Source organism: Serinus canaria, chromosome 26 (assembly GCF_022539315.1).
Source record: "Serinus canaria isolate serCan28SL12 chromosome 26, serCan2020, whole genome shotgun sequence".
Taxonomy (NCBI): Eukaryota; Metazoa; Chordata; class Aves; order Passeriformes; family Fringillidae; genus Serinus; species Serinus canaria.
In genome coordinates this window covers 6,021,235-6,126,461 of record NC_066339.1, presented here as the reverse complement: position 1 = coordinate 6,126,461, position 105,227 = coordinate 6,021,235, and the positions used below count along the sequence as shown (strand labels likewise).

The window sequence follows — 105,227 nt, the reverse complement described above, 5'->3', positions numbered from 1 at the left end:
CTGCCTCCTAATTACCACAATTCCCACATGGCTGGAAGCAGATCCTGCCGAAGGAACTGGCTGAGGAGCAGTTGGATGAGGAGCAATGTGCAAATCCTGCCCGGGCTGCCAGACACCAAAACTGCTCAGGACAGGGGCCTGGGCTGCCCTGGGAAGGGACAGGGGACAGGGCACAGCCAGTCCCAGCCTGGCTCGGTGTCACTGCTGCCCTCCTGGCACTGTCACCCTCCCTGGTTCCCTGACAGCAGCTGAGCAGCAAAGGCTGCAGCTGCAGCTCTGGGGCTCTGAGTGCTGCTGCAGAGCCACGGCTCCCTCCTCTCTCCTTCGGGGAAGAAGGGGCAGGATGCCCAGGGGCCTGGGACCTTCACTCTGGGCTGGAAGATCTCCAGAGCCAGAGGGGAAGGACTGAGCTCCACGTGAGTCAGAGATGGCCTCGAAGCCAGGGTCCCCAGCAGGGCAGGGCAAGGCTGCAGAGCCCAGCTGGGGTGGGCTGCCCATGGAACCCAGCCCCTGGGGCTGAGGGACACAAACTGCACCCCTGGGCACCCTGCATGGCTGCCAGGGACCCCAAACACAGCCCTGACACAAACTGCACCCCTGGGCACCATGCCCTGCTGCCAGGGACCCCAAACACCTCCCTGACCCTTCGGGCTCCCTGTCTGGACCCTGCTGCACGAGGGGCTGGACAAGCAGTCACCTTTCCCTTCCAGGGATTTTGGAGCCAACAAAGTCCCCTTGAAAACTCTTGAGGATGCTGAGAGAATTTGGGATTTAATTGTTCACATGTCTCTATAAAATGTTCCTAATATTGGTCTTGCAAGAAAACTGAAGCAGAACCTTATTATGAAAGATCATTTCTTAAGGACACTTTCACAATTCAATGTTCTGGTTTTCCTTATAAAAAAGCCAAGAAAATTCTGATCCAAATCCAACTTTTGGCAGTTTTTCCCGTCTCAAAGAAAATTCAGATTTGTCCTAGTGAAGACCATTTCCACCCCTGGAGCAGACACTGCATTTTCTGCACAGGACACACCCGAGGAAGGGGCTTGAGCTGCTGATTTTGCCAGAGCTGGCACAAAGGCATGACACCACGTATTGAATTCTAAGGCTACAAAGACCCAGTCCCTCTCACAATCACATTAATGACCTTTCTCTAATCCGTGCAGGTGTTTTCACCAGCCTGCAGCCAAGGCAAGGGAGCTGCTGGCACAACCCACAGCACACAATCAGACACAAAGCTCTGGTGCTATGGCAAGCTGGAATTTGAGGCAGGCTGTGCTCCTGCAGCTGGCACTGCAGAACTTCTGCAGCACAGCCACGCAGGGAATGGGGTACTTAGATGCAGAATTTATGCAGAATAGCACCCAATGTAGAGAAGAAACACAATAAATAAAATAAAACACTCTGCAGAGGCATAAACGCAGAAGAGAATGTAAGGGAAAAAAATTAAGTGAACTACACTTAATATTGATATTTAACTGTGATAGTTCACTCCACAATTTCTCTGGTGTTTTGACACCAGCAGGTTCTACTTCTCAGTAGTAGAATTAAAAAAAGTTGTTGAAAAAGTTGATAAACGCTCTAAGTGGGGCGGTAGATCCTAAGGAGTTTTTCCTAGAAAAGAGAGAGAAGGAAAAAGGCAGAATGAGAGAGCAAAAAGAAAAGAGGGAAAGAAGAGAGAGTTAAAGAGAGAAGAGAGAGAAAGAAACAGAGAAAATATATTGATAAAAAAACCAAGACAGAAGAAGGAATATTTTCACTCCAGACTATCTGCAGCAAGCTTGCTTTTGACTTTCATATTCTATTTAAAAATACAAAATTGGGAGCATTGAAAAAAAGAGTTCCCAAATTAGCTTTTTAATAGAGATGGGAAGTTAAAAGGGGCCGAGTCATGGGGGAAAAGCGATTCAGAATCACAGCCAGGGCAGCACCAGCAGAGAGTGAGGCCAGAGCACGCCCCAGAGAGAGGAGTCAGGAAGTTTTATGAAGTGGTGACACTGTAAATCACAGAAAAATCTCTTATACCAGCAAAAGCCAAATGACATTTCTGGTTCTGCTTTCTTCTCAGCATCAGCAGAAGGAAAGAGCAAGCGGAGATATAGGAGGGTTTAAAAGTGGAAAGCAGCTCTGAAGACATCTAATGAAGATGGATTCAGGATGCTTTGATATGTTCAAATTCTTACAGCCACTGAAAGTTTCTCACACAAGTTTTAGGATTCACTTTGCACAGAACTATTCCCGTGTCCAGCATACAACTCTGAACATCCCAACCCTAAAGATCAGGACACGCTGAGCGTGCCTGAGCTCCTGAGCTACTCTGCTACACCAGTGCAGATTACAAATGTTACTGGGGGAGGCTGGCTTTGGGGAGGGCTACCCAGGACCTGACATTCAGAAATTGGCGTCATTTTTTAATAATTCCATTGAATTATCAGAAGTGAGACCCTGAATTGGATGGATCTGGTTGAGGTTCAGTTGTATCTTAGGAGAAATGTCAGCAGTGAAATTGTGGTTAAGCAGTGGAACAGGCTGCCCAGGGAAGTGGTGCAGTCACCATCCCTGGAAGTGTTCCAAACAGGAGCAGATGTGGCACTTTGTGATATGGTTTGGTGGGCACGGTAGGATTCAGTCACAGGCTGGACTCAAGATCTTGGAGGTCTTTTCCAAGCTGAAGAATTCCATGGTCAGGGTCCTGCTTTCAGAGCTTCTAGAACCAGATCATTGATTTGTTGAAATGTTGAGGATTTGGAGGTCTTTCCCTATTTTTATTTGGTTTTTTTTCCTTAAGAAAGTCTTGGGTTTAGAGCTCTGGGTAGGAAGGCTCCTGGAAAATGGCCCCAGGTCATTGCTGGCTGTACCAAGTCCCTTATTTTAAGGCACATGAGGCCCCCCAACACACATACCTTGCTCATAGCGACTCATCTGGGGGCTCAGCTCCTGCCCCTGGCAATGCAACCCCGGCAGCCCCCGGGCCCCTCCTGACACACCCCGGGCCCCTCCTGACACACCCCGGACCCCTCCTGACACACCCCGGGCCCCTCCTGACACACCCCGGACCCCTCCTGACACACCCCTGCACACCCACGGCTCGGGGAGGCTGCGGGGGTCCCACTGCGGGGGTGCTGCGGCCACCGGCCACCCCCACCGTGCGCTGCCCTCTGCCCCGGGCTCCCGCACGCTCTCCCCGTGCCCAGCTCCGCTCCCTCCCGGCTCCCCGCGGCCGGTGCCGCTCGCTCCGGGTGACACCTGCCGGCGGCTGTGCGGGCGGGCGGCGGGCGGGGACGCGGCCGAGCGCGGGGAGCCCCCGCCGCCCCCCGCCCCGCGCCGCCGCCCCTCCGCGCGGGGCTGTCCCCGGCCCCGCCGATCGCCGCTCTGCGCCGGGCGGTGCCGACTATCGCTGCCATCGCTGCCATCGCTGCCACCGCTCCCCGCCGCTCTCCGCCGCTCCCCGCCGCTCTCCGCCGCCGCCCCGCGCCCGCGCACTCCGCGCAGCCCCGCGCTCCGCTCCCGGCAGCCGCATGGCCGCGGAGGCACCGGGCGGGCGGCCGCGGCCGGGAGCGCCCTGCGGAGGTGAGGGGGTCCGCCGGGAGGGCGGGGGGCGGGAGGGGAGCGGCCCCGGGGTGCGGGGGACACCGGCCGGGGGTGCGGGGGACACCGGCCCGGGGGTTCACCTGCGGGCGGGGCGGGGGCAGCGGGGGCAGCGGGTGCCCCCGGCCGCTCCCACCCCGTGCCCCGCTCCCCTCCCGCCTCTAGCTGCTGCCGCTGCCGGCCCGTGGCCGCACAGCCCGTGCCAGCCCCGCACGGCCCCGCACGGCTCCGCACGGCCCGTGCTGCCGGCGCTCAGCGCGGTGCCGAGCCGCCGGGGAGGCGATGGCGAGCCCCGCTCGCTCCCGTTGGTATCGCTGTGACTTTATGGAAGTCATCAACTCCGGCTGCGGCGCGGCTGTCACCGCCCGGAGCTGCCCGGCAGAGCAGGGCAAGGCTGGCTCGCTCCGATTCGGGCTTGTGCTTATTCACTTAAAGGAGATTCGACAGCAAACGGATCAATGAGCGAGGCTGCCGGGTCTCGGAGCGTGCCGAGCCCAACTTCTGAGCGGGGATGAGAGGGATGCTGAGGCGGTGTGCAGACAGGACTGGTAAGAGCTGCCAAGGAGCAGGGCGAGCCACAACAGCAGGACGAGGGGGAAAGAGAAAGGCGGTGGGAAGGAAGGAGAAGAAGATAGGGAAAGATCGGTTTAAATCCAATTGATTTCTTTTTCTTCCTGAACGTAGCCTCCCGCCCTGGCCAAGGTGCTGGGTGTGGGTTCGTGATGCTGGAGGAATAGCTCGTTTTCCTGCCCAGAAGGAATCCCTCCTGCCCTGTCCCCGCCTGACCGGGAGCCAGGAGGGACACACAGGGAGCTCCGGGATGGAGCCGTGAAGTTCATCCCCTGCTTCCCCCCCTGCATCTCCCCCTAGGCACATTAGCATGCAGGGTAGGCTCTGGCGTGTATTTAACGGCTCCATTTGCTCTGGCAGCTCACAGCGCCCTTCCCAGCCCGCCCGGCTCTGCCTCCCGGAGCCGCCGCTCCAGCCCCGGGATCCGGGAGCGGGGCCGTGCCCAGCTGGGCTGGGCAGCGAGGGCACAGCGAGCGGTTGGAAGGGGAGGGGGCAGCGCCAAGCGAGCTCAGGAGAGAGGCAGCGAGAGCCTCCGTCTCGGCAGTAATGAGGGAGAAGCTGTTTAGTCATCTCTCTATATATACTTTCACAATGATGATCACATTTACTGATGGCTTCTGACTGCATTCAGAGAGGGAGTCAAGAGGCAGGCAGCACAGCTCACCTTTCATCCTGAGGAGTGCCTGCTCCCCTTTCCTCCCCGCTCCCCAGATTTAGCCCTACTTTTGGGCACCGAGTGTCTTTCCCTTCCAGGTAAGGCAGCCCTGCAAGATGGGGCTCTCGGGGCTCGCCGGGAGGAGGGAGGGGAGAAGTTTGCATGCATTTATCCCAAGCCTGTTGCTTTTGCTCCTGAATCTCCCCAACAGACTGAGGGAGTGAGTGTTTTGCAGAAAGTTTTATTTTCTGGTGCTGCTGCGAAGGGGAAGGAATGTGTGGCTGACAGAAGACACCGAGGCTTTGGCTGAGATATTTTGCTCTGATGCAAAGGTCTCTTTGCTGCCTGAGCCTGACCCAACAAGGACAGGAGAGGGAAGAAGGAATGATCTCCAGGCTCTCCACTCCCATTAGCAGGGTCTCATCGAGACACTTGCAGTGTGTTTATCCGATTTCAGATCAGCCCTGTCTGCCTCTAGAAAGGGAAACACTGAGATTTTTGGTTTGTCTCTGCTCTCTTGAGATGATGAAGAGACATTGATCAGTGTGGAGCGACAGTGGTAAGAATCCATCCTTTATTTCTGGACCCTTTGGCTGAACAGTCATCACTGTTCTCTGCCTGGTTTTCCTCCTGAGCTGTCGGGACCCAGGCTGGGTCAGGATTTGGCTGCCAGGGCTTTTTGGGGCTTTTTGGGGTTTTCTGGGGTGCCCCCAGAGCAGCTGCAGCGGAGCCAGTGCTGCTCAGGAGGGACCCAGCGGGGTCAGGAGTGCTGGGAGGGCACAGGGAGCTCCTGCTCAGCCTTTTCTCCCAAACTGGCTTGGCTGCTTCGTTGTCCCCACAGTTATCTAAAGAAAACAGATTCTTTTCTCTGCAGATACTTTTTTAAATCAGGAGGCAAATGATTCTATGTTGTGTACCAGGTCTTCTAAATGTCATCAGCAGGGTCCTGGTCTGCTGTGAACCAGTTCCTTTTAAATTACATGCAGAAATTATGGTAATTAAAATTAGAAATATGGATATAGCTAAATATATGCTTGTTAGAATTAGAGTGTGTCTGTTTTCTATGAGAGCTCCAGACACTGTCAACAGAACATTAGATTTTGAGTCCAGCCAATTGCTTTCCAGCCTAAACAGACTGGTAGGCAGTTACCAAAATCCAAGCAGGCAGAAAAGGGGGATTCTTTCTACATTCTGGAATTCTACATTCTAGATAAACTGGTTGCTTCATCTTTTTTTGACTCGGTTTAAGTTGTGCAGGTCAGAATTATAAATCCAGTCCATTCTCTCTCTCCCAATTTTCTTCCACTTCCTGGAGGGAGTGGTAGAGTTCCAAGGACTCATGGACAAGAAAAAGCAAAACCTCTGCAAGAGGGATTTCACTTCTCACTTGTGGTCCTTCGGATGATTTTCAGCTGAAAAGACTCCTCTTGTCTGTGTTTTGAGGCTCAAATGGGGCAGATTCACTGTAACTCTGAGAGTGAAGCTGGCTGTGCTCCGTCCTTCTAACCAGCAGCGTCTCTTGGACCCAGAGAAACGGGAACTAAACTTCACAGAAGAATTCCCCTTTCTTTCTCTTTTGCTTTAATCTCCTGTCCCTTTCACAGCTGAGGTATTTATAGCTTCCCCACATATACTGCCAGCATGGAAGGACCCATTTTATCTTTCAAAAATTGATTTAAAAATGTGTAAGTCACTTATGAGTTACCAGTGCTTTATTGGAACAATTATATGTGAAGTATTTATAGTGCCTCAGCAGCTAATGTAGGTAACCTGGAATCCACAGCCAAAGTTATAAAAGTACAGAAGAGATTTCTAACGTGGGTCCCCTGAGAAATCAGGGGAGATGAGGATCCAACGTGCTGGAACTGGTCAGGTCACCAGTCAGTCCTGGAGAAGGACGCTGGTGATGGTGCTAAGTGAAATTAAAACCCAGGGAAGAGAGTTTGCCAGCAGGGAAAGCAGGGACAAGATGCCTTGTCTCATTTTCTCGATTTTTTTGCAGGTATATATTTGGTGATTAATGGATGAAACAATCCTTATTTTGCTGCCTCCTGTTCTTTAGCGTTCCATGAACGTTACAAGATCCAGCACTGGTGGTGGAAGGGTGCAGTGTGAGCCCCTGGAGATGCCCTTTCAGCTGGAGCTTTCCAAAGCCAGGCAGAGCTCTGGGCTGAGCTCTGCCTCTTCAGGCAGGAAATTCCCGGGGGGACAGAAAGAGTGGTGGTGCTTTGTGACACCCAGCAGTTCTTTGGAGGGAAATCCTCTGAGATGTTTGCTCCAGGGCCGTGCAGATAAGCAAAGTGTCTCCTTGGGAGGAGCAGCACTGTGGGTTATTTATTATATGTTCTGTAATTACCAAAGCTCTTCAGCAGCAGCAAGATGCTCGCACGAGGGATCTCAATTGTCCTTTAGACAGTAAAATTGCATAGGAAGATGCTCCACATTAAGGTGATGAATGTTAATTTGTCCTGAAGAGGGAGAGCATTTCAGTGAGCACTTCAGGCTTTTTCACCACAGACTCATTCCATCATTTTTTATTCAGTATTTTGATGGCCCATTGGAATCAATCATGCTGCAGCCTTCCTGGCTGGAATGGCAGCTTTCATGGAAGTTAAAAACTTTAGAGTAAAACTGCCTACAAAGATACAATTAGGCTTTGAGGGCCTGAGTCAGTGGAATCAATGGAATTTCCATTGATAAATTGGCTTTTGATAGGGCTCCTAATGCATCTTATATGATAATGGCACCTTTCTTCAGATAATTTCATAGTAGAATTAGAAAAGCACTGGGGAAATGGAAGTAAAAGCAAGTTAAAACAAAAGTTAAAGACTGTAAGAACTCTGACCCAAGACCAGAAAGATAAAACAAAATCATGGCTAGATCAGAACACAGAAACTACTCAAACTTCAAGAGATTGTTGGCCTCTGGTAGCTGAGGCTCTGGACAATTTGGGATATTCCTCATCTAGAACTCCAAGAATGCAGTGAATGTATTTGCTTTCAGCTTAGGAGTCCTTCAGTTCTGCAGCTGAAGGATTCTGCCCCTGTTAGCCAGGAAATAAATAAAGCATTTTCCTGCTGGGAAGAAATTCTCCAGCTTTGGGGCCTTCCTTCATTCCGATGTTCTCGGTATCTGGCAGCTGAATCCATCAGCCTTCACACCTGGGACTGGAGCTTACTGGTGCTCAGGTATTCTGAACAATGTTTCCCCCAAAAATCAGAATTTTCCTCTGGTCCACTGGAGGGCTGCAATACAAACCCCACCTCTGAAAGAAAGAGAGCAGCAGGAGACTATTGCTGGGGCCAGGCCATGCATTAAAGATGGACAAGAACTGCTGAAAACAGATAAAAATTTCCATTTCTTTCAACTAGAGATGTTCTTAGGGCAAGATTCAGAACATCCTGAACTTGTCTAGGACTGGAAATGCAGTTAAGCCCAGTTGTGGGCTCTAGTGGTGTATGATTCCACTGCAGGCTGATTCCAGTGGAGTTCCCAGCTCTTTCTTGACAGCTGTAGTTAAACTGATGAGCACAGGAGGCTTACACCTGGGGAATTATGGATTAGTCTTGTTTGTGAGGAAGCAAATATAAATTACTGTGTTTATGCTACTTTTAAAATGCTTTTAATGAGGAATCATTTGCTATTCAAAGTTTCAATCTACAATAATGCCATAACCCCGCTGAGCTGACTATCATGTGCCTTGTTCAGCATCACTCTCCCGCAGAGGGTGGAAACTCTCGTGTCCGTGCTGGTCCTGGGCTCTTCCACCCAGCGGGGCCGGGCGTGACCGTGTGCTGTGTTCTCTTCTCTCCTGTGTTCTAGATGGAACTGGTGTGACTCCCTGCAGCTCCCAGCAGCCTCCCCAGCCCCATCTGCACTAACACGGCCCGGGCTCACCATGGCAGCAGGAGTGGCAGCGTGGTTGCCCTTCGCCAGGGCGGCTGCCATAGGATGGATGCCAGTGGCCAACTGCCCCATGCCGCTGGCTCCCACAGAGAAGAACAAGAGGCAGGATGAGCTGATCATCCTCAACGTGAGCGGCAGGCGCTTCCAGACCTGGAGGACTACACTGGAGAGGTACCCGGACACTCTCCTGGGCAGCACGGAGAAGGAGTTCTTCTTCAACGAAGACACCAAGGAGTACTTCTTTGACCGGGACCCCGAGGTCTTCAGGTGCATCCTCAACTTTTACAGAACTGGCAAGCTGCACTACCCCAGGTACGAGTGCATCTCCGCCTACGACGAAGAGCTGGCCTTCTACGGGATCCTCCCCGAGATCATCGGGGACTGCTGCTACGAAGAGTACAAGGACAGGAAGCGGGAGAACGCGGAGCGGCTGATGGACGACAACGACTCGGAGAACAACCAGGAGGGCTCCATGCCCTCGCTGAGCTTCCGGCAGACCATGTGGCGCGCCTTCGAGAACCCCCACACCAGCACCTTAGCCTTAGTCTTTTACTACGTCACCGGGTTCTTCATCGCCGTCTCGGTGATCACCAACGTGGTGGAGACCGTGCCCTGCGGCTCCGTGCCGGGGAGCAAGGAGCTGCCCTGCGGGGAGCGCTACGCCGTGGCCTTCTTCTGCCTGGACACGGCGTGCGTGATGATCTTCACCGTCGAGTACCTGCTGCGGCTGTTCGCGGCGCCCAGCCGCTACCGCTTCATCCGCAGCGTCATGAGCATCATCGACGTGGTGGCCATCATGCCCTACTACATCGGCCTGGTGATGACCAACAACGAGGACGTCAGCGGGGCCTTCGTCACGCTGAGGGTTTTCAGGGTTTTCAGGATTTTCAAGTTCTCCCGCCATTCCCAAGGCCTGAGAATCTTGGGCTACACTTTGAAGAGCTGTGCCTCCGAGCTTGGCTTTCTCCTCTTTTCCCTCACTATGGCAATCATCATCTTTGCAACTGTGATGTTTTATGCGGAGAAAGGGTCCTCGGCGAGCAAATTCACCAGTATTCCTGCTTCCTTTTGGTACACTATTGTAACCATGACAACGCTGGGGTGAGTATTACTTTTCCTTTTCCTGAGCAGCAGGCAAGCGGGTACGGGGAGCTTGACTTCAGCTCCTCCTCAGCGTTTTCCTGGGTGCATGTTCGAGAAGGGGCTGGAAGTGTTCAGGGCTTGGTTATTCTTTGCCTTACAACTTCTGCAATTTGTGTGCGGTTGTATGAACCAGAAAAAGCTCTCACACCCACCTGACAAATGCTCGGCACCACGGTGAGGGAGTGCAGGAGGAGCAGAGTGCTGGGTAGCAGGTTCTGATTCATTCCTGCAGGAGAAAAGCTGACCCCAGTGCAAGGGGCCGGAGAGGAGCTCTGCTCTCTCTGACATTGGCTCCAGCCATGCGTCTCACACAAAGCTGCTGATGGGTCTCTTGTGTCTCCTTGCAATGTCAGCCCTTGTCTCGCCCCTTGACTTGCCAGGAATTACAGATTTGCTGAATTCAAGTGGATGTTGTGGGTCACTGTACTGGAATACTCAGTGATGGGCAGGATGTGATCTGGTTTTTACTCGGCTGAGCAGGAAAGGGCTTCTTGTCTGTGCTTAGCTGTGAGTTTGAGAACCCAGCGTGCTGTGGCAGCTGCAGTGGAATTTCCAACATTCCCACGGACAGGTACAAAGATAATGAAATCAAAGCAAGGGGAATGCAGCCTGGAGGGCTCTTCCCCCCTTGGATTTCATGTCACAGATGTTGCGACTGAGATTACAGATTTGCACTTCTGCTGCTGTGAACTAAAACCCCTGGGAGCAGAATGGCCAAACCCTCACCTTGACAAGGTTGTGTAGAGGAAAGTGGGCATTGCAGGCTGCTGCTTGGGGCACACACAGAGCCAGGATCGAGGGCAATCTCCTCATCCCACACATCACAGCAGTACAGGAAATCTGGAGTTACTTTGCAGAGAGTTTTCCCACCGGAGAGTTCACACGGTTTAATACCCAGATGGAGACAATTCTCCTCCTTGTACCGCAGTGACCACATTTTCTCTAAACTGCTTTTGATTTTAAACACTTCTCCGTGCCTATTATACATGAACAGGCTCACAGTAGCACTTTTCAATTATTAAAATCATAATTCAGCTGTCAGAAAGGCGCCGAATCTGGGCATATGACAACTGGAAGTCTGAATTTCTTCATTAAGTGCAAGTGTAGAACCTGTTTGTCATAGTCACCTAAAGATCTCTTATTCTTCCTTTTTAATAACGAAGCAAAGTTTGCAGGTTTATGGCAAAAGCTGTTCCTTCCCCCGGGGAAGGCAAAACTTAGAAATCAAAGCTGGGCTTTGCATCCCAGCCTTGCCCCAGCTCAGCTTTCCACGTTTTGACTGGTCCATACTGGTCAGCTCCCCCCTCCTGTCCCCACCACGGGATCTGACCAGGGACACCTGCCTAGGGGGGCTCCTTCAGGTGTGTCTGCACAAGGGGAGAAAATCCAGCTCTGTTTCCAGGCTCCCCTCAATAATCATCACACCATCCTGGCACAGACACAGCCTGCACCCTCTCACTCTCACACACAGCCTGCACCCTCTCACACTTGGGCACGTGTGACCCCTGTCACATCCTTGTGACAGGAGCTGGGGTCAGGGGCTGGCCTGGGTGGGCTGGGAACAGCCCCAGGATGTGCAGAATGTTCTGGAGAGCAGCTGGGGCTCTGCTCCCCCCAGGGCTGGGTTTGGGTCCCTTCCCTCCTTTCTGAGCACAGGGACAAACGCAGTGCTCCCAGGGACCTCAGTGTTCTCAATCTGCTGCAATCACAGAAATCACAGAGGAACGGGTGCTGGAAATGAGCTGACATGGATTTAAGAAATGAGACATTTAAACGTGGCTTTGTAAGGGTTAACTGGGAAGGGACCTAGAAAGAGCTGCAAAGTCTGAAAACTGAGCCTTCTGGTACTACTGATTTGGGACTTCCAGGTTGTTTGCACCTTCTGACTCCCCCTGTGTGGGGTGGGGAGTCATCAACCCTCCTGGGGCAGTTCACCCTCCAGGGCTAACCCTCCTGGCCTCCTTCATCTCCCCAAAAATCCTTCCAGCTCTGACAAACTGGCACTTTCAGACAATATTTCATATACATCTCTCTTCAGAAGTCCTTTCATCTGTTTGGAAGGATCTTGTTGCTAATGAGAGTCCTGGCAATTCCTCCTGCAGAGAATGCAGCCAAGGTCCCCAACGTGCTCCCAGCCCATCAGCCTTGCCCTCCTCAGTGCTGGCCACTTCACTGCTTGGGTTTCAGCAGCACTCAGAGCTTTTATCCAGAGCTTAAATATTCCCTGCCTTTTGCCCTTAATAATTCAGCCAGCATTTAAAACAAGAAACTAAGAAGCACGACAGTTTTTAACTCAAAATCATATATATATATATATACACATATATATATAGTTTGTTTTCACCACCAATACATTTAAACCCAGCTGAGTGCAGCTTTCCCTGAGGCTGGAATCCCACCATTGCTGTGCCATTGCTGTGCCTTAGAGGAGGGATCTAGAAGGTGCAGGATAACTTTTTCCCTGTTCCTAGGATTAGCTCCATTTGTGTAAAACCAAAGTTTGCTTACAACAAACACAGCAGGAGACCATTAACCCTCCCCTGTCCTGTGCACCAGCTGCCCTCCCAGATTCCCAAGTATCTTTGAGATTCAATCACATTTCCCTACAGACCCATAAATAAAATGCAATCAAAGTGCATTTCTCCCTGAAGGTGAAGCCCAGCACCAATAAATGAGCCCTGGTTTTGGTGGGGTTGCCATGCAAATCAGCCTAGAGAAATTCAGGATGACCTGCAGGCTCCTTAGGCAGTTAACAGCCCAGGGAGACAGGTACAGCAGCTTTTCAGGAGTGGGAAACAAAGCAAAGGAATTGAATTATCCTGACCCTGCATCTCCAATCCCTCTGCTGTGCTCATCAGCCCTGCTTTAACAGAGGCTGTTTTTAATTCAACACCATTTAAATTTTGCTCAGGAGGCTTTATAATGAAAGCATTATTCTTGGGTGCATCTTAAATCAATCTGAATTACTGAAACAACGACTCAAAATTAATTCAAAATCAGCTCTCCAATTCATGCAGAAACATTTGTCTCAAGAGGCCAACAGCTCCCCATCTCCTCTCTGGTCCCTGGGCCCTGCCTGTGTCCTGCAGGGGTCGGGACCCTGCCCCAGCTCAGGTGCTGCCATGAGCAGCAGTGCCAGCCCACCCCAGCCCCTCACCTCTGTCCTGGCTTTTGGCCAGTTCAGTGTGCAGGGGGTTCACATCCCTGCAGAAATGGGTGAATCAGTCTGAACTTGGTTCCCTTGGTGCAGTGCATTGGTTCTCATGGAATCACACAACGGGTGGGGTGGGAAGGGACCTTAACCCAGCTCATTCCAACCCCTGCCATGGGCAGGGGCACTTCCCAGCAGCCCAGGCTGCTCCCAGCCCCACCCAATATTCAGTTTTATTCACTTTTAGGGAGCAGTACAGGTGGGGAAGCCTCAGCTTCTCCATCATGCTCAGCACAAACACGAAACCTCTGCCCCCACTAAACCCCAGGCCAGTTTGGCCCAGAGAAAGTTTTTCTAAGCATTTTACAGCTGTTTTCATTTAATCTGACAGCAGCAGTACGTCTCAGACTCCTAGGCAGTGTCCATCACCTGCAGCAGAGGCATCAAATTGTAGCTGTGAAAACCTGAGTGCCACAGAAATCTTCCTGCAGCTCCTGCTGGGCAGGGCAGCCAGCCTGGGAGGGAGCAGAGTCCTGGGATGGGGGTCTGGAAGGGACCCCAGAGCCATGGCAGGGACACCTCCCACTGTCCCAGGTGCTCCTCAATGTCCAGCCTGACCTTGGGCACTGCCAGGGATCCAGGGCAGCCACAGCAGCTCTGGGCACCTGTGCCAGGGCCTGCCACCCTCCAGAGAACAATTCATCATTCCCAGTGTCCCATCCAGCCCTGGCACCTGGGGGCTGAGCCAGGACAGGGATGGAGTGTGAGCAGGGCCGTGGCACCTGGGGATGGAGTGTGAGCAGGGCCCTGGCACATGGGGGCTGAGGTGGCAGAGCCGTGCCAGCCGGGCTGAGCCCCGAGCCCACCAGAGCAGCGCTGATCTCTGCACAGCCAGAGCACTGGGGCTGCTAGTAACCTTCATTCACCCTCCTCACACACACCAAGAGCACTCTGCAAAGGCAGGAAAATAATAAATCATCTCTGGAGCACTGCCATTCCCGGCTCCTCGGGAAAGATTGCTGTTTGGGCCAGGAGAGCCTGTGCGTGTCAGGACTTTGGGAGCTGCCATTAAACTGGATCAGGAACAGCTTCCCAACAGAAACACCACTTTGCATATTTAACATAACCAGTGGGAGGATGGATGGGATGTGGGGAGTTTCCTTTGTGAGGAAGGAGCTGGAATTTCATCGCTCTCACCATCTCCCACACAGTCAATTCCTTATGTCCACGGGCCAAAGAGCTGCTTGAATTTAATACACTGAAAGTCCAAGCAAGCCAGGAGCTGATGGAGCTACACAAAGAGGCCATTTCCTTGAGCTTTCATTCTCTTCACTGCAGCCTCATCTCAAACAAAACCTGTATCAGTTTTCTTCTCCTAATGGATTTACAGATATTGTGTGCGAAATGTCTTTGCATCAGAAACTACAGATGGAACCTCTTCCCTTCACTATCTTGATATAAATCTCAGGCAAGCATCTCATTTCTGAGCTATTTGTATTCACCAGAACCCCAGAAGTATTAAAATACCTTTATTCATTCTTAGAGCAAGTGGAATTCAGTGGATTTTTTTTTATCTCTCAAAAAAAATTATCCATCCTCACGCTTTTTGTGGCTTTGGATATTTGTAACAGTTGCACGTATGTGCAAAAGCACCATTTTTAATGTGCAAGACAAAATAACTTGCCTTTAGGGTAACTCATTGTGTGAGAAGTGAATTATTTTGAATAAGGCTAAGAAATGGTGCTGACTAAAATTGTAACGTGACTGCTAAATTTACCAGTGGAAGCCTTGGCAGGGATGCATCTATAGCAACTGATTTACAGATTTTTTTTCTGATCTCCTCTTTCTTTTTTCCCCCCCTTTTCTTTCTAACCTGCCTCACAGTAAGTGCCTGAGAAGAACAGATTAAAGATACCATTGCATTTTCTTTGGAGATGAAGGGAAGTGATTGGCGTGCTGACTGGATCTGGGCTATTTTTAGTCTCATAAAACGATAATTTCATAACGGAGCTGACCCAGTAAAAGTAATCAGTTTACAGACATCAGCTGACAATAAGGCACAGAGTGGCCACTGCCAGCCAGAGAGCAGGGAGAGGGGAAGAGAAGGAAAGGCCCTGAGACAAATTAGCCCAAAGTAATTAGGTTCCTTGGCTGATTCCAGCCCATGGGTGTGTGCAGGGAGAGGAGCACGGGAGCTGCTGAGTCTTGGCAGCCCCTCTGGCAGGAGCTGGGTGCTGCCAACACCCATCTTCATCCTCACAGGGCACCTGGGCACCACATCCTCACCAGCCCTGCTCCCCTGGCACGGGATTGGCACAGGGGCTGTGCCAGGGATAAACCCACACCTGGTCTGAATGCCAGGAAAATAACAGGAGCTGGTTTAGCTGCCATTTCTTAAGGGATCTGTGCTTTCAAGGATGGAGTGACTGGACAAGGGGGAATGGCTTCACAATGCAGGAGAGCAGGTTTAGATTGGACACTGGGAAGAAATTCTTCCCTGGGAGGGTGGGGAGGTCCTGGCAGCTGTGGCTGCCCCTGGATCCCTGGAAGTGTCCAAGGCCAGGATGGACATGGCTTGGAGCAGCCTGGGCCAGTGGAAGGTGTCCCTGCCATGGCAGAGGATTGCATCAAGATGGTCTTTAAAGCCTTTTTTCCACCCCAAAGCAATCTGTGACTCTGGGATAGCTGTGGCCAAACCCAGCCTGCTTCCAGGCCGTGTCCCAGGCACTGTGATGGAAGCACCTTCAGCCAAGCTCTGATTTCCTGGACACACAGTGCCTGCAGAAGCTGCTTGTGTCTATTTAGCTGTTTGCCACTGCTCCATCAGAACACACTCAAGGGCTGTAATTCACCTCCTAAAGTTACAACTAAGTGTGGAAGAGTTATTTTAAAATCAATATCTAACAGAATGCCATTGTTCCAACATTTAAACCTGTTGGGAAATTACCAGGAGGCATGTGGCAAGTCAAATCACTGCCTGCCAGAGGAGGAAACAATTCATTACTGCTGCTAAAGGTGCAAGTTTGCACTGCCTTTGCATGCAAAGGTGCAAGTGCCTGTGGCTCCCTTTGCCATCCAACAGTCACAAACTGCTGCTGTTTTTCTCATCCTGCCTGTAGATACAGGGTTCCACATCAGATGGGAAAACAGCAGATGATAAAATCTTGAGTCATTTTCAGCCTTTAATATGCAAATGTGCAGCCTTGATAACAAGACTGCACCCCAGCACCAGGCAGCCCGTTTTCCCCATTGTTTACCAGGGAAAAACACTTCTCACTATTATTTAATTTTGCTTATTTTCTCATGTATCTCATGATACATGTATCATGTATCATGTATATTCTCATAGAATCCCAGAAGGGTTTGGGTCGGAAAAATCTCATCAGTTCCCACACCCTGCCACGGGCAGGGACACCTTCCATTGTCTCAGGTTTCTCAGAGCCTTGGACACCTCCAGGAGTGGGGCCACAATCCCCAATTCCATCTCTGCATGCTCCACATCCACTGCTGGGGTGTGACTGGAGACAACCTGTGCACATCTCCCTCTGTGTTTGTATGATCTGGAGCACAGGGGAGCCATCCTCCTCAAATATTAATTACAGTCACTGTGCTGAGAACAAAAATAGCACTTTATTTTTCAATGGGAAAGGACTGAGCAAGCCAGCTCTTCTCACAACCTGGGCAGAAATAAGCTGGCTTCAAAGGGAAAGCTGGAGTGAGGGAAAGCTGCTCTGAGCTGCTTTCTCCTGAGTCCTGAGACTCTGGGGCCTTGGCTGGGATCAGGAATGCTCTGTGGAGCAAAGCCAGCCCCGTGTCCCTGCTGCAGTTTGGCTCCCAGAGCAGAGCACGAGGAGTGACCCCTGGGGATGGCAGGGGCACTGCAGGGCCCCCAGCGTGCTCCCAGTGCTGCTGGGCACTTGGGCACTGGGCCAAACTGGCCTCCGGTGCCTCCTGCCAGGGGGTGCAGGGGGTGCCTGGCCTCTGCTCCTGCTGGCCTGGCAGTGCAGGGAGAAACTGATCCTTCCCTGCCATTGAGCTCAAAACTCATTCTCAATCACAATCCTGCTTTAGTGGGGCTTTTCTGATGTTTACAACGCTTCTTGGGCTTTGTCATCAATATTAATGTGAGAAAAGCTCTGCTTGCTTCTCTGTGCCTCTTGTGAGGGAAGATGGAACAGGCTCTGACAGCTCCCTTACTCCACTGCAGCAGAGCCTTTTCTAGTAATCACTGTCTGCAATGAGTAGAAACAGCACCTAAATTTACCACGTTGAGCACGAATCAATGGAGCATTATTGCCAACACACATTCCTCACTGTCACACATCTCACTTGTGCTGCTGCTTCGGGAAGATTTAAAACCCTGTCTCCCACCCAGCCTTGCACCTGAGGTACCCTTCCTCCCAGCCCCACTCTCTTAGCCCTGCATAATGAACCAAAATATGAAATTCCCAGCTTCTGCCGTGCCTGGGTGTGCTCAGCCCTTCCCCAGGAGCTCAGGATTGTGTGCAGATGGGCAATCACGGGCAGGAGGCAATCACAACTCCTCCTTGGTGCCTCTTTGGTTCTCCTGCCCACCTGCATCTGCCCAACCGTCTGTTCATCAGTCCTGGAGCATCCAGCACGGTGCAGGATGAGTCCCACTGAGTCAGACACTGCCTCAGTTCATGAAATGAGCTGGCAACACATTCCAGCCTTGGCACACTCCATACAGAAGATTTCAGCCCTCTTCGATGTTTCTCTGCTAGAGAGGAATGGCAGGACAGATTAAATAATAGAAACAGCCATTCGGCAAGGCAGCTGTTGAATGAAAACATGGGAAATGGATGAAATTGGGTAAAAGTCATCCTCTAGCCAAGGGTCAGGGCGAGCAGTAAGCTGGGCTGAAGGGATCCAAGACTTTGGGCTGCAGAGGGCTGAGCAGGATGAATTCCACCACTAATGAGCTTAGTGAATAAGCTCATTACCTAATGAGCTCTATTGAACAAGCTGGAATTCCTGCCTGGGGAAAGCCCTGCCTAGCTCCAGCATAGGTGAACAGCTCCATCAGTTTGCACACACAGGCTCCTGAGCAAACCCAGGCTCACAGCAGAGCCCTTCCCCAAGGAGGGGGTGTCAGGAAGGATCAGCAGAGAGCAGAGGCTCTTTTCCAGTTCTGTCCTTTCTGCACAATTTGGGATCTGGACGAGGATGCACCAACACGACTCGTCACCTCTCACACGTCCTGGTAACTTTCCTTCAGCATTTACATCAGGTCCCTCCCGCTAAGGCTCTGCAGAGCTGGGCTGGGAATCCTCCAGAGGACCAAAACTGTATCAAAAACTGCTCCTGAAATGGTTCATCTCTGTGAGTCTCCACTAAAACCCCGGCCTTGCCTTGGTGCCTGGGGAGATCTGCCAGAGCAGATGCCAGTTCTGAGGGTTTGGAAAAGACCCAGAGGAGATCTCACCTGCCCACTGCCCCGTGGACAGGTTACTACCCAGAAAGGCAGGAGTGCCCACAAGGAATGGCCCCTCAGCCCCACCAAGTGAAAGCCTGGTGCAGCTTTCACTTCTCCAGACTTGGAAGTGAAAAGGGAAAATGAGATTTCACAAAAGGAGAAGAGATCTACAGATGAAATCTTCATTTGACTTGACAGAGCAACATTTACATTTATTTGTAGCATTTCCTCTCAGATTTTCAGCACATACTGAAATACTGTCTAAAGCACTCATTTCCTATAGTTGTGCCACTCCAAAACCCTGGCACTGTCCATCATTTGTCTGCTTCCATCTGAGCAGGGCTAAAAAACACTGGAGGAAGAAAAGGGAAGGAAAATCCATGAACTTTCCAGTAACCTAGAATGGCTAGTTTGGTGGGAGAGAAAGATTTTGAGTAGAAAATCGGTGTTGAGGCTTTAAAAATATCAATCTTTAAAGCTCTGCATGTCCTGAAGTGCAGCCCAGGGTAAACAAACACAGGCAGCTCGTTGGACTTGTCAGGATAGATTCACACGAGTGCAGCAGGAAAGTCTGGCACCAAATGTACTGTGAACTGAAAATGAATTTCAGCAGCTTTTGTGATTCCTTTTTTGTCAGAAACAAAGGCTGTGGCTGGAGCTGCTCGTGTGCCATGGCCAGGGGCTCCTGCAGCACAGACCCTGCACTCGGGAGAGGCTGGGGCTGTGTGTCCTTCTGGGGCTTCTGGGAACTTTACAACCAGATCAGCACCAGTGCTTAGGACTCAGACAGAAAGTTGCTCCTGAAGTGCTGGCACCCTCCAAGTGTGATCTGAGAGGGTCAGGAAGCCCTCAAGAGGAATTCAGCCCCTCTTGGAGGCACCTGTGCCTGGCTGGGCTCTGTGAATCAGGTCTGGATCCTGCCCTGGGCAGGCACTGGGAACACCCCAAACCCCTCAAGGGCAGCAGGAAATGAAGCCTGGTTTCCAGAGGTTTGGCTGATGAAGAGATTGCACTCAGCTGTCAGTGAGAGGCCTTTTCCTGCTCCTCCCCACGTGCCCCCCTGCTCACAGCTCACTCAGCGGTGTGGCAGGAGGGCTCTGAACCGAAGGGAAATTGGCTTTTTGCCCACTGTGAGTGATAGGCTTTGTCAGGAATGATCTTTTTAAAGCTGAGTCTTGCCCAGGGCTGTCTTTCAGACAGACAAAACTGTTCTTGAGGCATCACTGTGGGGCTGGAGCTCCCAGCAAGGCCCTGGTCCCACGCAGAGGTGGCTGGGGATGCCCTGGGCTTGTGGCCACAGGCACGGACCCCCAGGGCCAGCCCTGCACATTGCCACGCTGCCATCAGCACTGCAGGGACACGGGACAGGGGGAGAGAACAGAGGTTAAGGACAGATCACTCCTTTCCTTCCCCAAACCCTGTCACTGCACGGGGAGATCTCTCTGCTGACTCCCCACCCGTGCTGTGCTCAGCTCAGGAGCAGCAGGGGCAGCACAGCCCAAAGCACTGTCCCACTCTGCTGCTCGTGCCAGTGCAGCCTCAGGGGGATAATTCCTAAGGCTAAAAACCTCATTTTTAGGGAGTTAGGGAAGGAAAGAGCTGCTCCAGAAGGAGAAGAGCTTCCAAGGGCTGGTCATTTCTGCTGCCTCTTTTCATGATAGGCACCCTCCCAGAATGGCATTCTGTCCCTCCAAGGCACACAGGGGTTTTGTGGTGCTGGTTTGGGGCTGGTTTGGAGGGGCAGTGACGCCAGCAGCTGCCAAGGCTGTGCCCTGGGACAGCTCCAGCTGCCAGAGGTGACTCCTGAGACTGATGTTCTCCCAGCTCACTATTGACTCATGGGCTGGGTAAATGAGATTGGCTTTGGCACCTCATTCCCTTCTCAATCCATCTCCCCTTGTGCTTTTCTCCCCTCCAGCACATGGAAAGGTCAATCAGTTTAATTACAGATGTGGGACACAGCAGCACCCTTTGCAACCCCAAGTGAGCTCCTGCAGCTGGAGCTCCTGCACACTCCCACTCACTTTTGCACCAGCTATAAGAGCAACAGGTTCCTTTGCAGTCAAGAAACCTCTCCACGTATCACTGGACTGATAACAAAAGGAATAAATAACTGCAGAGAAGTGAATTTTAATGACATTTAAAGTCTGTCAGAGCACGCTACAACCATTTATTCAAGTTCACTGCCTTCCTAGATAAACACTGACATCTCTATTTTGCAGGTGTAAAATCCCAGTCAGAGAAAGGCTGAACTCCTGCACAGCCCACACAGTAAAGAGCTCCCTGCACATCTCCCAGTGGAGCAGGGGGCCCGTGCACTCCCTGAGAGTGCAGCTGCACCAGAGCCACAGCCTGAGGCAGCTCTGATCAAAGCATCCCCTGCTTCCAGAGAGACCTTGATGTCCTCAGAGGGTGACCAGAGCAGGTCACCTCCTGCAGACAGGCCAGGGGTGGCACTGAGATCCTCTGATGTGTGTTCAGAGGCTCGGCCTGGCACCTCTCCAGCTGTAATTCCCTTGCTCATCTCTGGAACATCTGTAGGTTCTGCTGCCCAGGTGGGTCACGGCAGTTTTGCTCTCCCATACTCACAGCCCTTTGAAGAGCAGAGGCACAAATCCATTCAGGAGCCCTTTATTGGGGTCAGCAGAGACTGGTGTGCTGTTTCTACCCCTTTAGAGAAGCCCACAAAATTCTACAGGGGCCAAAACAAACAGGAATCCACAACCAGCAGCTGCCTCAGCCTTCCAGAAGGATTCTGTGGCATTCCAGGAACTTGCAGTGCACTATAAACTTCACTTTGAAATAAAGGACACCAGGATTTTTAATTGCCTCCTAACCTTTCATTAATTGTGCTTTATGCAGTGAGCAACATCCCAAGAGCAGGGCTGCAGCCTCAGTGCAGAATGCAAATGGGCCACAATGAGGGGAGGGCACTGAGTGTGCCCAGCCCCAGCCACACGGAGCTCCTGCTCTCACCCACCCCAGCAGGGACTTCCTAATGCTCAGGGGCCTCTGTTTCACTGGAATTCCTTTCAGAGCAAGCAGCCTGTGAGAAGCACTCCTGACACACCACCAATGTTGGCATTTGCTGCTCGGAGAGGCACAGAACAGCTCCACAGAGGGACGGCTTTCGGCAGCTCCCAAAAGTCACTTTGGAAATTTATTTCCATAATGAGTCTAGTGAACAATTGTGTCAGAAAGACTTATTTGCATACCTGCCATTTATGTTTTCATGTAGTTTCTGAACTTCCCATAAACAACAGGCTCTGTGGTGATAAAAGCAATAATCCCAAGGGCAGGAATTTGTGGATGGCCTCAGCTCAGTGCTGCAGCTCCCCAGGGCTGATCCTTCCCTTGTGGCCATCTCATCCTGCCCTTCCCGTGCCCTGGAGCAGCTGCTGGAGCCCCTCAGGATCAGGATATCTCAGCACTGGGATCCCCTGGGGATTGGGATCCCCTTGGGACCAGGACCCCCAGCCCAGCCCGGGGTCCGGGGGCAGCCAGCCCGTGCCAGCCCCCCAGGCCCTGCCCTGCAGAGGGGACTCAGCCCCTGTGCCCAGCAGCAGGCTCAGGTGGCCTCAGCAGGGCTGAGGGTCCCAGAGCCCCCAGGTGCAGCTCCCCCGAGGGGCTCCAGGAGCAGCAGCAGCACCTGAGCCCTCTCGCTGCTCTCCCCGCAGGGCCTGGCTGCAAACATCTCCCAGCAGAAGCCTGGTGGTGTCTCTGGGGGCTCACAGTGCCATTTGCTCTAATTCTGGTTGGCATTTCATTTCACACGCTATTAAATGACCCCCGTCAGAAGGATGGAACAGAAATTTGCTTTAGAAGAGAGAAAAAATAATGTGTGCTTTAGGAGAAAACAAGCTCCTGATTTATTTCCCAGGTGAAGGTACCACATGTGGTGCAGAGCAGCCAGGCAGCCTGACCCAGGGCTGTGCTGGCCATAATTCTGGATCTGGGGACTGTGGCAGCAGTCTCTAATGTCACAGCACACGTTTCTGTGATTATTGGCATTTTCACGCCATCAAGCTGCTCCTACCCAAACAAATGTCTGCCTTTGTTTGTGGGCAGAGCTGAAAAGCTCTCTGTGACAGCCAGGGTGGTACCTGCAGTTCCACAGTGCTGGATGACAGAAGGACAAGTGTGAGGAGTTCCTCTGGACGGTTTTGTGTGAGCCATTCAGCAGTGACACATTCTGGCAGTCACCTCTGGGGGCCGGGGGTGGGCAGCTCCCCTGACACCTCCTGAACCTTTCTGTGAGGGCTGGGAAATGACCTCAGGAGGGGGACCAGGGCACTGAAGGTGAATGTTTCCGTGGGTGAGGAGGAGAGTTGGTCCTGGCACTCAGGGGACCCCTGGGGACAGTGGCTCTGCACGCTGAGAGCAGCCCTGAGCTTTGTGAGCAGAGCTGGGCACACAGGGAGGAGAAGGCTCCTGTAAAACACCTTCCCCTGCCTTTCCATGGGCTTTGGCTCCCACGTGCTGCATTCATCCTCTGTGGTGATTAAAGCTCAGCAAAGTTATTAACACTGAGATTTCCCTCGCTATATCACATTCAAAAATAGACTTTTTACTTGTTTTAGGAAATAACCCCCTTTCCCAAACAGGCTTTCCTAGGGGAAATGCAATACCGAAACCTTGTGAAGGAGTCCATTTGTTTATGGCCAACCAACAATTTAACGAGTGCAGGAAAAATCCAATTTCTGGGGATAAACAGGGGCCGTTATTGGCAGCAATCCCACAAGGCCACAATGGGATGCCCTGGAGCAGCTGCAGGGGACTCCCTCAGCAGCAGCCTGGGGGCTGCAGGGGGATGGAGGGTGGGGCTGTCCCCACCACACCTGAGCTGAGCAGGGCTGGCACAGCAGGGCAGGGCTGGCACTGGGGGGCTCTGAGGTCCCTCCCAGCCCATTCCCTGAGCTCTGGCTGTCTGGCTGTGCCAGGCAGGGGCACAGCAGGGCAGGAAGGTGCCACAAAACCCAGCCCAGCCAGAGGACAGAGCCATTCCCAGAGAAGTCACTCTGCAAAACCCAGCCAAGCTGAGGGATGACCTCCAGACAAATGAAGCTGTCAGGACTAATTAAAATGCTCTTTTTCTCTCTCTTCTCTCTGCTGGTCAATAAGATAAACACGGGCCAGAGGAGCACAAAGAACAGGCTCTGTGCACTCTGCTCTCCCAGAGATGCTTTACAGCCTTAGACAGCAGCCACAAAAGCTGAGCTGATGGGTTTCACTCCCGGGTGAATGTGTGTCCTTCTGCTGCCACTTTGGCAGGGAAGAAAAGAAATATGCTTCTGCCTAAACATTCCAGGATGGCCACAGGAGTTAGAGCAGGTCCTCATGAACAGATCTGTGACCCTGGCAGGAAGAGATGCCCTACAGCCTCTCTGGGGAGGTGGGAGAGCTCTTTGCAGTGAAACCTGGGATGCTGGAAGCTGTGGTGGCTCTGCCATGAGAGCAAGGCACCAGCTCTCTCCCTGCTGGGTCCACCTGGGTGGGTTTAACCCTGCTGCCCCCTCCCCAGCCCCGGGACTGCCCTGCTCAGCTCTGGCTCCAGCTCTGCCCTGGTGCCTGCCCAGGGGCCAGGCAGGGGAGGCTGCTCAGAGCAGAGTCGTGTCCTCCCCAGGAATCAAAGTGCTCTTGTTGGAGCCACTCTCTGCCACAGAGGGTGAGAGATGCTGCATTAGCAGGGAAGTGTGAGAGGCTGTGAAATATGGCTGTGCTTTTGCAGCTCCTGCCCAGCTGAAGCTCCCTCTTAGCTCAGGGTAACCTCCCAGTCTGCTCCTACGTTTGCTTTGCAAAGAAAAGGAGAACATTAAAAAAATAATGGAAAAGGCCCTTTTCCCCCTTTACTTAAATATCACCTGAAGGTTTAAATGTAGTAATTAAAAGTCCCTCTATGCTTCTGCATGAATTTTTAAATATAGTCATTAAAAATAAAATAAACCCTTAGCATGATCTGCCTTACATAACTTCCTCCACAATTTAAAAATAACTTGTACAACTTTCTAGTACTCCGTGTGCATCACAGCAATTAGAGAGAGGCAGGTAACAGCCAGTTCCAGCCCCCACCAGGAGGGCAGGATCCCACAGGGGGGATGATTTGGGATCAGATTTTGGCATCTCACTGATGATTTGGGGAGAGACCCCAGCCCCAGAGGCACACGGAGCTGGGGGCTCCTGGTTCCATGCTGGTCCCAGGCTGGGGAGGAGGCAGCTCAGCTGCACATCTGGAGTGTGGAACATCTGGAGTGGGGGATCCCCTCCTCCTGCAGGCACAGAGCTCCTGAGCCTGAGCACAGCCTGGCTCTGCCCCCTGCACAGCCAGGGAACCCCAGATCTTGTGTCACAGCAGACAGTGAGGGCAGGGAAAAGCTGATTAAAGGCTGATTAAAAGCCCCAAGAGTGTAAATACAAACCAGACTCTCTCTGGAATCACACAGCACATAAAACACTCTGTAAAACCTCCCTGCCTCGGCCCATCCTGCTCTGAATCTGCTCTGAACCACAGTCTGAAAGCTCTCTTGGTCCAGACAAAGTTCCTGAGAAATCCTCAGGAGCAGCAGCAGCTGGACGCCACTCAGAACTGCAGAGGGGAGAGGAGTGACCGTGGGAGAATGATAAATGTGCTGGAAAATAAGGAGAGTGAGGATATAGATCAACACAGGTCCATAAATCATGGCTCACATGATGAATTTGTTATGCCAGCTCTGCCTGTTGAACTGTTAAAGCAATGCTAAAATATGATTGAGGCACATGTGAGAAACTCTGGGCAAGACTGCCAGGCCTTCAGCCCTGTAAGTTATTACAGCTGTACTCACCTAAGTTTACATTAAATTAGGATCCAGCCAGTTTTAGCTACAGAGAGAATTATTACTGAGCATCCATCAGGCACAGCAGCACCAGGGACTGGGCACGCAGCTCTTCCCCATCTCCCAGCTGCATTCCATCCCTAATTTATCCACTGCCACAAGCTTTCTTCCCCCAAACACACCCACCCCTGCCTTGGGCTGCAGGAGGAGCCCAGATGAATTCCTGGGCTGCTGGATGGGACCAGCAGGGACAGGGAGCAGCCCCAGAGGGCACAGGGCAGGGTGGGACCCTGGGACCCCCAGGGCTGGCACAGCCTCCCTGGGCAGCCCCAGCCCTGTCCCCCCCGAGGGGACTCAGAGATGCTCTGGGTGCTCCCCCAGCCCTGTCCCCACCCCGAGGGGACCCAGGGATGCTCTGGGTGCTCCCCCAGCCCTGTCCCTCCCGAGGGGACCCAGGGATGCTCTGGGTGCTCCCCCAGCCCTGTCCCTCCCGAGGGGACCCAGGGATGCTCTGGGTGCTCCCCCAGCCCTGTCCCTCCCGAGGGGACCCAGGGATGCTCTGGGTGCTCCCCCAGCCCTGTCCCTCCCGAGGGGACCCAGGGATGCTCTGGGTGCTCCCCCAGCCCTGTCCCTCCCGAGGGGACTCAGAGATGCTCTGGGTGCTCCCCCAGCCCTGTCCCTCCCGAGGGGACCCAGGGATGCTCTGGGTGCTCCCCCAGCCCTGTCCTCCCGAGGGGACTCAGAGATGCTCTGGGTGCTCCCCCAGCCCTGTCCCTCCCGAGGGGACCCAGGGATGCTCTGGGTGCTCCCCCAGCCCTGTCCTCCCGAGGGGACCCAGGGATGCTCTGGGTGCTCCCCCAGCCCTGTTCCCTCCCGAGGGGACCCAGGGATGCTCTGGGTGCTCCCCCAGCCCTGTCCCTCCGAGGGGACTCAGAGATGCTCTGGGTGCTCCCCCAGCCCTGTCCCTCCCGAGGGGACCCAGGGATGCTCTGGGTGCTCCCCCAGCCCTGTCCCTCCCGAGGGGACTCAGAGATGCTCTGGGTGCTCCCCCAGCCCTGTCCCTCCCGAGGGGACCCAGGGATGCTCTGGGTGCTCCCCCAGCCCTGTCCCTCCCGAGGGGACCCAAGGATGCTCTGGGTGCTCCCCCAGCCCTGTCCCCACCCCGAGGGGACCCAGGGATGCTCTGGGTGCTCCCCCAACCCAGGCTGTCCCCAGGCCAGTTTGCTGTGTCACTGCAGGGCTATTTATAGTATTTATAGAGCCAGGCCTATCCAGGGAGCTGGGGATGTTGACTACTATTCACCATGAATAAAACATGGATATTTTCCTGGCTGCAGGAGCCAAGAGCTGCTTTGGATTTAATGTTTCACTCTGTGATCAGACTCAGCTGCTGAGGCAGCCCCTGGTGCTCCAGACACAAAGTGGGATTTGAGACTTGGACTGAGAGAAAACCTCACAGGAAACAAACACGTTTGTCAGGCAGCATCAGGCCTGGCAGACACTGCATTCTTGCAGATTTAAATCACAGATTTGGGAGGAATTCCTGGCTGGGAGGGTGGGCAGGCCCTGGCACAGAGCAGCTGGGGCTGCCCCTGGATCCCTGCCCAAGGCCAGGCTGGACACTGGGCTGGAGCAGCCTGGGACAGTGAAGGTGTCCCTGCCATGGGAGGGGATGAGCTGAGCTTTAGGTGCCACCAGCCCCAGTCCAGTCTGGGATTCTGTGGAGTTAAGGGCATTAAAGCAATAATCCTTCAGGGCCTCCTGGAGCAGCTCCATGGCAGGCAGAGAGAGCAGGCAGGACATTCAGCAGCCTGGGAGTGACCTCTCTCTGTGCTGACCTGCACAAACACACATCCTGCCCCCTGCAAAGCTCCACCCTGACCCAGTCCCTCTCTCCCGTTAAAAATGAATGCCAAGATTCCTACAGTGACATCTGAGCTGTGAGGTGGCAGAGGGAAGGTCAGAGTGGTGGCTGTGCTCCTCCATCCAGCTCTGAAGTAGGTCAGGTAATATAGGACTTGGCATTGCTCTCACAGTAATCAGAACTGGAATTAAATTTAGATTTCAATAATGAAGGTGCTGGAAAAAGTCAAAACTCCAGGCCCGTTTCTGTGGCCCCCCTTCCCTCCTGCAGGAGCCCCCTGCGGCCCTGGAGTCCCCTCTGAGGAGCAGGAGCACACAGATAGTGCCAGCTCACCCAGGAGACTTTTAACTTTGGGCAGAGTTTTTGTCAGCTCCCCTGGACACATCGTCCCGTGCTTATGTAGAACACTTTCATGGCAACTTTCACTGTCAGATTTCAGAATATTTATAGCAAACATAACCTTAGAGTGCCTCTGCAGATGAACAAACACCAGCAGCCTCTGCTGCTGCAGCTTGGGAAGGGACAGGACTGCCCAGCTCTGCTCCAGAGTGACTCAACAACCCAGAGAAAGCTCAGGATCTCCTGGTGCTTAAACTTTCATTACTTGGAATATTTCCCTCTCAGGTTCAGAAAGGCTTGGATTTCATGTATATTTGTCATGGCTCATGAAACTGCTTGGTTTCAGTTGGATTCGCAAGAAAAAAATTAAAAACAGTGCAAGAAGTTAATTTCCTAGAGTTTCACCCATCCTGCATCAGAGAAGCTGAGAGCAGAAAGCTGACCTAATGAGATTAGCCAGGTTACTATTGCAGAGCTAACTGCTCTTGGGAAGAACAGAAAGAAAAGCCCATTACTGACTGATAAATGAAATAAAACTCATTTTTCCAATGTATTCTGTAAATCAAAACACTCAAAGAACCTCTAAGGCTATATTAAAGCCAAGAAAAACGTAACATGAAATCAATGTTAAAGGCCATCTCAACATCCTTTTATCTAACCAAAATTGTAAACACACTGCTCCGTTCCCAAAGCACAAAATCCATTTACACTTTGCATACTTGAAAAGAAGTCTAATGCATTTTGAAAACCACAGACTTAACTGCATGTTTCTCCCATTTAATACAACGCAGCTTAATAAGATTTGCAGGAGGCACAAAAGGCAAATTGAGCCCTGGAGTTGAAGACCTGATCTCAGGTTCCCAGCAGAGAGGCAAACCTGTGACGGGGAAAATGCAACAGCAAAGGGATCAAAGCAGGATCAAGGATGACCAGAAAAGGGAGGGAAAATCAGGAAACAGATTCAGCACCCGAATTCTTGCAATGCTCCTGTGAACACTTGGCAGATGATTTGTGGCAGTGACAGAGTCAGATCAAACCCAGCTCCCAGAGGGATTTGGTTTCTGGTGGATAGCTGCATTCCAGAGGCAGGCAGAGAGGCTGGGGAGAGGCTTTGGCTGCCCAGGTCTGTGCTGCTCTCCCCAGCCCTTCCAGCCATCCTCAGGCAGATTTCCACTTCTCCCTTCTGCTCTGGGCACTGACACCAGGTCAGACTTCTACCCAGTACTGCAGGCTGAAATTTCTGAGTATGATAAGGGAAAAATCACCCAGGCATGAGCTTAGAAGGACAGGTCTGAAACATCCAAGACCTGCAGCTGTTTGAAGTCATCCCTGGAACTGGCCAGGCACCATCCACGGGCATGTCCCTCACAGTTATCCTCTGCCTTTTGATCTCCTCACTGGCATCTGCGTGTCCTGCAAGGCTGCAGGAGCACTGAGCAGGGAGTTTCTCATCTTAAAATCTTAAATTCCCCCTTGATTCCCCTAAATTCTGTCTGCTCCTGTCCCTGTTCCTGAGCAGCCCCTGCTGCTGAAGCACAAGGCCAGGTAACATTGTTCCCCGTGCTCAGAATTAGAGAGGCAGACATAGAGCTGGCTTTAAAGTGGTGTGTACACAGCAGAAAGCTGAGAGCTTATCCACAAGTGGTCTGAGGCATGGCACAAACTCAAATGACTCAACACAACAGATGCTCTTTATACCTGTCTGACTCTCTGCACAAGGAGTGCTCTGATCCAAAGCTTTTATGGCAAAGCTGGAGCCAAAGCTCGCTGGGAAAACAGAGTCCTGAGGACTCAGGAACCCCAGCCTGGGTCAGGCTGTCAGCTGGAGGAGCTGAGCACTGCTTTGGGGTCAGGAATGTAAGGTGTGCGGGCTCAAAATTAAAAATATCCCTCCTGTGCAGTCACTGTGATGGCTGATGCCAATTTTCCCCCCAAAAACACCTCCTGGCCCGAGGCTGGGAGCAGAGAACCCGCTGGGGAATCCCTGCACGTGGCTCTGGCCCCTCTGGACATCCCACGGGGCCAAGACCATCCACAAGGAACGAGCCCTGCTCTGGCTGCAGGAGGAAAGGGAATAGCATTTGTCCTTTTCCCTCTTACTGCAATGTGCCCACTCCCTGGTTCTGACACAAAGTTCTGCACGGTGCCAATGAACCCCCAAACCCCGGGGTCCCTGCTGGGGCTCCTCCTGCCCTCTGCCTTTCAGCCTCCCCAGCATTTCCCCCTCTTCCCCGTCTCCATCCCGTCCCCAGCAGGTGTTCCCATGGCAACGCCGTGCAAAGCCATCCTTCCCTCCGACACCGGAGAGATGGGGAATGGCTGGAGAGAACCGGCTCTGGAAAACCTGGAAATTCAGCTAAAAATAGCAACGGCAATAATGGAAGGTGAAGGTGGAAAAGTGCCCGGGGGCTCCAAAGCCCTGCGGGCTCCCGCTGCAGCCAAGTGCAATTCGCAGCTTCTCCCTCCTCGGTGAGAGGAGGCAGGAGCTTTGTTCCCTGCTCAGAGGTGGAGCAGCCCTGGCAGCTCTGTCCCTTCATCCCCTCCTTTGAGCAGTAATTCTCCTCACTCCATTTTATCACATCGGAATGATTCTAAGGGGCCCAGAGAGCAAGGACGGAGCAGCAGAGCCCCAGATTCCCCCCAAGGAATGGCTGCACTTGAAAGCTTATAACTCTTCCAGTAAATCAGGGTAATTTGTGCTCTGATGTCCTGCACGGCTTTACAAGTGACAAATCAATCATTATCCAAACACCCTTTGATAATCAGTGTGGTTCCATTAATTATGATAAATGCTTTCAGCAGCTACAGTATGTGGATGCAATGTGTAATTGCTTGGGAATTGTATTACCCTACTTTTCTGCTCACGTCCTCAAGTACAAAGTCTCTGAGAAAGTGCCACACTCCAGCAGCTGAAGGCAGAGTTTACACAATCCGCCCTTCCAAGTGTTTAATTGGAGCAAATGCACAGTCCATTAGTATTACTGTTATTAAATATTAAGTAATATTCCTTGAAAAAGACCCATTACAGCTTTACAAATTACAAATGTGCAGGAGGAGTGTCTGAGTCTCCCGGCCCTGGGGATTAATTGCAGCAGTTGTTGCACAGCAACACAGCACAGGCCACCAGGACCTCACCCAATGAGTAACACTGCATGCAATTGGAATTGCAGGGAAATGGAGCCTGGCAGGAGGCAATTACCCAGTTCCAAAGCTGGCTGGGCTGCAGCGCTGCCGTGTGCTTGGGAAGGGCATCTGGAGGGAGTGGGGAAGGGATGAGGAACTGTAATTCCCATGGCTCTTAAAGACATGACAGGAGAGAGGCTGAGAGGCTTCAATCCCAGTGACAAACTGAACAAACAGATCCATGGGAGCATCCCCACGGACAAATTCAGTGACAAATTGAACAAACAGACCCATGGGAGCATCCCCACAGGACAGTCCTGGGATTCAGGGCCACAGCACCTCTCTGGGAGCAAGAGCTCTGCTGCCTTTTCTGAAAGAACCAACACTGCTCCCAAAACCAGGAGCTGGTGTCAAAGTAAGGCAACACGAATTTAGGAAAGGTTATAATTCTTCTGAATTCACAGAGAAATGGCTCTGCTGACAGGTTTTCACTTGCCTGGGGTCTCTTTTTTGGGGCCATTCCCATTTGTCACTGGGAGTGACAGGATGCTGAACTGGGCAGACTTTCAGAGCCGTGCCTGTGTTTACATTCCCCCCAGCCTCATGATCACAAGGACTCCAATCTTGGATTTACAAGCTTTAAGGGAGTTTTCCTGGGGATTTTGGTAAAGCAGAACAGCATCATTAATTGTCAGGGAAACCAAAAGCACATGTTTGAGAGCTTGTACAGCATCTGTGCTATTCCTGCAGGAGCTGCTGCAGGGGAAGGAGCTGAAGGTCAGCCTTAAGCTGGAAAGGTCTTGTTTGTTGGAAGAGTAAAAACAGTGGGCATGGAATAAATATTTGGACAGGCTAAAGCAGCAGGGAGGAAGGGAGGAAGGAAGGGAGGTGTGCAGGAGCAGGGCTGGGGAGGGCAGCAGGGCAGCTCCAGCTGCTCCTCACCTGGCACAGGCAGGAGCAGAGAGGATGGAGCAGCCTCACAGGAGCCGGGGGAAATCAAGGCAAAGAAAGGTGCAGGAGGGGGAGGAATGGGGACACAGACTGCCCCACCAGGCAGGGCCAGGAGGAGCCCCCACAAGGCAACTCCTGCAGTGCCCGGTGCAGATGGGAGCAGCAGAACAGCCCGGGCATCCTGCTGCCTGGCAGCGAGCACAACCATCAGCACCGAAAGAGCAATCTTTAAAGCATAAAGATAAGCAACAGCTCTGCTGAAATGACTGCTTAGAGAGGATTTTCCCCCAGAATCTGACTTTTAAAGGCAGCAGTTTTCATTAAAATAATGAGGGCTGTTCAAACTCTGAGTCTAAACATCCCATTCCCAACCTTTGTACTTCAAGAGTTCCATTTTGCAGGAAAGGATCCGTGTTTGATGCAGATGAAAGGTCTTGCAGGGGGACACAGAAACACTCATGTTTGTGTTTGCAGAACAAAACAAACCACTTCAGAATGAAGGAGCCTGAGCCCGAGGAGGCTCCTGAGGCTCCTTTCTGCTGCCTTTCACCACTTCACCCTCAAGCTCTGGCCAGGGCCTTTTCTTGCCTGCTTTACACAAGTTCTCCTGAGGAATTTGTGCTCTCGGGTCCCCAGTGACCCAGCAGTCCCTTTCCTGCCCCAGGGATGTACCTCAGCACAGCTCTAAGAGCTTTCTTAGCAAAGAGGGGTTTAACCCTGTGTTTTCATCAATTTTCCCTAAACCTCTTGGTATTAAAAGATCTGAAAATAAACCCCCTTTTCTATTTGGTGTGGTTTTGGAGTCTAATTTAGAAATGGTTTGAGAAGAGCTTTTTTCCTTTTTAGCCTTTATATCAGTCATTTTATCTGATATATGATAAGCTCAGATGAGTTTAAACTGATTCATCCTATTTTGTAATGTTTAAATGTACTTTGCTGAAGCTCCATCATAATGTCACACACTTTTAAAATGAATAATTCATCCTGCCCACCTTTTCTGAAATGCCAAAAGGATACTGTGCCTTTCCATAGAGAAGCAAATACCTCCACTAAAGAGTACACAAGGAAACAAAATCATTTAATAGCAAATAGCAAGGCCAGCTGCAGCCCTGCAAATCTCAATCCTGAGGCTCCTGTGGGGTAACACCTGAGCCCAGCAGGGAGGGGGCAGCCCTGGGGGCTCTGGGCAGCCCTGGGGGATGAAGGAGGGTCTGAGGAGCAGCCCAGGCCAGCTGTGCCCAGCCCTGGGCAGGGATGGCACTGATCTGATCCCAGGCTGGCTCTATTCCAGGAAGAGCTGTGCCTATATTCTATATTTACCTGTGCTTATGTCCCTCACTAACAGCCAGGTAGGGATTTGTCAGTTTGGAGCCCAGCAGGGAGCAGGAAAGGCTCTGTAGTGATTGGCACTTTGTGGGGAGCAGTGTTTGCCAGCCAGAATAAAACCCAGGTGGAGTGAAAAGAAACCTGGGGAACAGCAAAGGCAGGGAGCAAGGCCTGTCCCAGATGGGGAACAGCAAAGGCAGAGAGCAGGGCCTGTCCTAAATGGGGAACAGCAAAGGCAGAGAGCAGGGCCTGTCCTAAATGGGGAACAGCAAACGCAGAGAGCAGATCCTGTCCTAAATGGAGAACAGCAAAGGCAGAGAGCAGGGCCTGTCCTAAATGGAGAACAGCAAAGGCAGAGAGCAGGGCCTGTCCTAAATGGAGAACAGCAAAGGCAGAGAGCAGGGCCTGTCCCAGATGGGGAACAGCAAAGGCAGAGAGCAGGGCCTGTCCTAAATGGAGAACAGCAAAGGCAGGGAGCAGGGCCTGTCCCAGATGGAGAACAGCAAAGGCAGAGAGCAGGGCCTGTCCTAAATGGAGAACAGCAAAGGCAGGGAGCAGGGCCTGTCCTAAATGGAGAACAGCAAAGGCAGAGAGCAGGGCCTGTCCCAGATGGAGAACAGCAAAGGCAGAGAGCAGGGCCTGTCCCAGATGGAGAACAGCAAAGGCAGAGAGCAGGGCCTGTCCTAAATGGAGAACAGCAAAGGCAGAGAGCAGGGCCTGTCCCAGATGGGGAACAGCAAAGGCAGAGAGCAGGGCCTGTCCTAAATGGGGAACCGCAAAGGCAGAGAGCAGGGCCTGTCCCAGATGGGGAACAGCAAAGGCAGAGAGCAGGGCCTGTCCTAAATGGGGAACAGCAAAGGCAGAGAGCAGGGCCTGTCCTAAATGGGGAACAGCAAAGGCAGAGAGCAGGGCCTGTCCCAGATGGAGAACAGCAAAGGCAGGGAGCAGGGCCTGTCCCAGATGGAGAACAGCAAAGGCAGAGAGCAGGGCCTGTCCCAGATGGAGAACAGCAAAGGCAGAGAGCAGGGCCTGTCCCAGATGGGGAACAGCAAAGGCAGAGAGCAGGGCCTGTCCTAAATGGGGAACCGCAAAGGCAGAGAGCAGGGCCTGTCCCAGATGGGGAACAGCAAAGGCAGAGAGCAGGGCCTGTCCTAAATGGAGAACAGCAAAGGCAGAGAGCAGGGCCTGTCCTAAATGGGGAACAGCAAAGGCAGAGAGCAGGGCCTGTCCTAAATGGGGAACAGCAAAGGCAGAGAGCAGGGCCTGTCCCAGATGGAGAACAGCAAAGGCAGAGAGCAGGGCCTGTCCCAGATGGAGAACAGCAAAGGCAGAGAGCAGGGCCTGTCCCAGATGGAGAACAGCAAAGGCAGGGAGCAGGGCCTGTCCTAAATGGAGAACAGCAAAGGCAGAGAGCAGGGCCTGTCCTAAATGGAGAACAGCAAAGGCAGAGAGCAGGGCCTGTCCTAAATGGAGAACAGCAAAGGCAGAGAGCAGGGCCTGTCCCAGCTGCAGATCAGAGATTTCTGCTGCCAGGGCCCTCCAGCCAGGGCCGGGGGCTCACCTGGACAGGAGCAGCTCCAGGGAGAGCCCAGAGCCCCTACAGGGCCTGGAGGGGCTCCAGGAGAGCTGGACAGGGACTGGGACAAGGGAGGGAGGGACAGGACATGGAGGGACAGGACTGGTCCCTGCTTTGGCCACAGCCACTCACCTGCCCAGCATGAACCCAGGAGGGTTTCCTGAAAATGTCCAATAAATCATTTTGCCCCGGGGTAGCACTGAGGCAGGAGGAGGGAGCAGGGCCTCTGCTGGGGAGGCTGCAGCAGAGCCAGCTCCAAAACACCTGATGGGTCTGGGAGGAACCAAAACCAAAGCAAACTAAAGCCCCCAGAAAACTTGGTAGTCATTTTCCACCTAGAGGCCCCTGCTGCTCATCAAACATTGAAGAGCAGTCTGTGAATATCTGTGAAAATGACCTCACTGCCATTCTTCAAACCTTCCCTTGGAGCATGGCAGTGCTGGTGCTTGCAGAGGAGCACCAGAGGAGTCTGGAGCCCAGTGTCTGCCCCTTCCCCAGGCTGGATCCAGTAACAGCTCGCTGGTTTGGTGTGGCAGAGCTGCAGAGGGGGGCTGGCAGAGCTCAGCCCTGCTGCACAGCTCCCGTGGGAGCTCAGCCCTGCTGCACAGCTCCTGGGGCAGCTCAGCCCTGCTGCACAGCTCCCGTGGGAGCTCAGCCCTGCTGCACAGCTCCTGGGGCAGCTCAGCCCTGCTGCACAGCTCCCGTGGGAGCTCAGCCCTGCTGCACAGCTCCTGGGGCAGCTCAGCCCTGCTGCACAGCTCCCGTGGGAGCTCAGCCCTGCTGCACAGCTCCTGGGGCAGCACAGCCCTGCTGCACAGCTCCTGGGGCAGCTCAGCCCTGCTGCACAGCTCCCGTGGGAGCTCAGCCCTGCTGCACAGCTCCTGTGGGAGCTCAGCCCTGCTGCACAGCTCCCGTGGGAGCACAGCCCTGCTGCACAGCTCCTGGGGCAGCTCAGCCCTGCTGCACAGCTCCTGTGGGAGCACAGCCCTGCTGCACAGCTCCTGGGGCAGCTCAGCCCTGCTGCACAGCTCCTGGGGCAGCTCAGCCCTGCTGCACAGCTCCCGTGGGAGCACAGCCCTGCTGCACAGCTCCCGTGGGAGCTCAGCCCTGCTGCACAGCTCCCGTGGGAGCTCAGCCCTGCTGCACAGCTCCCGTGGGAGCTCAGCCCTGCTGCACAGCTCCCGGGGCAGCTCAGCCCTGCTGCACAGCTCCCGTGGGAGCACAGCCCTGCTGCACAGCTCCTGGGGCAGCTCAGCCCTGCTGCACAGCTCCTGGGGCTCCACAGCCCTGCTGCACAGCTCCCGTGGGAGCACAGCCCTGCTGCACAGCTCCTGGGGCAGCTCAGCCCTGCTGCACAGCTCCTGGGGCTCCACAGCCCTGCTGCACAGCTCCTGGGGCTCCCTACTGAGGAGGGAAGCTCTGGGGACCTGACTTCTGTCCAGGAGTCACAGCTAAAAGGGACCATCTGGTGCAGATTTCAGCATTTGGCTTCTGGTTGAGCCTGGGAAGAGGAGACTGCAGAGAAGCTTTGGATGCCAGCGAAAGCTCAAGGTCCAGCCACAGAAAATCCAGTCCTGGGGAATAAGACTTATTGAATGTAACTGAATTACCCTTCCCTGGCTTCACATTCATTGGAGGAAATTGTGTGTGATGTTTATCTCTATCTCTGTCCATCTGACTGCACAGTGTTCCTGTAGCCCAAACCTGATCAATGGGAGATGTCCCTTCCCTAGGAACCCATCCCTCAGAGCCCAGCACTGGGGTTTGCAGCTGGGGCTGGGGGAAATTGATTCTTTTGGGATGTCTGGCCAAAGCCTGGGCACCCACTGGGAGCAGCAAGGCAGAATAATCACCTGTAGATAAACAGAAGGTGCCCATGGGGGTCAGGAATTCATTAACAGCTTTTAGGGCCAGAAGGGAAATTGTGCTCACCCTGGGGCTGGCAGAAGAGCCAAACACCCAGGGGCTGCAGGTCTGGCACACGCAGCAGGAGCTCATGATCCCTCTGCTGATTCTGGAAATCAGGCATGTTTTCTATGGAGCTCAGCCCCCTTCTACCATCATTAGTTCTTGGGTGACTCAGGTGACTCCTTTTGTCCATACAAGGTTTCCAGGGATCTCTTCCATGGTTTCCAAGAGATATTCTCTGCTTTGAAGGCCCAGGGTGCAGGAGGAGAGCATTTAGGAGTGGCAGGGCCCTGCTGAGAGATGGAGAATGGGCCCCAGGCTCTGAGTGCTGAGTGTCTGAGCTCTGCAGCACAGCACAGCAGCCCTGCCTGGGCAGGGCTTACAGGAAAGCTCCAGAGCTTCCCTGGGCGATGGCTGGACATGAGGGCCTGCAGGGATCCAGCCCAGCACCTCCCTGTGGCACTTCAGTCACTTTTGTTACATTTTGTCATCATTCTGTCACTTTATGAGGAATATCAGGCTTTATCTCTTACTGGCTGGCTGCAAAACGAAGCCAAATAAAACTCCTTAACGAGGTCTCAGTGCAGAAACCTTCCCACAGTGCCACGTTTGGACCCCTTTGACCTCACATGCCCATAAAAATGTCCCTGCCCCCAGCTCAGGGCTGTGCTCTGGTACCACTGAGTTTTACACTGCATTCTTATTCCCTGGAACACGACTTAGAGCTGAGCCAAGACAAGGGCAAAAGGTCTGAAAAAATCCAGTTAGAGCCTCTTTGTAATGATGATTCCATTTAAAAACTAGAAAGTCTATTCATGAGAGAATAAAAGAGCCCCTCCATGGGAACACACAAATTTAGAAAGGGGACACAGTTTCCCTGACTCACGGGAGGATTTACCATCCCTGTGGTCTCTTGTCACACCAGTTTAAGGCTCATCTGTTGCTAATGGCTCCAAATTCGATTTTGGGGTACAGATGGGCAGGAAATGAGCCCCAGTGCCAAGGCAGGCTGTGAGTGGGAGCCCAGGCTCTCTGCTCGAGCCTCGCTGAGGGCTGAGTCACCCAGCTGCTGCTGGGGTGAGTTAATAACAGAGAGAGGGCAAACATCCTGCTTTGTTTTAATTCCTGCCATTGACTAAGATGCAGCCCAGTTAACCAAGCCCTGTCCCTGTAGGACAGTGTAAAACACAGATTCACAGGGTGTCCTGAGCTGGGAGGGACCCCAGGCACCCCCAGAGCAGCCCTGGCCCTGCACAGACACCTCAAAATCCCACCTGGGCATCCCTGGGCTGCTCCAGGAGCTCTGGCACCTCCTGGGGCCGTGCCCCTTCCCTGGGAGCCTGGGCAGTGCCCAGCACCTCTGGGGGAAGAATTTTGCAGAACTATCCAAGCTGGCCCTGCCCTGGCCCAGCCCCAGGGTTCCCTGTCCCTGTCCCAGAGACCAGAGCTGCCCCTCTGCTTCCTCAGGGCCATTAAATCCTGCTCTTGTTACTACACAGACATTTTTACATTTTTGCAGTGCCACTTTTACAGTGCCAGCTCAGGAGCTGCCCTGCTGTCAGTGGTGTGGCAGAAACGGCCCAGCTGAGGAGGGCAGAGCCTGATTCACCCCGACTCTGCCTCCCTCCCTCCCTCCCTGAGCCCTCAGTGGTGCCCAGGCCGGGTGTGTTCAGAGCTCATTCCTGCTGAATCATTCCAAGGCTTTTTCCTGCCTCTGAGTTATCTCCACCCAGCTGCTGCTGCCACAGACACCAGCACACAGCACTTCCCACCCAACGTGGAGCTGCAGGCCTGCTCTGGGCCCTGCTCTGGGCCTTGGGCCTTGGGCCCTGCTCTGGGCCTTGCTCCGGGCCCTGCTGCCAGCCCTGCTGAGGGGGACAGCTCTGAGCACCCCTGAGTGACCTGTGGGACACACACTGGGATGGAAGGGACCCCAAAGGCCCTGGGGTGCCCCCCTGGCATGGCAGATACAGCTCCCACTGTGCCCCCAGCCCTTCCAGCCTGGCCTGGGCACTGCAGGGATGGGCAATACTGCCCAAACTCTGTCCAGATTCCACAATCCCTGCCAGCATTGACAAACACCTCAAACAGCCCCCTCAGCAGCCTGGGGCAGGTGGGAGCACCTGCAGAGGTGCTGCAGTCAAGGAGAACATCTCAGGGTGTCGGGTGCTTTATCTCAGGGTGTCAAATGCTTTATCTCAGGGTGTCAAATGCTTTATCTCAGGGTGTCAGGTGCTTCACCTGCTGCCCCCCACTGCCAAGGGGGTGCTGGGACCTGCCAGCTCTGCCCCACCAGTGACATGAGGGAAAATGGGGAAAGAAGGAAGGAAAAAAGGCCCCACAGCAAACAAAGCAAGAGAGGAGAGGAGGTTTTTGTGCTCCTAACTAATGAATAATCATCCCCAATTCCCTGCTCTGCCCTAATCCCCTGCTGAGTCACTGGTCCCTGCTGGAACCCGGGCTGGGTGACTCCTCTCTCCCAGCCTGCCAGGGAATTCTGCCAGATGGCAACAAGATTTGATTAGTTGACTGTTTCCTATTTGTTTTAATTAGTAGTTTATTAGCCATATGTTGAATTGCACATTTCAGCCACTCTGCAGTGCTGCTGGAAGTCAGACTGGATCTGGATGGGTTTTGCTGTCTCTGAGGCACGTGGGGTTTGCTGTGGGTGTGAAGCCACCTGGGCAGGCCAGGGCTCTGTCCCCTGCTCTCCCCACCTGGTGCCATCTGATCCCATCTCTCCTCTTGTTCATCCCAGGGGATTACCCACCTCTGCCAGTGCCAGCAGCTCCCAGAGCCACTTGTCACCCCAGCCTGCCCCTGGCACCCCCAGGCTCTGGAGGCCCTGCTGGCGCTGTCATGTTTTCTGAAAAATCTCTTTGCTCAGGATTTCTCTCCTGGGAAGCTGAGAAGCCTCAGAGAAAAGGGAAAACAATATTATCTCATTTGCTTCTCCTGTGTTTTTCTGCTTTGGGATGTGGTTAGAGATTGTTTATCCAACATGTGAATTGTTTTTACTCTTTGGCCAATTGGGGCCAAGCTGTGTTGGACTCTGGAGAGAGTCCCGAGTTTTCTTTAGTATCTTCTGGCCTTCTCTAAGTGTCCTTACTCTATTCTTTAGTGTAGTTCCATATAGCATTCTTTAATATAACACAGATCATAAAATAATAAATTAACCTTCTAAAAACATAGAGTCAAATTCATCACTCCTTTCCTCCCGAGGACAGGAGTCCCTGAAGGCACAGCACCCTGCTGAGCACAGGGACCCCCAGGGACCCCCGGGAGGAGCCCCCTCCCCGAGGACGGTGTGGTGCTGCTGGGAGTGAGAGGCAGATCAGCAGAGCCTGAGAGCTCGGAGCTAATCACCCTTTGTGATTAGCACACCTCTTTGTTCCTGCACCGCTTTGTTCTGCACTCCCATCAATCAGCCCAATAAAAGTTAATGGGAAATAGATAAAGAAGGTCATAAACAGCAACAGCAGAGATTCATTTCAAACCTCACTACAATATCCACAAGGACCTGAGAGCAATTTTCCCCCAGCACAGGCTTTGATTGCAGATTCTGGCACCAAGGGCTGCTGCTGCATGTTCCACAGCACACAGCTCCTTCTAGGAACAGCCAGCAGCCCTTGAACAAACCCCAAACACATCCTGCTTCTTGGGGGGAGCCACTGGAGAGGTGCTTGCAGAAGGTGACTGAAAACGCCAGCAGAAAACACTGGGCAGCTCAGGAAACACCCCAGAGGCACCAGATTGCACAGAAACATCCTTACATGAGGATTTCTCGATTCCCACGAGTTAGAAATGCAGGTTCCTGGGTGTCAGGCTGACCTTGTGCCCTTTCTTTCCCATCAGCTCAGGGTCTAAGGGGCAGTAACTCCCCTCTCCAGTGTGTGTTCAATCAGCACCTCGCTCCCATCCCCTCCATGCACCTGCTCCATCTGCAGGCTCACATGCAGTTTTAGATTCTAATGAGTGGCGCATGTTAAAAATAACAATTCAGCAGCACATTTCCACCAGCTCCAGGCACAGATCTGCAGGTGCAGATGGACACAGCCCCGACCCTGTCCCAGCCCATCCTGAGCTGGGAGCAGGGGAGGCTCCAGCAGCCTTGGGGCCGTGGAGCTGCCTCCCTCTCCCAGGCAGCCCCAGAGCCAGGGATGGAGCACAGCAAGGCTGGGAAAGCCCTCCAGGCTCCCAGGCCATGGGATGGAGGACAGCAAGGCTGGGAAAGCCCTCCAGGCTCCCAGGCCATGGGATGGAGCACAGCAAGGCTGGGAAAGCCCTCCAGGCTCCTCCAGCCCTGCCCTGGTGAGTGCCACTGTGCCCCGGGCAGCAGCTCCAGGTGAAATTGAGGTTTTGGGGGGTTCACAGGGACAGAGCACAGCTCAGCACAGAGGCACAGGGAGAACACTCCCTCCAGGAAGGGATGAGGAGCTCCGTGTTTACCCAGGCTGGTGCAGAGGGATGATAATGTCACTGCTCGTTAGTAAACACTGACAAATGTGACACAACGAGGAGCTGATCCTCGGAGCTGCTGGAGCCAAGCACTCAGATCTGGTAACAAGTACAGATAGAAACATGCTCCCCGGCCTCTGTGTAGTATATCAAATATTTAAAGTTACTTACTGAACACACAGGCTCTGAACTCGCAGCTGATGACTGGAGCAGGCTCTGGGCAAGGATGTGGGAATGCAGCCATGCCAGCAGCTCCAGCTGGGGAGAGCCACCCTGCAGCTGGAAAGTGAGACAAATGAGACTGGCTTAGGGCATCAGATAAGAAAAGATGTTCCCTTTATTAAAAAATAGCAGTACATTCTTTACATTTAGCATAAAACCTGCTGTAATTACCTAGCAGTTGGAAAGCAATTTGCAACAGGCTTTATTGTTCAGCATCGGAAGCAAATTCTCAGGGAAACATCCACCAGGGAATAAAGGAAAATGAGATGTGCCACAGTAACTACAACATTCAAACGCTTGCACAATGGAAATTTCAGGGAGCCTTAAACGAGCTCCAGTGCAATTCCACTTCTGTGCTTCTGTTTTTGTTTGTTACTTAAAGGGCTCTGGGTTTGACTGCAGCTTTTTCTGCCCTGTGTACACACACCCACCAGGACTGCCATAATCCTCACAGAACAGAGGGGTTGTACTACAAAAGAAATATAATTGTCAAAAGAAAAGCCAAGTCTTTGAAGCCACAGGAGAAGAAACACTCTGGCAGTACTACCCCAGGACTTCACTGCTGATCAAGCACGAACCTCTTTGGGTTAAATCTCCACATTAAAGGGAAAAGGCAACGACTGATGGCCTGCAAATCCACCACAGCATCCCACAGCAACTGCTCAGCCAGGGGGAAAAGTGGAGCTCACACAAGGTTTTGGGGATGAAGGAAGGTACATTTCACTCCTGCTCAGCCTGGAATAAATCCAGCCTCACTTCCCCACAAGCGAGAGAGTCAGGAGAGCTGTGATGGAAATAAATCACTCCAAGTTTGTACCAGTCTTTAAAAAAAGACAGAAAAAGTTCAAGTTCTGCATCATCCTGGGGCAGGAGCTCACAGGAGCTCTGGCCCAGCTGCTCACACCTGGTTCACACCTGGCCATGCAGGGGGGACACGAGGGGACCTCCCACACCACACAGGGAGAGCCAGGAATTTATCAGATTCCTGATTATTCCTTCTTTCTTTCCTTTCTCCCTGATTAAAGAACATTCCTCCTGGTTTCATTTCAGACCATCAAATAAGACAGGAATGTGTCTTTGCAAGGAAATATTCTGCTCTGCTCTGGTGCAGCCCAAGCTGAAGAGCAGAAGCAAACCCATCCCTTTGGTTTGAGGAGTGAGCCAGAGTGCTCAACCAGCACAATTAACCAGTTCCTGGGAAGAGTTTTACCAGTTCCCTGGGCAGTTTAACCAGTTCCCTGGGCAGTTTAATCAGTTCCTGGACAGTTTAACCAGTTCCCTGGGCAGTTTAACCAGTTCCTGGGCAGTTTAATCAGTTCCTGGGCAGAGTTTAACCAGTTCCCTGGGCAGTTTAATCAGTTCCTGGACAGTTTAACCAGTTCCCTGGGCAGTTTAATCAGTTCCTGGACAGTTTAACCAGTTCCCTGGACAGTTTAATCAGTTCCTGGGCAGTTTAACCAGTTCCCTGGGCAGTTTTACCAATTCCTCCCATGCAGAGTTTCAGAGCTCTGCCTTGCTGGCTGCCCTGCCTCTCCCTGAACCCCAGGCAGGTTTTCATTCCCTCCAAGGCCCAGGATTAGATGTGCACATCTTTATTTTGCTGGTGTGGTTGCTGGGTGCAGCTGAGAGCAGGGCTGGCCCAGCTGGGGACAGGACCCTGCAGATTGCTGTAGCTGCCTTCTGATGGAGGTGGTCCCACACCCAGAAGTGAATGGCCGTGTCCCCTCTCATCAGGAAAATCAAACCCTGCTCCAGGAGGGAAATCAAACCAAAATCATTCCCTCATTCAAGAGAGAAAAAGAAAAATGAAAGTGACATTCAAAGCAGTGGCACGATCAGCGAGGGAAGGGGGGCAGAGCAGATGTGGTGACAAGAGGGATGAGGCTCTGTGCTCTATGGGTTGGTACAAAAGCCAGGAATAATAAAGAGCAAGGAGGATCAGACAGACATTTACAGAAATTCTAGACTTTATTCAATGAATTATTTAAAGTCTATTTCTGATCTGGCACAGGAGGTCACTCTGGAAGGGAGCACGGGAGCCCCATCACTTCTGCCACCCAGAGCTCTGATGAGCAGAGCCAGGACACACAGGGCCATGCTCCCACACAGAATTCCAGGGGGAATCTGGGAACACTGGGATCCCAATGCAGTTCTACAGCCCCAAGACCATCCTCCCTTCCTGCTGTGCTTCAGTGAGCCCTGGCAGAGGAATGGAAGAACTGAGAGCTTCCCAAACCTGCCAGAGCCAATTCCCAGCACCTGAGGGAGGGCAGAGCACCTGCACAACATGGAAAGTGCATTTCAGGAGTGAGGTTAACACCTGCAGCCCAGTTCTCCTGGTCCTCTGGGTGAGGAGACATTGGTCCCCACCCTTCCTGAAGTCATGGAGGTGTCAATTCACTCTCTGTCCATCCCCTCTTTGCATCCCTGTCCCACAAACCCCCTTGATCACAGAGCTTGTTGTCAGAGAGGGATCTGAAATCCTGCACTGGTTTGCCTTGCTCAGCACAGTGCCCAGGCTGGGGCTGCCCTGGAGTGCCCCGAGTGCCAGGGGAGATGAGGGGCAGTGTGAGATGAGGGCACACAGCCTGAGCCAAGCCCAGGAACAGAGCTCTCCCACTCCTGCTCAATGGCAGCAATTCAGGGCTCTGGGAAGAAGGGAAAAAGCTCCAAGCATGGGATTACTACATTTTGTACATTACACCCTGATAGCAGCTAAAAATAGCCTCTGACGGTTGCTAAGTGCGTTCCAAATGGCTTTCCTTGGAGTAAAAATGGGATTTATTTGAAAAAGCAGAAGGTGGGCTGTGTAACATCACATCTTGGGAAGGAGCTGAGCATTGGAAGGAACTGTGGGAAGGGAAGGAGCTGAGCATTGGAAGGAACTGTGGGAAGGGAAGGAGCTTTGCCATCCCTTTTCTCTGGGCAGGGAAGGCAGGAGGGGCTGGCAGTGTCCAGGGCTCCTGGGCACTCTGTGAAGAACACCTGGGAACTCCTGGCATCCCTCACCCCCTCCCTTACACGGAGCCTCAGAGCTCCTCCTGGAGTTTCACCCCGGGCAGGGTAGGGAGCACAGGGCCCCCAGGAGCCAGTTCCCCTTCCTGCTCCTGCTGGAGGCCCTGGCACAGGAAAACTCAGCTCTAGCAAGGCTGGGGCTGGAGCTCAGGGGAGCCTGAACCAGGCTGGGAGCATCTTTCAGCAGCCACTCAGAGCAGCCCCAGCCCAGGATTCCCTCCTGGTGTCCCTTGGCACCAGCCAGGCTGGGCACTGCAGCTGGCACAGCCTGGGCAGGGGAAGCCTCCTTGCCTTTCCCAGGGTCTGAAACACTGCACGGCCATTCTCATTAGAGCACCGTGGCTATCATTTCCTAATTAAGAAAATGAACTGTTTTTATAAAGATGAACAGTAGTAATTGAAAGACATCTGATGTCAGAACAATTTTTGAGACACACTCCAGGTATTAAGAGAGCCATTTCCTGCAGCAGGACTGAGCACTTGCTAACAAACCTCCTTGGAGGGAAATCATTGGAATTACAGCCCTGCAAACAGCACCAAGACGCTGCTGCAAGGTTTGGGTGCTGCTGAAGCTCCTGCAGAAACAGGCACATGCAGACAGGGAGAGATGAGCTGGAGAAGGACAAGAACCAGAAGCTTGAGCATCCCAAGCACACTTTGGAGCATCAGATTTCCTTGAAATCTCACAGCTCCTAAAAATGAGAATTATTGTCCAAGGGGGATTCAAATGTGGAGAAAAGTAAAATAATGGTTCAAAGAAAACAGGTGTTAAATTAAGAGGTACTTATGCATTGATGTGAGAGCACATATGCTGAAGGAAAAAGATTAGAAACCTCATTTATTTTCCCAAATAACTTTTCCATTGCAAACTCACTGTGTCCTTATCAAGACAATTTCAAAAAAAAAAAAAAAAAAAAAAAAAAGAAGCCCATTATCATGGCTTAGAAAGAAAGACTATTTTTAGAAACTTGGTCAGGTTTTTTGCAGGTGTGGCCAGAGAAGGAACCAGAGAAGGTACCAGGTACCTTGTGCCAGGTGTGACACCCACAGCTGGACTGGCAGAGAGCAGGGGGGCTTTAGGGACTTGCCCTGTGCCAGTCAGAGCTGAACTTTCCCTTCTCAGCTCCTGCACCCTCACTGGCACCTCAGTGCAATCCCCCTCCCACCGGATCCAAAACACCATGGGGAAAGAGAGAGGAAAATCTGTTGCCACAAAATGAATTTGCCTCCAAGCCTCCCATTATCAGATCAGATTTATAAAAGAAAAGCAGGCAATTAAAGCCAACTGAATGTTTCACAAACAAAATCAGCCAGGTTCAGAATTGGCTTTAAAATGACAAAACCCAGGAAATTACAAACTTGTGAGTGACAATTCATCCCAAGCACCTCTGCACAGAGGCCTCCCAGCATTATTAATGACCCACTTTGTCAGCAACTTCCTCCTCTTTAACACACTTTCCCCTCGTGCTGTAGAATTTGGGGCATTTTCAGTGGAGCAGCAGATAAATCTCACCAGGAGGAAGGTCAGAAGCAGGGGGAGGGCAGCGATGTCTCTGTGACAGGTCCTGCTGCCCTGGGCTCCAAAGGCTCCAGGAAAACCTCCCTGCAGCAGAGCCCAGGTAGCCCGAGAAACCCACTGATATTTATTTTTTTCTTGAGAGAGAAAAGCACCGTTACTTTTCATTCCTGACAGAATTCTCCATTTGCTATGCAAGTCAGCAAATGATAAAATAGCAGAATATTCACCAGTGTCAAACAGAGGATTTCAGCAATAAGCTCCAGTGCAATGTGAAATATTGTAACAATTATTCCTTGTGATCAGGATGTTAATCTTCCTTTTTCAAACCAAATCTGAGGTTATCCAGTATGATCTTGCCAGATCTTCTCAAAAATGTCCCATTTTGTGAGTCCTTGTGTTCACTGAGATCCAAAATCTGTGACATCATTGAGCTCAGAGCCTCCCATTTCCACTCTGTGCAGCTTTCTGACTAAACAAAATCAGAATCTGTGGGTGTCTAAAGATGCCTAAGCAATATACATATCTACATAAATATATATATGTGTGTATGTGTTTGTGTCTGTGAGAATATGTACAAGCTTACATCCAGAATCATGCAACAGTTTGGGTTGGAAGGGACCTTAAAGCTCATCTCATTCCACCCCCTGCCACAGAAACACCTTCTGAATAGACAGTAAATGCAAATTTCCTGTAAAAATGCCATGGATCCCATCCCCAGCTCTGGTTCCTCAAACTGCAGGTACTTGGGGACAGTGACAGGACTCCTGCTTAAGCCCAAAGCAGTAAGAAAAATACAAATGTTTCAAACATGCCCAGAAATAAATACAGATGAAGAGTATTTTTACTGCTAATACCTCCTGCATCTGGATTTAAGAGTCTGGGTAATGTGATGAATTATTAACATGCTAATGTAAATGTAATCAAATCTCCTGACTCGAGTGTACAGAGATCACCACAGGGAAATAAATAATGAAATGTTTCATCTTCTCTGCTCTCAAGTACCTGCTCTGCTGCTGGGGTGTGGATCGGGGGGGACAGGAAACTCTTTGGAGTGGGTGTGGAGAAACAGAGAGAAACCAGCGTGCTCAGCCTTGGCTGCCCAGCCTGCAAACTCTGCCCAGTCCTCCAGAGAGCACAGAATGGACAGGGCTGTTCCCAGAGCCTGGAGCCACCCTGCTGCCCCCATCCCATCCCATCCCCATCCCATCCCATCCCATCCCATCCCATCCCATCCCATCCCATCCCATCCCATCCCATCCCATCCCATCCCATCCCATCCCATCCCATCCCATCCCATCCCATCCCATCCCATCCCATCCCATCCCATCCCATCACTATTTCTCTCTGGAGCCTTTGATGACTCTTTTCAGTGCAGTTCAGAAGTTTTGGCACAGAAGAAGCACTACAGAGCCCAGCAGAACTCGTTACTCCTTTTATCCCTGTAATTCCATGATCAGCCCTGCTGGGAATGCCCAGGGCCAGCCTGCAGGGAGGGGATGCTGGCCCAGCAGCTCCTGGGGCACGGAGCACTTCCCAAGGCCCCTCAGGAACTCCTGGCAGAGCACTCTGGGCACACTGAGAGCTCCAGAGTCACCCCACGCACAGAAATCCTGCTCAGGGCAGGGAGGACAGAAAATCTGTTTGTGGCAGAGCTGAGGAGATGTTTGCCCTGAACTTTGAGCACTGCCAGACACTGGAGACTCTTGTGGCACAGACAATGGATGGAGGAAGGGGGGAGCTGGAGAGAGCCCAAAAGATTTCCCATCTCAGTAAATCCCTGCAGGAAGTGGTGACTGCTGTGTCAGTCTGTCCTGTCAGCACTTTGTGCTGTTGCCTGGCAGGGCTGGGAGGAGCTGGGGCTTTCTGTGAGTGCCATCCCTGCCCAGGCAGGGACTGGAGCTGCAGGAGTCCCTTCCAACACCAACCATTCTGTGATGCTGTGCTGGGGGAGGTGAAATCTCTGCAATCCACCCCTCTGGCTGGGAAACTGCTTTTCTGCAGCACCCCTGGTCACAGGTTCTGCTGCCCCTGTGTGTGCCCCTCAAGGCAAATCAAAGAGCAGTGGTCACACAGATGAGGAGATGGTGAAATCACACACAGAGATGGAAATGCAGAGTTTCCAACACCCCCAGTAATCCCTCAGTCCTGCCTGGCTGCAGGCTCAGTGAGAGGTGGCAGGACTCACATTCTGCTCAGGCTGCCTCCCTCCTTGGAAGGACAGAGATTTGGTACACCTCACAAGGGAGGTGCAGCAGAGCTTTAAATAACCACTTACAGACTCCTTCCAAAGAAAATAACCAGTCAGTTAATGCCAAGAAATCCCAGGCTAAGATTGATAAAATAGGACTGCCTTCTGCACTTGTGGGAAAGGAATTAAGGAGCAGTGGAAGTTTTTGGCAGCCAGGAGGAGAGGGAATTCTCACTCCTGCTCCTGCTGAAACTGCTCCCAAAGGAGGAGCCATGGTGGGTCCTGGGATAAGACAGGAGACAGGGTTTGCTCAGGGTCACATCCATGTGCAGTTGGAAGAATTCAGCACAGGGGCTTTAGAGCCAAAGGCTCCCCCTGAATTCCTGAGGGAGGTGAAATTTCCTGCTGGGTCACAGCAAGGCTGGAGGACGTCAGGGTTCAAATCAGGTACCCACAGCTGCTAAGACATTTCACCTCTCTTTGGCCAGTTAATTTAAAACAGGATTAATATTTCCAGCATGATTAGAATTTTATGAAGCTTAATTAATTAAAGGTCATAAAACACAATGAGACCAGCATATGACAGAGCTCAGATAAATTCAGACTCTTAGTGTGGAAGTCCTGCTGTGTTTGAGATGTATAAGCAGCTCTGCAGGGCTGCAGTGGGGTGGGGGCTCAGCCAGGAGCTGAGAACCCCCAAAATAATCCAGAGGGGAGAAGAGGAAACCCACAGAACCAAAGCAAGGATTCCCAGTGGGAATGAGCACAAAACAGGGGCCAGTCTGATTCCTGAGGAGTCACCCAGCACCAGCCTGGGGCCAGGGTTTAGGGTGAGTGCCAGGGCAGGGCTGGCTACTGGCTGGATTTCATGGTTTTAAGGCTTTTCCCACCCTGTTGAGTCCGTGGTTCTGTGAGTGTGTGGGCACGAGGAGCTGTGCACACACATCACTCCCTTCAAAGGAACTCACTGTTCTCCAGGACCTTTAATTACTAAAAAATGCAGCAAATCCCCTTCAATATTCCAAATTAGGGAGGGCAGAAGGGGCTGTTTGGGATTGAAGGAGGATAAAGAGAATAAAATGCAAATCTCCCAGCAGTTTATCCTTATGACTAATACCTATCACAACAGATTCGTTTGGGAACTCGCCTGTGACGTTCAGCTTGTCAATCCTCCCCACCTCTCCCAGCTCTGCTCAGGGACAGCCTGTGCAGCTCCAGCTCTGCCCAGCACTGCCTCAGGAGATGCTGCATCTCCAGCTGTGGATCCTGTGGTGGGAGTCAGGGAATCATGGAATTGTTTAGGCTGGAAAGGACCTTTGAGGTCACCCAGTCCCAGCACCAGCCCAGCACCACCACGGTCACCTCTGAGCCGTGTCCTCGAGTGCCACATCCTCACCTTTCTGAACACTTCCAGGGATGGAGACCCCACCACTGCCCAGAGCAGACTGTTCCAATGCCTGACAGCCCCTTATGGGAGGAAATTTTCCTTAAAATCCAACCCAAACTTCCCCTGGTGCACCCTGAGGCTCGAGGTCCTGCTCTGCTCCGCAGAGGGGCTCTGGCTCAGCCCATCTCCTGTTGAAAGAAGCTCCTTGGTTGGGAAAGGCTCCAAACCTCTTAACAGACCACTTGTGTCTCAGTGAAATTATCAGGAAGGATAAGAGTGCAATTTATAACTATAAAACCAGCCTGCATTTGAATAAAGCCGAGCCAAATCCATGGCTGTGTGGATTCCCTTCCCCAGGCCAGGTAGCAGTGAGCATTTGGGCATCTGCTGCACGACCAGCCCTAAAAACAGCTCCAATCCTGTGAATCTCTCTAAGTACATTAGCCAGAGAATGAAAACCTCATTGAGATTAGGTTTCCATCTCCCCACATCCCCGCACACGGCAGCTGGGATTAGTAAATGACCAGAGCACTGAAGGAGGGAGGAGGATTAACAGCAGGAATAAAAAAGGTCGATGATCAGCAGCAGCTCTTTGGAAAAGAGACTTAGGACAAATGGCACAGGCGGCTCCCGTGGATTGCCTTGGGCAGGGAGAGCTGCAGAACACGAAAATGGAAGAACAATCTTGCCCTGCTCTGGGGGGGCAGCAGGGCCGGGCCAGGCCATCATGGCCAGCCCAGGGGAGCCCTCTGCAGAGCCCCTGCCAGCTCCAATCAGCCAGGGCCCCAGGCTCAGAATCCAATTCCAGCTCCAGCTATTATTGCAGGAGTTTTAATCTCCGTTCTTATGCAAACAACTGGAGGGAGTGATGGACAGATAAATAAAGAAACAAATGAATAAAGCCAGGCTGACACACAGGAGCAGCACACGCCTGCCCATGGCAGTGGGGGGAGATGAGAAGGACAGGGGTCACCCCTGCTCTGACCAGCTCAGATCAGCTCAAATTTGATATTCCAGACTCAGCAGCACAGAGGCAACCACTGCTGTAAGAGTGAGCACAAATGTGAGGGGAAAATGAAAAAGGAGCTGTTCTTCATTGGTGTCCAGACAAAGGAGATGTGACCCATGAAGAACTTCAAAAAACATCAAAACTTCAGCTGAAGATTCCCAGCACAGCCCTGGAGGAGGGAGAGGTTCACCTCTATTAAAATTAAAATCTGTGTTCAGTCTGCCCTCTGCTAAAGCTGTGTTTAGGAGAGTGCAACTCCTGCACTCATCTGAATCCTGTGGGAAGGAGATCCGTCTCCCCCACTCCCCAAACACCCACCAAAGGTCTCTTTTGGAACAGCCCCCCCAAAGTGCCACAGCACTGATAGAACAGGAGCTGCTCGGTTTGCTCAACTCATGGAAGGTGCTTCCAGGCTGTCAGGCTGGTACCTTGCTGATATTAAATCATTTCCCTGCACCAAAAGGAAATTAAAGATTATTTTATGCTATTAGCTTTTAGTCCATTTACAACTTTTCTGCATTAATATTAAGATATACAATCTCATTTTTGTTCAGGCTGTAAAAACTACATGAATACAAGATATTTGAAAATTATTTAAGAACTGTGCCCTCCAAGCAGCTCCCTCAGAAGTTGAACTATGAGGTCTTGGCCTCCCATTCGGAGCCCTGTCGAAAACGCATTTGCTGCTTGTTAGCAGATTAACAGATGAGACAGAGGGGAGTTAAACATGGCCAAGGTGTGAAAACTAATTATAGGCTGCTGCACCAGGCTGGCAATAGGAAAAGCCAGTGCTAAGTGCCCGTCCTAAGAGGTGATATCCATCTCCAGTGCAGGAGGAACAAGGCAGAGCTGAGTCTGGTTTAACTCCAGGAGCTCACCCGAGTCTGGCTCTGTGTCTGCGCTGAGCAGCGCTCTCACGGGCTGCAGCACATCAATGCACTGCCCTAAAGTCGCCCTTCCTGGGGGCAGAATGTGCAGCCAGCTGCAGCACGAGCTGCTGGAAACGTGAGCCCAAATAATGAACAACCCCACCAATTCACTGCCAAGAGTGGAGCTCCCCACCCTTCCAGCCCGATGAGGCACAAACCATCCCATGTGAAGCCTTGGGCCTTTTCAGTAGTTTGAGTGAGAGGAGGGAGCTGCTGCAGAGCCCCGCAGGATCCCCAGCAGGATCCTCTGGAATTGGGTATAAAACATCTGTGGGAAACAGGTTCCCACAGGGAATTGGGTATAAAACATCTGTGGGAAACAGGTCCCAGCTGTCCCGGAGCTGCTCCTCCTCTTTGTGTCTCCTCTTGTGCTGTCCCAAGGCAGCAGCTGGAGCTCTGTCTGGCTGAAATCCAGGTGCCCTCAGAGTCAGGGGGGTTTGTCCCATCCAGAGGCAGCTGCTCCTCCCCTGGGTTGGTGCTCCCTGTCCCCCTCTGGGATCCCTGGGCACCCAGCACTGCTCCTGCACACATAACAGCCAAGGGTGGAATATTACAGGCCCTATACTGTTATTTTCTTCATTATTTACTGACCGGAACAGGATTTTTTTGTTGTGAACACATCAGGAATGTCAGTGTCTGTATCAGGCAGTAATAGTGCTCAGAAATTCTCCATCTATTTCAAACCTGCAGAAAGAACTGCACAAACTGCAGAGAGTGGAAGATCATTCCCTCTGGGGCCGTCTTGCTTTCCCTGAGCCATTCCTCTGGTTCCTCAGGGACAAAGCTCTAGTGTAGGAGCTGTGCACCGAAGGAGATCAGAACTAGAAGAAAATGGGGTATTTCTCTTTCTTTTGAGCACCCCAACCTCAGCAGCATTTCATGATGACAAAACCACTCCTGCCACGGAGGTGCAGTAGTTTAGCAGCTGCAATTCCACCCCTCAGAGGTCAGCACTTGTGCATTTTTGGAGCTCAGGGCTGATTCTCGTGCATGCACAAGAGCTAAGTGCATCCAAGAGAGCTGTGTGCCTGTTGGTCTGGAGGTGTGTTGCCATATGTTTGGTGTATACCCAATTAACACAGTGCAGCTGCACTGCTCCCATCTGCATTCCAGATCAGATTCCCATTCCAGACCCAGGCAGGGGTCCCACAGTTTGTATTTATTGAAATCATTGCCCCAGCACTTAGGTGGTTGGAAATACTCAGTCAAGCAACCCAGTCTTGCTTTGCAGGAGGAAAATTATCCAGCAGGGAGCCAGAGGGAGTGGGATGAGGACTTGAGGGGCTGCCACGTGCAGGCTCAGCCTGCAGCCAGAGGTTAAAGCAGAGCATTTCTTCCAGGGACTGCTTCTCCTGCTCTGAGGTTTACTGAAGTGTGACTTGCTGGTATATTCATATTCACCATCAGATTCAGGGCTTTTTTTAGCTCCCTGCAATCTTTTTCTCTAGGCATTGGAAATTTAATTTTAAAATTGGTTTTGTGTAATGCAGGCCTTGGTCTGGAGTGTCTGTTTCTGAAGCACCTGTGTTCAAAACTCATCTGCCTGTGAAAATCATTACAGGTGTAGGAGCTGAGTAAAGGTGCAAACTGCACAGATGGATTTCAGTCAAGTTTCACTGCCAGGGTCTCTTTTCCTGCTTGCAGAAAACCACCAAAAATACACCAAGGTACAGGAGCAGAGGGAATGCAAACACAAATACACAAATCAGGTGTGACCCAATGGCAATGTTTAGATCCAGGACCTAATCACAACCTCTCAGGAGACAGGTACGAGGGCCCAGAGGTGTGGCTGGGTGTGATGAGGAGAGGATATTCAGCATTTTCTGTGTTCTTGCCTTGTCCAGCCCTGCACTGAGGCAGCAATCTGAGTAATTAAAGTCCAAATCTGGGCAATTACAGACAGCAAGGCGTGGCTGAGCAATAATCAGATTTACTTCTCCTGCCCATTCATGAAAGCACCAGCAGGGCTGTGCAGGGCTGGTTCAGAGCTGCCCGAGGGAAGAGGCAGAGCTGGGAGCCCGAGGGCAGGGCCAGCACACAGCCAGAGCTGCTGCACAGCCCCAGGTGCCCCCTGTGCCCAGGCTGTGCCCAGGCACTGCCAGCCCCTCAGGCTGAGCTGACAGCAGCTGGCACTGGCACTGATGGCACAGACCCTGGGGCTCCGTCCCCTGCTGAAGGGACCAGGAGGGGCTCCCCAGCCCAAACCACTCTGGGTTCTCAGCCCAGGCAGGGTTTATGGGGGCTGTGGGGTTCCCAGGGCAGGGCAGGCAGCGGCAAAGAGCATTCCCTGCTTTCCTGTGGGGATGCCAGTGCCCTGACAGAGCAGCCCCAGGTGCCCAGAGGGGGAGGTGTTGGTGCTCACAGCAGATCCATGGGATCCAGGTGCCCCCGTGCCATCCTGTGCCAGGACAGACAGACACCCTCTTGGCCTGGCTGTGCCTGCCTGGGAGGGGCAGGGCCCGGGGTCAGGGAGTCCCTGGGGCTTTGTCTGGCCCAGGAACAGCAGCTGGGGGCAAGCAAAGCCGGCTTCCCCTGGCCACAATTGTGCAGGGCCAAATATCACCAGGGCTGTGAACCTGGGACACTGGGGGAGCTGGGGGGGAACTGGGGGAACTGGGGGGGAACTGGTGGGGAACTGGGGGTCCCCTTGAACCAGCTGCTGCCACAGCCCTTCTGTGCTCCTTAGCACAGGCATTTCAAACTGTCCAGCTGGAGAACTTGGCTGGTTTCTGGCTGGATTGGAATTGTAAGAGCCTTGCTGTTATAAGGAGGGCAGAGAAAGGGAGGGGGGCAGGAAATGTGCTCAAAGAGCTCGTGGATTTTCTTCTTAGGGGTTTTTGCCTGCTTTAAGGGGGCTCTCGTTGGAAAACAGTGAGCACAGCAGCAGTATTATCAAACATGAAATGGAAACTCCAGGAGAGGAGGCAAGAGAAGGAACATGGCAGCTTTTGTTTGAAAAGTTAAATGCAGTTGCATTGATCCATCCACAGCTCAGAGGCTGCTTTGTGCATTTGAGCTTTACAAAAATCTCCAAATCCTCAGGAGCAGGCTTAAGGGACTTGATCCATGTGTCAAATCCCCAAGCTGGAGCAACACCCTGACAGGCTTCAGTTATCCTGAACAGCACACAAGGTGGTTACTGTCACCCCAGAGGGCAAAAGCAGATTTAGAAGGAATAATGATTTAAATGTTTTTCATCCCCCCCTGCTCTGTGCAGACACTGCAGCATCAGCAGCAGCTCAGGAGCGAGTGCTGCTCTCTGGGCCAGAGGGGTGGGCAGGGATGTGCTGGGAGCCAGAGCACTTCTGGGCTCTGTCCCCGTGCTCTGCAGCAGCTCTCTGGGGCTCTGGGGTGGATTTTTGGGTTTTGTCTTTGCTTTCACAAAATTCAATGCACATCAGCAGCAGAGCAGTAGAAACCTCCAGCCTGGTGTGCCAAGGAACTCAGGTAATTTAAAGTGCAAACTGAGCCCTCCCCTCTGGGGCAGGTCTCTGCTCCCAGGGCTCCCACAGACAAGCAAACAGAGCAGGCTGGTTTACACTTGTCATTAACTTGCCATTTTAATGAACTTTTCAGCCCTTAACCATCCTGGTGCTTGTGCAGTGGCAGAAGCACACTCACATCTCACAGCAGCAAACAGAGATTTGCAAATGAACCTAATCCTTTCAGAGCTCCCAGCACAGGGACACACATTCTCTTGCTGGCCAGTGGTTTGGTTTTATACCTGAATTCTCAGGAAACTCAGAATCCTGGTAGGAAATTTCATGCTGCACAAAGCTGCTTATCAGCATCAAAAGAGCCAAACTAAGATGGTTGGGAAAAGGAAGAAAAAAAAATAAAAAGATTTTTCAAGTAATGTTTCTGTTCCACTAAAGGAGCATAGGAGGTGGTTTTGCTTTTCAGCTCCAGGAGAAACTGTTCCCCTTTCCTGGCCCCTTTGAAGTGCACCTGAATCTCCAGGGCTGAGGAGGAATCACTTGGCTGTTTGTACACAAAGAAGTGCCTGGGAAAGTTTATGGCAGTAATCAGCAGCTCCTGCAGGATCCTCAGCAGAGCAGCATTAATAAACATTAAAGAGGAGTGTAGGCTTGGCATCTTTCTAATTAAGAGTGGAGCAGCCTGGAGATGAGGTCAGTGCCCAGATGGGGTTGAAGGGCAGTGTAAGCTTGAGAGAATAAATTCAACATAAAGGTCATCTATAAGGATTAAATGATCTGAACAGCCCATTCCAGAGCCCTCTTCTGCAATTAATATTTAATTAAAAATAGAAACACTATGAAGTTTAGCTTTTAACCAGCAAAATTATTTCATGTCCCATAAAACCTTTAAATACCAGAGCCTGCATCCTCTGTGTCCCCTGTTCAGAGCAGGCTGTGGCTGTGAGTCCCTGGGAAGGGCATTCCAAGGGCAGCACCTGTAAAACACCTGGGATCTGTTCCCAGAGACAGCATTTGACAGCTGAAGGGTTCTTTCCATTCAATGGAGAATTTAATGCAATTTCTAATCAAATCCAAACACATCGTGAATTAGAGGACTGGGTTAAGCTGTGGTCAGCAGCAATTCCATGTTTCAGAGGGGAAGGGGATGGAGAGGAGGCACTTGGGGGTGGTCCAAGGGCAATCTGCTGATCTCCAGCCCCAGGAGCTGCAAACCAGCCCAGCAGCAGCAGCAGCTCCCAAAGCCAGTGGTGCCTTTTCCCTGTGCACATCTCCCTGGACCTCTCCTGAAAGTGCCTCCTGCACTTGTTCAGTGGGATTTGAAATGTTCTGTCTCCTCTGACTTTGCTGGCCCAGAACTAGGCCACCAAGACGTCACCAGAGGAATATTTGTTCTTCAGCACTCGAGTCCTTTGTAACCTGCTTCTGAGTGTTTCACCTACACCACCAGCAAGGAGCTGGGGAAGCAGGTTCAGGCTCATCATGTGAATTCTCACCTTTGGAGAACACAGGAAAAAGTCACTTTGTTTCTGCAAGGTCCTTTCACTGGGCTGAAGCTGGAGAAATTTGGTTCCCAACCCTGTCACCCATTTCCTGCTTGATTTTCCAAAGGCTCCCACTCTCCCAGCTTCAGTGCCCTGGAAGTGCAGATAACACTGACTTGTTTTCATATGAGCTGGAGATATTTTTACAGTGCTATGAAAATAAGAAGTAATCGAGTTCAAAGACTTGTTTTTGCTTCCCTCAAAGTCAACCATAAAATTCCCTCTTCTTCAGTAGTGCAGGATCTGCAGGTTTCTCTCTAAATGTTTGATAGAGCTTCCTCCCTTTATTTTTGGGACTTGGGGCCCTCCTGTTTATTTTCACTTATTGCAGGAGATTGGTGTTGTTTTCTGGGTACAGAGGTGTAAGATCTGGTTGCCTGGAGCTCTGTGCCTCCCCCCCCTGCTTTGGAGCAGCATTGCTGGGAGCCCTGACCTTCCCCAGCCAGATTTTATGGTCACCCCCAGCTCAGCTCAGGGACACTTCAGAGGAGCCTCTGGCACTGCAGTGGTTGTTCCCTGGTTGGGAAAGTGTTGTTAAACCTCTCTGAACCCAGAGCAGCAGCCTGGGTGATCCTCTGTGGAAGGAGGCAGAATCCTCCACTCACAGGAGTATCCATCCATCCATCCATCCATCCATCCATCCATCCATCCATCATCCCTCCATCCATCCATCCATCCATCCATCCATCCATCCATCCATCCATCCATCCATCCATCATCCCTCCATCCATCCATCCATCCATCCATCCATCCATCCATCCATCCATCCATCCATCCATCATCCATCCCTCCATCCATCCATCCATCCATCCATCCATCCATCCATCCATCCATCCATCCATCATCCATCCATCCATCCATCATCCCTCCATCCATCCATCCATCCATCCATCCATCCATCCATCCATCCATCCATCCATCCATCCATCATCCATCCCTCCATCCATCCATCCATCCCTCCATTATCCATCCATCCATCCATCCATCCATCCATCCATCCATCCATCCCTCCATCCCTCCCTCCATCCACCAGGAGTGAGAGCAGGCAGGCAAAGGCAATCAGCTTTCCTCATTCTGATAAGGCAGCACAATTAATCTCTTCACTTCTTGGCCAACCCCTGCTGCATGTATAAATTCAATTAGCAGCCATATATACTGAGATATTATATATAAATAGATATCATATACACACACACAGAGGTGTGTGAAATGCCCCTGGCTGGAATGGCTCTTCTAACCTGGAGGTAGAAGGTAGGAGGTGAAACTTCTGAAAATCTCAGAAAACAACACATCCCCATCACTCCTCCTGTTACCCAGGGATGGTTCCCAATGCAGTCACATGCATGTAAGAACCCTTTTGAAGTCTCTCATATTTTGTTACTAATTCTGGTTTGCAAACAAGTGCCTGGTGTTACTGCTGAAATATGTCAGAGCTGTTAAATGCTTGTATAAATAATAAATGGGAGGGCTTGTACCAGGACTAAGGTCTCTCTGCATCAAGACATAGACAGTGTTATGTTTTATTAATAACCATTTGCAAACCACAGTGAAACAGGGAAATGGCTGCTGGGCCAGGATTTTAAACCCCTGGTTCCCAACCAGCCCAGCCCCGAGGGTTCTCTGCATGATCCTCACACCCTGAGCCCTCCCTGAGGTGGGGAAGGTGCAGCCCCTCCCTGAGGAGCAGCCCCACGGCTGTGCCAGCCCCTCTGCTGGGCTTTGCCACCTTCCCCGGGGCTTTGGCTGAGCTGGCACCCCCGTCCCAACTCAGTATTCTGATTCTGCATAGCTCTGAAATACCAGCTTTCCATTCTGTCTCTAGGACAGCTGTAAGAATCATCCTTGATTTCTATCCGTGGGTAATTGTGCTACAGTTATGGAAAACAACACTGTGCCATGGAAGTGCTTACGGTGGTTATTTCAGCAGAAGCAGCCTCGTGCATTTCTAAAAAAGCATTTTCCAGCCCCTTTACGTCCAACAGGCAGTGACAGACGGAGCAGATTTACATAAAACCACACCGAGTTCTTTTCAAGGCGGCCAAAGACTCCGGAACGGCTGCAAAGCAGCACCATGGGCAGCGCCCGGGAGGGATGCAGCAGGGTGTGTGTGCCCCTGCCAGGGCAGGGCTCCTGCCTCTGCCCTCCCAGTGAGCTAGGACCCTGCCCAGGTGGGCCTGCAGAGCAGCCAGGTTCCTAAAAACAGCAGGTACAGCCTGGTCTGAGCACACAGCCCTGCCCAGGTGGGTCTGCAGAGCAGCCAGGTTCCTTGTGCTCCACCTGGTCCAGAGCACCAGGACTTGGGGACAACTTTGTGGTTGGTTTTTTTTTTTTTTTTTTTTTTTTTTTTTTTTTTTTTTGAAACTTCAGAATTCAAAGATTCCCTCCCACACTGCAAACCTGCAGCAGAGCAGGTGGAGGAGCAGGTTTTCAGCTGAGGAAGGTTCTGGGCTTGTCCTGCCACCCTGCCCTGCACACTGTGCATCTCCCCATGCACAGAACTCCCAGCCAGGCAGCCCCAGCACCCAGCACACACCCTAAACACAAACGGGAGTTCAGCAGCACCAAGGCCAAGCCCTGAGCCTGGTCCAGATCCCCTCTCTGTAAATCCAAACAGCTCTGTAAATCTGAGCACCTCCTGTGGCTGTGAAATGGGGACTGCCAGACAGCTCATGAATAGAAATGCACTTTGGAAATTGCCCAGCTGAAGGCCAGCCCTGACTGATCCAGAGCTGGTTATGTGTGAAAAATCACTGAAAGTCAAACTAGTCCATTTGCGTGCCCAGAGGACCTTACAGGAGTCTACATCTGAAACAGCTCTGAACTAACACCTCATGAATATTAAAGAACCCCCAAACAACTTCTTCTGCCCTGGTGTAAACTGGGGAAGTGAAACATCAAAGCAGCCTCCAGGGAATGAATTTCGTTGACATTTTACTTCGATTAAAAACCTGATCTTTGTTAAGCCACACCTAGTGTTGAAATACAGCAAGTGTGAAGGCAGAGAATGTTACACTGCCATGCAAAAGGAATAAAAAAAGGAAAAGAAAAAGAAAAAGTCTCAGAGAGATTTGAGCTTGGTCTGACTTGCCCCCAGCCCTGCCCTTCAGTGGAGCTCGCTCAGGTGAGATCTGGGCTGCACCTGGATCCAGCACATGCTCCTGTTCCAGAGGGAAACCTGCAGCTCCTGCAGCCCCTGCAGGGTTTGGGGCTCTGTCCCTGCAGCTCCTGCAGCTCCTGCAGCCCCTGCAGGGTTTGGGGGCTCTGTCCCTGCAGGGTTTGGGGGCTCTGTCCCTGCAGGGTTTGGGGCTCTGTCCCTGCAGGGTTTGGGGGCTCTGTCCCTGCAGGGTTTGGGGCTCTGTCCCTGCAGGGTTTGGGGCTCTGTCCCTGCAGGGTTTGGGGGCTCTGTCCCTGCAGCTCCTGCAGGCTTGGGGGCTCTGTTCCAGCTCTGCAGGACAGACCCCCCTGCTCACTCCTCTTTTTGCAGCCCAGCCAAACAGGTGGCTCGGGAGGAATGAGGGGATATTAAATTAAGCTCAGGTGAACCTTCTGGGGAAATTCAAGGGAGCTTAATTGCGGAGTATTTGCTTTTACCTATTTCTCCCTTTTTATTTGGCAAATGCTTATGAGCCAACTCCGTGTTTAATGAGGAGGAAAGCACTGATGAAAAGATACATTTTTTTAACATCTTTAATCTGAATTCCTGCTGGTGCTGCACATTTTCCCAACAGAATGCTTACAGGTGATGAGGTTGTGCTGCAATTTTTACTGATTACAGCCCAGACTAAATCAGAAGCAGGAGGCAGATGTACAGCTATGTACCTAGGCAGGGATAAAAACCTGCAGGTAAGCACAAAGCACTCAGCTCAGCCAGCAGAGCCCAGTCCCTGCGTGGCTGGAGAGGGCAGTGCCCATGGATTTAGTGCAGCAGGCAGAGAGGGGCCTTGCTTCCGTGGGCACTGAGCACCCTGCTCTGAGCCCAAATCCATCAGGGTGGGGGTGTGGTGGGACCTCAGGGCTCTGGCATGGAGCTGGGGCTCCCGCCCTGAGCAGCCCAGAGATGGAGCCGTGCTCTGAGCAGGGAATTCCAGCAGGGAATGGCTGTCACCCTGGAGTGGCTCTGGGGAGGAGCAGCCCCTGCTGGGACTGAGTGTCCTGCCAGACAATCCTGGGGCTGGGGCCTTCCACCTGCAGCCTCTGCTTTAACCAGGAGTGAGAGGAACCTCGGTGCAGAGTAAAGCCCTGCTCTCCTGACAGGACTGGCAGTGTGAGCAGCACCTCTCAGGGCTCCCTGTGAGCAGCCAGGTAGCCAGCAGCTGATATCAGCACTGATAAATATAGACACTTCTTACATAAGGGGGACAGACAGGTCACTGAATTCTCAGGAAGATGTTCTCATTGATTTCCAATAGGAAACTCTGATTTTAAACATGGTATAAAATGGCATTTTGGTATTATTAATGCCATGTTCTGGGTAATATGAATGCTTAATCTAAGTGTAAATAATGACTGTGGAAATAGTGACTGGGCACTGTCAGTGCAAAGAGCAGAGTCCCTTGGACAAAGAGCAGGAGGAAACTCTGGGGATGGGGCAGCAAAGGATTGCTCTCACTTCCAGCTGGGACTGAGGAGGAGAGAGCTGCCCAAGGTGACACAAAGAGCTGTGCCATCCCTCAGGGCCTCCCCCTTCACCTGTGACACCTGCAGGGCCCCTGTGCCATAAATCCCCAGGCAGAGGGAGGAGGAAGGAGTGGGAGCTGGGGCTGAATCCCCTGCTGGAAACAACAGATGAAGGACAAAGATGTAACATTTATCAACGGAATAAATATTAAAATAAAAGGATTTGGGAGCCCTGTCATGATCTCAGTGCTTACATCAGGCACAGGCTGTGCATATCTTCACATTACAGCTACGGGGAGGAAAACAAACTGGATTACCAGGGCTTAGTGCCTAAGCAGGCTGTTCCCCCAGCAAGGCAAGGAACTTTGGCTGCTCTGCTGCTGCAGATGAGATTTAGACAGGACAGAGACAAGGATCAGACTGTTTTCCTGTTCACACAACGATTATACTGAAAAGATGAAATAAAAATCACAAAATCTTCCCAGCTCATCCTCAGAAACACCAGCAAGGCTCGGGGAACATGAGCTCTGTGAAGTCAGCCCGAGTTCCACCCTCATTTTCCTGCTCCAGCACCAAACCTGCCAGGCCACCAATCCTGCCCCAGCACCAAACCTGCCAGGACACCAATCCTGCCAGGACACCAATCCTGCCCCAGCACTGGGGGCTGGGGGACATTGCTGGGGCCCAGCTCAGGGTCCCTGACCCCCCTGCAGGGCTGGGGAGACCCCAGGGATGCTCTGGGACAGAGCCAGCCTGGGCAGGGCTGTGCTGGGAGCAGGGCAGGGCTGCTGAGGGCTCCAGAAGGGAATCTGACACCCTGGCACGCTGCCTGCATCCTGCAGGAGGAAGGAGCAGAAAACAGCTCCTGCCTGGTAGGTCTGGGGTGACACCATCCATCACTGCAACTTCCACAACCCCGCCTCATTTCTGCTGAGAATGATAAAACTCTGCAAGGGAGAAGGAAATTTCAGGGACTTCCAGGCAGGGCTATTTTTCTTCTTGATTTTCTTTCTATTTGAAAGAAAAATCCTGCTAAATCTGAGGTGGTTTTAATCAAATACAGACAAAGGGGATTGGACTATTCACAAACCAGCCTCTCTTCTCCATTTCACTTCAGAAGTTGGTGGTGCAGGCCTGGCCCAGGGGAATTCTCCATTCCTTTTCTCTGTTACCATCTGGTGACAAAATCCCACATTTTTGGGATCACTGTCCCTGGAAGGCACAGAAGTAAATATTCAGGGAATATGAAGACCCTCCATTGCATTTTACATCCAGGAAAGGGAAGCTTGAATCAGCTCTGTGCCAAACTAACTGGAATTTCCTCATTTCCTCAGCCCTGGAGTGCAGTGAGCTCCCAGTGTCTCTGTTTGGAGAAACCCTGGTGGAGGGCCCTGCCCAGGGACAGAGGGACAAAGGCTTTGTCCCTCTCTGATGGGCCCTCAGAAGGGCTGCAGGAGCCTGACAAAGGACCCAGACATGGCACAGCTTTTCTCTGCACGGCAATCCCATTTCTGTCTCTGTAATTTACTCTGTGCTCAGCTGCCAGTGCTTCTCCTGCCCCGTGCAGAGGAGCCTGGCACCTGCAGTGCTCTGTCACAAATTCTCCACTGCAGCTCACTCCCTCTTCTTCCAGCCACTCCTTCAACTCCTTGGAAACTGAGTCCAAGTTCAACTTTCCCAGAGCCTGAAGCTTTCAAAAAGCCAATTCTTAAAAAGCTAATTAGTTCCCCATAGGCTTTTTTTTTTTTTTTTTTTTGGACTCAGTAAATATTTCTGAGATTGCTTTTTGTATAATCAGTGTTAGCAGCTCATTAAAATGCACAGTATGTGGATCATTTGGAATGTGACATGGCTCAGCATGAACACTCAAGCTGCTTAAAAAGACAGAAAAGCAAAAGATGAGGATGAAATGAAAGCCAAAAGCCAGCATTTCCTTTAAGCTGACACCAGAGTTAAGGATTTAAGACAGGGCAGGGAGCCTTCAGCCCTGCTATTAGGAGAAACTCTAATTGCTCAGTGCTCTGCCTGCCCTCTCCTGCCTGTGTGCTCTCCAAAAAGATTCCTTTTACAGAGAGCTAAGATGCAAAAAGAAAAGGTTCTCTGAGCAGGTAATTGAGTAAGGTTTTCACTCTGAGTAATATGAGGATTCTTCTTGAATTAATAATGAATGAAGTAATTTAAAAGGCCTTTAGAGTGTGCAGCCAGAAATAAATAATGCCTTAATCTGGGACATTTTATTTTCCATTAAAACAAACACTTTTTAAAAAGTGGGCATTACTGAGCAGCACTCAGGTCTCTCATGCCAGATGCCTGCAGCAGATGGACAACAATGCCCAGGACTTTCTGCTCACAGTTCAGGCAGGTTCTTGATGGGCTGTGCAGGGCAGGGAGCCTGAAAGCATCCCTTGGGGTCACCAGGAGAAATTCCAGCTGAAGGAATGTCAGGATTGGGGTGGGAAGGGGCATTCCTGGGCTGGCCCTGCAGCCTCCCTCACCTTTGGGTAAAACAGAGAAATAAACCCCAAATCAGCCCCTGGGGTAATATAGAGAAATAACCCCCAAATTACCAAAACAGAAATGAACCCCAAATTACCCCTCCCTGACTGGGTAAAACAGAAATGAACCCCAGATTACCCCTCCCTGACTGGGTAAAACAGAAATGAACCCCAACCAGCCCTCCCTGACTGGGTAAAACAGAAATGAACCCCAAATTACCCCTCCCTGACTGGGTAAAACAGAAATGAACCCTTTGCCATCCTGCCTGGTAAAACAGAAATGATCCCTTTGCCATCCCTGACTGGTAAAACAGAAATGAACCCTTTGCCATCCTGCCTGGTAAAACAGGAGTGAGCCCTTTGCCATCCCTGACTGGTAAAACAGAAATGAACCCTTTGCCATCCTGACTGGTAAAACAGAAGTGAGCCCTTTGCCATCCCTTCTGCTGAGGTCTCTGATATTTCCTGCCCTGCTCTGTTAATGAATGCTAATAGGGAACACTTGATTAGGAGCCTTTCGTCATTTTAGGACCAGGGGCTTTAGCTTTCTGACCTACTTTTCCTGCCAATGAAATTCCATTTTTAGCTTCAACTCAAGGTCTGAATGTTACCCAAATTCAGACCATCTGTTGGAACTGCCTACGGGCTGAGGAGCTGATCTGAGCCAGGAGGAACAAATGGAACCAGTGCTAATACACAAAGTATTCCCCACCCTTTGAGTATTAAATAACCTACTTAGTTGGTTCCTGAGTCCTCACAAACATTCCTGTTCCTTGGGCAGGGCCTGCTGCTGTTGGGAGGAGCATTCCTGCCACCAGTTGCTCTCAGGTCACTTTTTCTGTCCAGCTGGAGCAAAGAGCAGCCCAGAGCTGGCTCCAGGCTCAGCTTATCCCTTGGTCTGGCTCTGCTCCAGCCCCCCAGGAATCCATCAGGGAATGGCCTTCCTCCCTTCTGGATGCTCCCCACTGCAGAAGCAACAGAACTTTCTTCTCCTCAGAGGAGGAGAATCCTGAATCCATCTCTGTCCTTTTATCACACAAAACTCAGTAAAATATGAATTTATAAACCAGAACCATATTAAAAAAAGGCACCTTCACCTGGAAAACCCCTGTAAGCAACTGCTGACCACAGCTGTGCTGAAAATGCAGGTGAATCCAAGTGCTGGAGATGAGCTGCTGCTGGAGCTGCTGGAGCTGGTGGGCACCTCCAGCCCTCATCCCTCACTGCCCGGCTGAGGGCTGGAATTGCAGCACAATTTCCAGAGCATCCATGAAAACATCCCCGAGTGAATGATGCCAGGGAAAAAGAAAACAGGAGTGTGAAAGGATGCCAGATCTCACAGCTGAATGCCCAGCTGGGGAAGTGCCCAGCTCCAAACAAGGCAGAAAATAAGGATATTTAATGTAAGAGAATCCTAGCATGAAATAGGCTCTGTACTTGCCCAGCCACGGCCGATTTGCTGCTCGAGGCTGGCGTTTGACAGCCTGCCTGCAGATTCTCCTGCCTCAAAGCCACCCTGGGGGCTCCGTCTGCAGCTCAGGGCCCAGCCCAAACCTGTCTGTGCTTCTGGGATGTGTAAAACACAGCTGGACACCCCTGGGGACATCCCAGGCGGAGAGGACGGGGCTCTGAGCAGAGCAAGGAACCCTGGAGTGTTCCAGCTTGGAGGGACCTTAAATCTCATCTCATCCCACCTTCCCCCAGGTGAACCTTCCCCTGAATTCAGCAGCTGGAAAGGATCAGTCTGTCGTGATCTGAGTGGATTCCTGGCAGTGTGGGCAACTCCTGTAGTGTTGTGCAGCTCAAACACCCCTCAGACCCTCTGCATGAATCATTAATCATTAATCATTAATCATTAGCCAACTCCTCCATCCTCTCGCTGCTCTAATCAGATTATTGATGAATTGCTTAAAACACTTTCTGTAGGAGTTTCTGTAGTAAAGTTGCCTTTTACTAAACAAATTAATGGGAAAGCTGGGTTCTCTCATTCCAGTCTGGGGAAAAGAAGTTTTGGGTTTGAAATGCCCAGTTAGCAGTACCTGGAATCCAACAGCCCAGTTTGCTGGCCCTGCAGCTGATCCAAACAGCCACTGGTGCCTGGTGGTGGCAGCAGGACAGAAACGTCCCTGCAGCAGTGAGGAGTGCAGGGGCTGAGGATGCAGGGGAGGAGCAGAGCAGCTGCAGCTCCAGAGGCCCTGGCAAAGTCTCAGGGGGCTCTCGGGCAGTGCCAGGGATGGACACGGAGCTCTGGCTGCCTCTGCCCCCAGCAAACAAAGCTGAGACATTCCCACCCTCAGGGCTGACGTCTGCACCTCTCAGGCCAGCCCAGGGGCCACAGGAGATGTCCCAGGCCAGCCCAGGGGCCACAGGAGATGTCTCAGGCCAGCCCAGGGGTCCAGGAGATGTCCCAGGGCAGCCCAGGGGTTCAGGAGATGTCCCAGGTCAGCCCAGGGGCCACAGGAGATGTCCCAGGCCAGCCCAGGGGGTCACAGGAGATGTCCCAGGTCAGCCCAGGGGTCCAGGAGATGTCCCAGGGCAGCCCAGGGGTCCAGGAGATGTCCCAGGGCAGCCCAGGGGTCCAGGAGATGTCCCAGGGCAGCCCAGGGGTCCAGGAGGATCCTGCAGGGAGCTGCAGTGGCCCCACCAGGGCCAGGGCTGTCCGTGAGCCCCAGGCACTGCCGAGCTCTCAGGGCTGCTCCTCTCACAGGGGGTGAGCAGAGGACCTTCTCCATCTCCCCACACACCCGTCCTGCCCCAGGGTCTGATCTTTCCTGGTGCTGTTTCAGAGCACTTCTCTCAAGCCCCAGTAAGGAGGTAACTCAGCCTGCATGTAAGAACAAAACTCCCCGAGCCAGACACTTATTATGACACTCTCTGCAGATGCACAGAAGGGCTTTTTCTCCATGCTCCAGGTCACTGAGATCATGTTTGAGGCATATGATTAATTTTCAGCCTTATTGTGTTAAGGGCCAGCAGGAGGAGTGAGGTTTTTTTAGAGCAGTGTTAAATGAGGTAGAAGAACTTGTCACTCAGCAAGAGCTTTGAAATGATCTCTGCATAAAGCAGCAGCTAAGGAGTTAATAGAGATGAAGAGCCATCGATTGATTGGAGGGGCTCTGAGGGGTTTGGGTGGGGGTGAGGCAGGAGAAGGATTCTGCTTGGGATAAAGAAGCCTTGGCTGAAGCATTTAACATGCAAAGAGTCCTGCTCCTACTCAGCCCCTGGTTCCAGCAGGTTCTTGCATGGGCACAGGAAGTGGCAGCACCAGGGGCAGGGTGGCAGCACCAGGGGCTGTCCCTGGCACAGGGCAGGGTGGCAGCACCAGGGGCAGGGTGACAGCACCAGGGGCTGTCCCTGGCACAGGGCAGGGTGGCAGCACCAGGGGCAGGGTGGCAGCACCAGGGGCTGTCCCTGGCACAGGGCAGGGTGGCAGTACCAGGGGCAGGGTGGCAGCACCAGGGGCTGTCCCTGGCACAGGGCAGGGTGGCAGTACCAGGGGCAGGGTGGCAGCACCAGGGGCTGTCCCTGGCACAGGGCAGGGTGGCAGTACCAGGGGCAGGGTGGCAGCACCAGGGGCTGTCCCTGGCACAGGGCAGGGTGGCAGCACCAGAGGCTGTCCCTGGCACGGGGCAGGGTGGCAGCAGCAGGGGCAGGGTGGCAGCACCAGGGGCTGTCCCTGGCACAGGGCAGGGTGGCAGCAGCAGGGGCAGGGTGGCAGCACCAGGGGCTGTCCCTGGCACAGGGCTCCGAGCTCCGGTGCCAGCCCAGGGGTGCCCATCCCTGGCGAGGCCCGGGCTCTCAGGGAGGGCTCTCTGTGTGTTTGTGCCCACAGCTACGGGGACATGGTGCCCAAGACCATCGCGGGGAAGATCTTTGGCTCCATCTGCTCGCTCAGCGGGGTGCTGGTGATTGCCCTGCCCGTGCCCGTCATCGTCTCCAACTTCAGCCGCATCTACCACCAGAACCAGCGCGCCGACAAGCGCCGGGCCCAGAAGGTGAGGGGGGACACTGTCCGTCTGTCTGTCTGGCTGGCCGGCCCTGGGCTGAGGGCCAGGGAGAGCACTGTGGGCACAGAAGGTGAGTGAGCCCTGTCTGTCTGTCCGTCCTGGGCTAGGGCCAGTGTGGGCACAGAAGGTGAGTGAGCCCTGTCTGTCTGTCTGTCTGTCTGTCCCTCCTGGGCACTGTGGGCCCAGAAGGTGAGTGACCCCTGTCTGTCTGTCTGTCCCTCCTGGGCCATGGGCACTGCGGGCACCCCCACCCTGCTCAGTCCCTGCATCCCCAGCTGATCCCCTCAAACCAGCCCCAAACCAGGCCCACACCGAGGCCAAATCCTGCCAGTGCCCCCCGGGCTCTGGGGAAGGGGCAGACAAACCCCCCCAGCCCCCAAAGCAGCACAAAGGAGGGGCCCAAACTCACACCCTGCAACACCCACTGCCCCGAGCAAGGCAGGCACTGAACTGCCCGTGCCCCCAGAACAAAACACACACCCCAAAACAGAGCCAAACGTGCCACAGGGATTCCTGCTTGGCTTCTCTCCAGGACCTCTGGTCTGCAAAGCCACTGTTGCCAAATTTCAGCTGCAGAACCCCCCACACGTGCTCTAATGTCCCAAGGGCATCCAACTCCGAGCCCTTTCACTCCAGGCAAGTGTGGAAACCTCACACACAACTGGATAGATTCTTGTACAAAATACTCAACATTTTATGACACTTTATGTCATAAAATTACACCCAGATAATGACTTACCCAGCCACATTTCTAGCACAAGCAAAATAACCTCCTATGGTCCCACCAAATTTGAACCCTGGCTGACCCAAAGTCCAACCAGGATAATTTCCACGTCCCACCTTGGAAGCAGAACGTGCCCCCACCCAAATGCACCCCCAGCCTCACCCTGCACACTCTGGGCCGGGGTATTTTCAGCACCAGGAGCAGCAGGGCTGTCCTTGCTCCCCTTTTCCACATCCTGGTCTGAAGCAAATCTTTGGCTGTGTGCACAAACCCCTGAAATCAGCCCCAGGAGCTGTTTGTCCTCCTGGCTGCTTCGCTCCTCGCTGTCTCTCCACACCCCAGCAGCAACACTCACTGATCAGCACACAAACCCCCCAGAGCTGGGACCGAACACTGGGTCCCTGGAAATGTGAAGGGATTAGTGAATATTCCAAATTGTGAGCAGTTTTTGCCAGTGGAAGCTCACTGAGTCACTGAGAGAGTATAACAGATTTACTAGATCTCTATTTCAATCTGCTAAATTACACCACAGCCAGAATCAGGTTTTTACAACGACTGCAAACCAAAGGCCTGAGGTTCTTTTTCTCCCCGTGGAATGCTGTCTGCCAGAAATGCAAGACTCAGGGGACCTGATGGAGAACAGTAGTAGAAAAATGTGTTATTTGTGCTTCAGGCAAGCATCTGGGCCGTGCCTCCTTCCAGCATCTCAGGGAGCTGACAGCAGAGAGCTCAGATACAAAACCCACAGAACCACAGCACAAAAGGGGAGTAGCAGAGGGGCAGAATGGAGCAGGAAGGAGCTGCAGCCTCAGCACATCCCTGCTGGGCCGTGCCAGCCCTGCCCTGCCCTGGACAGGGCACACTGAGGCAGGGAGGGCTTGGGGGGAGAGCTGTTGGTTTGATCACACAGCAGAGGCAAAGAGGGCCCAGGTGTGGCACTGCCCACTCTGTGCCCTGCTCTGCAGCTGGCACTGGGACCCAGGGGGGATCAGGGCAGCCTCTCAGTGAGTGCCAGTGGCTCAGGGCTGTCTGAGTGAGGCTGCAGCCAGGAGCTGGATTTCACCTGGTGCAGAGCAGGTGAGGTGTCAAAGGGAAGGACAGGGATGCCCAGGGAGAGGGTTCTGGGGACAGTGCCCACAGCCTGTTCCAGAACTGAAGCCTTTGGCAGGAAGCTCTGGCTCTGCTGCAGCAGCACCCACAGAGACAGGAGCTGCCCCAGCCCTGGCACAGAGCAATGGCCAGGCAGGACCTGGGCTTGAGCCAGGGCTGACTGCAGGTCTGGGCTCCTGCACTGGGCTGCCCCTCTCTCCAGGAGCAAGCCAAGCTTTTCCTCCAGTTCCACTTTCCTTTGGCCTGTGATCCACTTGGTAACAGGGAAAAGTCCCAGCGCCTTGGATGGCAATGATTGATTGCAGCTTTTGTAAAGCTTTGCTGTATTGACACACAGAGCATATAATTTCCCCCATTTGAATTTCTAATTCCCTTGATATTGGTGGAATTTCTCAGTTAAGAAACTTTTCTCAAGTCAGAAGTGTGAGTAATTTTCACATGATCAGCACTGCATGAATACTAAAAAGCAGGAAAAGAGAGAAGCACATTAGTGGCAGTGCCTCTGGAGCTGGTCAGGGTGTGCAGGGGGCATTAAGGATCTGCTTTGATACCACACTGGTTCCAGCATCATCCCACACTGAACTGAATCCCCTCTTCAGAAACAGCTGAAACTCTGCCCCCATCTCACTGGAGTTACAAAGACATTTGTGTGGCTTTTTCAAGAAGGTTGGAAAAATCTCTTTGCTCTCTCAGCCCTTGAATGAAGAACCCCCCAGCAGAGGCTCCTTACAGCAGAATTTAGGAGCACACCAGGAATTTAGTGGGTTCTTCTTCTCTTTGAAGGGAAGAGCAGTTTCCTGGACATGTGTCAGGATAAATGCTTTGAAAGTTCTGCTCAGTTTGAGAATCAGGACTCTCATGATGTTCAGGCAGATTTCAAGACAAGGCTTTAGACCTTCCTAACGTTTTGTGCCAGCTCAGACTGAGATTTCCATGACCAGTGACAAAGGCAGGAGTCCTGTGTGAGCACTGGGCTGGCTGGGCTGACATTCCCAGGGCTGCACCCCCAAATCCAGAGCACAGCCCAGCCCCTCTGGCTCTGCTCAGCCCAACTTTGCCTCCCAGCTGCTGAGGGGGCCCTGGTCTAGCAGGGAGAGGTATTTCAGTAACGTGAATAAAATACCAGGAGGTGGCTGTTACTCATCAGCATCTATTCTTCAACCAACTGAGGAGAAATGTTCCTTAAAAAGAAAAAACCCCAGTAAAACACAGAACCCAGCTCCCAGTGATCTAATCGCTTTAAAGATAAATTATTCTTTGCCAAACCTGGGCTGTGAGACAATTAATTACCAGGAGATCTGGCAAATCCTAATTCATTGTGCCGTGGTATCAAATTGTGTCCTCTGGCATGCAGCAAGGAGCAGGTCAGTGGGACTGGGAGATGAATTGATCATTTCTGACAAGGTTCATTTTGGTAAAATTGTTGTGTTTCTTTCCTTCCCCAACGACTTTCCCCCCCCTCTTTTTTGACTGATGTGCTAAGAATAGACATCCCTGACTTTGAAACGATGCTGTTCTTCAGTGAATGTCACAGCCTTGGATTTAAAAGAGAATGTGACACTTAAAAGGCTTGACAATAGAATGACTTTGTAATTCAGATGATGCTGGAGGAGCCCCTCTCTGTGCTCAGCTTGCAGCAGGAGGAGAAGGAGACAGGAGCTGTGCTGGGTGGGGGACAACACCTCCCACTTGCCCACCCCGGCAAGAAAAGGCAGAGGCAGCTGCTGACAGCTCCCGAGATGCTGCTCCTTTGGCAGCAGAGGGAGGGAGAGCAGCTCATTGTTTGGGAGCTGCAGAAGGGGGAGAGGCCCAGGCACAGCTCAGTGTCCCCTGCACAGGGACAGGGACAGGCACAGGGACAGGGACAGGGACAGGGACAGGCAGGGCTGGGGGACAGGAGAGCCCCGAGGGTGAGCGTTCAGCAGGGACATTGTGGATCTCAGCCTGGGTTCCAAGGGCAGCTCTCACACGGGGGTGGCCCACAGCAGCAGAAATGGAAATGCTCAGGTGCTGTGGGCAAAGAGAAAAGCCCAGCCCTGCCTGAAGTGCATTTCTCATGCCATTGTTGGATTTGGTAAATGATCCTTGCTGCTGGAATGGCTGCTCATCCCAGGGGATGGCATGGCCTCAGTCCCACGGGGCTGCTCCAGGCTGCCAACAGCCCCAGACCCTGGGAAATCACAGGGCTGGGTTTCAAGCCTGCAGGAAATGTGGGAGGGTGTCCAATTCATCTCATTTATTACCTGGTGCCCTTTGGCTCCCTGAGAACAAGCAGTGCACTGCACAAGCCTTGAGGCAGGCTTCTCATTCCATCCCGAGGCTCTAAGCTTCCAGGAGAGAGCCGGGCACAGACTGAGGCAAGGCAAGGACTGCCAGGACAGAGCAGTCCTGGAGAGCTGCTCCCACCTGCAGCTCCAGAATGGAGCTGGAAGCTGAATAATGCCAGGCTGAGGGAGAGCAGAGGGGACACACGGGCTGAGGCAGGCCAGGGGACACCTTGTCTGGGGGAGGGAGGGAAGCATCCATGCCAGAGCAGCTCCAGCAGCAGGGAGAGGCTGGCACGGGGACAGGAAGGGATGGAGGGGCGGGATGGAGGGAGGCTCTTCCATGGGGAAGAGGAAGGGATGGAGGGAGGCTCTTCCATGGAGGAGAGGAAGGGATGGAGGGAGGCTCTTCCATGGAGGAGAGGAAGGGATGGAGGGAGGTTCTTCCATGGGCATGGAGGGGATGGAGGGAGGCTCTTCCATGGGGAGGGACGGGATGGAGGGAGGCTCTTCCATGGAGGAGAGGATGGGATGGAGGGAGGCTCTTCCATGGGGAAGAGGGACGGGATGGAGGGATGGGATGGAGGGAGGCTCTTCCATGGGGAGGGAGGGGATGGAGGGAGGCTCTTCCATGGAGGAGAGGATGGGATGGAGGGAGGTTCTTCCATGGGGAGAGAGGGATGGAGGGAGGCTCTTCCATGGGGAAGAGGAAGGGATGGAGGGAGGTTCTTCCATGCAGGAGAGGAAGGGATGGAGGGAGGCTCTTCCATGGAGGAGAGGAAGGGATGGAAGGAGGTTCTTGCATGGGGAAGAGGAAGAGGATTCAGGGGGGCTCTTCCCTGGGGAGGGAGGGGGGCTCTCCCGTCTCCTCAGGAGATGGAGGCACGCAGGCAGCCCAGGAAGAGGTAACTATGGAGATGCTTACCAGGGGCTCCAGCCAAAAGGAAGGAAGAGCAGGGACACAAATGCCTGATTGTTCCTCAGGAGGATGCAGGAACAGCCTGTGCCAGACCCCCGGGAGCTGCAGCAGAGCTCGGAGAGGGGAGTGGTGCTGGGGAAGGCTGATCTGGGTCTGTGTCATGCCCTGCCCGTGAGGAAGGCAGCCCACACAGCTGTCAATGCCCAGGCCATTGTAATCATTGATTTCTACAGAGCAGGGAGTCAGCTCTGAAATGTTCTGGGTTTCAGCTGACACCCGAAATTTTGGAGGTGGGTTACTGAACTTGAGAGGGAGGCCAGGAAGAGTGACTGGAGCTGTCTAAGGAGGGCTCAGCAACAGAACATGAGTCAGTGCCAGCAGGGGATGGGGTTGGGAACTTAGGGGGAGAGAGAAACAATTAGGTTAAAACTGGAGCTGGCTGACATTTAAAGAACATGTTTTTTTCAACCAGAAGGAATCTTTGTGGAACATGTTTTTGTTGTTGTTGATATTTAACAGTCTTTGACAGGGGGGAAAAAAGCTCTTTTATTATTTTTTAGAAGGTATTTGATTTTTGCTGGGCTAGGAACCTCTTTCTCTGTTTGTCACATCCCTTAATAGAGTTCAGGGGAAAAAAGCCCAAACAAACAAATTAGCCAAGCAGGAATCCTGCCTCTTTTATATCATTGAGGAAAGCAAAATAACATTTTCCATCAGTTCAGCTGTCCCAAATTCCCCGAGTCCCAACCTGTATAGGACAAGGAGCTGTCTCCTCTGGGAGGAAGGGCTGAAATCAGGGAGCTCCAGTTTATGGGTTCAGCTCCACAGCAAGCCCTTACACCCAGGTGTTCAAGGCTGCTGTCAGCAGTGGCCCAGTGCCCAGCTGGAACACCTCCACACACACCCAGAAGCTGCTCCACGTTTGTTTTCATTTCACATCGTGTCTCAGTGGCAGCCAGAGCACAGCCTGGGCTGTGGGTCACCCCCAGGCCCTGCTGGGTCACCCCAGGGCCCCCTGCCCAGGCTGGTGCAGCCAGGACAGGTGTGAGCTCTGCAGCACAGCTGGAGCAGCTGCAGTGCCAGTGCTGCCCACTCCTCCCAGATGTCAGAGCAAACTCAGGCTGAAATCCCCTCACCAAGGATCAAAGCACTCAGCCAAAGCCCTCTGCTCAGCTGGGGCTGAGATCTCCCCTGTGGAGAGGGGATGGAGCTGGGGTCGGCCCCTGGCTGTGCCAGCAGGGCCCTGTCCCCCAGGGTGACCCCCCTGAGCTGCCACAGCCCCTCTCCATCAATGAGTGCTCCTCCATCAGGGCCAGCTCCTGGCATGTGACACCAGATCCAACCCTGCTCATTCCCCCAGCCCTGAACGCCTCAGAGCCATTAACTGGGGGTGTGAGCTGGGTGAAAGGTGTCATCGAGCGAGCTCTGAAAACACAGATAGGGAAGGACAGACAGATAGATCACAGGCAGACAGCTGCTCATCACACTTGGCCTGCAGTGGAACACTGGGCTGTAGTTTGGACTAATGCAGAACAGCAGCATCCCTATTCATGGTGCAGAAAACATGACTTTTCTTGCGATTTTTAAAGTTTCTAGACAAGTTCTGACACCCTGATTTACACCCCACAACAATTCCAGTTATTCCAGGTTATCCCCACGACAACTGGGCACCTCTTTAACAACACCCTTGGAGCCATTCTGAGCCAAGCTCAAAAACCTGTTCCAGCATTTCCACCATAAAAGATGTAGGTAGGAATTTATTTTGTGGCTATTTCAAGAAGGGAGAGGGAAGGGAAGAGAAGTTTTTGTCACTCAGCTGGGCTCCAGCAGGGAGGAAGCTTTGAGGGGCAGCCGAGTTGCAGCAAAGTGTAAAACAAAATTCAGGAAAGGGAGAGCAGCCCCTAAAGTCAGTCCTGGCACAGATCGAGGTGAGCAGTGAGCCTGGCTGGGTGGATGAACACACACACAGCACAGGCTGGAAACCAGCAGGAACTTTCTAAAGAGAATTTCTGAAGGAAATGTCCCACAGGAGTGAGAGCTTCCCCGAATCCGAGCCAGGGCTCGCCAAGCTCCAGGTGAGAAGGAACAAAAAGGAGATTCCAAGAGGAGGGGAGCAGTGCCCAGGGCTGCCTGCCCCCCCTGCCAGCCCTGCCAGGGACCCTCTGGCAGCTCCCTGTTCAGCCAGGGAGGGGCCCAGACCCATTAAGTGCAGACTCTGTGCATTGTTCCATAAATAGCCTGAACTGGATGTTCCTCGGTGCTGGAGCAGATTAAACGATAAAGTTCATTGCAGATGATGTTCTGGGGCTTTAATGGTGCCAAGGGTAAGGTGGCATTAAAAGGAGAGGCACAGAGGAGGAGAGGGGAATCTTTCATCTCTGGAAAGTAATGAAGAGGCCCAAAATAAGATCAAGGTCTGACTGCAAGTGGTTCTGTCAAATGATATAGGAATGTAATGAGTTCTACACCACCTGATTTCCATATGCAGCTCTCTGACATCTCCCCCAAAGCAAAAGTGACAGAACAGTTGAACTTGGCTCAAAAGCCGTGTAATGCAAAGGTTTGAGAGGAAGGAAAATCCAAATGTGCACACTTTGTTTCTTAGAGAGAATAAAAGGGGGGAAAAGGAGAAGAAAAAGTTCCTCTTAGATCCTGCAGCAGTGTGTGCTCTGTTTAACTCTGCAGTCTGCTCATCACCTTCTCCACCTTCCAGAATCAACCAAGGATTCAAATCCAAACCCCCAACAAGCACCAGATGCAGACAAAGGCAAGAAAATAATACATATATCACAAATACTATTTCCTATTTCACCTTGAGAATAAAAACAAGATCCAAAGCACTCCAGAGGTGACTGTGGAGAGCAGCTTCATTTCAGCCTTAAACACCCAGTGGTGCTCACCTCCTGCAGAAATCACCAATAACATTCAAACTATTAATTACTGAGGAAATTTGCATGTAAAGCATGGTTAATTCCCTTGAGCAGCTTCACTTTCTTCCAGGAAACCTCGTGGTGTGGTTTTAGCAGTAAAGGGAGATGGACCGAGCACCCCTCAGGTGAGGAAGGGCTGAGGAGGGACTGTGACCCCACAGGGACAATCAGAGGGAGCTGATTAATGTGTGAGCACCTTCAGGTGTGCAGGCCTGGAGAGACCCAAAACCACCTGGACAAAACTACCTGGAGATGGGTGGAGATGTCATTAATTTATAAACACCTTCAGGTGTGCAGGTTTGGAGAGACCCAAAGCCACCTGGAGATGGGTGGAGCCCTCATTAATATATAAATACCTTCAGGTGTGCAGGTCTGGAGCTACCTGAAACCACCTGGACATGGGTGGAGATGTCATTAATTTATAAACACCTTCAGGTGTGCAGGTCTGGAGCTACCTGAAACCACCTGGACATGGGTGCAGATGTCATTAATTTATAAACACCTTCAGGTGTGCAGGTCTGGAGCTACCTGAAACCACCTGGAGATGGGTGCAGATGTCATTAATTTATAAACACCTTCAGGTGTGCAGGTTTGGAGAGACCCAAAGCCACCTGGAGATGGGTGGAGATGTCATTAATTTATAAACACCTTCAGGTGTGCAGGTTTGGAGCTGTTCCAAAGCCACCTGGAGATGGGTGGAGATGTCATTAATTTATAAACACCTTCAGGTGTGCAGGTTTGGAGCTGTTCCAAAGCCACCTGGAGATGGGTGGAGGTGGCTCTGCACAGTTGGAGCAGGTGAGCTCTGCTCTGAGTCCAGAGGGCCTTTCCAGGCTGATGCTGAGCGTGGTGGTGCCAGAACAGCCCCCGTGCCCAGAGGGAGGAGGGCCTGCAGCGCTCCTGCCCCCAGGTGCTGCACTCCTGCTGCTCCAGGACAGAGGAGCTGGAAGGCTGAAGTTGTCTGGCTAATATGGAATCGTGTCATAGCTTGTAGCTTAATAGTTTTTTATCCCACATAAATCAGGCGTGAGCGTTATCTCCATAAGAACTGGATGAAAATCATTAATAAATAATAATTAGCTGTTTCCTGAGCCCGCCATCTGGTAAGCATTTCTCCCAGCCAGCAGCTCCTGCTCCCTGCACTTCTGCAAAAAGCAACAGGATGAGCTCAGGCTCTCCTGTCCCCTCTGCCAGTCCCTTTGGGAAGTGCAGACCCCCAGGATGCTGCCCCCTCCCCAAATGTGCAGGTCCTCACTGCCCTCCTGCCAGTTCTGAGCCCCCGTTCCTGAAAATCCAGCAAAGCCCAGAAGTTCCTGAGCCCTCTCCCATCCTGCTCTGAGAAACACGTGGGCTCCAAGAGAACCAAATTAATCATTCTAACCTGTAAGTGGCTGTCATTAGTATTATTATTTTCATCATATAAATTATCTTCCAGATTAGGTCATATGCATTTTGAGATCCTGTGGTTTCCTAGCAACTCCTCTCCCCATCTCCATGCAGACACAGTGTGCCGTTTGCTTTTCCTTTTTTAGCCTCCTGTGCAGGGGTTATTTCAGTCACAGTGAGCTCAGGCCCGGCCCTGGTGACCTTTAGTCTGTCACATTTGGGGGAGAGGATGCAGAAGACAGCCATCCCCCCCAAAATGATGTTTGCAGCACACGGCCAGAGGACACAGGGTGGCACCTGCCCCTCTTCAGGGCCAGGAGCTCTGCAGGACAGGGATGGCAAAAACATCACCTGTGGGGAAAACTGGCAGAATCTGGAAGATCTCAAACCCTTCTGAACTGCCAGGCTTGGTCCAAGTGCCAGAGCCCACGGGGACACAGGACAGGTACCCAAGGGCCGGGCAGAGCTTGTGCCACCGGGCAGAGCGCCCAGGGGATTCACATTTGCACACTCACAGGAAAACCTGAGCTGCTGTGTTAAAGTTGTTCCTAGTCCAATGGAGGAAACTGTCTGCAGGGCCAAACCAATTTTAGGCACCAATTTTAATTAACTTCTCTAGCTGAGTTAATCAAGATATCCACCAAATTTAATCACGATGGGGACCAGAGCTGGGCGCTGAGACGATCCCAGCCCATCCTTTGTGCAGGATTGACTTCTGTCCTGCCCCACTGACATTTTTTAAAATAACAAGGTCTGTTCTAAGCTACAAAAGCTGTGGGGCTTAATTATTTAGATAGCAAGTGGCCCTGTTTCAAAAGGAAAAGGGAGCAGACCTCAGAACCATCTCCACTCCACACGGAGTACAGCTATTAATATTTGATCCCCTGCTAGCCTGGAGGCAAAGGGAATAATGTTCATTACAACAGCCCGAGACTGAACCCACTTTAACAACTGACTGAACCTGCCCTGCTACAGGTGAGGTGAGCTGGGCACTGCAATTCCTCCAGAAAAGGAGCTGATGTCTCATCAGGCATAGAGGGAAATGGGAACCTTCAGTGGAGCCACCAGAGCACCCCTGGGAAAACCAGCCCTGCACCCAAAATCCACTCCTGACTAGAGGAGAGAGATCCCTGTGACATGCAAGGAGCAGACACACCCAGGTGCACACTTGTGCTGAGGAGAAACCATTCAGTGGCCGTGGAATTCTCAGGAGCAGAGGGACAATTCCATGGCCCTGGAAGAGGAAATATTGCTCAGTGCTTTCTCCCAGCTCTCTCCCACTGCCCCCCTTGCACAGCAGCAGTCCCCATGGATCTTGGTCCAGGTCACAGCCCAAGTCCTTTTCAGGGCCTGGGGCAGCCCAGCAGCTTGGGAAAGGCTCAGGAGAAGAGCAGGTCCAGTCCCATTTCTCAGGAGAAGAGCAGGTCCAGTTCCATTTCTCAGGAGAAGAGCAGGTCCAGTCCCATTTCTCAGGAGAAGTTCAGGTCCAGTTTAATTTCTCAGGCAGGTCCAGTCCCATTTCTCAGGAGAAGTTCAGGTCCAGTCCCATTTCTCAGGAGAAGTTCAGGTCCCGTCCCGTTTCTCTCTGTGCTCTCAGCCCGTGCCTGGCCTGTCCCAGGCAGCTCCTTGGCCCAGCACAGAGACCTCCCTGCTCTCACACTGATCAGGAGGCTCAGCATTAAAATGGGACAAGGAAATCTAGGTGAGGTAGAGGAAGCAAAGCCAATTTCAGCTGTCCCCATTTCGGGGGCTCAGAAGAAGACCCAGTTCTCAGCCTGGCCATGGTCTGTGTCACCCAGTTAAAGCTGCCAGCTTCACCCCTGGGTGTCTCTGCCTGAGACATTGTCTGCAGGGACACAGGGTCTTGGGATAAACAAATCCTTAAATATTTCCAGAGTGGCTCACACCTGGACACGGACAGAGCTCCTGAAATGGCTCCACTCTCTGGACCCACTGTGGATTTTTGCCTCCTGCCTTTCCTCTTCCCACAGCATTTACCCATTAGCACCTCTAATTAGAAGGGAAAATCACGAGCTCCATGTTATTTAAGGGATTATGCAGCATTTTAAAGTACAGCACAATGTAATTATTTTTTAATAGCTGCAGCTATTTAATGTATTTACTTTTAATGGCGTTTGAGTCATAAATTAACAGTAGAAAAGAAAAAAGGCAAATCACTCGAGAGAGAAGCAGGCAGCAATTGAAAAGAAAAACGAAAAAGCCAAAAGGAATTATCAAAAAGGAAGAGGTAGGGTCTTAGTTTGTCTTGTTGGATTTATTCTGGACTGCTTCTGTCACCTGTCTGGTCCCCCTGGAGGTGTGTATTTTTGGACAGCTCTTTTATCAGATGCCACAGCTGATGAAGCAGCAGTGCCACTGCGGGGCCCTCTGTCCCTGTGCTGCTGCAGCCCGAGCAGAGCAGGGGACAAGGACAGAGCTGAGACACCAAGAGGGGTTGGGAGGGCCCGGGCTGGGGGGAAGGTGAGAAATGGAGGCACCTCACGTGCAGAGCACGTGCAAAGCCCTGACCCCATTGTCCCCCAGCCCTGACCCCATTGTCCCCCAGCCCTAACCCCACTGTCCCTGACCCTGTGTCTCTGTGCCTGACCCCTCAGTCCCTGTCCCTGACCCCTCTGTCCCTGTCCCTGACCCCTCAGTCCCTGTCCCTGACCCCTGTGTCTCTGTCCCTGACCCCTCAGTCCCTGTCCCTGACCCCTGTGTCCCTGTCCCTGACCCCTGTGTCCCTGTCCCTGACCCCTGTGTCTCTGTCCTTGACCCCTGTGTCCCTGTCCCTGACCCCTGTGTCCCTGTCCCTGACCCCTGTGTCTCTGTCCTTGACCCCTCTGTCCCTGTCCCTGACCCCTCAGTCCCTGTCCCTGACCCTGTGTCTCTGTCCTTGACCCCTCAGTCCCTGTCCCTGACCCCTGTGTCCCTGTCCCTGACCCCTGTGTCTCTGTCCTTGACCCCTCTGTCCCTGTCCCTGACCCCTGTGTCCCTGTCCCTGACCCCTCAGTCCCTGTCCCTGACCCCTGTGTCCCTGTCCCTGACCCCTCTGTCCCTGTCCCTGACCCCTGTGTCCCTGTCCCTGACCCCTCAGTCCCTGTCCCTGACCCCTCAGTCTCTGTCCCTGACCCCTGTGTCTCTGTCCCTGACCCCTGTGTCTCTGTCCCTGACCCCTCAGTCCCTGTCCCTGACCCCTGTGTCTCTGTCCCTGACCCCTCTGTCCCTGTCCCTGACCCTGTGTCCCTGTCCCTGACCCCTGTGTCTCTGTCCCTTACCCCTGTGTCCCTGTCCCTGACCCCTGTGTCCCTGTCCCTGACCCCTGTGTCCCTGTCCCTGACCCCTGTGTCTCTGTCCTTGACCCCTGTGTCCCTGTCCCTGACCCCTGTGTCCCTGTCCCTGACCCCTGTGTCTCTGTCCTTGACCCCTCTGTCCCTGTCCCTGACCCCTCAGTCCCTGTCCCTGACCCTGTGTCTCTGTCCTTGACCCCTCAGTCCCTGTCCCTGACCCCTGTGTCCCTGTCCCTGACCCCTGTGTCTCTGTCCTTGACCCCTGTGTCCCTGTCCCTGACCCCTCAGTCCCTGTCCCTGACCCCTGTGTCCCTGTCCCTGACCCCTGTGTCCCTGTCCCTGACCCTGTGTCCCTGTCCCTGACCCCGTGTCCCTGTCCCTGACCCCTGTGTCCCTGTCCCTGACCCCTCAGTCACTGTCCCTGACCCCTGTGTCCCTGTCCCTGACCCTGTGTCTCTGTGCCCCGCAGAAGGCGCGCCTGGCGCGGATCCGCGTGGCCAAGACGGGCAGCTCCAACGCCTACCTGCACAGCAAGCGCAACGGGCTGCTCAACGAGGCCCTGGAGCTCCCGGTGAGTGCCCACACCTGCTGCCCCTGACCCTGCCCCTGACCCTGCCCCTGTCCCTGTCCCTGTCCCTGTCCCTGTCCCTGCCCCAGCTGGGACAGGAGCTGCCTTGCAGGCAGGCACAGGTTCTCATCTCTCATCAGTGCCAGAGCTGCTGGGCTGGGCTGGGTCCCACAGCCCTCACCATGAATACCCCTGCCCCAGTGCCCCCTGCCCCAGTGCCCCCTGCCCCAGTGCCCCCTGCCCTGCAGTGCCCCCTGCCCTCCAGTGCCCCCTGCCCCAGTGCCCCCTGCCCCAGTGCCCCCTGCCCTGCAGTGCCCCCTGCCCCAGTGCCCCCTGCCCTCCAGTGCCCCCTGCCCTCCAGTGCCCCCTGCCCCAGTGCCCCCTGCCCTGCAGTGCCCCCTGCCCCAGTGTCCCCCTGCCCTGCAGTGCCCCCCTGCCCTCCAGAGCCCCCTGCCCCAGTGCCCCCTGCCCTGCAGTGCCCCCCTGCCCTCCAGTGCCCCCTGCCCCAGTGCCCCCTGCCCTGCAGTGCCCCTGCCCCAGTGCCCCCTGCCCTCCAGTGCCCCCTGCCCCAGTGCCCCCTGCCCTCCAGTGCCCCCTGCCCCAGTGCCCCCTGCCCTAGTGCCCCCTGCCCTGCAGTGCCCCCTGCCCCAGTGTCCCCCTGCCCTGCAGTGCCCCCTGCCCCAGTGCCCCCTGCCCTCCAGTGCCCCCTGCCCCAGTGCCCCCTGCCCTGCAGTGCCCCCTGCCCCAGTGCCCCCCTGCCCCAGTGCCCCCTGCCCTGCAGTGCCCCCTGCCCCAGTGCCCCCTGCCCTCCAGTGCCCCCTGCCCTCCAGTGCCCCCTGCCCCAGTGCCCCCTGCCCTGCAGTGCCCCCTGCCCCAGTGTCCCCCTGCCCTGCAGTGCCCCCCTGCCCTCCAGAGCCCCCTGCCCCAGTGCCCCCTGCCCTGCAGTGCCCCCCTGCCCTCCAGTGCCCCCTGCCCCAGTGCCCCCTGCCCTGCAGTGCCCCCTGCCCCAGTGCCCCCTGCCCTCCAGTGCCCCCTGCCCCAGTGCCCCCTGCCCCAGTGTCCCCCTGCCCTGCAGTGCCCCTGCCCCAGTGCCCCCTGCCCTCCAGTGCCCCCTGCCCCAGTGCCCCCTGCCCTGCAGTGCCCCCTGCCCCAGTGCCCCCCTGCCCCAGTGCCCCCTGCCCTGCAGTGCCCCCTGCCCCAGTGCCCCCTGCCCTCCAGTGCCCCCTGCCCTCCAGTGCTCCCTAGGAGGCTGCTGTGCACTCTCTGCTCATCCCCACCGGACAGGGAAATGTTCCCTGGCTCCTGGCTCAGGCTGCCTGCTGCTGGGGTTATTTTTACAGGCCTCCAGAGGCCTCTGGCTGCTCAGGAGGAGGGAAGTTTTAAGTGCTCAGATTGCTCAGCAGAACCAGCAGACACGAGAGGAGGTTATTACATTAAGCCTGATCCACACCAGAGCAGGTGTTAGCACATTTCATGGATTTCATTCCCAATAAACCAGCCTGTCGTGCACGTGGGGAGCAAAGAGAGAGAGATGAAGAATGGCTGAGCCCCAGAGCTGCCCAGGACTCGTTTGTGCAGCCTCACTTGGGATCCAGTGCTCAGTTACACTCTCCTGGGACACAGCACTGCTTCTGGGAGGAGCAGCAGGGCTGGGACAGGAGCAGGACGAGTTCTCTGAGGGGCTGGGGGGCTCCAGGGGTCCCCACCCGGGCCTGCAGCAGAGGGAAGGGAAGGATTCAGCCCAGGACAGCAGCAGGAAGGAGCTCAGCTTCCAGCAGGCTCGTGCTCCACAAACGTGTGGATTTGTGGCATTTGCCATCTAGACACGAAGTGCTCAGACTGTTTCCTCCCCATTTGGAGGTTTTTTTAGTGGGCTTTATGTCAGAAGTGCTCGAGGGATGGTGAGATCCTTCCCATGGAAGCAGCCTACATATCCTCTTAGCACTAATCTCCTTGTACAGCTGAAATTCCCTTTTAGCTGCAGTGCCAGGAGGTGAATGCCCCAGGAACAGAAGGCTGGGAGCTCTGGTGCTTTTCACAAGCCCCAGATAAGCACTGGGCAGGGCCAGCCCAGCCCCTGGACCAGCTCCCCAGGGCCCACTGATGGAGCACGAGCAGCCAGGTAAAGTGGCAGAATTTTGGGTTTCAGAGCTGACACCACAGCCCGCTGCAGCCTCCCCCAGGCACCCTCAGCTCCCTGAATGTCTTCCAAGAGCAAACTGGATGGTGACTGGCATAAAGCCCTGCCAAACTGGCATCCCTGCTCCGAGAGCAAAGCTCCCCCCAGCTCCTCACTGCAGCCAAGCTGCTCTGCTGCAGACCCAGACTTTGTTTGCCTGCAGCAGCCCGGGATGCAGAGCCCAGGCCTGCAGGTCCCTCCCTCAGCACTGCTCCCAAAATGCCAGCTGCCTGGCCAGCAGTTCTGCACATCTGGTGCCCGTTTCCCACCTGGCATGGCCTCGGGGCTCCTGCCCAGGTGCCCGTCCTGAGCCTCAGCTCCCTCCTGGCACTGCCAGCCCCGGGCAGGGAGGCAGAGCCTGGGCTGGGCTGCCAGCCCTCACCAACTGCCTTGGCTCTCCTGCCAGAGCTGGGCAAGCTCTGTCTGGGCCTTCAGATCCCACTTTGATTTCCTCTCAGGCAAATCCTCATAAAGGGATCGTGTTTGCCATATCTGCTCTTCCTCTCTCTTCTCCCAGAGTTTTAGTGCAGCATCATCTCTGCTCCAGGGCTCCCAAGGAGCTCCCTGGGAACCATTCCAGCCCAGCCTCCAGTGGAGTCAGTCATCTCAGCAGGAGCCAGCAGGGCCTGCTGGATGTGTTACCTCATCAGGAGGATTGGTAATAACAAAAATTGAACTGATTTTTTTTTTTTTAGGCCACTTCTAAAAATACATCTGGGAATGTTCATCTTCCAAAACAACAGCAACAAAAAACCCATAAGCTGCCTGAGCTGCATTCCCACAGGAATCTATTAATTCTGTGCTCAGGAAGCCAGCTTCCCTTCAGCTGTGCTCTGGCACCTGCCAGACTCAGTTATTCCTGCACTTCAGGATCCCAGCAGCAGCTGGGGGTGGCACCCAGAGCAGGGCAGCAGTGGGCACAGAATCCACCAGTGTTTACTGTGGGCTGTGTTGAACTGCCATGCTTTCACCAGGGCTGGCCTGGATCCCTGGAGGGCAGCAGGCCCATCCTGGCAGGATGTTCTGCCTCCCGTGGCCTCTCTGAGCAGCAATTCAAGCCATGCACATCCATTCCCCTCTCAGATTTGGGCACTACAGGCCCCCCCCCCCCAGTCCTGAGGCACTGCAGGCATCGAACAGCACCTGGCCCTGCTTTCTGCACCTCCCTGGCTGTGAGGGAGCTCATCCTGAGGCACAGCACAGCCTGACCTGTGCTGGGGTCACAGAGCAGCAGCAGAATATCCTGAATGCCCTGAGAGCCCAAACTGTGCCCTGCTGAGAGCCAGAGCTCCAGGGCAGGGTGCCAAGGGCCAGCCGTGCCTGGGCAGCAGCCCCAGGGCAGGATTCCCAGCACAGCCCCAGGGCAGGGTTCCTGCTGCCATCCCCAGGGCAGGATTCCTGCTGCCATCCCAGGGCAGGATTCCTGCTGCCACCCCAGGGCAGGGTTCCTGCTGCCACCCCCAGGGCAGGATTCCTGCTGCCATCCCCAGGGCAGGATTCCTGCTGCCACCCCAGGGCAGGGTTCCTGCTGCCACCCCCAGGGCAGGATTCCTGCTGCCATCCCCAGGGCAGGATTCCTGCTGCCATCCCCAGGGCAGGGTTCCTGCTGCCATCCCCAGGGCAGGATTCCCAGCACAGCCCCAGGGCAGGGTTCCTGCTGCCATCCCCAGGGCAGGATTCCTGCTGCCACCCCCAGGGCAGGATTCCTGCTGCCATCCCCAGGGCAGGGTTCCTGCTGCCATCCCCAGGGCAGGGTTCCTGCTGCCACCCCAGGGCAGGGTTCCTGCTGCCACCCCCAGGGCAGGGTTCCTGCTGCCATCCCCAGGGCAGGGTTCCTGCTGCCATCCTCAGGGCAGGGTTCCTGCTGCCATCCCCAGGTCAGGGCAGGCTCAGAGCCCTGCTGGCTCTGGCAAAGTGCAGCAGCACTGGCTCCTCTTCCTTTGCCCGCTGGCCCCTGAGCCTGGCAGGGGATTCAGCCCCTCCTCCGGTGTTTGCTGCCCTGCTGTGGAACCCCCCGGGGCACCCAGGCTGGGAACCACCTCTGAGCCCACCTGGCTGCACCAGAGAAAACCCGGGAGGCAGGAGAAGAACCCGAGAGCTGGCAGCACTGGAATTGTCCCCACCCCTGTGCCAGCCCCCGTGCCACCGGCTCCGGCTGCTCTCCTGGTTTCACACCTCCTTTCTAGGGTTTTGTTCCCTCCTTTCTGTTCTGTTCAGGGATCCACCGAGGAGGAGCAGCACACGACTAAGGGCACCTCCTTAATCGAGAGCCAACACCACCATCTGCTGCACTGCCTGGAGAAAACAACTGTAAGTACAGAACAGCCTCCGGGGGCTCGGGGGACCCCTGGCACACCCCGGGGCCGGCACCCCTCCTGGGCTGCCCTGGCACACCCCGGGGCTGGCACCCCTCCTGGGCTGCCCTGGCACACCCCGGGGCTGGCACCCCTCCTGGGCTGCCCTGGCACACCCCGGGGCCGGCACCCCTCCTGGGCTGCCCTGGCACACCCCGGGGCTGGCACCCCTCCTGGGCTGCAGTGGGTGAAAGGCACCTTTCCCTCATTGTCTGTGCAATGAGAACAGGAATTCCTGAGCACAGGACAAAGATGGGGTTATCTGGAGGTCTCAGAATAAGAAGTTTCATTTTTTTCAGTGCTCCTGAGAGACCCAAAGTGCATTTCCACACATCACACCCTCCCCAGTGGGGCTGAGCAGCACCAAGGGACAGCTCTGCTGCCTTGGGGGAAGATGCTGCTGGGGACCCCCAGCCACAGCCTGGTACCAGTGCCCAGGGCTGGGAAAAAGAACCCTTTTTTAGCCCTGAGATGGCTCAGAGAGGATGAACTCTGTCCCAGGGTTTGCACACATCTTTTCTCATCTCTGGGTGCAAGGGCAGATTGATCTCACGGGCAGTTTTACAGCATGACTGCTCTGTTTGCATCCTGCAAGGTGCTGGGAGTGAGAGCTTTGTTTTGCATCAGTGACTGACTGTGGAGCACAAGTCTTTGGGAACCTTTCAGAGATTCCTTTGATACAGATGTTTTGCTTCCAGGTTGATAGAAAAGGTTCTGCAGTAAAGGAACACATTATCTGTACCGTGATTCATTCTAGGGAGAAGGGAGAGAGGTTAACACTTGAAATATTCATGCCTTTTTCTATCTGCACCCATCATCAAGTGTACTTTTGATTTCTGACTTGCAAGGGTTTCTTTTAGACAAATCACCTCCACTTGCACAGTTTGGCTAGTGCTGGAAAAGCAGCACTCGGGCCTCAGAGAGCCACTGGAAGGAGCTGAGGAATCGCTGACTCAGAGGGTCCCCGGGCAAGGGCAGGGAACTGATTCTTCCTGTACCAGTGGCTCCTGAGTTTGTTTGATCCAGCTCATCCTTTATTTCAATGTCACATCGCCAGCAGATGTTTCACAGCCTGACTCTTCAGTTGGAAGCTCTGTGCCTGAGCCCCTCGGGGCTGTGCCCACCTTTCACAGCCCCACTGCCAGGGGGGCTCAGCCCTGCTGCAGGGTCTGCCCTCCTGCAGAGGAAACTCTGACCCGTGCAGGGGCAGGTGAGCATCACTCACCAGCCTCAGGAACCAAAGGGGGCCCTCATTAGTGCTGGGGTGCCCTCATTAGTGCTGGGGTGCCCTGGCTGTGCCAGCCCACCACACTGACAGAGGCTGGCCACCTCCAGCTCCCAAACCTGCCCAGACAATGAGTCACAGGGGCTGTTCCAAGTGCTCCTCTTTTCCAGCAAACAATGGCAACAACAGAGACACTTGGATTTGGATTAAAACTCAGAAGGAGAACCTGCACAAAGGGGTTTTCCCTCATGTTTTTCAGCCAGTTCTTGCCCTGGTGCAGCACCAAATCAGAGAGCAGGTTTGGATCCTGCTCTGGAATCACCAGGCCAGAAAGCTCAATGGCTTTGTGTGCAGATCCTGGACTAATCTATTAAACCACCGTGCAGCAGGACATTTAAATTGCAGTAAAAGCATTTCTAAACACTGAAGAGTCATTTTGTGAGCAAGTTGCAGGAATGGAATGAGGAATGTACCATGGTTGCAAGCTTGTTTCAATGGGCAATTCACCCTTCCTGAAAGCAGGCGGAGGATGCTCAGAGTACATTATTTATTGGCCTGGTCTCTGGGCTGCCACTGGCACACACTTCCAGCTGAGTGGCTGTGAATGGCCCCAGATCTGCTGTGTCAGATGACAAAGTGACCCTGGAGTGCTTGGAGCTGCCACCACAGAGATTACTTTGTCATATTCCCACAGCAGATGGAGTTGGCTCAAACAAAGGGAGGTTTTTGCCCTCCCATTCCCAGACTGAGTCACAGGCTGTGTTTTCTCCAAGTGCTGAGTGCCTTGAGCCCGGCCCTTCAACCCAAACCCTTCTTCTGTGCTCTCACAGAGTTTGATCAGAGCCCACAGTCCAGTGGTGACACAACAGCAACACAATCCCAACCTGTGCTCTGTGGATCAGAGCTGAAACCTTGTTTGCCTTTGGCTCTCAAAGGATCAAAGCAAGAAAGTTGTTCTGGTTTTGCCCTGTTCCCATGAGCAGAGCACTCAGAGGCTGAACTGGCAGAAGGGTTCTGGTGGAGGGGCCTGAGAGAAGGCTCTGTTGCCCATTCAAACTTGAGCTGGAATGCTGAGGCCAGAGATGCAGTGCTGGGGTTAACTTCTGGATGCTGGAATGGACAATGAATTGTGTTTTTATCTTCTGTTGGCATGTTGTCCCGTAGGGATTGTCCTATCTTGTGGATGATCCCCTGTTATCTGTACGAACTTCCACCATCAAGGTATTTAATTGTTTTCTCTGTGGTCTCTGTGACGTGTCTGGACAGTGTTTGCTTACTTCTCCTTCTGCTCCTGCCCTGGGGGTTTGTGCACGTGGCTCCCTCTGGCTTTCCAGTGCTCTTGTTCCCTGTGGGAGTTGTGACTTGTCCCAGTGGGATCTGGTGGCTGCCTTCAGCATGGTTGCTTTTGTTTCCCATCTCTTCTGAAGCCCACAGGGACTGGATGAGGTCTGTTCACTCTGCCTGGCTGTTCTCAGCCACACAGGAGAGTTCTTTCTTTCAGGATTTCTTGTTCCTTACCACAAATGCTCCTTACAGACTCAGCTTTCTGATTTCCTTCCCCCTCCTCACTGCTGTGTTTATTGCCCCAGCTCGTGCACTGCAGGGATGCTTTGGACCCTCTGGCCAGGTGATCACCCAAATAAAACACAATCCTGCCCCCAGGCATAAAGAAAAGGAGCATGAGCTCCTTTTGGGTTTCACAGCCATGTGGCACTCCAGACGTTTTGAGGCCGTTCTGGAATGCAGCAAAAGATGAAGAGAAATTGAAACCCCCCAGAGTGGCCATGTCAGGCTGTGCCAGCAGCGATGGCCTCACGCCTTTCTCCCTGCCGCAGCTCCTCTCGTTCCCCTGCGGGCAGGGCCGGGCAGGGCAGGGCAGGGCAGGGTGGCCCTGGCTCCAGAGGACAGATCCTTTCCTTGGGCAGTGCCCGCGCAGCCCGGGCAGGCACAGCGAGCATCTCCCGCAGGGCAGCGCTGCCACCCCCCGGCAGTGACGGCTCTGCTCTCCCCGCAGAACCACGAGTTCATCGACGAGCAGCTGTTCGAGCAGAACTGCATGGAGAGCTCGCTGCAGAACTACCCCTCGTCGCGGAGCCCCTCGCTGTCCAGCCAGGCGGGGCTGGGCGCGTCCTGCTGCTCGCGGCGCCACAAGAAGAGCGCGCACCTGCCCAACTGCAGCGTGCCCGCCACGCGGCTGCGGAGCATGCAGGAGCTGAGCACCATCCACATCCCGGGCAGCGAGCAGCCCTCCCTCACCGCCAGGTACGGGGGGATGGCAGGGGTGTGCCAGGGTGGGGCTGGCAGGGCTGGCAGGAGCTGAGCACCATCCACATCCCGGGCAGCGAGCAGCCCTCCCTCACCGCCAGGTACGGGGCAGTGCCAGGGGTGTGCCAGGGTGGGGCTGGCAGGGCTGGCAGGAGCTGAGCACCATCCACATCCCGGGCAGCGAGCAGCCCTCCCTCACCGCCAGGTACGGGGGGATGGCAGGGGTGTGCCAGGGTGGGGCTGGCAGGGCTGGCAGGAGCTGAGCACCATCCACATCCCGGGCAGCGAGCAGCCCTCCCTCACCGCCAGGTACCGGGGGATGGCAGGGGTGTGCCAGGGTGGGGCTGGCAGGGCTGGCAGGGCTGTGCCCAGTTGTGTCCAGATGTGCCCAGCTGTGGGGCTGTTCTCCAGCCAGGGGCAGGGCCTGGTGGCAGTGTGCTCATCTCCCCCCCAGTGATGACCCAAGGGAGGTGGCTCCTGGCTGTCCTGGCAAGGAGCAGGTTAAAGCTGGCCCAGACCCCCGGGCAGGCTGGAGGGTGGATGGCAGAAGAGGTTCTGCCCCAGAGGGTGGCAGGCTCAGAACAGGCTCCCCACCCAGCAGCAGCCAAAGCTCGTGGAAGGTTGAGGTGCTCCCTCGGGACCCTGCACTGATTTTCATTGTCCAAAAGCCTAAATTGCCACTCTAAGGATCACTGGGAAGCAAATAAGAGGAATTTCACTGTGGTGCCTTAGTAGCTGTGACCTAAAAAGCCATAAAGGACACAGGTAAAGTGCCCTTAATAGAAAATGGCTAAAATTTCATTTTATACATAGATTGCTGAAAAAGAATCATTTATTCACCATATAATTCCTGCAAATGTTAAATTACTTTCTAAATCCCCCTCAGCCCATTAAGTTTTTTGTGCACCAGGGCTGGTTTTGAATGTCCCATTCCTCTTCTCCCCACTCCTATCAAAGGGACTACAAACCAAAACAAAGCTTCCTTTAGGGCAGCAAGTGATTACCGGGTGCCTGAAGGGCATTTCAGAGCATGAATTATGAATGAGTAAGCACAAAACAAGTCTCCAGCTATTTCAGTTTCAATATGACAATGTTTTAAACCAGCACCTGGAGCAGTAATTCAGGGGAATGTCAACTGTTCTGGGTGCTAAATCAGACTGGTGATATTTTAAATGTCAACACTTATTTCACTTGCTTACCAAACTGGGCAAGGATGGAGAGAGGAAAAAAACCTTTTCAGTTATACTTCGTGTGGAATGCAAGCAGCTGGGTGGGCTGGTTCCCTCTGCCAGGAGCAGCCAGGCCTGGGGCTGCCCCTCTGGAGGCATCGGGGTGGGATCTGCTCCTGGATGTTTGGGGGATCAGAAACCATCCCCGGGTGAGTCACCCCGAGGGAGCAGCAGCAGCAGCAGCCCCCAGCTGGGAGCTTTCCATTCTGAAAGGACAGGCCTTGTGTGGAAAATGAACACATTGGGCTGGTAATAGCAGACTCCTGTGGCTGTGCAGATGCACAGAAATCAACCTATCATTTTCCCCCTGTAATTAATTATAGGATGCAATTGATGCAGATCTAATAAGAATGCTCCCAGCTGTCACATCCTTGAAACTACTGCAGAGAGAAATAAAATAGAAAGGAACAGGGGATGGCGAATGTGAAAGAGGCATTTGAAATGCAAGAAAGAGGTCTCTTTCTCAGAAAGAACTACCTGTGCTCTGAAAAGATGCACTACACAGGCCAGTGTATTCAGATGTCCTTTTGAATAAACCAGAATTATGCAAGAAGGAAATGGAAACAGAGCAATTTGCCCTGTGAGAAGCTGTCTCCTAACCAGGGGGGACATTACCAAAGCTGGGTGTAATCTGTGTAGACGTAAATGGTGCCTTGCAGGAACAGGGGGACGTTTAAATGGAGTCTTTGAATATTTCAGCTGAATAAGATCCTGATTAAGAACCACAACCGTCCCCGTGCTTTCCACCGCCTCATTCTGAGCAACAAGCCAAGCACTAAATTTGTTTTCCAGTCGCTCCAGCCTCAACATGAAGTCGGACGACGGGCTGAGACCGAACTGCAAAGCCGCCCAGATCACCACAGCCATCATCAGCATCCCCACACCGCCGGCGCTGACGCCCGAGGGCGAGAGCAGACCCGGCCCGGGCAGCCCCGGGCCCGCCACGAACGTTCCCAACATCGTCAAGGTCTCGGCCTTGTGAGCCCAGCCCGGGCTGGAGCCCCCCGAGCGCCGGGCAGGACCGGGCACCGCGCCCCGGGCACCGGGGAAGGGCTGCAGGAGGAGCCGGCTGTGCCCGGCCAGCTGTGCCCGGCCAGCTGTGCCCCGCAGGGCCCGGCAGCAGCGCGCAGCTGGAGCCAGAGCACGGCGGCAGAGCCACCGCAGAGAACGGAGTCTAACACTGTGTATCGCAGCACCTTTTTAAAGGTTTTTAATGGATAATATTTATTCACGAGGAAATGACTGAAAAGGTGAAAAACAATAGATTTTGTGATTTTTTTTTTCTTCATGGAGCAGGAGCAGAACCTTTAAACCAACCAAAATTTCACTGGGTTTTTTTTTCTTTTATAGGAAAAGATTTAGACAAAAGAAGCCACCTGTCACAGCAGCCCCCTGCATGGCTGTGTGTGTGAGTGTGAGTGGGCAGAGCCACAGAGGGCACGGCCCTGCCAGGGAGGTGCCCAGCAGGAGCCCAGGTGTGCCAGCCCCTGCCCACACACGCCCACACACACACCTCCCTCCCTGGATGCCATCCCCGATTTAGACTATTTTGTACCCGCCTTTCAGGTCAATACAGTGCAATTGCAAACTGTGTTTGTCTGCTAATTATTGTCTGTGGAAACATATTTGTGGAGAAAAACAAAAACAACAACAAAAAAAAAAAGAAGACAGGCTTTAGTAGAGTTTTAGTCCCACCTGGGTATCTGCTTTCTATTTTTGTTATCACTTACTTGTAAGAGTGTGACTAGACTACAGTTCTGTATTTTTAAAAAGGAAAAAAAAAAGGTAGGATTCTTTTTTAATACTGTGCACACAAATGGCAAAGAATGAAAGCACTGAACTCAACGGCATCGGGCGTTCCTGAGTCTAACAGAGGTTCCTTGTAATGTATGCCCATGATTTCACTTTTTACTTTTGGTTCCTATAGAGAAATTCCTTTGCTAGCACTGGACGTGTAACCCGTTGTAAATAGTAGCCAAATAATGTCTGGATTTATACTTGATAATAACTAACCCCAGAGCCAAATATCTTGCATGGACAGAGAGGTGTTTGGCTTTTTCACAGTCTGAGGGCTCCAGTTGTCCCACCCATGGCTCCTGGGCTGCATTGATTTTGGGGATAGACAAGGTCAGCAATTTCAGCTCTCCAGGCCCAGCACAGGACCTGCCAGAGAAGGGGGAGCAGGGCTGGACTTTGGGAACATTTGCTAAGGTGTGGTACAGACAGCATTTTCTACTCACAGTTCTACACTTAGTTTGGGAAAAGTCCAACCATGAACTAACAGCTAACCAAAAACTGAGAACACTGTGTGGTACCCCAGGTACCTGATCCGGGGCCTGAGCCGTGCTCAGTGCTGGCACCTCCTCTGACACCTTCCCAGGAAGGATTCCTAAAGGAAATCCACGGCCTGAAACACAGCTGGTCCCTCTTTCCTGCCACTCTGCCCTCCTGGGGTCCCTTTCCAGGGGGGCAGAGTGAGGAGATCCCCTCCCTCCTCCCTGTCCCAGCCTGGCTGAGCCCCTGCTCGTGCACAAACCTCCCAAGGCCAGCACTGTCCCCAGCAGCCCGGGGCAGCAGGGGAAGGTCCCAGCCCCCTTCTGAGCAGGGATGTCACCAACTTCAGAGTGGAAGGAAGGGCTCAAAGAGTGTTTGAGGCTGGCTCAGCAGAGGAATGATGTTTTTGTTGAACATCTGTCATAACCTCTCCCGGTGTAATATTTATCTGCACATATACACACACATATAGCTAATGACAGACACATACATGTATAGATAATTAATGCTGATTGCACATAGGAGCTGCACCCTGCTTTGGCAGCACTCCTGCTGTGCCTGAGCCATGGCTGCTGCATTAACTCAGTTAGAATCCTTCCAACCCTCCTTAGAATCCTGCAACATCCCAGGAACCCCAGGGCTATGGCTGAGCCTCCAGCAGCTGCACCAGCTTCCAGTCATTTATTCCAGGGCTGTGATATGTTACCCAAAAGTATGTTTAGTCCTGTTTTAAAAGATTAAAATGCTCTGCCTTTTGCTGCTTCCTGTAGGAGGTTATACTGCAGTTAATCTTACCATTACTGAGGCTTTTTTCAATGTTTTAATTTCATTTTGCTTTATTTTCATTAACTGTCATCATCTGAGCACCCCTGCCCTTCTAGATCAGAGGCCTTGCTCTCCACCACTTGCCACCTTTGCAGCCTCATCTCCACTGGCACAGAGTGAGGGTGAAATGCCCCATGCTGACAGGGGACAGGAATAAAAATTACAAAGAGTCAGGGATTCCCCAAGGATTCTTGGTGCTGCCTTTCTTATTCCTGATTCAGCGTGGAGTGCTGATCCAGGCACTTCACCCCTCTGCACCTGTAAATAGCCCTCGTGGCAGCCCTGCCCTAAGCACTGCTGGGGCTTTTAATCACTGTCAGGCAAACCTTTTGGAAAAGGGAGTTTAACACTCAATTTTAAGAGGTTAGAAAGAAGGAGGAAAACCGGTTCCAGGAGTTTCTGGCTGGCTGCCTGTGCTCTGATGGCCACGGCCTCTGTTTTCTTCCATAAAACAGGAATTGCAATCCTCGCTGGGAACCACGGCCTTGCCTCTGCCATGAACAGAGCAGGTGCTGCCCACGCTGTCAGTTCCTCAGCACAGGCTCTCAGGGGATAAAAACACACAGAATTAAGGAACTCTGAGCCTAGAGGAACAGGCTGAAAGTATTTTTAGTGAAGGCATTAACTCCCTTTATCCTCTGAAGTCACCCAAGTAAAGCGTCCGAAAGCATCTGGAGCTGCCTTGTGGAAAACCTGGGTTTACCCCAGGAGAGCACTGTGCACCTCTGGGGCCTGCAGGGACAGGGACCCACCCCTGCAGGGACAGGGATCCACCCTGGAAGGACAGGGATCCACCTCTGAAGGGACAGGGATCCACCCTGCAGGGACAGGGATACACCCCTGCAGGGACAGGGCAGGGATCCATCCACCCCTGGAAGGACGGGGATTTACCCCTGGAAGGACAGGGATCCATCCCTGCAGGGACAGGGATCCATCCCTGCAGGGACAGGGCAGGGATCCACCCCTGGAAGGACAGGGATCCACCTCTGAAGGGACAGGGATCCACCCTGCAGGGACAGGGCAGGGATCCATTCCTGGAAGGACAGGGATCCACCCCTGCAGGGACAGGGATCCACCCCTGCAGGGACAGGGATCCACCCCTGCAGGGACAGGGCAGGGATCCATTCCTGGAAGGACAGGGATCCACCCCTGCAGGGACAGGGATCCATCCCTGCAGGGACAGGGATCCACCCTGCAGGGACAGGGATCCATCCCTGCAGGGACAGGGCAGGGATCCACCCCTGGAAGGACAGGGATCCACCCCTGCAGGGACAGGGATCCACCCTGCAGGGACAGGGCAGGGATCCATTCCTGGAGGGACAGGACAGGGACCCCAGAAAACCCAGCACCTGGCACTGCCCCCGGGCAGGGGCTGCTCCAGCCGGGCCCCTCTGCAGGGACCGGGAGCAGCACCAGGGACAGCACCAGGGACAGCACCAGGGACAGAACCAGGGACAGAACCAGGGACAGCACCAGGGACAGCACCGGGAGCAGAACCAGGGACAGCACCGGGGGCAGCACCGGGGGCAGCACCGGGAGCAGCACCGGGAGCAGGGCAGGCTCTGGAACAGCCCCGTGAGCCCCAGAACACCACCAGCGCTGTGCTGGCACTGCAGCTCCTTCCCCCTCCTCTCATTCCTTGCGACTTTTTATAGTTTTCGAGAAGCTCCTTTAAAAGAGGCAAAAATGGATTCTTTGTACAAAAAGCAAGTGGAAGGGCATTATTTTTTCAGATTTTCCTAAAGCAATATAAAAATATCAAAGGAGCAACTTCTTTTTCTGAGCATTTCCTTTCCAAAGGTTTTTCTGGAAAAGGAAAAGTATTTTCACTAATTTTCAGCCCATGCTATCAATAGATTTCCTCTCTTCTCACCTGGCATTGAGCTGCTCACAGGATTCACACCCAGCTGGCAGCAAATGATTAAAAATACTGTCACTCCTTTTCCTTTCAGTTTCCTTAAGAGGACAACCCAAGTAACACACATGGCTTTAGTGCAGAATGAACCTCACAGATAATCCAAAATACATATTTCTTTAATTGGCCAGAAAGACCAAATGTAATCAATGCCACTTGTTTAACCTAAACCTTTTCCTAATACTCCTGTACTGTAACCCAGCATTTGTCATTTCAGCCTGGACAGCTCAAGGTGTGTGCATGAAAATCAGATTAATACCAGCAGAAGAATGCAAATTTCCTTCAGAGTTGATTTTTTAAGTAAAGAGGTTGCAAACATTGCATCTTTCATAATTGTAAAGAAAACCCAGGAAATTAAAAATCACATTTAATTAATGTGTTGCAACATCCCTTGGACTTTGTAATATTTTAACCTGTTGGACTAAGGCAGAGTTACAGTCAGCTGGTGAACATCAGGAGCTTTGAACCACAAACTTAATTCTGCTTTTAAAGCTGGGTGAATAAAGGACCTTTCCCACATCACTCACCCCTCCAGTCCATCTCAATATTTTGTTTTAGAACAGTTGTTTTTCTCCCACACTTGGAGCCAACTGCAGTAGATCCACGGGTTTAGAGCCCAAGTTTTTAGGTTTGTATTTGCCAAAAACGCTGTCCATGGTGATTTTCTGAAAGTGTCAGAGCAGAGGGAAGGCAGTGAGCATCAGGAGCTGAGCATCAGCACCTGGGCTCTGCTCCTGAGCTCCTGAGCAATCCCTAAGTGACCTCGAAGAAGTCATTTCACCTCTCTGGCAATCCTGCAGAGCAAGGAGCACCTCCTCGTGCACGGAGTGGAGCTCAGTTCCTGACACCCCAAAATGCCACAGGAATTCTGGAGACAGAGCCAGAGCTGCTGCTCCTGCTCAGGGAGCAGAACCTGTGCCAGAAACGCTTCAGGTGGAACACAGAGCAGGTGACAGAGAGCTTGTGAAAGTCCCTCCTCCTGTCCCCAGTCAGGTCTGTTCCTCTGTGTGTGTCCGTGTGTCCCTCCCCTCCCTGGGTTAAACCAGTGCTGCTCCAGAGCCTCAGCTGGGGAAGGTCCCCACCACACCCCACGCTCCTCCCCACTCCTCAACACCACTGGGAGCTCCAGGGGCTCCTTGGACCAGCCCAGTCTCTAAAACGGTCTGATGGTCTATTTTTGATAAACCAGTTTGGCATTCCAATGCAATGGTGTTTTCTTCAGGAGTTCTATGTTGTGAGAAGCTCTCAACCTGATTCTTTTCTATTTTCGTACTCTAAATGGGCTTTGCTTTACAAACGTCAGAGGACAGATCCGAGATGTACTGGACACAACTGCAGGTAGCTTCACTTGAGAACAACTTGCTAGAAGAACCAAGTTTCCTGTTGTCTTCTTTTGGAATTGTAGTGCATATGTTGAAACTTGTATATCATTTACAGTATTGAGTCTTGTGCCACTGCTGTACCTGATGTATCCAATCCGGATTAAACAGAGTATGTGCCACAAATACCAACAGCATGCTGTCATTTCTTCTCAAAACCTCCTGGGAGCCTTTCCTGGAGAACTCTGGGTGTTGTCCTGGGCCACTGGAGTTGCATTTAATGCTAATTAATTCTTCCCTAAGCAATCATTAAGGAAACCAGTGAGATGTCACAGGACAGCAATACTGCAGGTACTGAAGTGCATCCCTTACAGTGTCCCCTCTGTGAATGTTACAAGTTGCAAAAATTCATCTTGGAAACACAATCGTGCTGTCTTGGCCTTTTCCAGCTATGCAGACAAAGGGTAACCCCTTCCCTGGAGTCATTTGTGACACAGAGGGAGTGAGGCAGGAGCAAAGCACAGAAACAAAAACTTCCAAAACTATGGCAGTGGCAGCCCAGGGTCAGCCCCCCGAGCCAGCCAGCACTCCCATCTTTTCCTGCCCCAGGACAGCTCTGTACAAGCCAAACAGGAAATATCAATTAGTTTTAGCACTAATGGGTAATTCCATTCCTAATTAAAGCATTCCTGTAAGTGTGGGAAGTCTGATACTGTTGCACCCAGAGGGACAGACCAATTATGACTGCTGCACCTTTTCTACATAATTAAATCCTCCACCACACAGCCTGCACACCTTGCTATAGAAATGTTATTTATACAGTGTTAATTAACTGGATTTAATTTAGCAATACAGGCATTGAGATGCTCCTTTCACTCTGCCACTTGACTGGGATATAATCAGTGCCTGGTGTTTACCAAGAGAGTCAGGGAAAAGGGGATGATCACCCACTTGGAACAGAGCAAGGAGCCTCACAGGGAATCCAGCTTCACCCAACAGCCAGAGGGGAGACAAGGGGGCAGGAGGGAGGGCAGGCCCTGGCACAGGTGCCCAGAGCAGCTGGGGTGCCCCTGGATCCCTGCAGTGCCCAAGGCCAGGCTGGACAGGGCTGGGAGCACCTGGGGCAGGGGAGGTGTCCCTGCCACGGCAGGGCTGGAACAGGGTGAACTTTAAGGTCCCTTCCTACCCAAACCACTCTGGGATTCCATGAAATACAGCTGGGATTGTTCTGTATTTTCTCCTGGCATTTCTTAAGTGGGAATGGCTGCTTTTTATAATCCTTTTTCTACTTGGGATTGTAAGGATTCCAACTGAGCATCCAGCTGTCTTTCTTTTCCTTTTATTAACAAACTGTAACACCATCACTGGACCTGTGTAAAACACTCACCAGACACAGCTGCTTATAAAATGACACCATTTTCTCCATCTCAAACAACATCTGTCTCTTGTCAGTGTCCTTCAGAGCAGCCCTGCTGTCACAGCCCTGGTCCCAGCCAGCAGCATCAGAGATCAGTCCCCATCTCTCAGCAGCTCCTGGAGATAGACTGAGTTGGTGTGGTAGGCACTGAGGCAGCTCAGGTGCCAGTAGCTCCTGCTGTAGTGGGACACTGCTGAGCAGTAGCTCTGCCAGGCCTGGTAGTAACATCTCCAGTAGTGCTCAGAGCTCCAGCCCTCGTGGGCAGCATCACCCCAGGAGCTGCAGCTCTGCTCCTCTTCAGCTCTGCTCGTGGCAGGACTGCAGAATTGATGCCCGTGGCTTTTCCTGGCTTTAGCATTTTGTTTTGGGACTTTCTTTGTCACTTCCTTCTTCCTGGGGCCATGGGATGGCTCCCAAGGCTTCTCCGGTGTGGGACAGAAACCTGGGGGCCCCCGGCGTGCTGGGGACACAGGGCTTGGCTCCTGTGTGTCTGAAAAGGCCTCAGAGCAGGAGTTGTTGGCCCTGCTGTTAAAGGAACCCCTGGAGCTCTCTGAGCCATCATTGGCCCTGCTGATAAAAGAACCCCTGGAGCTGCCTGAGCCTTTATTGGCCCTGCTGATAAAGGAACCCCTGGAGCTGACTGAGCCATCATTGGCCCTGCTGATAAAGGAACCCCTGGAGCTGACTGAGCCATCATTGGCCCTGCTGATAAAGGAACCCCTGGAGCTCTCTGAGCCTGTATTGGCCCTGCTGAAGGAACCCCTGGAGCTCTCTGAGCCATCGCTGTCAGCAGACACCTCCTCTGCTGCTGTCTCTGGGTGATGTTCCATCTCTTCCCACTCCACGTCCCCATTTCTGGGCAGCCCACGCTGCTCTCCTGGGCCTGAGTAACTTCTTAAAATCTCCACCTCTCTCTCAGACCCTTCTTTAATGAAATAATCATAATCTTCAACAAAATCTGAGAAGCTCCAGGGATTGGTGAGTTGGGTTTTGAAAGAAGACAAGCATGGAATTTTGGGAAGATTTTTTTTTAAGGCCTCCTCATCTGGAGCCTGAGTGCTGTGCTGTGCATCCCTCCTGGAGATGGATTTGACTTGGTTCCTCTGTTCTGTGTGACAGCTGGAAGTTTGGGGGGTTCTATTTTTCTCTACATTTGCAGGATTTGTGCACTTTTTAATCTTTTTTGGCTTCGGAGTCTTTTTTGGCCTTTCCACAGAAGAATTATCCCTTGGAAGATTAGAGGGAGGCTGAGGTATGTCTGGAAAGCCATTCTGGACAGGCTGCAGCACTGGCTGCTCTGGTTTAGGACACACAGTGTCACAGTTCACCACAGGTCCCGTGGGTATTGCAGGTTTAACTTCCACCTGCCCATCCTCAAACTGCTCCATCATTCCAGGGGGGATTGGCTCTGCACAGAAGAGAAACAAGCACCACTCAGTCAAGAGCATCCTTCCCTCTGGAGCTGACACGATTACCCAAGAGAAGCTTCTCAAAGCTGCATGTCAGACATCCATCAAGTGAGGGCCACAAACCAACCCCTTCAATTCTCAGAAGAGTTTAAAGAGCCACAACATTTCCTTCATGGGAGGCACCAAAGGCTGCTCAAGACAAACAACACTCCAGTCCTTGTCAGGAGCTGAGTGTGAAGAAGGTGGGCTAAAAGCAAAGCAGCCCCAGCAGAGGAGCCACACACCAACCCCCTGGGCTTGTCTGAAGCTCTGACCAACAGGAACCCAGCAAGCCCAGCTGCATCCCCAGCACAGAGCCCACCTGGCAGAGGAAGAAGCTGCAGGTTGCACTTCTGAGCAATTTTCATCATGGTGTTCTCCTCCTCCCCACGGCAGCAGTAGGTCACAGCCAGCCCCAAGGTGCCTGTGGGACAGAGCAGAGTTAATTGCAGGCCCAGCAGGGTCAGGCCCAGCAGGGTCAGGCCCAGCAGAGTCAGGCCCAGCAGGGCTGGCCCATCGAAGCGCCCGGCACGGCTGATGTGGTGCACGTAGGTCTCCCAGCCCAGCCCAGCCCAGCCCAGCCCAGCAGAGCCCAGCCCAGCCCAGCAGAGCCCAGCAGAGCCCAGCCCAGCCCAGCCCAGCAGAGCCCAGCAGAGCCCAGCCCAGCAGAGCCCAGCCCAGCAGAGCCCAGCCCAGCCCAGCCCAGCCCAGCAGAGCCCAGCAGAGCCCAGCCCAGCCCAGCAGAGCCCAGCCCAGCCCAGCCCAGCAGGGCTGTCCCACCGAAGCGCCCGGCGCGGCCGATGCGGTGCATGTAGGTCTCCCAGTCCAGAGGCACGTCCAGGTTGATGACCAGGTTCACCTTCTCAGCATCAATTCCACGAGATGTCTGCAGGAAGGGAGGAGGAGAAAAGGGCAGTGAGAGCTGAGTAACTCCCCAGAGCTTTTGAAGTGAGCCCAGAACCCCCGGGAGGCCGGAAGGGAGCACAGTGGGGTCATGTCCAACACGTCTGGCACTCACAGCACGCTGCCCCTCCTGCAGCTTTTAGCTGCAGAGCAACAGATAAATTGACAACTATTTCTGAGCCAGATCACACAATGGGTTGGGTTGGACGGGCCCTAAAGTATCCCCTCATTCCAGCCCCTGCCGTGGGGGGCAGATGAGGAATGGGGGCGGTTTCTAAACTGCACTGTGACAATAAGTCACAGCCCATGGTGCCTGATCAGCACATTTATGTTCTCTCCAATTCCAAGCCAAATCAAATCCTCTGAAGTAACTTTATGTGCAATACTCCTGCATGCTGTAAAATTTGCAGAGCAGTTAATAAATTTGAAATAGAATCTGTAAGAAGCTTGTTTGAAAGCAGTAAAGGCTCACCAAGTCTGTGGAAATCAGAACTCTGCAGTGGAATTGCTTTAATTTAGCCATGGCATCAAGTCGCTGATTTTGATTCATGTTGCCTAGGAAGATAAAAATTAGAAGCAGGTTCCATTCTTCATCTTTATGCCCCTCACATTCTAGAAAACGCTGCTTTGTATCATCAGAAATAAGTCAGAAACTTCCTCAAACATCAGCCCCAAATGAGTGAAGAAGGAACAAACAAAACTGGAAAACTCAGGTCACTCATCACAAAAATAATTCTCTTCCTTGTAGATTGAGTCTTAAAAGACCAACGAAGATTCAAATGCTATTCTCAGCCATTTAACTAGAGGCCCCGCAGGGCAAGATTTAAGATATATTTTCCTACTTTAGGTCACATTTATGCACAATTTCAGTGGAAGCAGAAAACTGTGAATAGATTTACCTGAAATGCACTCAGCAGGGAAGCCCCTGGATGTCAGTATTTCAGCCAGATGCTGAGCCCTGAGGGAACACACAGACACACTGAAAACTGGAAATAAAACCAGGCCTAACAACACCTGCCAGTCCTTAGGTTATTCTCTACAGCCAGGGCCTGCATTCTGGTGTGTTCAGTATCTCCCACTGCATTCTCAGGCTGCATGTCAGAGCTGAGGTTTGCAGACTGCCCCGAGACCTCACAGCTCCCATGAAGTATCCATGGCTGGACATCACCAGCACTGCCCTCAAACAAGCTTTGGCCAGCTGTTATTGCAAAGTACCTGCTGTGCAAGTTTGAGAAGACCAAGGCTTGGTTGAAAGGAATCTTGCTGAACAACTCCTGCAGGTGCTGGGTTTTTTCCTCAAAGGTTTTGTGTGGGAGGGGATGGGAATTCACGATTTTGTAGTACTGCTTCAGCCCTGAGCAGGAAACCAAAACAACAGATTAGGGGCTGCCATAAAAACATGCACAGAGCTCTGAAAACATGTGATACTGCAGCTGAAGGGAAACTGCAAACAGACACACATGAGAGCCTCCAGGAGAAGTTTTTCTTAAAAGGCTGAGATTTTTTGAATGGATAGAAAAAGCAGAGAGCTCCATTTATCACTGGTATTTTAAAAATACAGAATTACAGACTGGTTTGGGTTGGAAAGGCCTTTAAAGGCCTTCTCATTCCACTTCAAGATTCACTACATCAACACTGGGAAGCAATATTCATCAACTGAGTAACTTAGATAGGGAAATTCCTAGAAAACTTCACAGAAATTATGAATTATTATCATCCATAAATTCATAGAAATTATGAAAAATCATGCATTCTAAAGGCACACGTTTTGGCTTAGTGCCCTCCTCCTCACCTATTGCTAACTGTGCCACTGTCACTGCCCTTATGTGCTTACCAAGAAGGGCTGGGTCCGTGGGGTTCAGCCTGACAAACGTGGGCTCCCTCATGTACCTGGTGAGAGCAGCAGCCAAGGACTCGGGGTAGGTGGCTGAGACTGCCAGCACCTGCTTATTGACGGGCAGGGAGGAGTAGATCCAGCTGGGAGACACAACAGGGCAGTTACTCACAGAGGGCACCCGATGTGAGCACACAGCCACCAGGGGAGGGCTCGGCCTTACTTGACCTGCTCCTGGAAGCTGCCCTCCTCCAGCAGCTTGTCTGCCTCGTCCAGCACCAGGAGCCGCACGCTGGCCGTGCTCAGGTAGTCCAGCTCGATCAGCTGCTTGATCCGCCCTGCAGGGGGGGACAGCACCAACAGCTCTGAAAACATCACCCCGAACTCTCTAACAATGAACTTTTAAAGTATTCTTGAACTGCCTCTGAGGCTGTGCCCCACTAATGACAACAAGCACAGCCCTGCAGGGGGAACAGCAAAAACAGCTCTGAAAACATCACCCCGAACTCTCTAACAATGAACTTTTAAAGTATTCTTGAACTGCCTCTGAGGCTGTACCCCATTAATGCAACAGCCGACCCAGTGCCCCCAGGGCCGGCGACTGAACCGTGCAGGGTCACAGGGACCCAGAGCACAGAAAGCAGCTCCTACCTGGGGAGCCCACAGCGATGTGGCACTTCTTCAGCCTGCTTCTGTCCTGGCTCAGAGGAGTGCCCCCAATGAACACGTGGCATTCCAAGCCTTCCATTTTTATGCCAATGGTCGTGATCACGGCGTGGATCTGCACAGCGATCTCTCTCGTGGGAGCCAGGATCAGGATCTGTGCGGGGCAAGGGTTAAACGGGAGGCTCAAAGCCGCAGGATGGCGCTGAGAGCGCGGTGATTTGGACAAACCGCGGTGGTTTAGACAAACGGCGGCGATTTAAACAAAGCGCGGTGTCTCCCGGCCCTCGGTGCCGTATGCTCGAAGGAGCGGTTCCCTCTCCGGGCCGGCTCACCTGCGTGGCGGGGCTCTCCAGCAGCACGGCGTCCAGGGCGACGGTGGCGAACACGCAGGTCTTGCCGGTGCCAGACTTGGCCTGCACGATGAGATCTGCAAAGAGCGGCCACGGCGGTCAGGGCAGCCCCGGGAGCAGCCCCGGCCCGCGCCCGGCCCCCCGCTCACCCAGCCCGCAGCGCCCCAGCGGGATGGCCTTCAGCTGCACCGGCGAGGGCCGATGGAAGCCGGCCGCCTCCAGCCCCGCCAGCACCGGCGGCGACAGCAGGAGAGAGCCGAAGTCGGAGGGGCCGCCGGGCAGCAGCACATCCCGGGTACGGAACCTGCCCGCCGCCTCCATGGGCGCCGCCATCTTGGCGGGGCGGGCGGGGAAGTCTCGCGAGAGGTGCCGTAATCCCGTGCCGGGCGAGCGCCGCCAGGGGGCGCCGTGCAGGGAACATGGCGGCGGCTCAGCCTCAGGGCGGGCGGGCACGGAGCGGGCACGGTTCGGGCGGGCCGGGCCCGGCGAGCTCGGTACAGCCGAGGAAGAGCCCCCAAATCGCCGCTGAGTGCAGCTCCTGGCCCTGCATAGACGCCCCAAACCCCACTCTGTGCCTGGGAGCGCTGTCCGAACGTGCCCTGAGCGCCGGCTGCTCTGGGGCCGTGCCCATCCCCGAGCAGAGCACGCAGCCCACAGAACACACGGCTTAGGAGCCTACAAAGAATTCCTACCAAAAATCAACAGCACAGTATTCACTCAGCAAAGGGCAAATGTGTTAATCTGTGTGTGCATTACTTACTCCCCTCTGTAGGCCACTTATTTGAAATCGTGAGTGGGTTTATGAATATCAGCTTTTATGGTAGCGCCTCAGAGGCTCTGGCCGTGCAGCTTGCATTCATTGCAAGGGGATTTGGAAAATCTCCACAGTGGCTTCTACTGTACAAGCACATACACTGTGCCATTCTTCTTACAGGGCCGGGCGGCCAAAATGAATTTTAATGGCTTTGCTGTATCACAGGCTTGGTCACGCCTTTGAAATTCCTCTTGTCTATATTCCTGATGGGGGAGAAAAGTCTGTCAGATTCTATTTAGTTATGTTTTATTGTGATGATATTTTCCTGTGAATATCTGAGTAGCAAACATTAACCCTGCAGGACAAAGAGCAGTTCCAGTTTGGAGAGCACACCAGCTGGCTGGGGCTGTGCCCCAGAGCACAGGTAACAGGAGCTACAAACATGCTGCTGTTCCAATCATTTTCTAATTTTTAAGTGGATATTCTCATTGGTCCTCAAGGGGAAAGAGTCTCCAACATGAGATAATTGTCTCTGGATAAATCTGGGAAAGGAGACAGACAAAGACACCTGGACATAACAAACATTTGATTAAATAGAGCCTTTCATAACCCTTTTAAATTGATGTGATTTGAACAGACAAGAAAGAGCAGTGAGGAGGGACTGTTCCCAGGGGGGAAGGGCAGCGAGGAGGTGACAAAACAGCCCCCAAGAGCCATCGCAGGAACTGCTCCCTCTCTGTTTCTCTCACTTATTCCTTTCCTCCCAAGGTTTCATGCAGGCTGCCAGACAGCCACGGTGATCTGGGGACAGACATTCTTCTCTGTGGTGCGTGAATGAGACACTCAGACACTGCACGGTCCTTCACAACGATGCTGCTGTTTGTCATTTCATTTTCCTTCAGCCCTTCACTGCAGGCACTCCACACCGTGTCCCTGTGTGTGAGACACCCTTGGCAGGTTTGTTGTCCCTCTCCCGCTGGTTTTGGCCCTGACTGAGGGGCTGTGTCACATTCAGGCTCCTGCAGCTCTGTCAGTCCATCCCGTGGAGGGTTTTGTTTTAACCCTCATCCCGTAGTGAATCTTACCTGCTGCTGCTCCTCGCTTTGCTGTGAGTGCTGTGAGTCACAGCCCAAACAGGAATCTCCTCCCTTCAGCCTTGCTTTACCTCAGTGACTCTGGAGTGCTGAGTTCCCGTTGCTGACCTTCACATGTCAGCCCTGCCAAGAGGAATCTGCAGCTTTGCCCTGGCAGGCTGTGCTTCTGCTTGCAGTAAGAGCCAAAGGAAGAATTCCTGCTCAGAGCAGCCTTTGGAAAGCTTGACATTGAATCTGAATACTCTGCAGGCAGAATAGGTCCTAGGTTAGTAAAAGAAGCAGATGAGACATCCTTCAGAGCTGGAGCATTACTAAAATAACAGGTTCTTTTGAAGGGATATAAACTCCCTAGCTTGGGGTCATAAAAATCCGTGAGGTTTTAGGATGTAGGAAAGCCCTGCTAGGGAAAATTCTTCCTCCCATATACACTGAGAGCATGTTTTATCCCTCCAGGAAAGTGCTCACCACATTTTTGTCCCTGCCAGAAAGTGCACATCACATATTTGGTTTAATTCCATGCTGGGCCCATTTTCCCCTGAATCTGTATATCAGTGTGTCAGCCTTAGGTAAGTGATGTTCTAAGAGTCCTCTGAGTGATGCTGCTGATGCTCCAGGTCAGGTGGTCACTATTTCACACTATTTCACACTATTTCACACTATTTCAGAGTATTTCAGCCTAACACCTGCATTACCAGGACTTAGGACTTGTACTAAATACTTCCCTCAAATTTATCCATCTCCTCCTTTTCTCATAAATCCACTCTTCATTTCCAACACTTAAATTCTTGTTGTGACTCTTTGAAATACTTAAT

At 53.0% G+C, this 105,227-nt stretch overlaps 2 protein-coding genes across 5 annotated transcripts; one reads left to right on the top strand and one right to left on the bottom strand.

Moving 5' to 3' along the window:
* The first annotated feature begins 8,711 nt into the window (after positions 1–8,711).
* On the top strand, positions 8,712–90,598 carry KCND3 (potassium voltage-gated channel subfamily D member 3). Its single transcript, XM_030233191.2, has 7 exons — positions 8,712–9,820; positions 66,999–67,161; positions 80,266–80,367; positions 84,761–84,853; positions 87,287–87,343; positions 88,137–88,384; positions 90,409–90,598. The coding sequence occupies exons 1-7, from the start codon at positions 8,712–8,714 to the stop codon at positions 90,596–90,598; spliced, it is 1,962 nt and encodes a 653-aa protein (XP_030089051.1).
* Positions 90,599–97,272: 6,674 nt separating this feature from the next.
* Positions 97,273–102,909, bottom strand: DDX20 (DEAD-box helicase 20). Of its 4 annotated transcripts, XM_050984999.1 has the most exons (13): positions 102,717–102,909; positions 102,550–102,644; positions 102,203–102,371; positions 101,775–101,889; positions 101,552–101,694; positions 100,933–101,071; positions 100,617–100,675; positions 100,190–100,272; positions 99,595–99,700; positions 99,137–99,238; positions 98,095–98,774; positions 97,962–98,004; positions 97,273–97,916 (listed from the first exon to the last, which is right to left on the bottom strand). In XM_050984999.1, the coding sequence occupies exons 1-13, from the start codon at positions 102,898–102,900 to the stop codon at positions 97,459–97,461; spliced, it is 2,376 nt and encodes a 791-aa protein (XP_050840956.1). In that variant the 5' UTR covers positions 102,901–102,909; the 3' UTR covers positions 97,273–97,458. The 4 variants fall into 4 exon arrangements, with proteins under 4 accessions (XP_050840956.1, XP_050840954.1, XP_050840955.1 ...); XM_050984997.1 differs by having other exon boundaries at positions 97,962–98,774; XM_050984998.1 differs by having other exon boundaries at positions 97,273–98,004.
* Between the last annotated feature and the right edge of the window lie 2,318 nt (positions 102,910–105,227).

Coding starts and splice junctions, on each gene's coding strand:
- KCND3 (XM_030233191.2), top strand. CDS start 8,712: ATGGCAGCAGGAGTGGCAGCGTGGTTGCCCTTCGCCAGGGCGGCTGCC. Junction 80,368..84,760: donor ACGAGGCCCTGGAGCTCCCG/GTGAGTGCCCAC, acceptor TGTTCTGTTCAG/GGATCCACCGAGGAGGAGCA. Junction 84,854..87,286: donor ACTGCCTGGAGAAAACAACT/GTAAGTACAGAA, acceptor GTTGTCCCGTAG/GGATTGTCCTATCTTGTGGA.
- DDX20 (XM_030233534.2), bottom strand. CDS start 102,900: ATGGCGGCGCCCATGGAGGCGGCGGGCAGGTTCCGTACCCGGGATGTG. Junction 101,695..101,774: donor AGCTTCCAGGAGCAGGTCAA/GTAAGGCCGAGC, acceptor TGTGTCTCCCAG/CTGGATCTACTCCTCCCTGC. Junction 99,701..100,189: donor TTCTGATTTCCACAGACTTG/GTGAGCCTTTAC, acceptor CCCTTCCTGCAG/ACATCTCGTGGAATTGATGC.